This window comes from Mytilus californianus, unplaced genomic scaffold (genome assembly GCF_021869535.1).
Source record: "Mytilus californianus isolate M0D057914Y unplaced genomic scaffold, xbMytCali1.0.p SCAF_9, whole genome shotgun sequence".
Classification (NCBI taxonomy): Eukaryota; Metazoa; Mollusca; class Bivalvia; order Mytilida; family Mytilidae; genus Mytilus; species Mytilus californianus.
This window is the reverse complement of record NW_026262745.1, coordinates 64,426,040-64,553,094: the sequence shown is the minus strand read 5'-3', so window position 1 is coordinate 64,553,094 and position 127,055 is coordinate 64,426,040. Positions and strand designations below refer to the sequence as shown.

The 127,055-nt window shown below is 31.7% G+C and overlaps 3 protein-coding genes and 2 long non-coding RNA genes across 7 annotated transcripts; 2 read left to right on the top strand and 3 right to left on the bottom strand.

The window, feature by feature from the left end:
• The first annotated feature begins 26,444 nt into the window (after positions 1-26,444).
• On the top strand, positions 26,445-28,320 carry LOC127714435 (uncharacterized). Its single transcript, XR_007987732.1, has 3 exons — positions 26,445-26,564; positions 27,307-27,381; positions 28,247-28,320. It is a non-coding gene; the product is annotated as an uncharacterized LOC127714435 (long non-coding RNA).
• Positions 28,321-31,977: 3,657 nt separating this feature from the next.
• Positions 31,978-42,102, bottom strand: LOC127713944 (alpha-crystallin A chain-like). The gene is made up of 6 exons (XM_052219898.1): positions 42,091-42,102; positions 40,713-40,756; positions 39,391-39,417; positions 33,990-34,275; positions 32,774-32,950; positions 31,978-32,231 (listed from the first exon to the last, which is right to left on the bottom strand). The coding sequence occupies exons 1-6, from the start codon at positions 42,100-42,102 to the stop codon at positions 32,100-32,102; spliced, it is 678 nt and encodes a 225-aa protein (XP_052075858.1). The 3' UTR covers positions 31,978-32,099.
• A 2,822-nt stretch (positions 42,103-44,924) lies between these two features.
• Positions 44,925-46,471, top strand: LOC127714434 (uncharacterized). Its single transcript, XR_007987731.1, has 2 exons — positions 44,925-45,146; positions 46,019-46,471. It is a non-coding gene; the product is annotated as an uncharacterized LOC127714434 (long non-coding RNA).
• A 4,463-nt stretch (positions 46,472-50,934) lies between these two features.
• Positions 50,935-53,382, bottom strand: LOC127714431 (alpha-crystallin A chain-like). The gene is made up of 3 exons (XM_052220493.1): positions 53,060-53,382; positions 52,018-52,194; positions 50,935-51,239 (listed from the first exon to the last, which is right to left on the bottom strand). The coding sequence occupies exons 1-3, from the start codon at positions 53,327-53,329 to the stop codon at positions 51,078-51,080; spliced, it is 609 nt and encodes a 202-aa protein (XP_052076453.1). The 5' UTR covers positions 53,330-53,382; the 3' UTR covers positions 50,935-51,077.
• A 7,603-nt stretch (positions 53,383-60,985) lies between these two features.
• LOC127714423 (putative protocadherin beta-18) lies at positions 60,986-111,328 on the bottom strand. 3 transcript variants are annotated; one of them, XM_052220475.1, is made up of 6 exons: positions 111,096-111,328; positions 89,308-89,505; positions 69,923-72,668; positions 65,487-65,600; positions 64,545-64,659; positions 60,986-63,163 (listed from the first exon to the last, which is right to left on the bottom strand). In XM_052220475.1, exons 3-6 carry the CDS (start codon positions 72,593-72,595, stop codon positions 62,730-62,732), a joined length of 3,336 nt encoding a protein of 1,111 aa, XP_052076435.1. In that variant the 5' UTR covers positions 72,596-72,668; positions 89,308-89,505; positions 111,096-111,328; the 3' UTR covers positions 60,986-62,729. The 3 variants fall into 3 exon arrangements, with proteins under 3 accessions (XP_052076435.1, XP_052076437.1, XP_052076436.1); XM_052220477.1 differs by lacking the exon at positions 89,308-89,505; XM_052220476.1 differs by lacking the exons at positions 89,308-89,505; positions 111,096-111,328 and adding an exon at positions 73,358-73,975.
• Positions 111,329-127,055: the final 15,727 nt, after the last annotated feature.

Below are 127,055 nucleotides of genomic sequence, written 5' to 3'. Positions count from 1 at the left end.
GTTCAAGTGAAAACTGTCCGACAGGCATAAGTACCTTGCAAGGTACACACATACCAAATATAGTTATCATAATTCTCATTATAAGAAAGAAATTAACATTTCAAAAATATTTTTACTTTTTTTCAAGTAGTCACTGAACCATGAAAATGAGGTCAAGGACTATGGACATATGACAGATGGAAACTTCATATCATAAGGCATCTATATACAAAGTATGAAGCATTAAAGTCTTCTACCTTATGAAATATTAAGCTTTTAAGAAGTTAGCTAATGCTGCCGCCGCCACCGCCGGATAACTATCCCTATGTCGAGCTTTCTGCGACAAAAGTCTCAGGCTCGACAAAAATGAATAAATTATAAGAACAGTATTGAAAAACGGAAATTTTATGTTAACTAGTTACGATCAGTTACAAAAGTTTACTAGGAAAATAAGGCTAATGGCAGTTCAATAAAGATCGGAGATTCACACTTAATACCACCTACTGACCTATACTGTACCATAACAAGGACTTAAACATTCAAAGCCTATTACCCTATAGTTTTGATAACTATTTTTTGTAACATTATCATATACACGCACTAACTGATTTAAAAGGAAAGAATTGCTGTTATCTATTGCAATGTTGAAATTATGATGATATTTATTTTTAGATTGATTATAGAATGTATCTATTTAATAATTCATGTTACAAAATAGAGTTTTGTAAAATATTCATGAATTTGAAAATTTCTCATCTCAGCAGTTTTACATAATACTAGAACACAGCCGCGACATCGCGGGTCCGTGACTCATATCAAAGTAGTACGCCTTATTATAGCCTGGATTTTTTGTATCCGTATTGTCATCTGATAAAGTCATGCTGATTATAAGGTGCACAGTTTTCTCTGCTTTCAAAATCTTTCTATTTGAACTCGTCCTGGTTTTATTACTACAACCGGAAACTATATGTCAGGGATTAAACCGAAATTATATATTATATATATGCATTATGTAAATAATTCTTTTGCACTAATAGGTGTTAATAGTATTCAATTACGGTTTTTACATTTGATTTTTTTCTGTATATATTTTAGGACCATAATTTTTTATAAAGGAATGTATATAACCTTTTTGTTTTATCATTTTAATTCTAAATTTTTGATTTTTGGATAAGTAATAAAAAAAAATAAGGGCTTTTAATACCGTGTGACACTAGTGCTCCCATAACGTAGGAATTTACTAATACTTGAGGAGAAGAAGACATATACTATTCGTATCGGTATCGAATTCGACCCGGAACTAGTTAGTTATTGGTAATATTAATTATGTGGAAAACAAAAGGGCCTGGAATGGTGTAATTTCTAATAACACCATTGTCCTATATTAATTATATACAAGATTGAATCGTTTGATTCGTCGTTTATACGTCATGTCGGCTAACAAATTGGATCGCGTTATTTTAGTAGTATAGATCATTGAACAATAATATAGAACTATCGCGTATTATCCAATTGAAATATAAATATCGCCTAATATTCAGGCAAAAGGGTTGATTTGATACCAATTTTCTTCAGATCATTAAATGGAACGTTTATAGAAAGTTTATAAGACGTTTTTACATTGTGTTGTAGTTTAATCAATTTTGCAAACTTCATGTATATTTATTGGAAAGTTAGGAAACAAATTTACAATTCAAATATAGATATGGAATAATAAGGAGATTTTGTTTGATTGATAGTGAGTCAACCATCTACCGGAGTCACTGGGCGTTAAGCAAGCAAAAACCAATAAAGCAACCAAACGAGAGAAACAAACTGCCTATTTATAACACAAAAATAAACTGAAGACCAAAAATGACAAAGCAATTTCAGACAGGCACATAAAATTGTGGCGGGGTCAACTATGTTTGTGAGTGTTCAATCATAAGTCTTAAAAATCGTTAGAATCACCCTTGTTTGAGCAATGTAATTAATTCTACAGTATATTGTTCTTTTCAGAAAATACAAAGTATGACATGTAAATACCTTGAACGAGGATAAGCTTCGTGTAAATACCTTGAACGAAATAAATTTCGTGAAAAGTATAACAAATACTGACGTTGAACCAAGATATTCTTCATCCAAAATTATAGGAACCTCTAGAAATATAAATTACGTTATCTTTTTAATGACAATAGTATTTACAAAATGAGTAAAATAAAGAATTTGAACTTGAACTTGAACTTGAACTTATGAAGGTAATTCAAGAATATGCTTTAGTGGTACTAAATTCATATTTCTATGAGTTTTGATATTGGATCTTTCTGGTAGAATTGGAACTTATTTTTAGTTAAAAAATTAAAAAAAAAAAAAAATGAAATATGTCAATTCTAACAATGCATTTTCCGTCTGAAACTAGCTAGCGACATGTTTTGTGGTATTTTTTTTTTATCTTTAGATAACAAAATAGTCGGCTGATCTGTAATTTTACCGATTGTGTCTTATTCCCGATAGTGACATGTTAACTTAGTGTGGATTAGCATGGCGGGTAATACATGCGAAGCAGGAGACTCTTACCCATTCGACGCACCCGGTTTCTCTCTTTTTGTCTGAACCCCCTGAGGGGTTAACGCATATATATTGGTGAGTTTTGGAAGTATCTATGTGCCATTCGATATCCTCGGAATCAAGATTCTCGGAACGTCTCGGAAATTTTCGATCATTTTTTTTATACAGGTAGTTATCTATGTCTTTGCCATGATACGGTCCCTCTATGGATTGGCTACCACGTGACATTGTATATTTCAACAATCAAAGTTAATTTGTAGATTGGAAAGTAAAATAATAAAGACTAGTTTGCAGTCATAAAATCATTTATATGTTAGAACCTATTTGCCTTTTGACAAAACATATGTGTTTTTAAAAATGCGAATGTTTATTAAATATCAAGTATAATGATAACGCAATTATATAATTCATGCTTTGAGACGGTCCCTGTACGCGTTGTGTGTGTAGTATTTAATACAGCGTGTTGTTGTGCATTGTGACTATAAACCTGGGAATAGTTTATTGATATATAATGTCCCAGAATAAACTGATTATTTCTGAACGTTTGTTATTTGATATTTTGTATTTTAATCATAGCATGGGAAAATGTCAGAAAGCATGAAGAAATTTAAGAAAGCGATATTTGTGTTATAAATATGTATCTTAGGTCGGAAACACAGTGGTCGGAAAGCAGAAAGATAATTAAACAAAAGGATTTTTCTGTCAAAAATATCTAATTTCCTTATTAGATACTACCAGACCAAGAGAATATTCATTATTTAAATTTAAATTGAGACTGAATTTTTTCCTAATAGAATATTATGAAAATTGTCATATATACGTGCATTAGGTCTCACTGGCAGGTTTGAACAGTCAATACATTTATGGAAATTATATGCGACGTGTGAGCACCAATGAGCAGGGATGCGTACCCAAAGTTAGCTATATATCTAAATTTTAAACGGTCGTGAATGAAAAAATACTTGCATGGTTTCGTTGTGTAGCTACGACTAATGGATACATGTGAAACAGTTACTTCAGTCAAGTTGTAAAATGTATCTTCATACTGTTTCCGTCGTTAATCCATGTACAGAAATGTACTCGAAAATTAATTGTCAGGAATAATTGTCCCATGAAAATGAGTCCAAAGAAGGTCAGGTATGTTTGGTATTCATTTTCCTAAAATGATTTCAGAACATTTAGAGAAATCTTGAAAATTAATGGATTATAACAAAATATTGAAAAACTAAAAAATGATGACAACTAGTTACAAAAGTCCATGTTATCAGTTTAACTAAGAAAATAGAGTTTAATAAAGATCAGAGATTCACAATTAATATCACCCACCAACTTTCTGTAGGTGAACCAGGCCAATAAGATTAACTTAAAAATTACTATTAAAAACAGTATAATTATGATATCTATTTTTTTTGGTAACATCAGGGGCGGATCCAGCCATTTGTAAAAAAGGGAGGGGGGGTTCCTAACCCAGAATAAAGGGGGGTTCCAACTATATGTCCCCATTCAAATGTATTGATCGTCAAAAAAAGGGGGGTCCAACCCCCGGGCCACCCCCCCCCCCCCCCCCGGATCCGCCACCGAACATTATTGTATTTACTGATGTAAACGGCACGAAACTGTTATCTATTGCAAAGTGAAATTTCATAATGCTTATTTCAAATTCATAATAGAACAAAACTGTTATACAATTCAAATTACAAAAAAGGGAGTTTTGTAAAATATCTATAATAAATTCTCAAACTCATCTGAGCAGCTTTGTATAATATTTGAACAATAGAACTATTGCGTATTATCCAATTAAATATTTACGTTGCGTAAAATTTAGGCAAAAGGATAAATTTGATACCAATTTTCTTCAGATCATCAACTGGAATTTTTATAGAAAGTTTTTTAAGACATGTTTACATTGTGTTGTAGTTTAATCAATTTTGCAAACGACATGCGATGTATGTTTCTTTTAAAGTTTAGAAACGAATTTTCATTTCAAAGATAGATAACAAATATGAAAATATGGAGGTTTGGTAAAATTGCCAATGAGACGAATTATCTACCAGCGACCCTGGAAGATAATCAAGCAAAAATCAAGCAATAATCCAAAGAGATGACGTGATGTGATCAATATAGATCAGCGTACGGCCTTCAACAATGAGCAAAACCAATAACGTTTATTTAGCTATAAAAGGATCCGACATGACAACATGCGAAACAATTCAAACGAGAAAACGAACAGCCTGATTTATGACACACAATAAAAACTAGAAAAAAAACAAATATGACAGAGTAACAACCAACGACAACTAATGAAAGACAACCTACTGACATGAGGGAGCCACATGAACAATACGGAAGGAATAGTAAAATTCAAAAAATTTGCTGTAAAGGGTAATATACTATAAATACAAGGATACGTGGGAGCTAGTGTTTTGTAAAATCAATAAAGAAAATAGTTTTAAGAGTAAGATATCCGAACCAATCACGATTAAGTTATAGATCTGACTAAAACTTACTTCATAAAAATTGTTCATCGTAAATAATCATAAGAAAAACTATGAAAACAATATACGTTAATAGAGAAAGGGATAGAGGATACGACAAATGACACATGTGCATCGTACTACAATATCTTTAAAATCAAAGAGGAATACTATGAAATGAATAATACCACATTCAACAAAACAAATTATTATAATCTATTTACGCGCATTCGTGAATTAATTTTATTCTATTATTAATATCTTTATTGTAATATAAATATATTTAGATTGTGACAAAACAAAACAAAACATAATATAGCATAGAAATAACAATTCTTTTGTAAATGAATACATAGGAAAAAAATATAAGACTTCTGCCCTCAACTGTAATGACCGTTCTATAAAGGAGCCAATATTTTTAACACATCCCATGATAGAGGGGATTAGCATTTCTTTTACTTTTTGTTCATGGCTAAGAGACACAAAATTATGAGTAGGTAACCAATTTTCGAACAGATTATACATTAGATTTTTGTTAATTTTACATTCAAGGAGGAAGCGTTTTTCATCCTCCAGCAAGTGGCACAGTTTACATATTCCATCTATCTTTTTTTATGCATTGTCAATATTGTTTTGATGCAACATCATCGACAACAAATCGTCGACAACATTCATTGGTGTATGGCGTCAGAATTATTTCACATACATGTGTAATCACCGTAATTCTAATAAAATTATTTATTTATGAGATAAGTAAATCAGACCTTGTAGTTTTGTGGACCAGTTATTTATACTCTTATGTATGACAATAGGTCAATATAGATAATGTTAAAGTAGATCTATCAAGACATGTCGAAAGCCGTTCTCATATGTTTGGTATTTTTATCTTTAATGGCTTCAAATAGTGGCCAGCAGCAGTCGGTAAGTTATGCTTTATATATCAAATCATAAGCGACGGGAAACTTTTTTTGAATAAGAGAAAAACGAGTGAGAGAAAAGTTGGGAGGAAAGTATATTGTGTGGGAAAAAAAGATGTGCCAACGAGACAACAACCCAATACGACAATATAAATTTAAAAAAAAAAAGACTTCCAAGGGTCACCGCTAGCTATATAGATAGGTTCATTATATACACAGTCCATCAAATTGTCATTTGCCCTAAGTCTAGGTCTAAAAGACATTTGAATGAATATAACAAGATTACCTAAAACCCCTCCAACAGCATCAATTTCTCCAAAAGCTAAAAAAGCAAGATATTAAGAAAAAAAACCACTAACGAGGTTCTTGGTTTGGGACATGCTCACAAGAGTCGAATTATCCCCATAATCGCCAATTATTAATTCAGACAAGAAAAAAAGGGTTAACGATTTTAAAGGAAAATTCTTGATTCCGGAAATGATATTGGCATACCGCATTCAGAGCATGATTTCAAATTGACAAACCTACATCTCTGCTTTGTTATTTTGTACTTTCCTCCCTTTTTATATGAATAAATTGTAGCTTTCATTTCATTCTCTTGCAAGTCTTTACTTGTTCCTTTTAAAAAAGATTCGTTGGTATTTGTGTTTCCATTTTTGTTATTTGTTTTAGATATCGTGTCATTTGTGTCGAGGACCAAAATTTATTTGTGAACGATCTCACTCGTCACACAATTGTCAAGATTCGAGTCAACAATTCTGTATAAGCGATGTAGAAAATCTGAAAGATGGTTCACGATACGTTTCCAGAAGGTTTGTTCTCAAATATCTTTGTAAAACCGCAAATATCACAAACCGCAAATATCTTTGTAAAAACCGAAAATATGTTTGTTTTTTTGTTGTAAGAATAATAGGAGATACGGCAGTCCCACCTCAGTAAAGGAACATGCATATAAATCTTTAGTCAGATCATCACTAGAATATACCAGTTCAGTATGGACCCTTACTTTACTGAGGATATAAACAAACTAAAAAATGTACAAAGAAGGGCTGCTAAATTTGTTACTAACAGACACCGAAACATCTCAAATGATAAATCACCAAAATGGAAAGAACTTGCACACTGAAGAACAGACGCACGTCTTGTCATATCAACTCATTGCAATCACAAAAACAGACAAACTGATACAACCGCTCAGACACTTCCGGAATATGCACACACTCTCATACCAAATTCCATTCGACAGAACACACACACGCCAACAATCATTTTTTTCCACGTACTATCTAGGACATAGTATATTGAACAATATAGTATAATAGTCCCAGGTACTATTAATTCCTCAAAGCAGCTGTCTCGACCCACACCTAGTCAGTAAATTTATCATGTGTTAATAATTTTATCTTAATATAAAAAAAAAAATATTAATACAAATGTGTACAATTTAAAAATGGTAGAATCAATTTTGTAAAACAATATTATATTCTTTTATTTCACTGTATATACGCTCCCACTGAGCCATGCGTAGTGCAAGTTACTATAAACTTCAACGTGTTGAATGCGGTCAATACAAAGTAGAAAGTAGAAAAAGGAGAAAAAAATTATATGTACAGGTCAACGAGACAGCAGCCGCTTAAAGCATACCTTACTTTTCTGACAAATCTTTTTGCAATGTAATTGTTTTATGCTACATTGCAGCTCTACAAAAAAAACTGTTTAAATGTTATAATCATGTGCTAAATTTGTCTTATCAAGGAGCCGGAATGAAATACAAAAATATCATCGAAATATCTATTAATTGTATCAAAATAAATAAAATTGGAGTTGTGATCGATTCCAGCAATGAATTCTGCATGAAATGTTGCGTTCTGTTGGATTTAATAAAGAAAAAAACAATGAAAACAAATTTAATGAAGTGAACAAGCACATTAAAATTTTAAAAGTACTAGAAAAAAAGGTTTTTCTTATGAATGATTGCAAATATATTACGCGGAGAACATTTACTTTTGTATTTTACTATTTGAATGACTTACATTTATTAATATAACTTTTTTTACATAAATTGTCATCCTGCCTTTTTTTCCCCTCAAAACTCCTGTCCTGTCTTTTTTTCAAATTTCACCCCCCCCCCCCACATCCTTTCATTTTCTATTATATTAATAAATGTAAGTCATTCAAATAGTAAAATATTTTCAGATGTGCCACGAAGAGCGACTGTGAAAAAGATTGGATAACTGAATCTGCGAACAGAACTGAATGTAAGAACTACGATGTACTTAAGCTGCAAGATGCTCATTTTGAATGTTCATTCTGTTGCCAAGGAGACGACTGTAACATCCAGACCGTGCCAGATAATCTTTACGCATCTGCTGTTGGATAACATGAAAGAAAATTAAAGTTTCTTGTATTTTTTCATTACTTTATTATTCCATTATCTAATTAAACAAGATTATGGTGTGTTGTGAACCGACAAGTCAGTATATCAACACTATAGAGTGTTTCAATAGGTCACTTGGGAAAGTAGGAAAATTGCGCTTATGTGAAAAAAAAATCAACTTAATATTTACCTTAGGCCTTAAGACAATGAAATGTATGGTGCTTTACCATATTTTCCCAAAAAATGTGAAAATGATGTAAATATAAAAATAAGAAGATGTGGTATAATTGCCAACGAGACAACTCTCCACAAGAGACCAAATGACACAGAAATTAACAACTATAGGTTACCGTACGGCCTTCAACAATCAGCAAAACCCATACCGCATAGTCAGCTATAAAAGGCCCCGAAATGACAAATGTAAAACAATTCAAACGATAAAGCTGATTATAACGGCCTAATTTATATACAATATAATGAACAAAAAACAAATATGATACACAGAAATTAACGATTGATTGAAATTAAAGACAAAGATAACCGAAATAATTCAGTCCCTCCATGTAATCGATCTCTCCTACTTGCGAGTTAAAGTGATGAAAATGAATATTCTGGCCTAGTAAGTGCTGAAAATGAATAGCATGACCTTTAAATGAGCACTGAAATTGAATATTCTGGTCTGATTAGTGCTGAAAATGAATATATTTGCCTGATAAGTGCTGCAAATAAATAATCTTGCACAAGAAAGGATGAAAATGAATATCCTGGTCTTGTAATATCTAGAAATAAATATGCAGGCCTGGTAAGCGCTGAAAAATGAATATCAATTGCCTGGTAAGTGCTGAAAATGGATACCCTGGCCTGGTAAGTGCTGAAAATGAATAGCATGGCCTGGTAAATGCTTACACTGAATATCCTGGTATAAAACGTGCTGAATATGAAAATTCAGGCCCGATAAGTGCTAAAATTGAATATCCTGGCCTGGTAAGTGTTGAGATTGAATATCCTGGTCTGGTAAGTGTCAAAATTGAATATTCTGCCCGACAAGTGCTGAAAATGAATATCCTGGACTGGTAACTCCTGACAATGAATATCCTTTCCTGGTAAGTCCTAAAATGAATATACTGGTCTGGAAAGTGCTGAAATTGAATATCTTGCCCGACAAGTGCTGAAAATGAATATCATAGCCTGGTAATTTTTAAAAGGTATGTTCTGGCCTGGTAAGTGCTGAGAATGAATATACTGGCCAGCTAAGTGCTAAAATTGAATATCCTACCTGGCAAGTGCTGAAAATGAATATCCTGGCCTGGTAAGTGCTCAAATGTATATCCTGCCCGACAAGTTCTGAAAATAAATATTAATTGCCTAGTTAGTGCCGAAAATCAATATCCTGTCTTGAAAACTAATAATATTGAACAGATATATCATGTTAAGGAGGGGTATTTGCGAAAAATACCAGTCGAGAGAATGTTAAATTTCGCGAGCCGTAAGGCGAGGGAAATTCATTCTCAAGACTGGTATTTTTCGCAAATACCCCTCAAGAACATGCTATATCTGTTTAATTACACCGAATGTAAACGTACAAAACGCATTGATGATCGTGACATAAAACGCATTGATGATCGTGACATTACAAGCGTTCGGTCGGATAGAGTATTTTTTGGCAAATACCACGGCAGAGAGGGTAAAAAAGGCATATCCTTTTTGCATATACCCCGGCACTGTTTAAAAATGAACGATATTCATTTGATAAAAGTAAATTGGTGAAAAATACACTGGCTATCAACCAATCAAAACCCAGGATTCTTACATAAGGTGTAATTAAACATAACACAGGATGAAAATGAACATTCTGGCCAGATAAGTGCTGATTCAGAAAATAAATGCTCTTGCACGAGACAGGATGAAAATGAATATCCTGGCCAAGTAAGTGCTAAAAATGAATAATCTTGCACAAGACAGAATGAAAATGAATATCCAGACCTTGTTAGTCATGAAAATAAATGATCTTGCACAAGACAGGATGAAAATGAATAATCTTTTAACAAAAAATGTAGAAAACAGTTGTGTACAAAAGTGAAAATTAATTTTTTATGCAGAAAAAAATAAGCATGTGCAGCAACAGATGAAAATGAATAATTGTAGTCAACTTGCAAAAATCATTCTAGTCCCCCCTCCCCGGTCCAATATAGAGAGAGGTGATTTGATCGTAAATGAGATAGTTATCTACCAAAGACCAAACGAAGAGGACGATGTAAAAAAATTGAATGTCAACGTACGGCCTTCAACAATGAGCGAAACCCAAAACGTATAGGAAGCTTTAAAAGGCCTCTGTACAACAAAATGTTAAACAATACAAAAGAATCACTGAAACTCATAACAATACAAAAGAAAAACAATTGCGGCAGACGCCAACAACGTAATTATAATTATGCTCTTATCTTGGGAAAGAGGCAGACGACAACCACGAAACTGTTTGCTCTTGTCCTGGGACAGAGGCAGACGACAACCACGGAACTATATGTTTTTGTCTTGGGACATATATATATATAAAGAATGTGCCTCTAGTTCTGATGCAAACTTTACATGTCAAAATGAAATCCGAATTACAATTTTGCTTTATTTGTCAACATTATTTGTTTTATTAAGTTAGTTGAGGGTCTGTATATATGTCTTTATTCTATTTTTTAAATGTTATGTTCTTTACATTATTCTCATCTATTTATATTGTATCACAACGCTAATTATTCCTTATTTTTTTAATTTAAGTCAATTTTCTCTATTTTTTTTTTTTTTTTTTGGCTCATTGTTCCTTATTCTGTAAACCCCATCCAGGCCCTGCTAGTTTGTCCATCAAATGACGTAGATCAGATGTAAACTGCTTCTTTTAATTTGGTATTTGTCTTACTAGTTTTCACATAAGTCTGTAATCTGACTCAGTCATATGTTTGGGTGTCAAATCCTATTAAGACTTGAGAATATATACAAAATATGTTCATACACATTTATTATTATTTGCTTAACGGTAGTTATAGCATATCACATATTTAGGACGATAAGTACTCAGTACTTGGAGTATACAAATTGTGCTTGAAACTCCAAAACCCAGTATTAGTTTGTACGTACGTCCAACGCAACGACTTTTTTTTATGTTTAACATAGATTTACGAGGAATCCATACGCATTGACCACTGAAAAGGAAAACACATTACTTCATTAGACTTCAATTCCGTTCGGCAAACCTTGCAAACAGAATCCAATCAGTGAAGATTGATTGATTTAATGTTGGATTGTTGGTGTTTAACTACACTTTCACTACTCTAAGCTTAAACATGGCCGCCAGTTTTATGGCGGAGGGAGACGTAATACCCGGAAATCCTAGTCAATAAAGATCGGGGTCGAATGCACCTTGCCGCGAGGGAGGTCCTGTGGCCTTTCGAAATTTTTAGAAATATCTTTGTGGAGTTGAAAACATAGTTTTTTTATCTATCTTTTAATTGTAATTTCCTCTTTCTATTTAGAATCTTTATAATATTCATATATATATCAAACTGCTCTTTGGTCGGGTTGTTGTCTGTTTGACACATTCCCCGTTTCTATTCTCAACTTTATGAGGGTCTGGATGGGTTTACAAAATAGAGAATAATGGCCCAATACTGCAGAAAAATAGGCCAAAAACTTAAGAATAGAGAAAAACAGGTCAATAATGGGGTGCTTAAATGTAAAGAATAGAGAATAATAGGAAAAAATATAATGAATAGAGAAAACTGACCCCATTCAGACCCTTCTGTGTGCTATTTGCACAACTGGTAAAACTACAACATAATTTCATCACTATTTACTAACTTTACTAATTGAGGATTTGAAAAAAGTATACCTGGTATAGAAATGAATTATTTTGTCTGGATATTATGCACAATCTATATTTTAATTCCATAATATTAGATATTTCTATAATTGCTCAAATATTATGTAAAGAGCTGCTCAATTAAATCTTCAATTGATCATTTCACCAACGTCATAAATGTATTTGTCAACTGATTGAATAGTTATGATTGAATTAAGATTGATTGATTATTGGTTGCTTAAAGTCCTGTCGAATAAAGAATAGTCTTTAGATAATTTCCACGTCGCAATAGAAAACATCAATTTATTCTAGGTGTGCCTACTTCTATTTTATTAGGTAAAAAAAATAAATATACATTGTATTTATAATTGTATACATTTTAATTATTGTCTTAAGCTTGTTTTCCCGCTGTTTTTACCTTCTTCCGTTTGTTCTTTTTGTGTGTGGGGTGCTGGGAAAAGGGGGGGGGGGGCTCTTGCTTGACCACACACTGGAACAAAGTTCTTATCTTTGAAAATTCCAGATTTGGATAATTTTATCATGAAATTTAGTAGTTTCCAATGCACATTAAATCAAAACATTTGAATGATACTACGGGTAAAAATCTTAATTCTCGGTATTTAGATCGAGACAGATCTTGATCAAAACAATAATAACTAGTATAATCATGACCACCTTTCTTGCTTTTGTACATATTCTGTGATATTAAAGTTTAAAAACTCAACTATATGTTCTGTAAATTTATACGTTTATGGAGGTTTGCAAGATGCAGAGAGATATCATAACTGAATGAACTACATGTATGAAATCGCCTCATATGAATACAGGTTCATGACGGAAGAGGAGTACACATTGTTCCCATAAGAATGTCAAGTACATGTTAAAAACCACGTCCATGAAACGTAATCTCCGTAATGGAAAAGTGTTATATGGTTTGAATTTATAATCAATTGCTACATATTAACACCATTTTGTTATTCCAAATAGACTTTAGAAAAATTTAGTTGGAATTGTTGAATTTCTCTTAGTCTTAACAATAAAATACAAACCTGAGATATGGGTATGTCAAACTTCCTATATATATGTATCTATATACATTGTATAACTAATGTATCTTGATGTTCTTGAGCGAATGATTTCATCGCCTGAAAAGAATGGATACATTGCTATAATAATATAAATGACAAATAATTTTCAACAAATATTCCCTTACATCAATTAATCTATTTATTTAATTCATTGATTTACTACATTTCCCCTGCAAATATTTAGCTCCATATATAATCCACTAGTTCTCCTTCTTTTATTGGGGGGGGGGGGGGGGAGAGGCGAAACTGGGGAGCTTATAGACTCGATTATCCAGACGCTTCTAACCATGCATATATATGCAGTTATTGTTCGCAGTAAGAACGATCACTCTGGTGTAACGAGACTCTTGAACAAAACACTGAAATATCATGTTTAGCTGACAAAATATCAGCCATCATTTCGAGTACACCTTGTCATTCATGCAAATGGCTATTGGTAAGGCTAAAATATATACTTCAATAAGATCTATCAGAAGACATGACAAACTATTTGTCTCTTATCCAGACCCTGAAAAAAATAAGGTTCGTAAAGACAATGAAAAAGATTTTTTGACATTGAAATGTTCTAAAACTATTGTCTTCTGTTTGGTTGCTGTATTCTTACTTAACACTTTTGAAACAAAAAAATAATATTAACACAGACGTAATATTACTATAACGCTATGCCACAAGCTCATCATGTTCATTATTGGTCCTGCGTATATAATTATGATCTGATTTTTTTTACTGATTTGATGAAATCAGTCATCACCAAGGAAAGCTAATCATCTATACAGACTGGTCCTCGGGACATTTGATACATTCTGTCTTGTCACTAATCTTCTAGAGTGTACGGCTTTCAGTGTAACACTATAATTATTGTGAGAAAGATTTTTTTTAAGATTATAACGATTTTATTTGAAAAAAAAAGACAATTTAACCAACTTATGAGGTTTTTTCCTTTATATAGTATGCATGGGTCATTCTCTGTTAGTTTGAACTCTTGAATTATAACTGACATCAGGTTATATACATTTTATGAGGGTCTGGATCAGGGGATTTCTCAATTCTGTATTCTTTTGTTTTTTAAGCAGTTTTTCTCTATTTTTTTTATCTTTTCACCCAATTATTCTCCATTCTTTTTTTTATTTCATTATTCTGGAGTATTGTTCCATTATTCTTTATTCTGTAAACCCCATCGAGACACTCTTTCATTTTTTACCAATTTTTTATTGAAATTTCTTACTTTTCATTCCAAGTCCTATAAGTTAACTTCCTTGCTGAGAAATGCTTTCTTAAAATAATTCTTTGGTAGAAAATCCTCATGGCATTATTTCAGAGAATCGATTGATAACAACTGCTATCTTTCAACCTGAAATGTAATATCAAATATTTGCACACTGACTACAATATAATGAACAAAAAATGTAACTTCTGTATGTACGAAATATAAAGGGAAATAATTCTACATGCAGATATATTTGTATAAAACAAATTCATAAACATGCACGTACAGCAATGCAATGCAATGCAAGGATTGGAAAACAAGTGACGGATTCTTGACACTTAAAGTTTCTCTGCGTGCAAATACATTAATTTAGCAGTCTGGATGGGGTTAACAGAATAGAAAATATGTGACTCAAAATAAAGTCAAGAAAGAAATGAAATGGGTTTAATTTAACGGAAGGGGGGAGGGGAGGGGGGTTAAGGATGTAATCTTTTCGAGACACTGACAAGAATGCTCATTCTAAAATGTCTCTCCTTTTTTTATTAAAACGGATCAAGTTTTATGTTAAATGTCCTTGAGGTCAATGCCTTACTACAGATAACACACACTTATTAGATAAATGAACCTTGAAAATGGGGTCAGTTAAAACAGCCAGCAGGATATGTTCTGTAGATGTATGATAATGCACCTACAACCATTCTATCAAATAGATCGCTGAGAAACTGACGGAATCATAAAACTGACAAAACGTTGAAAAATGACGCATGGCATTAAATAAAGTCAACGTCAGATGAACCAAAATTGACAGATATGTAAACATACCTGGTAATGATTCTATGGACTTGATATTTCAAGTCGGTCACCGCAGTAGCAGATAAATATCTGTTGCGTAAAGTGGACATTCATCAAAGTTTGCATCTGAACATAGACTTACAGAATGGTCAAAGAAAAACATGCATGTGCAAAGATTTTTATTTATGTTAAGATAAAGATAAACAAAAAAACAAAACAAAATAAATGGAGAATATGTCCATTGGACACAGATGATGCCCCGCTTGCATATAACGTTATAAAGGGACATAACTCAAGAACGATAAAAGTGACGCAACCCAAATTCAAACTTGATCTGAGTTTTGTGGAAATAAGCATTGTGTATAAGTTTCATAACATTTGATTGAGGCAAACTTTAGTAAGAGAACGGAAACGAAAAAATTCAGCAATTTTTCCATTTGTAAAGGGGCATTACTCTAGAACGGTAAAAGTGACGCCATCCAAATTCAACTTGATCTGTGTTTTGTGGTAATAAGCATTGTGTATAAGTTTCATAAAATTTGGTTGAGTCAAACTAAAGTTAGAGAACGGAAACCAATTTTTGGACGTACGTAGTGATGTAAGGACGTACGGACGTACAGTCTGACAAGGTTAACACTTAATGCACCGTCTGCTGCGGCGGGGACATAAAAACAAGCTTAAGTTAAGAGAAATGGGGGTCTACGTACGATAGAATTATTCAATAATGTAGTTATATCATGCCGGTTTTTTTTAAATAGTATAAAAAATATGGGTCAATGACCTTTTTATTAAGATACTGTACAGGTTGTGCAAAATTGTCAGATTTTGTGAAGATTATACATGTGAAATTAATTTAGTGCAAATCGAAAGAATAGTTGTATATACAATTTTGAAATGAAATATGAGAAGAAAGCTTTTATAATATGCTTTCAGAAAAATAAAAAAAAAACTTACGGTCACGGGCTCGTTTACACAATATAGGGAAATTTGCTGTTCATACCTTTTAACAAGGCAGAATATCTGAATTATCTCCTCTTATATGGATAAGTTGAATAAAAGAATGGAATTAAACAAAATATATTCTATATTTGTAAAAAAAAAAGTATTAATTATAAGCTAAACACCCGATAAAACTTTAGATAGTAAAACAAAACAAAAATAGAAAAAAAACAAACAAAAAACGGGTTTACATACATGTATATTATTTCAAACATTCATCAGATTTACGTTTCCTAAAACAGTCTAGACATTGACCATGTCAGTGAGTCAATTTGCAAGAAATAGTATAAACTTGTGCGATTTCTTCTGAAAATATTTATCAATAAATAATTTTAATTTTGGATGTAACGCGCCTTCTGATTGGCTGATAGTGTTTTGTCTATCAGCTCATAGACACAATTTTGTCATGTGACCGTGACGTCATCAACGTTTTTTCAGGATTTACTCCGGCTTAAAATGGAATTTAGAATTAAATTATAATGACTGTAATATTTTTTCTGTCTATTCGAAATAACATAAAAAATGTGGTGCACACTTCAAAATAACACGCTACGCGGGTTATTCAGTGTGCACCACGGTTTTGATGTTATTTCTTTATAGACAGAAAAAATATTACAGTCATTCCTTAAATGAATAAATTTCAGAATTGATTGGACCTCATAATCTTTACTCCATCGACACTCTTTAAATTACAGTGTGGAGTCGGAAATTCAATGTTGCTCGAACAGGATTTTAACAAATATCAAGCACTGGCCTTGTGGACACCTACACTTAAATTTTTGTCAAGGTCCTGCCATTTGCAATTGATTCATGGAAAGCAAATTTGTAATAAATCGTGATCAAATTTAGAACGAAGATATTGTAATGACATTTTCAAAGTACAAACACTATAGGTATCAACATGGCCTTTCAAATATGGCCTCTGGTGAGGAAATAAAAAACAAATGGCTTGAGACCAACATTTATAGTAAATATCATCTTCATTTTCCACATTTCCTACGCGACCCCATGGAAGACTTGATACAAGTATCATTGAAATACATGTTCTTCAGTGATTTTGAGGTTATGTTATTAAAAAAATCAAGATATGTACATTTGAAAAGAAAATATTTACTAAATGATATAACATATTGAAGTAGGAATAACAAGGAGTTTAGTATGCGTCGACACCAATAAAAAAGAAAGCTAGAAAGACATCCGTAGAGATAAATCTAGGATCTTAAAAAAAGATAAATGTGTTTATCATATGTTAAGCGGTAAATCGTCTTGATTGAGAGTTTATACAAGATATAATTGATTCTAACCGCGAGAGTAAACCAAATTCTTTTAATGGACAATGCTGTTGTCTGTTCTATGGTCGGGTTGTTGTCTCTTTGACACATTCCCCATTTCCATTCTCAATTTTAATCAACTATGAAACAAAGATAACCACTGGCGAAGTTCACTACAAAGAACATGTTATGATGAATTAACCTTTCCATCAATCGGCTGATATAAAAATTGTTCATTCCAACACTCTAATATCAGCCGCTGTACTTCCAATTATATTTCATACAGAAACACCATTGAACAACGTCTTGAAAACGAAACGATAAATAAACGATACATGAAAATCTGAAGACCAAAAATTGTGAGGTATGATTGTCAGCGAGAAAACTATTTACAAAAGATGAAAAGACGAAACGTGAACATCTATACATGACTATATGATAAAGAATAAACAAAAATCATAATACGTTTTCCGTCTTCCCTGTAACACATAACACATTTGCCGACTCCCCCCCAAAATCATGCGTAAATCAATGAAACAGCCAACTATGAGGGTCTTGATAGAGGTCCTTCGCTTCTATATACTTTGATTTTTTAGACTATTTTTTTCTGCTCTTTATCATTTTGTATATGTTTTCCATAAACTCCTAAAATGAAAATAAGTTATTATTTTTGCTCGGAATTAGTATTTCATATCATCATTAAATCGACGCACCGAAATAAAACCTGACGCAAAGACACCAATTGATACAGATATGTACTGCTACTAGGCCGAAGTATTTGTGCGTGCTGTTGGACTGCCTATGGCCGAAATATTTGCGAGACGTTTTGTTGTTTGACAACCTAGGGCCGAACTATTTGAGAGACGTTGTGCTGTTGGTCTACCTATGGCCTAAATATTTGCGAGACGTTGTGTTGTTGGACTACCTATGGCCTAAATATTTGCGAGACGTTGTGTTGTTGGACTACCTATGGCCTAAATATTTGCGAGACGATGTGCAGCTTTACGACCTGTCACAAGTTTACAGTTGAATGTATGTTTCATAAACGTCGACGTCATAAACAGGGATTAACAACAATGTGGCTATGAAAACATAACAAAAGGCAGTGAATTTGTTCATACAAACAGCAAATTATTAAAACTATAGATAATGAATTTATAAAACATAATCAGGGGAAAAAACTGTTTAGTTTTAATTCTATGTTTACATTTTTGTCGTTGATATATACATCTGCTAAAACGCCCAACATCTGGTAATGAAGCTGTGAAAATGACACATATTGCATGTCCTATGGTTTGGTCATTCAGTAATGGCTAAATTAGCGACAATTTTTTGTTCAAAGAAAACGGTTTACGTTGACGTTTGGTGGTTTTACATTGTAGATTTTTTTCTTTAAACTATGTACATTAGTATGCAAATTCAGAACAGACCAACAAACGTGTTGTAATTTCATATAACAATTTTCATGCTTTGGGTGCAGAAATTTTACAACGTTTTCATTTTGCACCTAATATGAGTATAGTTCCGTAAGCATTGCTTGTGTCTATAGTCAAACAAAAAGGCATAATAATTGTCCGGAAAAGGCAGCACCCCGCCCCCCCCCCCCCTAACTTTGAATTACATCCAGACACCAAAATAAAAAAAAACAAGAAAAAACAAGAACAGGAAATGTAAGTGGGTCGCAGATTATTATTTCCAAATTATTGTAATCGAATCATGCATGAACAAAAATGGATTTGCAGTCATTGGCTAGAATATTTATAGTGCTTTTCTACTTGATGTGGTTCGGTGTTTGTTTTGTGGCAGACAGCTGCTTCTATTACCTACTGATATTCCACTTTTTAACAATAAGTTTTAAGAACTACTAGGGGAGTTACTTACTTATCCTCTTCATCCCCAGTGAAACATAAGGTCACACTAGGGGAACTATGAATATCAAAATATTTTCAACCGTAGTTGGGTTGCACTTTGCTGTTATTAAAGATGCAGACACAAGTAAACAAAAGTGTTTTTGATAGTCATAAACCACAGCATACATGTACACATATACATGAATAAAAATAACCTTTCTTTAAAAATCGTACTATATACGATTCATTTATTTCATTAAAGAGGTAAACTTGTTGCCAATCAACGATATCTGTCTACTACTTGTCGATTGCTACAAAGTAGCATGATATAAGGAACTTATCATTTTTTACCCGGGAGGTGGGGCTGGTCATTTTGAAATCAAACATATAAAATTTTCTTGATACCCCATTATATTTCACTATTTTTATTTTGATCCCCCCTTAAAAACATTTAAAAAAAAATGTGATCCCCCCTCTATTAAACATGCCAAAATTTTAACATGCAAAACAAATACGTTTGACACACATGATATGTAGGCCTACTTGAAGATTCAAAAGTTCACAAATGTTTCATTAGAGATAAATTGATTCCCCCTACTTTGAATTTATAAAAAAAATTTGAACCTCCCTTTTCCACTTACAGAAAAAAACTTGATCCCCCCTACATTTTGACCAGCTCCCCTCCTTTCCCAGGTAAAAAATGATAAGTCCCTAAGGAGAAATCTAGCTGCGGAACCATAGCTCTTAGGTCCTTACATGGTCCACAAATTGTCAAAAATATCTTGTCAAAAAATATCTTAAGGACCTAAGAGCTACGGTTCTGCAGCAAGGGGAAATTATGAAAAGATATAATAAAATCTACTTGTTTTGTATAATTATTATAAAGAACATATCAGATAACAATAAAATGAAATAAGTTTTGCACAAAATTTCTTAACACTTGACTTTTCATCAGTTTTATTTGAATAATATTGAAAATTTCAAAAAGGCGCGATTTTCATTATTGTTTTTCATGCACTAAAGATGCGTTGAAATGATTATTTTTCTGTTTTCTTTCGTTCCAAACATCAGCAAAATCATTTAATTAACTACTATCAAATATTTGAAATGCATAGTTTACCGCATAAAACACTGGTAAATAAATTATTTGCACTATGATACAAGTGTCGTCTGCCTTAAACACAGATAAACACGCTGTCGAAACCCTTCTTTTGCAGCGTCTGGTAGTTTAATCATGCCGCCATTATCATGTGTGTTAAACGCCCTGAATAAAAAAACCTATTTTTACCACAAAAACACTTACCATAGTGGTCTAATTACAATTTTTTCAGACACGAAAACACAAATTGTTGTGACGGCCATTTTGTTACATTGTTTTGACTGTAGCAACGGAGGTGCTCTCTATCACGTCCGCGTTCAAAAAATAAAAACAAACGAGTTGTCTGTCCCAGCATCAGTCTTGTATCACCCAACAAGAAGGATGCCAAGCCCAACCCGTCGTTCAAAGTCCAGGTCCAAGTCCAGGAGCAGAAGCAGGTCAGCCTCAGCCGGTAAGGCAGCCAAACGTGCTCGTTCCAAGACACCAAGAAGAGGAAAAAAACGTGCAAGGTCTCCATCCAAAAAAGCAAGAAGGAGGTCCAGATCTACTAAAAAAGCCGGAGCTAAGAGGAGAAGGAGGTCCAGGTCACCAAAGAAAAGGAGGTCCGCCGGAAAGAGGAGAGTAAGAGCAAAGAAAGGAGGAAAGAGAAGGAGGTCCAGGGGAAAGAAAGCCGCAGCAAAGAAGTAAGACATGTAGCTGAAGACCGCTAGTTCGCCAATTAAAGGCCCTTTTAAGGGCCAACCATTTTTTTCGAAAAGAACTTTATTTTTTGTTACATCAATTCGCTTAAATTATAACTAAGTTAAAATGACAAATGGTTGTACAAACTTAGAACCCCTTTACAAACAAAAGGTAAAACATGGAACCCCTATACAAACAAACGATAAAATAGAACCCCTATACAAACAAAAAGTAAAACAAAGAAACACTGTAGAAAAATAACTATCATATATATATATATATATGTTCCATACCTTCTCATCCTCCTACCACCACCAAACAAAAAAAAAAATATTTTCTTCTTCACACCTCTACTAAATGAAAACACTTCAAGACCATTATTTTTTCTTTACTATTTACCACGCATTTCTCTTTAAAAATCTACATATCAAAAATTACAATTACTATTAAAAAAAAAAACCCAAATATAAATAAAAAGATATTTAACAACTGCATAAAAATGTATTCCCTTCCAAATCTTTATTTCTTATCCAACTTATTCCCTTTTTTCTTTTTTTTTCTTTATCGATTTTGCTTATTTTTTAAAGCCATACGCTTACCTATATTTTTTAACTTATATATTATTATATCTCTTTTGTAAAATTGTCTCATTTTCAACCAAATTATTTTTTTTTTCAAAATTTAACACTATAAAGTATGGGGAAAATCTGGATTCAGAATATTTTTGTTTTTGTCATCTGCTTGACCACAATATTTTTGTTCATCAAATTGGGGATCAGAATATTCAGTTTAAGAAAAAAACATAACCCCCCCCCCCCCCTCCCCCTTGAAGTTAAATGGTCGTTCCCTTAGAACCATATAGAATGCGAGATTTGCAGTACAAATACAATAAATAGTTCGATACAATGTATAGTTGTTTTCCTTATACTGCAACTCTTAAAACTTCCAATTGATTTAGATGGTGCAGTATATAAACACAAATATCCATGCATGAGGCTATGGATGGAATTTTCTTTATTTCGATCAATTTCGTTTTTTCGTCCCACTATTCTCTCTCTCTTTTTTGTATTTCACTTTATAGTTTCCTCTTTATCTCTATTCTGTCAATCTCAACCAGAATACTCATGAATTGTCTCTGAACGTTTCGAGGTGCAGTAACAAATGAGATTTAAATACTGATGAGCTTATGTACATGTGTGTAAAAAAAAAGTAACCAGATTGAAAAAGCAGTTTCAATAAAATCGTTTAAATAATATTGTCCCGTTCAGTTGAGATTTGCATAATTTTTTTTAAATATCATGCTTTAACATCCCCACCCCACCCATTTTCATCGCAATCATTTAACGATCGGTAAATTTTACTTTTGTCTGTAAATCATTGGTTAAATCTTAATCGGCTGATAAAGTAATGAAAGCGTTTTATTAAGGAATTGGGTGCTTCTTTTTATATTTTTTTTTGGCTTGTAAAAGTGTTGACTGAAGCACATTTTGTATGAAGCGGAAGCACGATCAACGCTTCCACAATCCTATACAATTATAAAAAGAAGCATTCAATCTTTATAATTACATTATTATGCTACAACCATAAATTAAGAGTTATATCAAGTTTTTAGTTTGATTTTCTACGCACTATTTCAACATTGTCACGGATAGCACGTGCAGTCATATCTGTTGTATTTTATACAGAATAACATATGATCTTGGAGTGCCTTGCGATTGTTGGCAGACAATCAAAGTTACGGATTCTAATGATTTCAATTGATATTTATAGTTTGTTTTTATGGTGTGCTGTAACACCACTGTCCCATTTTAGGAGGAGTTTTGAGCGCTCACAAACTTGTTTAACCCCGCCACATTCTGAATGTGCCAGTCCCAAGTCAGGAGCCTGTAGTTCGGCGGTTGTCGTTGGTTCATGTCTGTCATATTTGTTTTTCGTAAATTGTATTGTTATAAATTAGGCTGTTAGTTTTCTCAATTGAATAGGTTCATTTTTTTCATGTCCGTGGTAGGGTGGGGGTAGGGGATGTGGGCGTGTGGCTTTTATAGCCGACTACACAGTGTGGGTTTTTCTCACGGTTGCCTATAATTGCTTACATCCATGCCACTTCATTTGAACTTTGGATAGTTGTCTCATTGCACTCACACCACATCTCCTTAGTTTTATATGTGATGTAATTATATAAATATAGAATAATTATACATTGTCTAGAAATATTTAATTTATTTCTAATATGCTTAGAAACAGTTCAATACGAGGCTTTGCTTATACAGTTTATATTTCGAGACAATGTATAGTTGTACTGTTTATACTGCAACTCTTACAATTGTTCAGTACAAATGTAATGTTTTGGGTAAAAACCATTCAATTTGAATTTGAAGCGGACGACGTAAATATTCTGCGAACCTGTATGCTCTATATTTGTTATAAATCTTACTCTATGGAAACGCATTGTCGTCGTCATAAACACGCTGTCAGTGACTGTACATAATAGTATGGGTTCCTGACACAACTTCAATATTCTCAATACCGTAAGCGGACTTCTGGTTCGAATAAAGCTATATTAGTTATATTTGAAGTGAAGCTTGTGAAATCGAAAATTTTTTACCAGGATTCCAGGTTACTGTTGATAACAAATGAATACACGGTCAATGCAATTTGACTGCGCAAATAGCTCAGTTGCGGTATTAATATTTTAAAGTTCACGATTAGAATGAAGACATTATTTTCAATGGTCCGTCCAGAGAGAGATCCATACTCTCAGTACCAACTTCCAAGGAAGAATCGAAGGTCATAAATTGGGCGTTCACTTCCGATGTTCAGAGAGCCGACAATTTTTGCTTCAAGAGTTGTATCAGTACAATAAATCCCTTGCAGTAAGTAACAGTACTTATGTCTCCAGGGTTACATTTTAGATATGTTGAAGATTAGAGAAAAGGTAAAAATTTTCGAAAACATAAGAGTACCTTCCATGCTAATGAGAGGCAATTTAAGGGGGGGGGGGGGGCTTAAAATTGAAAATTACTGAAAGATAGTTGATTTTTTCTTTCTTTATATTTATACTTCTATAAATGTGCATAAGGATTGATTGATGGATTTTTTTGCCTTACGCAGCCTTAGCACAAAAAGGCTATATCGCGGCGAGAGCTAATTCAAATATTTTTACAAGATACTGCTTAAAAATCAGACAAAAGGTCCTTTAATATACTATCACATAAGTTGAAAGCGAAATGACTTATTTACAAATAAAATTCAACACAAAGATTATGTGATAAAAATTAAGATCATTTTAAACTAAAAACAAGTGTGAATTAGAGGGGGGAGGGGGAGGTTGGGGCGTAGAGTCCGTACTTTGAACGCAAAAAAAAACTCATGTTGTTCACGATATATATGAATTTTTAGTATGAATCGTCCAAAAAATTTACGCATCGCTCCGCTCGGCGGTAAATTATCAATTATTGCGAATTACGACTCTTTTAAAAAATTCCTGCATCCGTCCCTGCAATTACACTTACATAGGCAGTATTGTTTTATTTCAAAACATGTGGACATGCTAAAAATTGAGATTATGCTATTGTCCTTTTACATGAACTTTAAAGTGTATTATTTTCGTGTTATATTTGTCACAATCTAATTTTGTTGAATGCTAATACAGATTTTATTTGAATTGAGTGTGTTTTATGAAATGAATATAAAAACGTGTGTGTACTATGTCTTTCTAATTTTTAAAAATAATTTTAAAATGTCCCAAAGAATGTATTTTATCCAAAAGCAGCAAAATTTCCGGAATAATAACTTTCACCTATTCTCTACACTATTAAAAAAAATTATTCGACATTGTCATAGTATATAGACCGAAAAGATGGGGACAAACTTCTGAAAGTGACAAGCAAAAATAAAAGTTCTACAGTCAAATAGTCAGTGTCATCCTTTATTTTTAATTTTTTATTTATTCAATAATAGTATTTGGCCAAAAAATGGAAAGGGAAGGGGGGGGGGGGGGGGGGGGGGGGGGGGGGGCAAAAACATAGTTTTGCCTTCCTTGTCCCCTTACGCCAGTGAATTATAATAACGTAAAGAGGTATCGATGAGTAAATCAGAGTGCATAATTCAGCATGTACCGCAGACAATATTTACTTTGTGAGTCTTCAATCAGAGTTACAATCAGTGCAATACTATTTAACTCTCAGCAACGGCAACAATAAAAAAATCTGCAGCTTTAATCACGGTCATTCTAATATTAGTTTGTAGTGTGTTGTTTAAATCCACTTATATACTTATATTTAGAATAACAATTCATTGTCTTGAAATAACATTTACTTATCTAAGGCTTCGAAAGAAAAAGAAGGCGAGACTTTGCCGAGTACAACTAAAAATATATTTATATAAAGTATATTTAGAGACAATTTATGGTTACTCTCTTTATACTGTAACATTTACGACTGTCCAAATAAAATGTTTTGGGTAAAAACCATCAATTTTATATATGAAGAATGCGAAGTAAAAATTCGGCAAACTTGTATACTTTAATCACGTCATAAATAAAACTCCACGGAAACTCATTGTCAGCGTCATAGAGAAAACGATCTATGAACGACCAGTGACTGTATGTATCGCAAATGAATATAATACTGTCATTACAATCTGACTGTCCAAACAGCATAGTTTCAGTATGACATACGTACAGGGCACATTGTACTTTTGGCCACCAAGGCCCCCTTTTACTAAACAAATGATAACAACTGTTCAAATTTCAGATACTAGAAAAATACAAACAGTTTTTTTATTATACACGTATCTGTGTACGCTCTATTAATTCGAAATATTATGTCTTTAGAAATATTTTTATTCTTTAAATATACTAAGCGGGGAATTGCATGTTGACTGCCACTCGAAAATGAGGGCATGTTGGTGAGGGACCCTTCAGAGAGTTGTTGCAAAGCCGGGTTCTTTACATGTAATTAATTAGTAGAGATATTTGCACTCTCCCTACGCAAGGTATATGATATAACGTCCTAATTTCAAACACTGCGTATTGTATTATACATTATATATTTCCATTCCCCAATCGATCCTTAGGGTTTACTAAAAATACAACACACAAATAAAACAAACAAAACACTGAATTACAAAACGAAAGAAAAGCAAAAAAACAAAAAAACAACAAAAATTTCCAAAGCTGTGCACTTTACATTCGAACCAATACAATAGCATGATAGATCAACATAAGAGGTGTAATATTTCAGTATGGTATTACAAGGCACGGAAAAAACAGGTATAAAACTGCAGCTTAGGAAAAGTGTATACGTGTTCGGACAATACTATACAGCTAACAAAACAAGAGAGTTAAATCCATTGAAGGCAATATGTTTGTTTTCTTCTATGTGTCTTTTCTGGTTTTGTGCGGAGAAATAAACATGACTCTAGGATCAAAGTTGGGTACGTATATTTCTTATGTTTATTTGCGCTAAATAGTAAAATAAAATATATCTTAAAATATGGTATCTCTTATGGTTGTGGCCTGTTATCATATAATATATATATATATACATTTGTTTTTCACTCGTTCCGTTGGTTGATAGCGTTTGATTTTATCAGTTTTCATATACTTCCCCTTTTTGAATTTACCTTTGAGTTCGGTATTTTCGTTATATTTTTTTTTTTTGCCCAGATGAATTTTAATGCTCATCGCACTTTTAAAAAAATATTTGCCTTAAACAGTTGGCTAATAAGAAAAAAAATAAGCATATTTTTTGCTTGGTTGACATGGTTTCTTTTAGAGGGATTCAGTTTATATGCAAAGCAGCAGTAAACATTAAGTTGTTGTTAATTTAACAATGATCCATGTAAAGTCGTTGCCGAACTTACAACTATTTACTAAAACACTGGGCCCAAATGTGCGAGATAAACATTACAATACATAAACATAAAAAAGGATTATCCTTTTTGGAAGTTTTATATTTTCCTTTTTTTGTGTCAAATTATCGGATAATGATGGTTCGAATGGCCCCAAGTCTTTGCATGTTACATTCTGTTTCTTTAACACATTTAGGTGAACAATTTCGGAAAGAAAATAAGGCGATTACTGCGTTGTATCAACATTTTTTTAAAGTGAAAAATAATTCATTTAGAATCATGTCAGCTATTTTTTTTTTCATTTTCTATGTTTATTTATTTACAGCCTGTTCAGAGAAAACTAACATTGTCAACAAACTAAAATTGTTCTGTAGGGGCATTGGAGATGGTGACAATCCGGGTGAGTCAAATTTTTGCAAAATCTTCCGCATTTTCTTCAGGCTATTGGGTCACAATATATATTTTGTAGAACTTATATTGCTTAATTTCAGACGGAGTATATATAAATGGTGTTTTGTACTTAAATCAGGCCGTTAGTTTTCTTGTTTGAATTGTTTTAAATTTGTCATTTCGGGGCCTTTTATAGCTTTCTTTGCAGTATGGATTTTGATTATTGTTGAAGGCCGTAATGTGACATATAGTTGTTAACTTCGATGTCATTTGGTCTCTGGTGGAGAGTTGTCTCATAGGCAATCATACACATCTTCTTATTTTTGGTCATTTGGTCTCTGGTGGAGAGTTGTCTCATTGGCAATCATACACATCTTCTTATTTTTGTATTAGCCCTGTATAACCATATGTTATCCGATGGAGAACGACTGTCGTAAAGTTGTCACACATGTAAACGTGTATACGAGTCTCAAGAAAACAACCAACCAGTAAATTTAATACATATCGTATCGTCTAACGATGAAGCATTTACAGAAAAAGTCTTATGAATTGTGCAACGATACTGATAAAAGATATAAAGAAAATATATGAACAAAATGAAATGAAATCCTATTGTCAGATATTTCGGCACAACAAAAGGCTTTTATCAGTGTCGGTCCCTTTTTAATTTTAATAAAACGGTTCACTGTATAGTTGTATAAGACAAGAGCGTGATAATAAGTCAGACCTGGTATAAACAAAATTCCATAGTTTGTAATAATTTATCACTAATGCAATTTAAAAAAAATAAGTGATTTCAATGACAAAAAGGAAGATGATTTAGGTTTTTTTAATACCTCTGAATGCTGAAATTGCATTACATTTTTCTTTTCCAGTGAGGCCCAGTGGTAGGTCAGTATTCACAGCTTCTGTGAGTAAGAGGAAATACGTGGTAAAAGGAAATATCGTGAGATTTGACAAAGTATGGACCAACATCGGCAATAATTATAATCCACGATCTGGTGTATATACAACCCCAAAGGATGGTGCATATCATTTCTCTTGTACAGTAATGTCTCAAGGGCGAAATGGTATTCGGGTCAATCTGTGGAAAAATGACGAAAAGACTGTTGCAATTTATTCAGTTGGTGCTTACGGTGGAACACTGAATATGGCGCTTGACCTAAAAAGGGGAGACAGAGTATACATTAAACAAAGTCATGTTGAAAACTACATTTATGCTGAACCTGAATATCATTTCAGCATGTTTTCTGGCTTTCAAATTTCATGAGAAATTTTATGACCTAGATCGAAATGTCTGTATGAAGAATATAAATATACAATAAATACGTTTATACGTTTGACCATTTTGGTTACTTCAGCTTTTTCACGTTTGTATTAAGTTTAATATTTTTTTCAAATATTTGACCTCCAGTATCTTTGATGACACATTACTTGTCCAGATGCACATCTGATGCAGTAAAATTGGTGCAGTTTTTAATGTTCATCAAATTTAGCAATTTAGATTTGCAAACATTAAATCTCAAATTTGATGCCCGCCAATCTTCAAATACAATACTATTATCACCATTCTAATTCAACCGAACAAAATCATTGCTAAATCATACATGCTCATTCCTAAACGATGTTTGGTCGGTGTCTTATATATAAAACAAACAATTAAAAGTTTTTAATTTCTTATGATATGAATACATACCAAATATTTAAGCATTACAGAAAAAAAATCCTGGGAAAGAACTAGACGGACGGACGGACACAAAGTCCCAGTCGGCTTGGTCGGTTAGGAACTAAAACATCACAAAATAAAACATTCATTTTTGGTTATCGTGCTTTTTGTGATGACAATGACACTCAAAATTTGAAATTTCAGCAAATAAGTATTAGTAAGCTATAATAGGTCCAGAAATGACAAATGTAAACAATTCAAACGAGAAATCTCAATTTTATCTAACGATGAGATGCGGAAGATACCAAAGAGACATTTCCACTCATAAGTCAAAGATACACTGACAACGCCATGGCAAAATACGAATATAAACATGTAATGAAGTATAATTGCATTTACTTCTACATTGTTCTATTCTTCAAGAATTGATAAACATTCTGTATATGCTTGCCTCAGGGGTTGTCGTTAGTTCCTGTCTATCATATTTGTTTTTCGTTTATTGTTTTGTACATAAATCAGGTCGTTAGTTTTCTCGTATGAATTGTTTTATATTTGTCTATTCGGGGCCTTTTATAGCTTGCTTTGCGGTTTGGGTTTTGCTCATTGTGTAAGGCCATACGGTGACTTCTACGTCATTGGTTCTCTAGCTGGTTGAGGGATTTTTCATTGGCAATCATACCACATTTTCTAATTTGTATACGGGAAATCATATTAATTTAAGGATTATGCATAGGTCGGATTGCTTGTCCTAGTTTGGCTATACTTTTGTCCCTCTCGAATTATATCGGTCCTTCGACATTGGTATTAAACTTTGGAGTTCCAAACATTTTGACCTCCAGCATATCTGAAGACACATTTATCGAGAAGCAGTAAGACGGTCACATACTTGTTTCGTTTGTCGTAACTAAACCCCTTTCCTTACCGGAGCACCTTAATTCTGCATGGTGAAGTAAATTTGAGAATGGAAACGGGGAATGTGTCAAAGAGACAACAACCCGACCAAAGAGCAGATAACAGCCCAAGGCCACCAATGGGTCTTCAACACAGCGCAACCGGAGGCGGGCTTCAGCTGACCCCTAAACACAAATGTGTACTAGTTCAGAGAAAATGGACGTCACATTAAACTCCGAAACATATGAATTAACCGAAATTAAAAAACACACAAGACTAAAAATGGCCAGAGATACCTGAATTGGGACAGGCGCAAAATTGCGGCGGGGTTAAACATGTTCTGTGAGATCTCAAACTCCCCCTATACCTCTAGCCAATGTAGAATAAACAATTACACAGCAATACGCACAGTTAAACTGTTTAAAAGAAATATAGGTAACAGAAGAAACTAAGCAAAATGACAATGATAACATAAATTAACAAAGGACTACTAGCAGTTACTGACATGCCAGCTCCAGACCTAAATTAAACTGATTTAAAGATTATGTCTTCATCATATGAAGATCAATCAGTATCCCTCCCGTTAGGGGTTTAGTATCAAACAATCATAAAATATATGAGAGGAACATAACCCGTATCATGCCAACAACTGTTTTTAGAATAAATGTGTTTATTTCCGATGCAAAGACCCTATGAGTGAATCAATATTAATTCCAAAAAATATCATCTTTAATGACCTGACAATAGTATTGTAACTATGTCCCTTCTGAATAAGTCTGTTAAAAGGTTTGGTTAGCTTTTGAAGTGAATGACAACATTTTTGTGCTTTGTTTAGAATATTACCATAACAGATTGGATGTGAAATACCTAAATGTATAAGATGTCTGCACGTTGATTTATATGTACGAATGAGTTTACATTATGTCCTTGTACTGATGATAAAATTTAGAGTAAATGTTTTGACAAGTTTGTGATATCGAAAAACCTGGTGTAATAATTCAAGTGATTGTTTTAAAGTACTCAAACATTCAACCTCTCCACTTAATTGTGACTACCTAGAGTCATGTCAATGTTTTTGTGGTTCTTTTTTTCTTTTTTGGTGTTGATGATAGTCTCTTTTAACTATAGTTACTACTACAGACTTGGGAAACGATCTAAGAACTTAAAGGGGTACTAGCTGTCGAAATCATATTCAGCGGTTTGATTCAAATTCTCATATTTGATTTATAACATACTAAAACACATATGCAACTTATAATAAGTCTTATATAAACAGTAAACAGTGCATATACTAGATAATACATATCAGAATTTCTTGTGTATTTTAGACTAGACGCCATCTAATTAACTATCGAGCTGACCCCGAAAACTGCCGACGGTCACATAACACGATATAAACATAAACATAAATATAAATAGCCATGGTCCTCGTGCAAATGGAATTTTATATGTCTATCTGATTTCATGTTTTAGGTTAAGAAATAAGCTAATTTTCGATTTTACCTGTATAAGAATGATTTTTTAGTGGATCGAATCAGTCATTCAAATGATTTACCTTTGTTTCACTTTCAATGTTGACATTCTTTTCTTTTGATAACCGAACACGCATCAATCATGTGTAATCCATCTCTAGCTAAGGGGTTAAATTGAAGTTCATATGAATACGGATTCAATGAGGTCGAATTATTCACTTGCAAGTTGATAATTCATCATCGATGTTTCCTAGCTTATTTTGACAAAATTGAACCATACTGGCTGCTAAAAGCGAATTATTGTTTCACTATTTCACTTTCATTAATGATTGAACAAAAAAAAAATCAGAATTTGATTTTTTTTTAAGTACCTCGTAGCTAGTGCCCCTTTAACACGATCATGCTAAATCTAAATTTACCGCAATACTTCTTTTAGATATGATTACAGGAAAACATAGTTTGGTTGTTAGTCATCTTTTGTTATCTCTTAAATGCAAATATAACGAAACATCTAATCAATATGGCCTGTCAAAATTTTACACTTACACCGTCTCCAGGTAAACAGAATAAATACCAGTTTAAAATTCTATTGATTTGTTTACTTATTTAACATATACACATTCCAAATTGAAAACAAACTGTTGAACAATCAGCTCTATTACGACCAAATGAATCAAAATGACATGATACTAGAGTCAATTATCTTCTTTCTTCTCTTTTTTCTATGTTAACAACTCTCTCGTTTGCCTCTTCGGCGCCTCTTGCTCTGCCTTGAATCATTAGCATGCCTTCTTCAGATAAAGTAGAAGTTATTCTGTCTGCATCGATGTTCTAAAAGAGAAATTAAAAAGGGTTACAGCTTGCCAATGACATGAATGGATATGAAAAGGATTAATTAGCAATCATCAGCATAATGAAAATGGAAATAAAATAAATCAAATGCCGAGTATACATAAGTATAAATCTTGAATTCCAGCAAAAATATAATGGCCCAATCCTGCTCCCGAAAAAAGTCCTTCCGCCCCTTATCAGATTATTTATTTCGAATCATAGAGCCATTCCCATTATCTTGGAATATAATTTCACTTCAGAAACAAATAAAATGCGAGTTGAGAGAGAGGCGGAATATACCATACACTTGAAAACAAACAAGTGTACAAAACACAACATAATAAACTTAAAAGACTAAGCAACACCAAAAATCGAGGTGATCTCGTATACTCCGGAAGGGTAACGGATCCTACTCAGCATTTGGCACCTGTCGTGTTGAACTTCATAATTTTACGTCTATGTATTCAAATGTTTAGATCTGGTTTGCTCGATTGCTGTGCAAATACATTTTAAGTTTATTAAGAAAACTTTAACCAAATTACCTCTGGAACAACAAATTCTCGCGTGAATTCTCGTGTAATGAAACCATAATTGTCTTCTTTCTGTTCATGCTTTCCTTTGATGATCATTCTGTCTTCAGCTATGGTGACATTAAGTTCCTCCGGTGAATACATAGACACGTCTAAATTTATTTCTAGCTTCTTGCTGTCGTATTTGACCTAATGTAAATATTGATTTCAAATTAACAATTTAGTTTTCCTTCGATTTTGACATTTTTTTTTTTTGGCAAACTGATTTAAAGTGTCCGAATGGGATTTTTTTCACTGCGATAGGAGAAATAACATTTAACCCGCGTTTGCTAGTTTATACTTGTGCATGCTTTAAATCATATCCGAGAATATATACTAGTATTACCTATTCTAACATCGGACTTGGACTTCTTTTAAACTGAGTTTTACTGTGCGTATTGCTGTGTGATTGCTTATTCCACATTGACTAGAGGTATAGGGGAGGGTTGAGATCTCACAAAACATGTTTAACCCCGCTGCATATTTGCGCCTGTCCCAAGTCAGAAACCTCTGGCCTTTTTTAGTCTTGTATTTATATTTTTTTATGTTGGTTCATTTGTATATTTCGGAGTTTAGTGTGACGTTCATTTTTACTGAACTAGTATACATTATTGTTTAGAGGCCAGCTGAAGTCCGCCTCCAGATGAGGTATTTTCTCGCTGCGTTGAAGACCCATTGATAGCCTTGGGCTGTTTTCTGCTCTTTGGTCGGGTTGTATCTTTGACACATTCCCCGTTTCCATTCTCAATTTTATTAACGTTCCATCGGATGTTTGTTTACAAGCTATCTTATTCTTGTCTTTATACATTTATAATGAGTGAATTCTAAATTTAATTTTCTTTTTCCAAATTCAATTACAATAGGGGTACCACCATTTGATTTTTTGGGGAGGGGGATTTTGAAAATGATTACTGAATTAGCTTAGTTAAGAATTAAACATAAATGAATTTGCACAAGACGATGAAAAGGAATATTCTGCAACATAAAATGCAGGATAGTTAAGCGGGTACTTCTAAATGATCACAAATGTGTACAAAAGTGAAAATACATTTTCGTGCGGAGAAGCCACGGAAAAATAGTAAGCCTGGCAACAGATTAAAATAAAAGATTAATCCGGAAAAAAATCATCCTAACCCAAGAATATCAAATGGTCGTCCACTTACAATAAAAAAAAACCCTTAAGACTTACTTCTGCAACTTCCGATTTCGCAAATGCCTCAGCTACGTCGTTTGATCTGACATAATCTTCATTATACCATGGCCTTCGGGTAAAACTGTCAAACGCATTCGCCATATCCCGAAACTGAGATTCAACAGGTTTGACGAAAAAGTTGTCATTTCTAACGGAATCCCCGGGATCTCTTCGACGCCCAAACATTGGTACATTTCTCCTGGAACTCATCCACCTCGGACAGCTGGTTATCTGGCGGTATGCTCTGGGAATAAATCTCACCAACATCTTTGCAGCTTGTCGTTATTTCTGATGAAATTCTTCAAGGGTTTGCAAATAAATAGTCAGCTGATAAGAAAACATGCAAATGCATGGTCGATTTTAATTTTTTATTTTATTAACTTCAAGGTCTGCTATTGGGGAATACTTGTTTTTATAAGGAAAAGCCCGAGTATATCCGATCGAATTTGAAAAATTAATTTGAGTTATTTCCCTTTACCCATGGAATTGTTCAAGTTAATTCATTTCAGACAAATGAATATATAGTTGAAAAAAAAGATAACAAAATCAATAAAAGAAGAATAATAATAATATATCATACACTAACTGTGCACCACTTATTGTGGACCTTTTTTTGTATTGCTATGAGTTACAATTTATGACAAAAATCAGCAAAGACCCATCGAAACAACATCTGATACACAAATTTAATAATACTTTTAGATATTTGGATGATATTTTGGCTCTCAATAATGACGACTTCAGTATGTATACTAAAGAAATTTATCCTGTTGAACTTACTTTAAATAAAGCTAATACTAACAATGACCACTGCTCTTTCCTCGATCTTGATATCTATATCATTAACGGAAAGCTTAATACTAAAATTTATGATAAAAGAGATGATTTTTCATTTCCTATCGTTAATTATCCATTTTTAGATGGTGACGTTCCCTTGTCACCATCTTACGGTGTTTATATATCTCAACTTGTACGATTCTCTCGTGTATGTAACAATGTCTTAGATTTTAACGAGAGAAATTTATGTATTACTGAAAAATTATTACACCAGGGTTTTCGATATCACAAACTAGTCAAAACATTTACTAAATTTTATCATCGGTATAAGGACATCATTCGTAAATATAGCTCAACATGCAGACTTCTTATACGTTCAGGTATTTCACATCCAATTTTTTATGGAAATATTCTTTATAAAGCACAAAACGTCAGTATTCACCTCTGAAGCTAACAAAACCTTTAAATAGACTTATTAAGAAGGGATATAGTTACGATACTGTTGTCAGGTCATTAAAGATTGCATATTTTGGCGTTAATATTGATTCCCTTATAGGGTCTTTGCATCGGCACTAAACACATTTATTTAAAAACCAGTTGTTGGCATGACACGGGTTATGTTCTTCTCATATATGTTATGATGGTATGATACTAAACCCCTAACGGGAAGGATTGTGCCTGATATTCATATGATGAAGACATAATCTTTAAATCAGTTTAATTGAAGTCTGGAGCTGGCATGTCAGTTAACTGCTAGTAGTCTGTTGTTATTTATGTATTATTGTCATTTTGTTTATTTTCTTTGGTTACATCTTTTGACATCAGACTCGGACTTCTCTTGAACTGAATTTTAATGTGCGTATTGTTATGCGTTTACTTTTCTACATTGGCTAGAGGTATAGGGGGAGGGTTGAGATCTCATAAACATGTTTAACCCCGCCGCATTTTTGCGCCTGTCCCAAGTCAGGAGCCTCTAGCCTTTGTTAGTCTTGTATTATTTTTAATTTTAGTTTCTTGTGTACAATTTGGAGTTTAGTATGGCGTTCATTATCACTGAACTAGTATATATATTTGTTTAGGGGCCAGCTGAAGGACGCCTCCGGGTGCGGACATTTCTCGCTGCATTGCAGACCTGTTGGTGACCTTCTGCTGTTGTCTGTTCTATGGTCGGGTTGTTGTCTCTTTGACACATTCCCCATTTCCATTTTCAATTTTACATTTAATTATGACTTTACTTCAGAATCCCTATAGACAGTCATGTCGGAAACCCAGTGAATCACTTGTCTGTTAAAAATGTTTTATAACCATTCTACATGAAAAATTCACCAATCAAAATTATGTTATTTCCATCAACCCAAATATTTGGTTATTAAAAAAAGGTAGAACTATGCACAATTTAGCTCTATAATGCATTCTTCTAAATTCTAGTCATAATTGATAATGTCATACGAAAATAAAAGCTTACTGTTATTAGTCTTTCTATTGTATAACAAAATATGAAAGTCAGTAAATTTAACTTAAAATTAATAATAAAATTGAGAATGGAAATGGGGAATATGTCAAAGAGACAACAACCCGACCAAAGAGCAGATAACTGCCGAAGACCACCAATGGGTCGTCAACGCAGCGAGAAAATCCCGCACCCGGAGGTGGTCCTCAGCTGGCCCCTAAATAAAATTGTATACTGGTTCAGTAAAAATGGACGTCACACTAAACTCCAAGACATATAAAGGAACTAAAATTAAAAAAACATACATGACTAACAATGGCCAGAAGCTCCTGACTTGGGACAGGCGCAAAAACGCGGCGGGGTTAAACATGTTTTGTGAGATCTCAATCCTCCCCTATAACTCTAGCCAATGAAGAATAAAGAAACACATAGCAATACGTACAGTAAAACTCAGTTTAAAAGAAGTCTGAGTCCGATGTCAGAATAGGTAACAAAAGAAACTAAGCAAAATGACAAAGATAAACACAATTTCTGTGAAAACTTTAGACCTGACCTGATATTTGACCAAGTAACCCCAAAACCAAACAGCTTTAGACATTCACATTTGGTAGACAAGACTTTTTCAACTGATTTTCATAGTTGGTTCTGTTACACCACTTTAGGTTAGGGGAAGGGTCGAGCGCTCGAAATTTTAATGGTTCAAAGTTTCAATAACTTAGTACTTAAAAGATTTTTCAAAAATGTTCTAAACATTAATCAAATCAAAAAGAGATTCAGCACTCCACGTTAATGTAAAGAGAAATTTTGAAACGACTTTGTAAATATTTTCTAAATTTTTATTAATTTTACATCGAAGGATACCAACAGTCATTGCGTCTTGAACATGCATGACATATTTTCCACTGGACTAAGCAACCATCAATCAATCAAACCAAAAGTAATTGATTTATGTCTGAAAGGCAATGCTTATTTTTGTGCTGTGTTAAAATTTTCCTTATTATCAATTTTTGTTGGAACGATACTCGGCCTGATTATCATTTCAGTATGTTTTCTGGTTTTCTCATTCAAGTTCGTGAGTAACTTTCTGAACTAAATCAGAATATGTGTGAAAAATATATTTATGTGATAAAATACAATTGCATTTACTTCTACTTTCATCTATTTTTGATGAATTGGTTAAAGATGGGAAATCATTTTAATTTATGAATGTGCATAGTCGGGTTGTTGTCTCTTTGACACATTCCCCATTTCCATTCTGAATTTTATAGCTCGGATTGCTTGTCCCAATTTCCCAATTTGGCGACACTTTTGTCCCTCTCGGATTATATCAGCTATTTGATATTGTTATTAGGCTTTTGATCACCTTAATTCAGCAAGGTGAAGTGATTGTTTTAAGTACTCAAACATTCGACCTCTCCAAGTTATTATGACTATCTAGATAGTGGTTGATTAAGACACTTAGGATTACACTTCCTTTTTGAGAAATCTGGTAGTGTCATAAAGCTACTGTATATCAAAACATATGTGTAAATTGACAATTCAAAATATTCAAGAACTAGAAGAAACTAAGAATGAAATATTTCTATTCCTCAGTCGACCCTTGTGGTTTACTCAAAAACGAAAATAAGCAAAAAATCAAAACAAACAAAAGAACACACACAAAAAAAAACAATAAAATGCTCCGCTGGGCGCAGCTTGATACGACCGCAGAGGTCGAACCCTGAACAGTTGGGGCAAGTATGGACACAACATTCAAGCTTGATACAGCACTGAATTTGGATTGTGATTAAATATTTGACACAGCATAGGTTTCTGACACAGAATGAATGTGGTCTAAGGACTTAAAAAATTTTAATTTACCTATTCAAACCATATCATTATTATTTGCTTTTATATATACTGTAAATCGAAAATAACCAATTTAAAATGGAAAATTTTAAAGAAAAAAAAAAGAAAAAAAGGAAAAAAAATCCCTCCCCCAAATGTTTTGAACCCCCTTATGATTCATCACCCCCAAACAGCCTTCCCTTTGTGATATGGTACCTTGCAGTACAATTCAGGAGAGATCCATACACTTGAACACAAGTTATTGTATGGAAACTAGAAAAATGATTGTTTTTAGGCCCCTTTTTGGCCACAAATTCCTACACGTTTAGGGCAATTACCCCCAAACTCAAACCCAGCTTTCCCTTTGTGATATAGAACCTTGTAGTACAATTTCATAAAGATCCATACAATTACACACAAGTTACTGTCCTGAAATTATAAAATTGCTTGTTTTTTGCCCCTTTTTTGCCCCTAATTCCTAAAATTTTGAGACAATTACCCCCAAAATCAATCCCAGCCTTCCCTTTGTGGTATGGTACTTTGCAGTACAATTTCAGAGAGATCCATACACTTGAACACAAGTTATTGTCTGATAACTAGAAAAATGCTTATTTTTGGCCACTTTTTGGTCCCTTATTCCTAAACATTTTGGGCAATTACCCCCAAACTCAATTCCAGCTTTCCCTTTGTGATATGAAACCTTGTAGTACAATTTCAGAAAGATCCATACACTTACACACAAGTTATTGTCATGAAACTAGAAAAATGCTTGTTTTTTGCCCCTTTTTTGGCCCCTAATTCCTAAAATTTTGAGGCAATTACCCCCAAAATCAATCCCAGCATTCCCTTTGTGATATGGAACCTTGTGGTACAATGTCAGAGAGATCCATACACTAACACACAAGTTATGTCTGGAAGTTACAAAAATGCTTATTTTTGGCCCCTTTTGGGCCCCTAATTCCTTAACTGTTAGTACCATAACCCCCAAAATCAATCCCAACCTCCCTTTTGTGGTATTGAACCTTATGGTAAAATTTCATAGAGATCTATTAACTTAAACTAAAGTTAGAGTGCGAAAACCAATGTGTCTTCGGACGACGACGACTACGACGACGACGACGACGCCAACGTTATACCAATATACGACCACAAACATTTTTTTGCGATCGTATAAAAACCAAACAAAACACAAAAATAAAAATAAAAACGTAAATTTTCGAAGCCGTGCACTTTCAATTCGAACAGTTGACAATACAATAGCATGATAAATAAACATTAGAGGTGTAACTTTCAGTATAGTATTACATGAAATACACGGAAAACAGGAATAAAACTGCAACTTACAACACAAGTTTGGACAATACTGAACAGCTGTAACAAAACAAGAAAGTTAAATCCTATTGAAGGCAATATGTTTGTTTTCTTCTACATGTCTATTCTCATTGTATGCGGAGAATTAGACATGACTATAGGATTAAAGTTGGGTAAGTACATTTCTTATGTTTAATTAATGCTGAACAGCAAAAGAACCATATCTTAAAATGTGGCATAATAATCTTAAAAAAAGGGAGAATAAAAAGACAATCAAAATTTCACAAAACACAAAACGGAAAGGGGGAAATTAAAAAAAATCATATTTAGCAGCAGTCGTGATGCTCTTTCTACCGCTCTTTCTACATAAGCCACATGGCAAAGGACGTTATAGACTGGTACCCGGCCGTTATTTGACAAGTTTAATCATGCTCATGTACACACTTTTACTGATTTATTTGTCTCAAACAGTTAGCTAATATAAAAAAGACACTTATAAATACGCAAGATGTTTTGCTTTGTTGACACAGTTTCTTTTAAAGGAATTCAGTGTACATATTAGTAACATTACGTTGTAATTAATCTATCAATAATCCATGTAAAATCGTTGCCGAACTTACGATTATTGACTTGTGTATAACACGAGGCCAGAATGTGCGAGATACTATACATAAACATAAAAAAAGGATTATCCTTTTAGAAATTTTATATTTTCCCGATTTTGTGTCAAATAATCTGATGATACTGGTTGGTTTCCCCCCCCCCCCCCCTCCTGTTTTTGCTCTCAACTTCTATTCAGGATCGGATCCATCTATTTTTAAAAGGGGGTGTTCTAACTCAGAATAAAAGGGGGGTTCAACCATATGTCCCCATTCAAAAACACTGATCGTCAAAAAAGGGGGGTTCCAACCCCGAAATACCCTTTCCCCCTGGATTTGCCACTGCTGTTTCTTGAACACAATTAGGTGAACAATTCAGGAAAGAAAATAAGGCGCTTACTGCGTTGTAACAACTAATGTTTAAAGTGAATAATATTTCATTTAGAATTGTGTCAGCTATTTTTTATTTTGTATGTTCATTTATTTACAGCCTGTTCAGAAAAATCTAACATTGTCAACAAACTGAAATTGTTGTGTAGTGAAATTGGAGCTGGTGGTAATCCGGGTGAGTCAAACTTTGCAATAATCTTCCGCATTTCCTTCAGGCTAGATGATAATTTGGGTCACAAAATATATTTTGTAGAACTTTCATTGTAGGGCTTAATTTGAAAAGGTGTTTTGTACTTCAATCAGTCCCTTAGTAATCATGTTTGAATTGTTTTGTCATTTGTCATTTCGGGGCCTTTTATAGCTCACACTGCGGTTTGAGTTTTTCTCATTGTTGAAGGCCGTACTGTGACCTATATAGCTGTTTTAAAAATCTATGTCATTTGGTCTCTGGTGGATAGTTGTATCATTGTCAAACATCTTAATTTTATACTAGCCCTGTAAAACCATAGGTTATCCGATAGAGAACGTCTTTCGTAAAGTTGCCACATATGTAAACGTGTATACGAGTCTAAAGAATACAACCAACCAGTAAATTTAATGCATATTGCATAGACTAACGATTTATCATTTACATGAAATGTATTAGGATTTGTGCAACGATACTGATAAAAGATTAAAAAAAATGCGAACAAGATGAAATGAAATCGTATTGACAGATATTTCGGCACAACAAATGTCCTTTGTCACTGTCGATCCCTTTTTTATTGTGATAAAACTGTATAGTTGTATAAGACAAGAGAGTGATGATTAGTCAGACCTGGTATGAACAAAGTTCCATAGTTCGTAATAATTTATCACTAATGCAATTTAATATAAACGATTGCATTGACAAAAAGGACAATGATTTATATTTCTTAAATACCTCTGATTAATACTGAAATTAGCATTACATCTTTCTTTGCCAGGGAGTCCCAGCACTGATGCTGGTTTGTCGGTATTCACAGCTTCTGTGAGTAAGAGGAAATACGTGGTAAAAGGAAATATCGTGAGATTTGACAAAGAATGGACCAACATCGGCAATAATTATGATCCACGGTCTGGTGTATATACAACCCCAAAGGATGGTGCATACCATTTCTCTTGTACAGTAATGTCTGAAGGTCGACATGGTATTCGGGTCAATCTGTGGACAAAATGACGAAAAGACTGCTGCAATTTATTCGTATGGTGCTAATGGTGGAACACTGAATATGGCGCTTGACTTGAAAAGGAGAGACCGAGTATACATTAAACAAAGTCATGTTGAAAACTACATTTATGCTGAACCTGAATATCATTTCAGCATGTTTTCTGGCTTTCAAATTTCATGAGAATTTTATGACCTAGATCGAAATATCTATATAAAGAATATCACAATAAAATTAATATAAATTTACTTTTACATTGTTCTTTTTTTTAATGAATTAAACCTAGCCAGAAATCTTTTGAAACTTACGAATTTATCTCCCTCGTGTATAGCTAAAATTGGCTTGTCCGAGATAGACTATACTTTGGTGATACCAGCACTTTGAAGTTTGTATTAGGTTTTAGAACAAATATTTCTACCTCCAGGAACTATGAAGGCACATTATTTGCCTGGTGCAGTAACATGTAATTGATGGGAAGTTAGGACATAACTGTTATTTTTTAAGACTTGAGACCATCAAATCGAATATTGATGCTAGCCAATCTTCAGATACAATACTGGTATCTCCATTCTAATTCAACTGAACAAAAACACCGTTAAAGCATACATTTTGAAATCAGTCACCCTAGATTTTTTTCTCTCCAGACAAGCAAACTTTTTTCATTCGCAATATATGACATACGGGAACAAGATTTATCTTTTTTTAAACTCAATACTGTATTATTTTTTCGCCATTGTTCACTTCCCGTTTGAAACACATTGTGTTGTTCAAGAAACTTATTATACAATAATTTAAAAAAAGAAAAGCTCATACCCAAAGGATGATTGGTCGGTGCATTGTGTATGGAACAAACATTTAAAGTTGTTAACTTCTTATGAGATGATTATATACCAAATTTTTGAAGCATTACAGAAAAAAAGTGCTATGACACAAAGTCCCATTCGGCTTAAGAAATACAATTTACAAAATAAAACAAAGGTTATTGTGCTTTCTGGGATAAAATAAGACTCGATTTGGAAATTTCCTCACGTCAGTTTGTTGATTTTTTTTAAAACTGATATTTTTAAAATAAAATAGATAGAATGGTTTTATTCGCAAGGTCTGAAAAATGTGTAACAGGAAAAAGATATCAGTATATGTCAGCTGTATTATCGATTCAATAGTTGATTAAATTTTTGTATTACATGACTGTCTGTGTATTTGTAAAATAAAATTTTTAAATTTGCCGAATTTTATTGTGCAGTATCAGAAGGTTCTTGATGTTTTTATTCGAGTTTGAATTCACAGTGAAATAAATACATTGTATCGCCGAGATTATTTCACAGAAAACGGTAAAAAAAAAATCCCCAAAATATACTTCCCAAATTTTCTGCGAAAATTACTTTTCGGTTTTTGAACAAGTTTTACGATGGTTTAGAAATACTGGACGAACAAGTGAATCATTCTAAATCAGTTTTATTGTATACTCTTTCTTGGTGATTTTTTAACCGAATTGCAATCAATTCAATACTATTATAATATTCCCGGATAACTGCCAGAATATAATAAATCTACAGCTTTGGTAACGGTCTTGGGCAGGTAGCTGACAGGCTCTATTGCGTGCTGTCCATGCAGTTGCAAGTCGAACAGATCGTTTTTTCTCTTTTGCATGCAAAGTTGGCTACAACTGAACTCCAACTGAAGAGGGTTAACCAGCTGCTGAGACCACACGCCCACCTAAATATAAAAATAAGAAGATTTGGTACGATTGCCAATGAGACAACTCTTCTCCAGAAACCAAATGACATAGAAGTTAATAACTATAAGTCACCGTACGGCCTTCAACAATCAGCAAAACCCATGCTGCATAGTAAGCTTTAACCCCCGAAATGATAAATGTAAAACAATTCAAACGAAAAAAAAAACATTTTATCAACCGATGAGATGCGGAGGATAACAAATGGACATTCAAACTCATATGGCCAAGACAAATTGACACGTCATTGCAAAAAAAAAAAAAAAAAAAAAAAACGTAAAGACGTAAAGACGAACAACGTTCAGCAAAACACAGCTTAGAAAACTATAGATCTAGCAACACTAACCCCACAAAAAGACCGGGGTAATCTCGGGTGCGTCGGAAGGATAAGCAGATCCTGTTCCTGATTTGGGAATTGTCTTCACGGTTGCTCGTGTAAACACAAATTCGGTGTAAAGTCTCTTTCGGTGATGTCAAATTCGAGAAAAACAGTACGCGATTGTCGTAACGATAATTGGAACATGTTAGTTGTCATCTGTGACCATTTTCGTTGCGGCTTCCGTATAATAGTATTGTAACATTTTCAATGAAACAAAAGTTGTGGTTGTGGCATGGTTTTGTGTAGTTTTGTGTCCATTCGTCTTTCGGTTTGAGAGAACCAAAACAATCGTATTCGGACTTCTAAAAACTTAAAATAAAGGTCCCAAACATCAAGTCCTTTAATTCAAGATCAAGAGTATTTCAAGTTGATACGTAAACAATTATTTGAGTCAGCATGCAAGAAAGATTTTTGTCGATTTTTTTTATATAAAGCAGAGACTTTATTTTATACTTCTTATAGTGTTGAATAAAAGAGATTTTGGTGAAAGTTGACAAAATTATCTAAATTTTAACCACATTGTCCCCTAATTTGAATTTAAGCAACACATATGGACAATATTGGAACTTTATCAAAGCCTTTAATTGTCAAAAGACATTTTAAGCAATTGAACAGTTATCAATCTGTAAAGAAACAGCATTATTCGATGATTAAACAACAGTTCTGTCAGTGTGTGCTCGCGAATATAAAGAATAGCACAAAGTTAGTACCTGGTTGAAGAATTCATAACCTTGTCGTGTCAGGCGAGAATAATATCTTATCAACAATGATCATTGGGTATTAAAAACAAAAACACTATATGAACAGACTATAGGCTGATCAGAAGACATGAGAAGCATGATATGTTTACCTTATTTAAGTAAAAAATTGCAAGCAAGAAAAGATTTTGTGATGTTTAAAGAATGCTTCCGTTTCGTTGATCTTTGTACACTTTGAAAACATAAACCTCTCTCGACTTCGTCTCGGATAATTTATATATTTTAATAATAGTCTACCATAACACCCTGAACTATCGACAACTTGCTTTTTATATGTAAAATAACAGTTTTACTATAAGGATAAGAAAATATAAAATATCCAAAGATGAAGTTGAAAATGAAATCGACAAAATACAAATATATAAATCTAAAGTTAAAATCCTAAGGGCTTGATCAACAAGTTTGACAACCTCCCCTCTAAACAGCCTCACCCAGCCTAAAAAGACGGCAAATTCCGAAGCTGTGTACTTAAAAGTGCAACTGTTAGACCTATTAATACAATAGCATGTTAGATACATATCAGAGGTATTATGTTCAGTATGGTATTACATGGGACACGGTAACAGATTTAAAAGTTAGAACTTAAAGAAAGTGTACATTGTTTTGGACTAAAATTAACCACACACTGAAGAAACGAGCGATTAATATCTATAGAGGGCAATATGCATCTTAAACTTATCTGCTTTATGTCTGTACTGATTTGGTACACAGAAATAAACATGACACAGGGGTCAAGTTGGGGTATGTACATTTCTTATTATTTCGAAAAATTTAGCAAGTACAAACAAATCATGGTTCTTTCATGTTCATCGGGCGGAGTTGAAAATTATGGCCGTGTTTGAACCACAGTTTTTTTTCCTGAGTGCAAGCAATTCAGTGAACACACAGATTTAAAAAAAGAAAGAATATTTGGTTGTTTGACAAATAGCGAATCGTACAATACCATAAAATGATTAAAATCAGTTATTTCACTCTGCTCCGTTGGACTTTTTTGCTCAGTAATTTACGCCTCGACAAATAAGTATAATGAAACAGAGTGATAGATATCATTCCAATCTTAACGTCACTTTCAGCCCGGAGAGAACCACCGACCTTCGGTAGGAAAACTGACAATCCTAGTCAATTAATGCTGCGTTTACACGTATTTCTAATTCGATTCGCATTAACTAATCCGAATTAGTTTACTTCGCATTCGAAACGTTTAACGTCCAAACGTAAATTCTAATTCGAATTGCAATGCGCGTCAAATTCGCTTTACTGTCCTAACGACGTTAACTTTTTAAAATTCGTATTAACAAATTGCGAATTGGATAATGCGATTTAGCCAACTCGAATCAATTCGAATTAAAAAAGAAGAGTGTGTGAACGCGATCAGCGAATTCGATTCGCATTCGATTCGAATTCAATTCGAATTAAATGTACGTGTGAACGAGGCATAAGATTGGAGTCGAACGCACCTGCCACATGTGAGATTCGAACTCACAACTTCACTGTTGACAATGATGAAATATGTCCTTGATAGTTGCTCGCAATGGTAAAAATTACTAAACTAAAATGCTCTTAACATCCTCTGTTGGAACATTGAGATTTTTGTGTACATGTTTATTTTCCAGGTGCGTCAGGTTTCTCGGCTTCTATAAGTAAAAGCAAACACGTGGTAAGAGGGCATATCATAAGATTTGACAAAGTATGGAGCAACATAGGGAACAACTATGATCAATATTCTGGTGTATATACAGCTCCAAGAAATGGCGCATATCATTTCTCTTGTACAGTAATGTCTCATAGAAACAATGCTATTCGAGTCAATCTGTGGAAAAATCACTCAAAGACTGTTGCAATTTACTCAAATAGTTACTTTGGTGGAACACTGAATATGGTACTTGACTTGAAAAGGGGAGACAGAGTGTACATTAAACAAAGTCATGTTGAAAACTACATTTATGCTGAACCTGATTATCATTTCAGTATGTTTTCTGGCTTTCTCATTCAAGTTCATGAGTAACTGTGTGAACTAAATCAGAATATTTGTGAAGAAATATGTAATAAAATACAATTGCATTTAATTCTACATTGTTCTATTATTCAAGAATTAATAAACATTCTGTATGTGCTCGTCTCATCACACAGTGGTTGTCGTTTGCCACAAGTCCTGTATATAATTTTTTTTTCCGCATACTGTTTTGTACATAAATCAGGCCGATACTTTTCTTGTACGCATTGTTTTACATTTGTCATTTCACGGCTTTTTATAGCTTACTATGGAGTATTGGTTTTGCTCATTGTTGAGAGCCGTTCGGTGACTTATAGTAACTAACTTCAACGGCAGTTGTTTCATTGGCAATCATACCACAACTTCTTATTTGTATATGGGAAATCATTTTAATTTAGATTTTGCATAGGTCGGATTGCTTGTCCAAGTTAGGATATACTTTTGGTCCCTCTCGGGTTATATCAGCTCTTCGACGTTGGTATTAGGCTTTGGAATTCCGAACAATTTGATCTTCAGCATCTGTGAAGACACATTATTGGTCGAGATGCAGTAAGACGGTTACATATAGTTGTTTCATTTGTCGTTACCAAACCCCTTTTCCTTGCCGGAGCATGCACCTCCGTTCAGCATAGTTAGGTGTGTGTTTCAAGTACTCAACCAGTTACCGCTCCACTTAATTGTGATTACCTTGACAATGGCTGTATTCATAGTCATGTCAATAATTTTTTTGGTTGTTTTTTAAAACAAGAGTGCACACGCTGAAATGTCTCGCCTGCTTTACTGACCATTAATTTTATGTTGATAGTCCTAAATATAAAGCTTTACTTCAATTATCACATAAACTTAACATGATCCAAGAAAATGAGATCAAGGTCAGATAAACCAAACCGGAAATACAGGAACACCTTACAATCATTCCATACACCAAATATAGTTGACCTATTGCTTATAATTTCTTAGAAACGAACTTAACCAGGACAACTTAACCAGGAAAACTTAACATTGACCAATGAACCATGAAAATTAGGTCAAGGGCAGATGAACCCTGCCAGACAGACATGTACAACTTACAATCAATCTATGCATTAATTATAGTTGATATATTGCTTATAGTATCTAAGAAACAAACTTAACCATGAAAACTTAACATTGACCAATGAGCCATGATGAAAATGAGGTCAAGGTCAGATGATACCTGCCAGAAAGACATACACCTTACAATCATTTCATACACCAAATATAGTTGACCTGTTGCTTATACTTTAAGAAAAACAGACCAAAACATAAAAACTTAACACTAAGCAATGAACCATGAAAATGAGGTCAAGGTCAGATGACACCTGCCAGTTGGACATGTACACCTTACAATCATTCCATACACCAAATATAGTAGACATATTGCTTATAGTATCTGAGATTTGGACTTGCCCACGAAAACTTAAACTGTTCACTGATCCATAAAATGAGGTCGAGGTCAGATGAAAACTGTCTGATAGGCACGAGGGCCTAGCAAGGCACGCACATACTAAATATAATTATCCTATTATTCATAAGAAGGGAGAAATTAACATTACAAAAAATCTAAACTTTTTTTTCAAGTAGTCACTGAACCATGAAAATGAGGTCAAGGACAATGGACATTGAAAGACGGAAACTTCATAACATAAGGCATCTATATATAAAGTATGAAGCATCCAGGTCTTCCACCTTCTAAAATATAAAGCTTTTAAGTAGTTAGTTAACGCCGCCGGATCTCTATCCCTATGTCAAGCTTTCTGCGACAGAAGTCGCAGGCTCGACATAAATGATCTGGATAATAGATATACAATATACATGTATGTACATTGTCGGAAAATATAAAACTTGATTTGTACGAGCTTTTGAAAATAAGACGAAATTTGAGGCTCGCCAAGCTTATCTCCTGTTTCGTAGATGATACAAATAAATTTTATATTTCCGACTATGTTGATATATTGTTTTTATCCTGCAATTTACCCCCGGCACTTGAAGCTTTAGTTGTTTAAATTGAAATAGTTGTCTCTGATTTTTCAAAGAAATCGACATACCGGTAGTTTAAACGCGGACCGCGAAGAAGAACCCAAAATGAACTACTACGCTAAAAGAAATATTCACATTACAACTTGCTCAACATGAAAAAAGGTAAAATAACAAAAATACCAAACTCCAAGGATAATTCAAAACGGAAAGTCCTTTATCATTTGGCAAAATCAAAAGCTCAAACACATACAAACGAGAGGAAAACAACTGTCGTATGAAGCAGGGTAACAGGACCCAGACTTTATTTGTAAAAGTACATATAAGCAACAATTTATTTGTGTACCTGTTTTTTACCGACCGTGCGAGGCCCTCATGGGTAATCAATGTCGTTAAACACCCCCTAGTAGTAGTGTACCTGTTATTTGTACAATAGTTGGCTGATTGCAGGATAATATATTTTGATTATATTAACAACTAATACAGACTTGTAGAACGATCTTAGAACTTAACACGATCATGCTAGAAATAAATTTTCCACACTACGCCTTTTAGGTATGTTTACAGGAAAAAATAGTTTGGTTGTTAATATAAAAATAAGGAGATGTGGTATAAATGCCAATGAGACAACTATCCACCACAGTTCAAATAAAGTGGATATAAGCAATTATACACAACCGTATGACCTTCAACAATGAGAAAACCCACATAGTCAGCTATTAAAAGCCCCGATCTGAAAAATATGCAAATATTCAATTGAGAAAACTAACGGCCTAATTTATAACAAAACAATTTACGAAACGCAAAGTTATATGACAGACATGAACTAACGGCAACCACTGAACTACAGGCTCCTGAGTCGGGACAGGCACATAAAGAATGTGACGGGTTGAAACATGTTTGTGAGCGCTCAACACTCCCCTAACCTGGGACAGTGGTGTAACAGAACAATATAAGAACAAACTATAATAAAATGCTCCGCTGGGCGCAGCTTGATACGACCGCAGAGGTCGAACCCTGAACAGTTGGGGCAAGTATGGACACAACATTCAAGCTTGATACAGCACTGAATTTGGATTGTGATTAAATATTTGACACAGCATAGGTTTCTGACACAGAATGAATGTGGTCTAAGAACTTAAAAAAAAATTTATTTACCTATTCAAACCATATCATTATTATTTGCTTTTATATATAAATCAGAAATAACCAATTTAAAATGGAAAATTTTAAAGAAAAAAAATCCCTCCCCCAAATTTTTTTAACCCCCTTAAGATTCATCACCCCTAAACTCAATCCCAGCCTTCCCTTTGTGGTATGGTACATTGCAGTACAATTTCAGAGAGATCCATACACTTGAACACAAGTTATTGTCTGGAAACTAGAAAATGCTTGTTTTTAGGCCCCTTTTTGGCCCCCAATTCCTAAACGTTTCGGGCAATTATCCCTAAACTCAAACCCAGCTTTCCCTTTGTGATATGGAACCTTGTAGTACAATTTCATAAAGATCCATACACTTGCACACAAGTTATTGTCCTGAAACTAGAACGGTTGTATAAAAATGCTTGTTTTTTGCCCCTTTTTGGCCCCTAATTCCTAAAATTTTGAGGCAATTACCCCCAAAATCAATCCCAGCCTTCCCTTTGTGGTATGGTACCTTGCAGTACAATTTCAGAGAGATCCATACACTTGAACAAAAGTTATTGTCTGGAAACTAGAAAAATGCTTATTTTTTGCCCCTTTTTGGCCCCTTATTCCTAAACGTTTTGGGCAATTACCCCCAAACTCAATTCCAGCTTTCCTTTGTGATATGGAACCTTGTAGTACAATTTCAGAAAGATCCATACACTTACACACAAGTTATTGTCATAAAACTAGAAAAATGCTTGTTTTTTGCCCCTTTTTTGGCCCCTAATTCCTAAAATTTGGAGGCAATTACCCCCAAAATCAATCCCAGCATTTCCTTTGTGATATGGAACCTTGTGGTACAATGTCAGAGAGATCCATACACTAACACACAAGTTATGTCTGGAAACTAGAAAAATGCTTATTTTTGGCCCCTTTTTGGCCCCTAATTCCTTAACTGTTGGTACCATAACCCCCAAAATCAATCCCAACCTTCCTTTTGTGGTATTGAACCTTATGGTAAAATTTCATAGAGATCAATTCACTTAGAGTTAGAGTGCGAAAACCAATGTGTCTTCGGACGACGACGACGCCAACGTCATACCAATATACGACCGCAAATTTTGTTTGCGGTCGTATAAAAATCAGTTGGAAAGGCTTAACTCATCAGATCGATACAAAGAAAAACACCAAACAGGACGTGGCCATGGCATTGTATATATCCTTCCCTCATCCCTAACAACAAAAAAAGACACTAAGTACAGATCTGAGAGAACTCGCAGTTACTGCCATCTTTTGTTATCTTTTAAATGCATTTTTATATAACGAAACATCTAATCAATATGACCTGTCAAAATTTTACATATACACCGTCTTGTGTTTTTCAAATTCACGTGAATAGAATAATAAAGAGTGTTAAATTCTATTGATTTATTTACTTATTTAACATATACACATTCAAAATGGAAAATGAACTGTTGAACAATCATCTACTTCATGATGACATGACAATGTTTGAATATAACGACCAAAGAAATATAAATGACATGATTCTAGAGTCAACTATCTTCTTTCTTTTCTTGTTCAATGTTAACGTCTTTCTTTTCTTGTTCAATGTTAACGACTCGTTCCTTCGCCTCTTCTGAGCCTTTTGCTCTGCCTTGAATCATTAACATGCCTTCTTCGGATAAAGTAGAAGTTATTCCATCAACGTCAATATTCTAAAAGAGAAATTAAAAAATAATAACAGTTTGCCAATTGAGATGAATAAGATTAATTTGCAGTCATAAGCATAAAAATGGAAACAAATTAAATTAAATGCCAATCATAGGCACTGTAAATGAACAATAGCTTTAATATCATTTGGAATTATGACTCCGCCTATCTGTAAGCATAGATTATTTCGTCGATCAATAGGGTTAGGGGGAAGGGGTAGGAGGGGTGTCATTCCGAATTCCCGACAAAATAAACATTGAATCCGGAATTCCAGAACAAATAAAGCATTCTTTCCCGGATCCCGAAAAATTAATAATTAATTCCCAAATCCCGTTAAGAATAAATCCCGAATCCCAGAAAAATGTCCTCCTACCAAAGGGGTATTCAAACATATAATACGAAGTTACACTGACGTCATTGGAAGAAACGAAAAACGATAAACTTCAAGACAAACAACAGTCTACATAACACAACACAGAAAACTAATAAAAAGACATAGCAACACGATCCCCCTCCCTCAAAAAGGGTGATCTAGAATGCTCCGGAAGGGTTAACAGATCTTGCTCCACAGGTGGTACCCGACAATGTAACATTCTATGTATCCTAATGTAAAGACCTTGTTTGCTCGATCCATTTTCAATTTATAAAGATAACCAAGATGTACCAAGTCAGGAATAAGACAGTTGGTATCCATTCGTTTGATGTGTTTGAGCTTTTGAAGTTGCCATTGATGACTTTCCGTTTTGAATTTTCTTTGGTATTTTACTTTTTAAAACAAATTACCTCTGGAATAACAAATTCCCGTTTGAATTCTCGTGTAATGAAACCATGATTGTCTTCTTTCTGTTCGTGCTTTCCTTTGATGATCAGTCTGTCTTCAGCTATGGTGACATTAAGTTCCTCCGGTGAATACATAGACACATCTAATTTTATTTCCAGCTTCCTACTGTCATATTTGACCTATTGTAATAAAACAAGAATTTTTGTTCAATTAATGATTTCAATTTACGTGACATTCAGTTTTTCTTTGATTTTGAAGATTTTTTTGTGTAACCCGAGGTAAAGTGTCCGGGTAGGATTTTTGTTCACTGTGATAATTTACCCCAAAAAATGTATACTATTGCTCTTCATCTACAAGATTTAGCCCGCGTTTGCTAGTTTATACTAGTACTTTAAATCATATCTGAGAATATATTTATATATTAACGTTTCGTCGGATGTCTGTTTACAAATTATCTTATTCTTGTCTTTATGAGGAGTCAATTCTAAGTTAATTTTATTTCCAGCTTCTTATTTTCATATTTGACCTAATGTAATATGAAACACGAATTTTGTTCAATTAATAATTTCAATTTACGTGACAATTCAGTTTTTATTTGAATTTGACATTATTTTTTTTTTTGTAAACTGATGTAAATATGCCCAGGTAGGATTTTGTTCACTCTGATTGGAGAAATCATATCGATTAATTTACCCCCAAAAATGCATACTTTTGCTCTTTATTTACCAATATTTAACTAGTTTAAGCTTGTACTTGTAATTGAACAGGTACTGATCTAAGTTGTTGAAAAGGGGGGACTGGGGCTGGTAATCCAACGTTTGGAGTTATACATGTTATAATTGTAAAACATCTAACTTTTTATACATGCCCCTTAAATCCACCTCTATCATTAAGCATTTCTGAGAAAGTTCAAACAACGTATAAGTTCCGTTGGATGTCCGACTCTAGATGATCTAATTCTGCTGTCTTTATAATGAGCGAAATCTAAATTAATTTTCTTTTTCTAAATTCAATTACGATAAAGAAAATTAAATAAAAACTTACTTCTGCAACTTCAGATTTCGCAAATGCCTCAGCTACTTCTTTTGATCTGACATAATCTTCATTATACCATGGACTTCGCGTAAAATTGTCAAACACCTTCGCCATATCCCGAAACTGAGATTCAAAAGGTTTGACGAAAAAGTTGTCATTTCTAACGGAATCCCAGGGATCTCTTCGATGCCAAAACATTGGTACATTTCTCCTGGAACTCATCCACCTCGGACAGCTGGTTATCAGGCGGCATGCTCTTGGAATAAATCTCACCAACATCTTTGAAGCTTGTCGTTATTTCTGATGAAATTTTTCAAAAGGTCGCAAATAAATAGTCAGATGATTACATAATACTAGTACGCAAATTCTTGATCTTTCTATAAATAACACGCAAATTCCCGATTTTTCTATAGCAAGTTCAAGTTATAGGGGGTATCGTTGTTTTATTAGGAAAAGCCCCGAGTACATCCGATCAATTTGAATAAAAAAACTAATAAGAGTTGTTTCCCTTTACTCATGAAAAATTTCACTGTAATTCACTGGGAAAGAAAATTGTATTCCAAATTACGGTTGCGCCAAAAAATAAATTAAAATAACATGATAAATAAAAGAACACATAAATATATCATACAAAATTAATTATGACTACTTATACTTTCAAAAGCTTTAGTAACATGATGTCCGGGAACCAAGAGTAACCCTAAGAATTGTAACGTGTCTCGGTTAAAGATGAAATTTAACGCCAAAATGCATATAATGGAAATAAAAACTAAACATCAAGTAAATTTTACCAGAGACATATTGTATTAACCATGTTAACGTCCCCATTTGTAATACAGTCAATATGGAGCTATCATATGGGACCCATCTGCAAGAAAAGAAATATAGACCAACTAGAAAGGATGCAAAAAAGGGACGTGCATTTTATCAAAAAAGATTACAAATCATAGTGCATCACGAAACAATCCGTTCTTTCCTATGGCTCGTCTGCGATTGCTACAGTCAGTGTAAAAGTGGAATGTTGACTTAAAAAGGGTGTCCATTTATCAGTAAATACAGAGTTTTGATAAAATCAAACTTTTATAAGCTATTTTTCACTTCTGTCCAATGTTCATAACAATCCACGAAGGTTTACAAATTTATAATGTAAAAAAATATAATCCCAGACTGTAAATGTTAACTGTAAAAACTAAGTCCGTCTATCAGAAAAAATTTTGAAATTGAAAAAAAATATTTTCAAAAGTTTGCTTCAGAAATTATCTCTTGCTCATAAAAAGGCTTCTGTCAAAGTTTCATAAAATTCTATGAAGGTTTGATAAGTAACAAACTTTAACCCCAGACAGTATCTACTTGTTAACCGTAAACAAACAAATAGATAAAAGAAGATGTTGTATGAGTGCCAATGAGACAACTCTCCATCCAAGTCAAAATTTATAAAAGTAAACCAATAAAGGTCAAAGTACGGTCTTCAACACGGAGCCTTGGCTCACACCAAACAGCAAGCTATAAAGGGCCCCAAAAATTACTAGTGTAAAACCATTCAAACGGGAAAACCAACGGTCTAAAGTCCATTTATCGGTTAAATACGGAAAAATGAAAATAAATATTTTCTAAATTTTGCTATGGACACTGTACTTTTATCAGTAGCAAGCTTCTGTCCAAATTTCACAAAATTCTCTGAAGGTTTGAAAAATTATTGATGACTGCAAAACTTTAATCTCTGACTAAATCTGAATGTCAACTGTGAAAAAAACTAAGTCCATTTATCAGTGAAAATACGAAAAAGGAAAACAAACATTTTCAAAACTTTACTCTGGATACTGTATTTTGGTCATTAACAAGCATCTATCCAAATTTCTTAAAGTTATTGATGACTGCAAAACTTTAACCTCAGGCTGAAACTAAACGTTGACGAATCCTTCGCCGTCGCCGACGACGTTATCTAGGATCGCTATGTCTCGCTTTCGCGACATAAAGGACGCAGGCTCGACAAACAATGATGCAAGTTCTAGAACTATTATCACAACCTCAAGACAGACGAAAACAACAGAGGTTGATATTTTTCTAAAGGGTGGTTGAGAGTTAGTTTCCAGAGGTGCCACCTTCTGATCACTTTATCCTAATCCAAGGAAGGCGCCAAACTCAAACCAAATATTTTCAAGTCGGTATTTCATCGAACATTGTGGAAAGACAATCCCACAAAACAGTTGAGATCCTTTTTTCATCAACCGGCAAATTTAAAAACTCATTCTTCATCAGAACTGCTTTCGACTGGAACAACCTTGAAGACAGCATAGTGACAGCGAAGTCAACCGAAGTCTTTAAAGAGGCACTATATAGCCGCAATCGAGACTAATTGCGTTCTCCGTACCCGCTGTAATAAAGTCATTTTGGGATTCTACAACGTACCCATACATATACAGAAAGATGTGTTTGGGGGAATATTTTTAAAGTGGAATACGAAAAGTTAACAATTTTACATGAAAAATACACAATCACAGTTGTGTAGTTTTCATCAACCCATGTATTTGGTTATTAAAAAATTGTAGATCTATGCACAATTTGGCTCTGTAAAGAATTCTTCTAAATCTAAACTAAAATTCAAAACGAAAAATATCAAACGAAAATTTGTTTATTGTGTACAAAAAATATGTAAATCAGTGAATTTAACCTAAATTAATGCACACAATTTCTGGAAAAACTTTAGACCTGACCTGATATTTTCATATTTGACCAAGTTATAACCTCGAACCCAAACAGCATTTTATATTCATATTTAGTAGAGCTAGTCATGGAAGATTCAAATAATACTACAAACCAAATCAGCGTCGGTGACAAAAGATATAATAATGAAAAATTGTAGAGCAAATTGACATATATTTGTTCCACTCGTAAAGTCAAATTATGAAGGTTGTTAAAAAAAAAACCCCGGCAAAGATGACACCATGTTTATACTTTTGTACGCCAGGCGCGCTTTTATTCAACAAGAGACTCACCAGTGAAGCCCGAATCGAAAAAGTTAAAAGGTCAAAGAACGAAGCTGAAGAACATTGAGGACCAAAAATTCCAAAACATATAAAAATTTTAATGTTTCGGTGTATCAAAAGATAACTTTAAAGACGGATACTGTGATTTTTAGTGAAGATTGAGACATTTTTTTATATGTTCATGCGAAAAAAGTGTTAAGGAAATTGGCTCTCCTTTAACGTTCTAGTTAAAATGTGTCTGTGGCATAATATATTGTCAGTATACTATTCCCAGTGGGTCTCATTAGGGTCTAAGCGTGACCCGGGATTGCCGATTTTTTGTAAGCGTGACACGTGAAAGTCAAATTATTGTGCCGTGAAAACGGGAAATCATCGGAAGTCTAGCGGGACACGGGAAATTACAAAAAAATGAGAATTGCTTACGTACATAGTGTAAGCGGGATACGGGAATCTGACAAAACAGTAAGCGGGATCCGGGATCAGACCCCCCCCCCCCCCCCCCCCCCCCCCCAATGAGACCCCCTGTATAGCGTGCTTATGGGATTACCTATTTCCTTTGCATTTGTCATGATTATACATGATAAAGTTTTCTTGTCTAACATCTTACCTAACCACAATTAAACATTAATTTGATCTAAGGGCGCCATTGCGTTAGTGTGCAAAAATATCACATATCCTGGAATCCTTGCTCACTGCACAGCCTACCTCTGCAAAAAATTGCCTAAATCCAATGCTACAATTTCGTAATGAGGGGAGCTATCAGCTTTACCAAGTAAATAACCTCAAAATCAGAACACCAAACTTAACCGAAGTTATTATAATATTTGCTCTATTCCAAGTCAATAGCGTACATCAAACTTTTTTCTTTCATTGATATATAATTATTTAGATGCAAGGTGTGAATCAATTCAAGAGCGACAACCAGATTTATCATCACTTAATTTCTCAAACGGATACCTTTGAAATCTTGAACAATTAAAATCAAAAATTTAATGAGATACTAGTAGATAAGTTTTTTAACACATTACAATCCATTTTTCCTGGAAAGATTGGTTTACAACCATGTTATGGAGTTTCAGAGAAACTAAAATCATGACAATTTTAATTTGATAAACAATCAATAGGAATATAAATCACTTTGTAAGTGAGATGTGAGCTAATAATTGATTTTCAAATCCTTCATTTTTCTTTTCAGGAAGAATAGTTCTATAATTAAAGTATCTTACGAGAGCAATCTATTCTTAGTGAGTATGGCCTTGACCTTAGAACAAACGACTTGAAAATTAATAAGGATCCTTCCTCTATATTTGACCACATATCCAATTTAAAGTTGCAAACCCATAAAATACATTCTGAAACCACTTTTCAAATTTCAGTCTTTTTTCTAGTTACTTGACCTTGACCTTAGATATAGTTATAAGTAACAATATCAACAAGACGCTCTCAAGAGCCTGAATTGCTTACCTGTAATTTTTTGCTTAAATCTTTCATCAATGATTATGTTTGCTTTTTAATATATATTAATGAGTGGCTTAAAAATTCCATTGAGATGTTCTTTGTATCTGTCATATTTTCTTCAAAAGCAAAGAAATACATTTTACCCCTATGTTCCATTTTAGCCATAGTGGCTATGTTTCTTGACGTACAAGAAAATAAAATACAAAATTTATACTAGATACTCTGAAACTCATTCAGCCCAAGTTTGGCTGAAATTGATTCAACAGTTTCAAAGGAGAAGATTTTTTAAAGTAAGCAAACTAGATGAACAAATGAACATTTTTGCTGTTCACAGTTTATCTTTATCATTAATAATATTCAAGAAAGTAACCAAAAACTGCAAAATTCCTTAAAATTACCAATTTAGTGGCAGCCACCCAACAATGGACAGTTAGATTCGTCTGAAAATTTCATGGCTGATAGAACTTGGCCTAATGAACATTTTAACTTCTCATCAGATTTGCTCTAATTGCTTAAGTGTTTGAGATATTTTTAGCCATGGTGGCAATGTTTTTTTACGAAACAAAAAATAAAACACAAACATTATTCTAGATACCCTAAGGATCATTCAGCTGAAGTTTGGTTGGAATTTGTTCAGTGGTTTCAGAGGAGAAGATTTTTTAAAGTTAGAAAACATGATAAACAAATTGTGTAAAATTGTCCTCAAAGGGCAATACTCCTTAAGGGGTCAATTGACAATTTTGGTCATATAAACTTATTTGTAGATCTTACTTTGCTGAACATATTTGCTGTTTACAGTTTATCTTTATCATTAATACTATTCAAAATAGTAACCAAAAACTGCAAAATTTCCTTAAAATTACAAATTTAGTGGCAGCAACCCAACAATGGGTTGTTAGATTCATCTGAAAATTGTATGGCTGATAGAACTTCACCTAATGAACACTTTTACCCCATGTCAGATTTGTTCTAACTCCTTTGGTTTTTTAGATATAAGCCAAAAACTGCATTTCACCCCTATGTTCTATTTTTAGCCATGGTGGCCATGTTTTTTGACGAAACAAAAAATAAAACACAAACTTTATTCTAGATACCCTAAGGATCATTCAGTTGAAGTTTGGTTGGAATTGGTTCAGTGGTTTCAGAGGAGAAGATTTTTTAAAGTTAGAAAACATGATAAACAAATTGTGTAAAATTGTCCTTAAAGGGCAATAACTCTTTAAGGGGTCAATTGACAATTTTGGTCATAAAACTTATTTGTAGATCTTACTTTGCTGAACATATTTGCTGTTTACAGTTTATCTTTATCATTAATACTATTCAAGATAATAACCAACTAGAGGCTCTCAAGAGCCTGTGTCGCTCACCTTTATTTACTGATGCTTGTCTCAGTAGTTTCAGAGAAGAAGATTTTTGTAAAAGATTACAAAATTTACAAAAAATTGTTAAAAATTGACTATTAAGGGCAATAACTCCTAAAGGGGTCGACTGACAATTTTGGTCATGACAACTTATTTGTAGATCTTACTTTGCTGAACATTATTGCTGTTTACAGTTTATCTCTATCTATAACAATATTCAAGATAATAACCAAAAACTGCAAAATTTCCTTAAAATTACCAATTCAGGGGCAGCAACCCAACAACAGGTTGTCAGATTTGTCTGAAAATTACAGGGCAGATAGATCTTGACCTGATAATCAGTTTTACCCTTGTCAGATTTACTCTAAATGCTTTGGTTTCAGAGACATTTTACCCCTGTGTTCTATTTTTAGCCATGGCGGCCATCTTGGTTGGTTGGTGGGGTCATCGGACACATTTTTTAAACTAGATACCCTAATGATGATTGTGGCCAAGTGGTTTCAGAGGAGAAGATTTTTGTAAAAAGCTAACAACGGCGGACGACGACGGACGCCAAGTGATGAAAAAGCTCACTAGGCCCTTTGGGCCAGGTGAGCTAAAAACTGCAAAATTTCCTTAAAATTACCAATTTAGTGGCAGCAACCCAACAATGGGTTATTAGATTCATCTGAAAATTTCAGGGCTGATGGAACTCCACCTAATGAACACTTTTACCACATGTCAGATTTGCTCTAACTGCTTTGGTTTTTGAGATATAAGCCAAAAACTGCATTTTACCCCTATGTTATATTTTTAGCCATGGTGGCCATGTTTTTTGACAAAACAGAAAATAAAACACAGACTTTATTCTAGATACCCTAAGGATCATTCAGCTTAACTTTGGTTGGAATTGGTTCAGTAGTTTCAGAGAAGATGTTTGAAATAGTTTACACCAGACAGACGACGACGACGGACGTCAAGTGATGGCTAAAACTCAGTTCCTTCGGAACGGTGAGCTAAAAAGGATCTGACTGTTGGTAAATGTGATGGTATATCCCAGTGAAGTTGCAATCATATATGAAGTATTTGATTTAGTATCAGGAAACCTCTTTTTTGCAAAAATTTTGTCTATTTTTATTGAATTTAACCTTAGACAAAGGGGATATACATCTCACTACATGTGACTATATTTCTGGGGGAGGTTACAATTCCCTAATGTAATATTTGATTTAGTATCTGTAGACTATAATGAAAGGAATCATTATATGTGACCATATATTTACGTAAAGTTGTCATCTAAAATAAAGAATTTGAGTGAGCACCTAGAAACCACTATTGAGAAATAAAAATTTCAATCTATTTTTTAAAAGTAAATATGACCATGACCTTTATTTGGTCTCCAATTTGGTGACCAAAAATCAATAGGGATCTTTCTCTCATTTGATGTGACCATATATCTAGGTAAGTTTGCAATCAAATATAAAGTACTAGAGTTAAAATCTTGAAAGGAAAATGACTGACAGGTCAAAAACCAATATATACCACAGCTTGTTCTGCTTTTTCGTATAGTGTTCATAGAGAGGAGTATAATTACTACATTTTCTAAAAATTTAACCGACATATTTCACATTGCAATAAACTGAATAGATATTTTGCTTGGCATAATTTGGTATGCTTGCTGCAGTATTTATTTCTTGTACTAATATGCTTTTTGTTTTCATTTTCACCTTTTTTGTGTGCGAGTGAGTGGACATTAGTAGTCTACTGTAAACACAATATTTAAAGGAGGGGGCCTTGGTGGTCAAGTGGTTTAAGGATTTCATCTTCATTTCCATTAGCCTGTCACTACTGAGCTTGTGGCAGGTGTATTCGACTACAATCTTAGTTGACTAGGATTCCTATTTTTCCCGCCGAAGGAAGAACCCTGCATGTGGCAGGTGTTTGACTCCAATCTTAATTGACTAGGATTTCCAGATTTTCTGCCAAAGGTGGATGGCTCTTTTGCTCCATCCACCAAAAAAAACTATATGCCACAATATAGCAAATAGTGCTGAAATTGGGGTTAAAAAACAGCAATCAATCTATCCATATTTATACCCCTAACACATCATATCAAAGTTTATGTATAAGGAACAACAAACTATTTCAAATTATTATTCATTTTTATTATAATAGCTGCACTTTTGAATGGAATATATTCTTACAAACATATACAAATATTCGTTTTCTCATGTCTTAAACTTCACAATACAGTCACAATGTTATGATTAACATGATACAAAGGAGAAGGTACAATTCTGGGCCAAGTTAGACCTAAAATAAAATGTATTTCAAACATTCTCAGATTTACAGAATTAATTGAATCTGATGTTCTATGATCATGTTAATGAAAAAATGGGTTTTTGATTTAAAATATCCTTTTCATGGTTAATAGGACCATCAAATGACCACAAAATCCTGACTATTAACTAGCAAATGCTTAGAAATAATTTAGAATAATTATTTTGCCCAAAAAATTTCACATAGAAAGTGTTTTTTTTATATTTATCTATTCTTTCGATGGCAAAAAATGTTTTAGGTTGAATTTAAGGGATAAATTAGCTTCAAATTGAACCTTCTCCTTTCCTATAAAACCCCAATAATGGATTTATTTTAATAACTGTTTTTATTCAAAATTGCTAAAGGGTTGAGACTGATCATACCTGCTTTTTATAAAAGCTACATCAACTGGTTACCTGGCATATTAATTTGAATAGTAACCAGTTCAAATATTCAAATTTAAACATAAATCATTCAAATGTGCAAAAGAAATATTAACAAATAACAAACAAACAAATAACATGCTTTAACAAATATCTTCACAAGAACAGAATACAAATAAAATGTACTTTATTAAATTAGCTTGTATAAATATATTAATATAGAAAAAAGTTTCAATTCTTAATATAAAAGCCAAATTCCCTTTGATATTAATTTTTTTAAAGACAAAATTTTCCATATCTTGTGAAAACTTATAAAATTAGTTGTTATCAATATAAATAGAATCTTTTTCACATAATATACAAAGCCAACTTTTCTGGCTTTTAAAAAATATACAAATATTCTCAAAATGTAAGTTTTGTTAAATCATTTAACAGGGTGAGCACATGCACTGTACAAGAGTGCTAGAATTAAAAGGTTAAAATTGAGGTAGATCAACATATTAATATAAACTAGAAGAGTTTTTATTCTCTCCAAGTCTTTCTAACAAAGTTAAAGCTATGAAATAGAACTTGAAATCATGTACACTGGAAATTTGGTGAATAGGTTTTTAAAAAGCGAAAAAAAGATAATTATTGACAAAATTGTTATTAAACATAAATTTGTGTCTTTGGTATTAAATACTGCACGGTCTTCTCAACAAAAAATGTCATGGACTGCATATAGCAAAACACTTTTCTTAAAACTCAATGGTACCTATTAATGTTCAAAAATATTTATCCATTTAACAACATACTATACTATGAAATTTTAGTTTTATGTCATAATACCAGATTTGAGATATTGGAGCTTAGAATGAGAGTTATTTCCCCTATCTCATCTTACTTTAAAATACATAGTAAAAATATATAATAGCCATTTTCTATATGCTGGTTTACTTGGCAGTTTCTTGAATATCAAAACCAATTTAAAATTCCAATTATAACAAATACAACTAGATATTTAAACTTCTAGGGTACAAATCAATTTGAGATCAATATAAATGCACAATGTTTTGCAAACTTATCACGATTATGTAAATTAAAATGTTATGGCAAAGTAATAGTCACTTCACCATTGCTTTTGTCTGTCTATCAGCAGTTATGCATTAGAAAAATGAAAATGAGAAGATTACAATGAGCAAATCACAGAATTTCACACGACAAGATCTCTCTGTGCATGAAACAATTCATCTTCTAGTTCCTCTGGATTTATAGTATAACTCCCTGAAGTAGTCGTGGCAGCATCATCATCGTCGTCCCGCGACCTCAATGTACTTAAACTTTCAGGACGCAAGTGAAAATAATCTCTGTCTTTTCTTGGATATTGAGCATATGCACTTTGTTGCAGAAAATCCCACGAATGATATTGCATGTCTTTTGAACTGTTGTCTAAATATGGCTGACTGGTCGACAGATTATTTACAATTTTAGCACTAGCGTTATTTTTAATATTATATGAGTTAGGTCTCGGCATGTGTCTATTATCACTGTTTTTGTTTCTATACATATTTAACTTGTCCTTGGAATATGAGTTTGTACTGTAATATGATGGTGGAGGGCACTGGAACTCAAAGGATCGGGAGTCATCTGTAAAGAGAAAAAAAGAAACAATAAATACATATATCTAACAATATAATACCTAAAGATCTACTGGTACTCTGTATTTTGTCAGTATAATACAGTAACAAAATAGACTGGTTCCCAGTTCCTTATCAGTTGTGCTGTTAAAGATCTTTCTAAGGATTAAGTAAACACCAAACAGCTTCCAGAAACTTCAATCACCATTGAAAAATATATCCAATTCTAAGGAAATTGTGATGTGATAATGTGGTATCTTAGCTGTCTGTACTATTCAATCAATTCCAAGCAGAACTCTCAACGAATGAATGTGCATATTATATGGGCATTTGTTAGGATTCTGATTAAAGGCAAAAAAGGGAAATAACCTTTCTTAGTAATTTTCAGAATGATGTACCGATTATTACACCTACTCTTAATTTAGCATTTTTGTAAGTGACTAATTGCTACTGAAGCATTTACCCAATAGTCTATCTATTTTCAATTGATCTTTAGGTCAGACATATATTGCAAGCATTATTAATAAACAAACTGCAGATAACAATTTTTCACATGTATACAGTTTGTTGATGGTTTGCATACATGCGTGAGCAATGAAAATCAATACTTACTACCTACGAAAGTGAAAAGATTTACATACATCTATTTTGTACTATGAGAAAAGTGAGGGGATACTATATGTAATCTATATGTTTTACTATAAAGCCTTTTATACTGCAAAGTAAAATTCATACATCCTTACCAATTTCATTAACCTGTGCACTCATGCATGTCCTATTAGATTCATACTATTTGTAATATCTGCTTTAATCTTGATCAACATTGAAACTTAACTGTTTTGTTAATTTTGAAGATTAATAAATATTTATTTCTGTGTGATCAAAATCTACTTCTCTAATGATGTAGGCATATTAAATCTCCAAATTGTACATGAAGATTTGAATTTGTAATTAATGGGATTTTTTCATTAAATAATTTATATGGCGTACATAAGCAGATACATTTTAATATGATACAGGCCTATCCATTATTTTTAATTTTTAAAATTAGAAAAATTATCAATATATTGTTGATATTTTGATCAGGTGGTAAGAAGTCAATGACTTAAAATAGTAAACTTTTAAACTGTCTATGCAAATGTGCACCAAAGAGGCTATTTAACAAGTTTTCTTTTCTATTGCAGCCTAAATCTTCCGATTCCGATATATTAACCTCTAGTAGTTTATATTTGCCACTGGACATAAAGCAGTCATTCATCAATCAACTAATTTTAGATGTAATTTTTTATCAAAACATTTCTCCAATATCTCTTCTTATTCAATTGAATTCAATTCGATTGAGAATCATAACAAAATTTTAACGAAAAAAATTTCCAATTTTGTATGCTTACCTAATGTACTCCCTGGAACTTCATCCTCACTACCACCTCTACCGCTATCACTGGTAGTTGTCTCCCCTGAACTGTCGCTATGATTATCACTTGGATGTGGTCGTTGGAGACGAGCCTATAACAAATGTAAAACAGACAATGAAAATAATGTTTGTAACTTTTATATCATTTAAATGTGTTTTAACTGTGCAGACAAAAATGTCAAGATTCCATTTTCAATAGAAAATGTAATCATACCATGGCCATTTAAAGAAAAAAACTCTAGATGTTTTTTGGTTAATTGTGTTGTTTGGTCGCTGTCTCACTGAAATAAAGATTCTTTTATTCATACTCAAGTTTCTCTTGTCATCTATTTTTCCTGAATTCAAAATTCAAATTTTGAGATCAGATTATTTTGTGAAAACTGTGTACTTATGTTATATACTAGAAATTTCTATTTTTCTTACGTCATAAACACATTTATATTTTGTGACTAAAATGATGAAGCAGATAGACAGCTGGTTACATTGTTTGCTGTGACTAATAAAATTAATTTTCTCCAGTATTTGTTGAAAAAAAACTTGGAATGCCAATTATATTATGAGATATCAATAACTGCAATGTTTTTCCTCTGACGTCAGATGCTATTCTCTTTTCGATTTACTTGTAAAAAAAAAAAAAAAATAAAGTGACAATTCTGAAATCTTGCAAGAAAAGAAATTTTTCCCAAAAATGCTTAAAATTCAATATTTACATGAATAAAATGTCAACATTCTATATCTATATTAAGGACCAACTTTTTTTAACAGATTCATTTTAACTTATAAAAACAGTATGAATTTTGAAGGTAGATCATGATGAACTTGAGATTAAGGAAATTCTCACATTAAAAGAGGAAACATTTCAGAAGAGGTGCTCCTACCAAAGGAGGTTTGCAGAATAATAAAATAATAGTTTTCTTACCTCTGTTTCTGTGTTATTTTTCAGCAGTATTTGTTTTAGTTGTAGTGCCTGTGTATTAGAATCACTATAAGGCTGACTGTGGTGAACTGATGGTTTATCGTATAAATATGGCTCCTGAAAAACATCAATAATAATTTTCAAATTTACAAATAATTAACTAAAATTTTATATATTTTTTTATTTTGAAACAATAAAATTTGTAATTCTGTCATTTTTTTTCTTTGGTAGCATTAAGGGGAGATAATCTACCCTTCTGTGTAAGTGAATCTTTTTTTAAAGAGAGTTTGTGGTTTATAAACTTGCTTAACTAAAAGCTTTATGTCAGTTTTTTTGTGGTACAAATATAACTTTAAAACTTTATAAATTTTGAACTTTCAATTCATAAATGCTTGTTGAGCGAAAAAAAAAAAAGGTGTGTTATCAAATCTAGTAAATAGTTATCTGAAATCTACAACTTTTCAACAAACATTTGTATATCAAAGATTATAAGTTATCACATTTTGTTTTGATAATTTACAGGTATATAATCCTATTTTAAAATAATCATGTTGACTTTATCAAATTAATCATAGACTAATTTACCAATTGTCTGAGAATATTTGTAAACAGTTTGACCACATAACAAAACATTTTTAATCCTTGCCATGTGGACAGTGACCAACTTTCTATTTATTTGGGGAAAGTTAATTATTTTGTAAAAATAGTGGTCTGATTAAAATGACAAGATTGAAAAAATCTTGTGTCATAATGTTAATTTGCTGGATAAATCTGGCTTAAACTTAACCAAATATGGTGACACAATGCTAAAATTCAGAAAAATTTCAATTGTTTTGGGTTTTGTAAGGTGCTAGTACATGTAGTAAGGATTTTAAGTCATAAATAAATACAATAATTTTCATTACATCCCTGTTCATATAAAAACAGTGTGTTTTACACTTTTTTTCCATCAGACAAATAATCAAAATTTGTGGTAGAAAAAAAAAAACTGTATAGGTATCTTTGATTATAGTTTATTGATAACGTTTTTATTTTCTTGAAATTTTGTACAAAAAAAAAGATTTTTAATGTTATGTTTAATGTTATATAAAATTTGTCCAATTTTAATCTAAAATCTTTGCTTGAAAGGTGTTACAGTAAAATTTATTTATTAAATCTTTATCCATTACAATTTAATATGATCTGATATAACAATCGAACAAATCAAAGAAGAAAAACACATTTTGTTTGATCTTAAATCTGCGAGGAAAATAAAAAAAATGTGAAAAATATTCAACCATTAAAATTCAAATTTCATATATTACAAACATTAAAAAGAAATCGAATATAAGATTAAAACTTATGTTAATAAATATGCCATAAATTTTCATAAATTCAAAGTAATAAGACGGAAATCTTTCACCATATTAAAATCATAAAACTAATTTAATACATTATTTTGACACCTTTCAACATAAAAAGACAAATTTGAGAATTTTTTGTGCCATCAACCATTATATGAAATGGAAATTAAATTTAGGATGCAACAAATTATGCAATATTTCATGGTTCTTATCTGCGACCAGTAACAATGCTAAATTGAACATGATAAAATCATCTGTGGGAACAAATATCCCATATTTAATATTCTAAAATATCAAAAGAATAACAACAGTTTTCATGTAATGCATTTTGCTGATGAAATTTGTATTAACAACAACAGACTTTTCAACCGAAAAAACATGTCGTGAATCGAAAAAATAAATATCTGATAAAAGTTCGACACAAATATAAATGTTCCATATTTTTCCACAGATATCACACGAAATGTTTTATTAATATTGAGTGTTTTTCAGTGATCTTTTATTAAAAGCATTTTTGTGCTTTGTTAGCTACACTTGTTTATAAACATGATAAAAAGTATGATCTTTGACGAGTCAAAAGGAAATCGGAAGGTTCAATACAAATTTAAAAGAAAGGGTTTACAAATATTTGGCGATTAAAGACAGTCATAATGTTCAAATATTGCTACCTTTAATCGGCACCTGGATTTAGTCTTCTCATTGAGAAAAATCACAATATTAAAGATTTACAATTCTTTAAAATTTATTTTTCTGTTTTCATTATGGATTTTTAGAACCTATTTGATTATTTTGGTTCGGACTTTATTTGAATCAAAGGAAAGACACTTCAACTGTAATTCACAATTATTTACCGTGGGATTTTAATTTTTATGATCAAATCCCAAAACCTCCACTAGAGCTATCGAATAAATTGAAATGCGTTAATACCTTCGTGTTCAAACGTTCAAATTCACCTTAAGATTTGACTGCATTAATTTGGTGGAACAAATATTGTTTCAATGGTCTACGATTTGACACCCAGAACAAAAGATTCTTTCATTTGATACTTTAAAATGAACAAACAATCTTTAAAACTGTTTTGATGTGTCGACGTTAAAGTACTTTTCAGAGGGTGGGTCACAGTGAATTAAAATTTTACATAGTAATTTTACCGTTGACTGATGGAAGACTATAAGAGTTTATTTTTCAGAGATTTATGGTCAAAATGCTTTTAAAATAATTTCAGTACTTGGTATTCTGTTTCATATACACCTGTACTACCAAGTCTTAAGCTGTATCCATCCACAAGATTAATTTTATTCATTAATGATAAATTATCCTTTCAACTTTTTACCATATGCAGCGTTTGATAAAATGTTCAATTTAAAATTAAGATGAATGTTTTCATAGTAATGACAAATTTCCATTCTTATGGTACATTTGCTGTTTTGTTTGAAGTAAAGTGGTTTTTGAAAACAAATTTAAACAATTACTGACATTTGAAGATAAATTACCATGTAATGTTTCACCCAATTTTGACTGAAATGTTCAACTTATCATTTTTGACAAATGAATTGACAAACTTCAAAAGAAATGACCACCTCTTCAAGGGCATGTTTCCATTTGTCCCAATTGCATATTTAATAAATAGCCATTAATCTATCATAAGTATATGACAATTTTTCACACATTTAGCTATAAATTTATAACACAAGTTACAGTTATTTCTTTTTATCAATCTGATTAAATTGTAGATAGACTGAAATATATATGAGCAAAAGAATTTTACTTCATTGCCTGTACCTTGAATTTATGGAAAAATTTTAAATTATAGTATACATATCTATATAAAAAAATTTCACTTAATTTTTGTTTTTAAATCTCTCCAAATATACTAAGGCAAATCTTTGAGAAAAATATTTTATATAAAATACCAAAATGGACATTTGTTTAAAAATCAAATAACATTCTGTTAATCTACCATTATATGATGTTTGTACATATGTTATACCAGGTGATATAAGATTTTAAAATCGTAAAATAAATATTTTAAACATTATCTATCGTTTAAAAATCCAAATGTCTTTATTTTTTTAAGATTTCCCATTGTCTAAAATCAGAAAGTCTGTATTTTCTCAAGATCTTTGATTAATGTTAAAAACCAAATGTCTATTTTGAAAATCTAAAATCTTTAAAGGGGCACCTGTGTCACAATATTTACTTTTCTTTACTTAACCCAAAATTTTAAAGCTGTCAATTAAATTAACCAGTCATAGTAAACTAAGAAAACAAAATTTTCCCAACTGTAACCAATTTTTTAAAGGATCCCCGATTTAAGAAAGCCACATTTAATTATTTACCATTTATAAATAGGTTCAAGTAAATAAAATATACAACAAAAAGTTTGTTTTAAAATTAAAGCTATTTACACCCCTATGGGGCCCCTAATTTGTCGGTTACACCTGACCAGTAAGATAATTAACAGGTATCATTGTGTGACCTGTCAAGATTTCCAGTATCTCTATCATAGAACCTATAGGCTGGAGGGGCATGATACAAGATGACCAGTTTTACTGGATTTTTACTGTTAGATCTTTTACAAAAATGACTAATGAACTGTAATAAATGACAAATTAGCAGAAAAAGATATCATGCATTTCTTACATAATTATGTCGTTTAATATCTCATTTATTTTCTTGCTTAATGTTATGTTATTTTGCGAAAAAAAAGCCTAAACTGATATGAGTTTTTTGTAATATTTGTTCCAAGAACACAATTGTGAACATTTCCTGTCCATTTCATGGAAAACAAACTAAATAAAAAATGTCAAACTTGAAAATCAAAATAAACAATCATACATTTCTAACATCAAAATGTCCATTACTTTTTAATCAATTTCTTGCTTGTTGCATTATTTGTTCAGAATTAAAGAAAAGCACTTAATTTTAAGGGAAAAAAACATCTTTTCAAAACATTTCGTACTGCAGGTGTAGTGAAACATTTATAATTGAAGAGAGTTTCATTTTCTTGTGTTATCCAAAAAATATTTTTATTGCAATGAATTTTCCATGCTCCCCAAGGTAAACTCTACAAGTACTAAATACATAATAACAAACCTGTTTATCATTTGAGTTGGGACTGATACTTCGTTGGAAGCTGTTGTCGAAAGATGTGCCTGGTGAAAATGAAACTTCTTTTCTTTTCTTATCCGCACTTTCAAATGAATCCGGCAAAGATGTGTTGGAGGTTGAATTTTCAGAGTAACCAGTCTGCATCGGAACTCCTAGTGGACCATTTCCTGCAGTGTATTTCTGTTCTTGTCTTTTCTTGTCAATTTTCCACAAGAAATAAATTGTTAGTCCTATGGCTGCCGAGATAAGTAAAGTTACTATGACAACTATTATTGAAATTGTTATATACTTATTAGAATCACCATTAGCAGACAGATGTGTTGAATTACTGATGATAACAAGAACATTTAAATCGGCACAGTCAGAATGGACGGGATTCCCTGCATCTTGAACACATACTCGAATACTTTGTGAAGTATCCTTTGAAAAGTGGTACTGCTTGTTGAGAAAAAGTTCTCCAGATGTAGGATTCAAATAAAACATATTTGCTTCATTTCCCGAGAAAATATAAAATGATAATTGTCTATTGACACCGATATCCTTGTCCTCCGCTATAATGGTTGTAACAGGAAGTGATGTTATTGCCGTAGTAACAGTGTTATTTCCTTTTTTAGGGAATAAAATGGTTGGTTCATTATCGTTTACATCAGATACAGTTATAATTACTTCAACAGAATTATTTTTTGATGGACTTCCTTTATCAGAGGCGTAAACTATAAAACTATACTGACTGTGCTTCTCACGATCTAATATTTCTCTTGTTCTAATTGTTCCATCCAAAAGAACCACAAACGGTACAGTAAACTGATCTTTTTCCGCAATGGTGTAGGAAACATCCCCATTCAAACCATCGTCTTTATCAATAGCTACAACTGAACCAACAGTTTCGTCGGGTTTCAGACCTTCAGCCACCTCAAATGTAAATCTACTTTTATTGAAGACTGGTATGTTATCATTTTCGTCACGAATTGTCACAAGCACAGAAGCAGTTCCTGTCCTTCTTGGATCTCCATTATCAACGGCCAAAACATGAAACAGATAACTTGATTGTTTTTCACGATCATAGATATCACTAGCAGATATTACTCCAGTGTTAGAATTAATAGCGAATTTTGATACAGCATCACTGTGTAGAAAATACTGAATATCAGCATTGATACCGATGTCCTCATCCCTGGCCGAAACTTGTTTAATAGGATTTCCCAATTTATTATTTTCATCCACATATGCTTGGTATGAAGTCTTCAGAAATTCAGGATCGTTGTCATTATCATCTGAAACTGTTACGTTAAAACTTGCTTCGGCACTTAATCTGGGTGTTCCATAATCATGACAAACAATGGTTACAATATGAGCATCCAATTTTTCTCTGTCTAGTTTTTGCTTCACAACAACTTTAAATCCTTTGTCAGACACTGGTAATTTTTTAACATCAAAATACGGATTAGGTGTTGAACATGTCACGTTACCATTGTTTCCAATATCAGAATCTTCGACATTCACGTGAGCGACAAAATTATCGATGTTCGTTGCTTCTGACAGCATAACTACACCCCCAGTTCCAGCAGATGGTAAATTAATCTTGACAACAGGCTTGTTGTTGCCAACATCTTCAACTTTGACATTGACCTTGACCTGTGAAATCTGAGGACTAGTTCCATGGTCACTTGCCTCTACAATAATGCTATATTCCTCATTAGGTTCGTATACTAAATTCTGTAGGAGCGTTATCTCCCCTGAATCACTATCAATACGAAAGAACTGGTTAATGCTCTCTAAATCTGTCTGTACCTGACTGAAATGATACGAGACAAGTCCGTTTTGGTCTTTATCTGGATCATCAGCGGTAACTTTCAGAATGACAGTATTTGGTGGAACATCTTCCCGAACTGTAACATTGTACATTGACAGACCAAATTTAGGTGCATGGTCGTTTACATCTAGGACAGTAACATCAATGTTCAGTATACCAGTTTGTGGCTGTTCTCCGCCATCCTTAGCAGCTATCTGTAATGTGAATGTTTCCTTAATCTCTCTATTCAATGGTTGTTTTAACACTATATGAAGGAGAAAACTACCATCTAATTTTTTGGTATAGTTAAGTCCAAAAGGTCCATTGTCCGGATAAATATCATAATTTTGAATTCCATTTCTTCCAGTATCTTTATCCAATGCTGCTGGGACTGAAAAACGAGTCCCTACAGGTGAAGATTCTGAAACGTTTAATTTCATTATGGGTTGCGGGAAAGATGGAGCATGATCGTTGATATCCTGTACATGAACAGAAGTGGTAATCAACTTAAAAAAGTTTGTTTTTTGTGAGTTTGCTACAAATTTTAACACCAGAATACAATCAGAAACATCACTACATTCTGTAATGGTTTCTCTATTGATCAGCATATTAGTTTGTAACGCACCAGTTGATTGGTCAATCGAAAACATATTTTGATACAGATTGTCTCCAATGTAACCATAACTTATACTGTTGAATTCTTCGCTTGTCAAGTTTTCCGCCAATTTAGCCTCGGTAGCAATATTTCCTACAGGAGTATTCATAGGCAGTTCTTCCTGAATTGTGAACGAAATTTGTATGGTGTCGTCTCCAAAACATGTTATAATGAAGAGTGTCAAAATCGAAAGACAGAATGAATAGCACATGTTGATAAATCCAAGTTATATATTCCAAGTATATCCAATCTTTAAAGTTGACATTACATGTTCTCAGTTAAACCTGAAAAGAGAAAAACAAATCTAAATAAAAAATTTACCAAAAATAAAAAAAAAAAAAAATTTCCTGTATCATTACACTAAATAACAACTCAGCTATTTTTTTTTAAATTCACAAATTCTTAATTTTGTATCAACTCATCACTATGAAACCAACAATCTAGTACATGCATTGACAACTGACCACTACTGCATCATTTGATCTCTGTTGGAAAGTTCTCATTGGCAATCATAACACATCTTATTTTTACACTATTTACAGAGCTAAGCATTTAATACACAATACAGAAGAAACTGCCATGTAGTGTAAATGTTCATATACACTTTTTTCTGAAAAATATTCAAAAGTAGAAATTAAAGTGTATTTAAGAATAAATAATTCTTTAAGCAAACATACAACACTGTAAAACATCAAAACGTTTGAAAACATAAAATAAAGCAAAAATCTACCTTACATTTTTTTCCGTTTTAAAATCCAAAAACTAATTTAAATTCTGTTGGTAGAAGTCACAAATGAATTAAAAACCACTTTAATCAAGTGACCCATGCATCACTGTGTACTGACCATTCTACAGACTATAAACTGACCAGTCAATTAAAGACCCTTTCTAAAGGTGTAAATCCTCTTGTCCAAATGCTAGAGGCTAAAGCTTGAAGTTTATATTGACATAGCTTGATTGGTCAGATATTTACCTTATATCTGTCAAGAGGGATAAAATCTCTTCCACGAGTTTATTCTTCATTTCGATATTTCAATAACGTTTATTAACTGTATCCAGTGAAATCAACGTTTGACTATTTATTTTAAATGTATGTTCTTTAAAAATCCTGTCTTATTACACTGATGGATAATACCGAAACACAAACAAAATTTGTAATCGTGTCCCTTTAAATATCTTAAATCTGTACTACAATATATCATTGGTTTGTTTAAAATTCAATTGCTATGAAAGAAGTTTTTTGTCGGGTGATCATTCACATCAGCAGCGTCGTAAAATGTAAAAATCCACATTTTTTCAAGATGTCCTAATATCAACCAACCAAAAATTTAATTAACTCTTATGAATGTAACTTTCTTAATTCTTTCACTTTACAATCTTTTTGAACATGTCAATATTATCAGTTCAGCGTGATACACTCCTCTGTCAAAAATGAATAAAACATATAGCACTCTTCAATATTCAACTACTGTGTTTAACAATTCCGCTAATTTTCTACACTGTCGATAATTTGAGAAATCGGCAGGTATTAGCTCATCTACTTGATACCGTGAAATCTGTCACGCTGGGTACTGGTTTAAAAATATGATTCAGAATATCTCAAGCTCATTTTATCGATGTGACATTATTAAACTTTAGCTCCGCCCTCTCCATGGATTACTGGCCATGGGACTCAAACAAAGGGATGCGATTCACTTTTTAGTTATGATAATATCGGAAAATATAAATGATAGGTTACTAGCTTTTTATTATTCGATAATGAGAAAGAATTGATTTAAAGTTTCAGTTCATTTTTTTCATAAACGGTAGTAAAAGTGACGGTTACTTGTCATTTTAAATTGTAGGAAATTTAATAATTACAAGGTTAAAAATTAAATAGGTTCAAAGAGTAAATGAACTCAAAGCTCTCTTCATAATGGTCATTTCACTGACCATTCAAATGCCTTAACATTTTTCAAATTTTGAAGAAATCTAGCTGACAAAGAAATATGAAAATAAGATGTCTTGTACTGTTGCCTATTACACAACTCTCCACCAGAGACCAAATAATGAAAAAGTTCACTTTTTATAAAATTATCAAATTCTCAGTACATTAAAAGTTTTGAACTTTATGATGATGAGGAACATGCAAGATTTGTATACATATCTTTAAATTTTACATAATTGTTTAACTATTCCATTCTGTTCAATTTTGCAGCACAAGTTGAATAAAAGCCATAAGCATTTCATGAAACGAAGAGGTATCAGTTCATTACTCAAATCATTCAATTATTACAAATATTAAAAACAAACTATATATTTTGCAAAACAATGATGACCAATGCAAAAACTAAACCCTACCTTGTACACTGCCCAGACAAAAAACACATGTCATTCACTGACCAGTGTCCAATCCCCTTTACAAAACAACAATATAGCATTTATCAACTGAAAGGTCACTGAATTCCTGCACATTAAACTGCCACCTAGTGAGCTGACACAATGTGTTTTATCCCAAAAAACGACATGCATTTGTACAATGGTAGCCATACATCACAACCGTGAGCAATCGTTTGTAATAATTCTGTCATTCAACGATATTTGTCACACTTTTAAGAATTTGTCGTATACTTGTCAATAATTTTAGTGGGGAACATTACCTAACATGTAAAGAGTATTTATTACAATTATAGATATTAAATTATATTAACTAGGGTATTATTATAGATAATTTTTACGATATTCAACGGTAGTATTTCTTTTGACCTTTATATAACTCCCATAATGTGTATACAATTACAACTTATATTTTAAATTGCTATATACCAATATGACATGTTCATATATCATTATTTAAATTGGTGAAAACCTGGATAATGTACATAAAAGGTTTCATTCAATTTTATATTTTACAATTTTAATAAATTATAGTTAAACGCTTTTAATAATCACCACAAATTGCAAAGAAATAAAATGTATTGTATAAAGTTTCATAATTATTTTTCATTATTATTATATTTCTTTTTTTGTTGCATTCTTTTATAAAATATTGTTTCTATTGAAAGTGCATATTTAAACTTATCTTGAAAGTGGAGAAAAAAAAGCTACATATATAACTACATGTAATAATTATCATTATTATCATTTTTATCATCTTAACAGAGATGTATATATGTCTCTGATCTTTAATAACTAATAAAATTGTATATATATATGTACTTTTTCAAATCTGCACAAAAAAAGGTTTTTTTAACTTAAAAATTAAATGATAAGAATTTAACCAACTTTTCTCTCTTGACAATTCTTTGTAATGTTTCTCCTTTTGACAAAAGCTAGGATGCAAAATATGATTAATTGTCAATCAAAAATTCAGCTTATATAGTTCATTTCAACTTCAAAGAGAGTAGTTCTGGCCACAGGTAAAACTCAGGTAGAACTCACAACCTGCTTGACCAGGTGAGTGGTCATGTCTGACAGGTTACTCAGTGTGCCAAAGGGTCATTAATTTGTCCAAACATATCAATGATTATTTGAAAAATATTTTTGTAAACAAGTTAACCAGGTACTAATTGTGATTTAATCACCCATTATAATTTGTAATAACAAATTTATGATTTTTTAATCAACATGATTCCTATAAGGACTTATTAAAAATTTTATAAAAGTACACCAAGTCCAGAGATGCTTTGAAGTACATCAAAAAGGTAATTGGTGAATCAAACTTTATGATCATTTTATAATTTTAATTCCTCAAATTTTTCTACTTGAGTTAAATTTATGAGGTACTGGTTGAAAAAATTTGTAAAGACTTAGCGTTTTAATATTTCAAAATCAAGTTCTTAAATAAGTAGAAATTTTATAGTTACAGTTTTGATTCTTTAAACAAATGAAAATTGACACTGTTAAGGACATTTTTGTCTATGTGTCAAATAATTCACTTAAACAAATGGGAAAGATATGTCCATTCATTAGAATAATAGCTGGTATAGATCAATTTACTTAAAGTGGTAGATCTGGTCGCTAATTTTTCTGTTGTCCATTATTTACAATTCTTATATGACAAAATAAGAATAATATAAATAAATTATTAATTAAAGAAGAAAGGAAAAAGATCAAGGAGACGGCAACCCAATGACACAAATAGCCAACATAATTCCTTCGTATGCAAAGATTTTCCAGAAAGGGCAACCAGCAAAGAAATTGTTATGCCAACATGTATGTTGATATTCATGGACAAAAAGGTGCCAATTTTTTAAATGCATTTACCTAATGATTTTAATGGTTTTGTTGTAAATTCATAATTTATTCCATTTAAATGATCCATCATTCTTAAAATCTGCACTGTCTTATGTTTTTTTTAAACACAGCATTTTAAGTTATTTCCAATATAAATAACAACTAATTAATATTTCAACAATAAACAATAAATTATAACACCTTCCATGACATTATTACAACCTAAATATTTTAATTAAGGTGTGTCAATATGATATTTCTGCTATAAACATGTCATTACTGTATTGCTTAGCTTAAAACTAGTATATTTGTGTATTTAATATCCTTCAATGAAAAAGTGTGGTAAATATTAATTGATTCTATTATTTTGCTCCAAGGTTATGAATATTAATAAAGCTAATACTATTCATTGACCTTTTTATATGTAACTTGACTATGAGTGAATTGTATGCACAAAAATTGAATTACTAGAGATTCATTTGAAAAGAACCAGTTCATTTTTCAATGAAGTTTTGATGAATTGATTAATTTGTCAAAACTTACTTCATAATTATTTTTATCCTGCATATTCAACTATAAAATAATAACTATGAAACATTCATTATAGGTGAAGTGTCCTTCAAAAGATTGCAACTTTTTAGATCTATTTAAGGATTAACAAATGTGACCTGATGATTAAAACTGAAGTACCCTAACCATTTGTGTGGATCATCAATTTTATGATACATGTACATGTACTAATACAATTGGATAGAATGTTGCACAAACTTTCAGTCTGCTCTGGGACTAATTTTGGTCGCGGGTCTGATACAAAGGAAAATAAACCTACATTTTGGCCACAAGTAATTGCAAAACCAATTCATAATTTTTGTTCATTCTTTTATAAATTTTATGTACATTTACAATTTCATATTGAAAAACAAAGATGACATGACACAATTAATGATATGCATATATACAAGAAACGTACATCTGTATGTCATATTGCAAATCATATCCTATAACAAGACTAGCCCACACAGTTTGAATAGAAACTATTTACAAATATATTGTCAAAGCAATGTGTAATTATGAGAGACTGCAATTTCAAAGCAAGAGATAACCATTTATTTTATTTACTTTAATCAAAATTGACCTATCAACTTTTGAATTCAGCACCAATTAAAAATAATATCAATTCTAAACCCATAGAATCATTTTAATATTTTTTATTCTAGATGTAAAGTATATATTTACTGTACCTTTACAATTTCAAGGCATGGATGATATCCAATGTTGTTAATCAAATTAAAATTAGCATGGGTAATTTGCTATTAGATCATCAACAAGGGCCAATAACTCTGATTATCAACAAGTACCTGAGAAATTTAACAACTCACAAAGGGAGTGAGACAAAGAGACCTGATAATGCCTCACCTATTACAAAGTCAGTTATCACACCAAAAAGAAAAGGTAGATTACAAACCGACAAAAGACTAAGCTGAAAGCTCATTGACTAACAATGATGTAATAAAATCTACAAGGTAGATAGCCAGGTGTAATAAGCTTTGTTCTGACTTAGATACATGTACACATCGTCATGAAATCAACGACCCAAGTTTATTTACTGGATAATCTTGATTACCATACTTAATGATAAAAGACAAACAGATTGGTGTGACAGGTTCATTGTGAAGTTGATATTATTGTGAATTTTTGTTTGTTTTCTGGTAATGATTGAGAAAGTTTAATGAAAAGTGTCATATTTGTAAACATTCAATAAGGATGTCAAAACTAACAAAAACAAAGATGTTCCTGTGTTTTCATTGTAATTTTCTTGGTGTTTAAAGTTTCTCCTTATCACAGGAAGGAAGGAAGAAATTTTGATAAAAACTAGGATTGACTGCTTTTGCTATTGTTTTCAAAGATTAACTAATTTAACAGATAAAGGCAAAAACCCAAAACTGAAAAAAAAAGACAGCCCTTACACCTAAAATAAGGTTTTGTGTAAAGCTTGCTCCAAGTTTGTGTTTCACATTGTCCATCAATATTTTGTTTCTTCACTTATTAACTCCATTACTATCAAAAGATAGGCTTTATAGATAAATTATGTTCTTTTCGTCAATTATAAAACATATTCCTTTAATAGCCAACAGTCTTGGACAATTTTTTTATATTTCACCTTTTTACTGAAGCACCTCCTGTATAAGTGTGAAAGTAATAAAACAATGATTAATCATTAAACAAAATCTTTGAAAAGATTCTCCCAAAATTTTATGTTTTTAAGTAAATTTTACAATAGGTGTGCAACATTAGTAAGCCAAAAAAAATTAATTGTGATCAACAACAAGTAACCTAGGAAATGATTCATCAAACCTAATGAACAAAACAACATGAGGTTCGGTTTTCTGTTGGCGTCATTTCAAAGTACCGAATTGATGTATGGCTATTTATGACATAGGTAAAACAATGGATCATGTATGAATACACTTATGACCTGACGTTGACTCCTTAATTAGGTTGATGTTATATTATGAATGAGCCGAATGTCATCTTTGATCAGCGTAAAAAAAATATCGAAAAAAAAGTTAAATATATCTTGGAAAAGTGGAGCTGATGCTACAGCAATTTACCAAAATACATCTTTAAGCGTATGTGGTAAAGAAAAAAGAAGAGATTTGGACTGTATTCATGGTGTTGATTCATGCACGTCATCCTGTCATGCTCTTGAAAAACCCATATCAGAAGAACAGCAATACTGTATTATTGCTGCTCTTCATATAAAAGTCACAGTAAAGCCTTTAACATTGAACAAAACTTTACATCTTTCAGCAATTTAAGGACAAATTGCACCTGTTTGAGCAGAATTCTTTGCTTAAGTTACATTCCCAAACACCAAACCTGTGAATTTCTGTAGCTTTTTCTCTTTAGCTTCTAGAACATATTTCTAGTTAAATATTTGCAGGCACCAGTTGCATATTTAACAGTTGCAAACTGAGTTTACAAATATTTGCAACTATCCAACCATATAAAAGATTAAAGTGTAAAGTTTGGAAATGTTTTTTTTACCTGGAAGTAATGCTTATCTCATCCAGAATACTTTGTTTCATAGCATTAGTTGTGGCATTTATTTCTTGAAAGTTTTAAACATTATCCACTCAGAATTATTGTTACAAACAATTTTGCATACATATTGCAGACCTGGATATACAGTGTGTTGTACATGCAGCTGTGTACAAGATTACAAACATTTAACTTCAAGTTTTAATCATTACTATTGTGCAGTATATGATAACCTACTAAATTTGTCCTTGAGTTTTCTGTTATAAATCTACACACATATCTTTATTCAAATTTATGTAATTGAAAAACCAAACCTGAGACAACTATTGCATAGTATTCTCAGGACCAAATGGAATTTTGTATGGGTCCAATGTTTTATAGAATAAGTTACAACAGTTTACAAAAGAAAAACATTTATCTACATCAGTCAAGAATTAGGACTATGAGCAAAATATCCCTTGAAACCAACCTAGCAAAGTTCTATAAAAAAATTCAAATGAAAATTTGTTACTTTTCAGTATAAGCAAAGTCATTACATTTACTGTATGCTTTATATAAAAGCATTTCAGCTCTCAATTCAACATATAGTTTGCAAAAAGTAAATCTAGCAACTAAAGTACACCCATTTAATTGATTCTATTGGATTGTTAGGTTATTGTCTCGCTCAGCTCCTTTCATTCATACTTGTTAGCAAAAAGGGGGATTTCAGCTGAATAACTTTAATCATGTTTTTATCAGTCATTCAAATAGCTGTTTTCTAGTTGATGATATACTTATGATTGTAACAAGAAATTAATAAGCAGTGTTTTTCTCTCTAAATTTTCAAGTAAGAACAAAGAATAACGAATTTTTAAATTAACCATCCAAGTTAAAGCAAAGCAAATATAAATTCCGTTGCAACCTTAAATATCATTTTTATCAATGTCAATGTGTCCAACTTTCAATTTCATCTACATATTTTACTTACCAATTAAAATATATCCACATGTGTATATTCCATACAGAAAATAAAGTCCCTTGTTTAACAGTTCACAACCATAGTTTTACAGAATTGATTAAAAGATAGGTAAAAATCCATACTATCTTATACAAGTAAATAAATTCCAAATGTCTTTCATAAAAAAAATCAACTACAAGAATCTATTCATTGCTTTCCAATATTCTTGCAAAGATTTCCAATTTCTTTAATGTTAATAATAGTAACTAGAATTCCACAGCCATATATATATTCTGAACGTTTTCATACATACTAGCCAAAAAAACAATCCTTTTACACTAAATATTAATACATCAAAAACAATACTCGAACAATGAATTACCTTGTCAAAATGATTATCCCCTTAGGCATTGTGGGATGGATGACATCTTTTTCGGAGCTAAACGATCAGATTTGTCTACGGTTGAAAAAAAAGAGGCGGGATATACAACTTAACACACGAGGCCAAACTCTGACCAGTCTAATTACTTCATATAGATTTTCAGATAGGAAATCTGATAAGATATTTTTAATTGATAAAAAAAACGAGCTGTTGAAAATTGCCCAAGGGCTTTTTCATGTCTTTCTTTTTAGGCCTTATACAAATACACCATCGTTAATTGATTAGAGATCAATAGATCATAGATAATAATTTGTCATCAAGACCTATGTTTTTTTAAGAAATTGATGAACAATAGATCAATAGGTAGTGTGTTGTGAAAGTTTAACAGGTAAATCCTTTAATCTTTTGTAATCCTTTGATCTTGAAAAAGACAACTTGAAAGTTTTGAGACAACTTGGGTGTTTTCTTAAGAATTGAAAAGGATGTCTAAATTAAAACAATAGACTGGGGTTAAATTATAGTTACAAACAATACACTGTTAAATATTCAAGGTTTTCGCTTTTAAAACAGTTTCAATAAAGTATAAAGATTAAGAATGTTCAAAGGAAAAGAACAATGAAGATGTCTTTTGACATTTTGCATTTCCTGCACTTTTTCCCCCTCTGTTCTTTTTTTCCATTTTTAGCACCTGATGAAACTAATTTACTCATTTCACCTGATTACAACAATTAATTAATTAAAATAACATTACTCAAATATCAATGTACACAAAACCACAAATTTTACTCAAATATCAATGTTTACTTAAAAGTATAAATTCATTAATCAATATTAGAATTCTGCAAATGGGCAATTTCATTTTCTGAAAATATTTGCTAGAACTGTTGAATAATATTATAATAATTAAATAAGGATATTAATAACTAAATGCAATAAAATACAATTAAAATAACTAATATATGTGAATAGCTCAAGTTATATTAATAATTCAAAATAATATTTACAATAATTTCACAACCAAATTTCTAATGTTTAAAATGCAGCAGGAAAGTATATGATTCAACTCACCAATAATTATATATTCCAGATAATTTTTCACTGAATCTCCATAATGTGACAGAACATTTCATTTGCAATGGAAAATGCTAATAAAGCCAAGAAAAATGAAGAAAGTAAATGCAAAATTAATTTCAAGGAATGTCTAGTTCATTTGTGTGACAAAATGAAAAATGACTAACTTGGTCAGTAATTTTGACACTATAATTTTGCACTGCATCTTTGTAAGGACTCTTGCTTGATAAATGCAGTTATAAACTCTAAACAAAGGTCTTGGCGTCAAACCTTACAAGTTAGCTACTTAATTTCCGTTTATACGAATGGCAGATCAATTTTTCACCTATCATTAATTTCTGTAATCTCTTGCAGGACCTGCCGCTTCAGACATGGCTTATACAATAGTGTCCAGCGGCCAAGATTTATACGATTTCATGTAGTTAAATATCTTGTCTCTTTGGCAAATTTTCATTAGACTTAAGGACCCTGCTGTTCAAATAATTTTAGTACAACTATAATTTTCTTTTTCTATCAATAGACTTTAAATTTTATAGTCCATTTTTAACATGGGTCAATCTAAGACTGACCAAATGACCCTATCTAATAACTAGAATTTGTTCAACTGACCATTGAATCAAGTTAAATTATGATTGACCATTGTCCAGTATTGTAATCGGTAGTTATGATGTCCTGTAAAAAATCTCACTTTTAACCAGTGGTCAGTTTTTCTATTGGTCACTCAATTATTTATTACTGACCATTGTCCAGTACACAATATAATAAATTGGCCGGAGTTATGACATGCTGTTTTATTAAGGGAGATCATCCTAACGTTTCTTTGATGTGGACATCTTAGTAAAATTTTATGATCAAGGTCTTACGTCACAAGATCACCCAATTTAGGTTAAAGAGAATTTATTTGGTCATTTGTTAAAAAGTCAAGAAGACAAATTTAAATCAACCAATTATCTGCATTTATTGGCAGTTAGCGATAGCATCAAAAGTTTTTACCACTGAATTTGTATTAGAATTTATGGATTAATCACCTATTTACCAGGTGTTCAATTCCCTTAAAATTTTATATCCCCCTCTTCTTTTGATACTTTACTTTTGGTCCTTTTTTTTTATCAGTTGTTAATTGTTTGTTTTAGATTTAATTTTACTTTCAAATGTTTTGGCTTCGGGCCTCACTGAAGAGACTTTCATAGTCCAAATACAGTCTGGTGCAGTAAAATTGGTACTGTTAATGTAATTAATAATTAACAATTTTTCGCCAAATAATGAAATATATCTCAGTAATTTTTTTCTAACTCGCATCTCAAAATACACTTCTGGTAAAATATTATAAATTTTGTATTACTTCTTCTATATTTCTCATACCATTTTACATTAAATCATTTCCATATATTTTTATTTGAAAAATCCTGTGACATCCTTTCCCTGCAAAAATTCTAAAGGTCTCTTAAAAACAGGTGCAGAGTCACCCACACATGGTATCCCGATCTGAAATCTGTGAAGGGATCAGAATCACAAGGAGCAATTATACGAGACCACAACACAGTTGGTTATAAAGCAAAATCTGGATCAGATTCCCACGGAGCATAATACTCCATGGGGAGCATAATACTCCATGGGAATCTGATCCAGATTTTACTTAAGAATTGCACTAAATGTGAGGAGTCTGTAATCAGTTTATACCTAAACTTTCAGTCGTCTTCTTAAAAGTTCCTGACCCATTACTTACTTTTCAGGGATGACTATTTTAAAGAATGATCAAATTTTTCTACACTGATGAAGATAAAAGAAAGAAGCCCCCTGCCTTATTTTTAGGTGCCCGTTTCATCAAGACTCATCCGTAATCTATATTATGATAATGTTAACATGTTATATGCTATTAGCACTTTTCATCTTGAAGGCTTTATCATGACCTCCATATGTCTATTTTGGTGTACTTGTATGACTGGGTTGCTGTCTTATCAATATTTACCTTAAATTATCTTTTTTTTTTTTTTTTTAAATGGTAATTTTTCTGACCTTTTATTTCTCTCCAAGTTATCTTAAACATTGTAAAGGGCTATAAACACGTCACTGATAAAGAGGTGGCATCAATAATACCAATATTATGTAGTTTATCTTAGACAAACATGAGTAACCAAGCATCTTCAAAGATACAAATGATGGTCTGCGTAAAGACAAAAACAACAATGTGCTTGCATCTCAAAGTGAATTAGACACATATAAACAACTGAAATAAAAGCTTGAAAAAATAAATAAACACAAAATTAACTTTTTAAAAATAAATTTACATTAACATTTTTTTTAAAATGTAAGAAATATAACTTGGTAGTAATTCTAGTAAATAATAATGAAAGCAAAAACTTCCAATCATGGATGCATGTTAAATAATCAGCTTAAAAGAAAGATACGAGTTGTAATCTTTTTCAAGGAAATCCTATTAAAGATGCAAATTGTCTACAATCTCGTTATCTGCATGGCTATATACTGTATAATTTCTAGCATCATGATACTGTAGGCAAGGATATTTAAAGATATTCTGCCATATTTTATCACTATAATTTCATGCTATCTGAACTATAAATATGCCATTAAACCAGTGCCATGTATCAGAGAATTTTGTAAAATTACTAGATTTGAAAATGACAGGAACGATCTATGGATCAATTATATTCAATCATAGTTAAGCGATTTGATCCATCTTATTCCTTGTTTACAGTAATGGATGGTGAAAAACAAGATGCTTCTTTATTTCAAATTAATCTTCTGTTTATGCGTCCTCAGATTCGCAAGTAATTTTTTCGAAATTTGTTTTTCTCTGGAATGACATTCAATTTAAGTCCCATTTATCCTTTTGTCATTGGCACATCTTTTTTTATTTGTTAATAAATCCTTAGTATTTTGCGTTTAATCTCTTTGCAATTTCACCCTTCAATCAAACTTGTATTTGCAATTAAGTTTGAACTTATTCTTTTCCGCAACATCTTAGAAAATGTTTTCTCGTTTTAATAGATTGAGGCTCCTGACAATGGAATTTTCTAAATGTCATCAAGTAATTTTCTAAGGTTTCCGATACTTTAAGCCTAATTTAAAAATTAACAGCAAAAAATTGTAAATAGAGAAAGTAATTGCATTTTAATTTTTGATGGAATTAAGTTTTTAAACACAACAACTTTTTCTTGAAATCTTGTTTAAAATGATGTGTATTTCCATTGAGGAAATTCAAATCTTCGATAAATACGCAATCCTCTATTACAGAAAATGTAAAGAAATATTTCTCTCTGTTGCTTAATCTTGTTTCTCCTGCTGACTTTACCTAAATTCACTGCAAAGAATAAATGTAATTAAATAAATATAGAAGTTGATGTTGGGTCATATGTAACTAGGGTAGTAACCAAACACCACAAATAAACCAAAAGCAGATAGAGACACAAATGTCCTACCACAAGTCAAACTCTTAATTGTCAAATATCTGGAGTCAGTTTCACAAAAAAACTTACGACTAAGATTCATAGTAAGTCATAAACAATTCAGTATAATTACCATCAATCTTAGTCGTAAGTTTTTTTGTGAAACCGACTTCTGAATGTTATTCAGTAGGTGAGGCTGCAGTTTGCTCAGGCAGAGTTGACTCTATTAAATTCTGACCGTTTTAAAAGTTCTGTTAGGTCCCTTTCAGTACTGATGTGCTTTACACTGGATAGTTATGCATTGATGTGTGAAAGTGACAACTTTCAAAAACATTTTTCTTATTTGTGTTTTTTTTTAACGTTTTCCATTGTCTGAACAAATATTTTAGTTGAAAAACAAAAACGTGAAATAACAAATGTAATATATGAAAATATATATGATTATTACAGCTTTTGCTATTGAAAACCAAAAAATGTGACACCTAGAATAGCAGAAAAATGCCAATTGTACTAGAATTACACAAATACTCACAAAAATTCTCAACATAATATACCATGTATTCCTGAGCAATAAATATAGAGCTTAGCATATACCAATACACAACTTTACAACTATACTACATGTACAAACCTTTCTCTCATAAGAAAGTGAGAAAATTAACACTCGATTGTATCCTACCAAGACTACCCACTGACAAGTCGCCAATTCTTTCAAACATTTACAGTTTTTGTTCATAATTATCACTCAAAACTACTATACAATAAGGGTATACAAACGATTACTCAGATATGTCCCTTGGGTCAATCCCCTCAATCTATTGGTCAATACAGATAAGAAATGGATGTTTAGAAGAAACCAAACACCATCACGAACAAATGGAATTTGATTACCCAGGAATAAAACGCTGTTTGCAATAGACAACAGCATGAGGAAGGTGTGAAATGATATTATGTTGCATAAGCCGAGGATTAAAGTTATCAGTGGTCAATATTTATCGATTGGCTTAAATTCTTTAACGACACATGTTCTGACAATACACAAGTGTTAAATATAATACAAAGTTTTCCTTACTAATGCCTCTCTTTTGAACACTTATTATGTTTTTTTTCCAAAAAAATTTCCTCATCATTGTTATCAACAATTGGGTAGTGTTGTTCAAAATTAATTTGTTCTAAAGACTTAGAAGACTTGGTCCTCAAATTTCATAAAAAAAAAAATGTATTAAATCTGAAAATAGCTTTTACAAAGAAAAGATTGATGATTGATTGTTAGTGTTTAACTCCATTGCATCATACTTGGCTATAATTTGGGTCATTTTTTATTACTGATTGTGGAAATTAAAGAGTCCTGAAATGAACCGCAAAGTTGGCAGGATAGTAGGCAATCCTATAGTGAATTAAAATTGGAACTAAAGCAGGAATGGAATGCGCAACCTCAAAGTTGACCGGCTAATGATCACTATAAATGAACTTACTTAGACCACTCTTAGGCTCCCTAAGAAATAAAAGAAAATAAACTCTAGTCAAAAACTTATATTTATTAAAGGTTACAAAAAAATATATATAGTCCTTGTCCCTATTTTAAGCAAAAATTGCATACAGCAACACATTTAAATTTGGTGTGTCTAAAGGAAACACACAGAAGTGAATATATCTTTTCACATGATAAAATCACATCTTTTAACATAATGTTAAATAGAGAAATAACAGTTTTTGTAAGGTTAAATTTTTTTGTAAATGAAAAGCTGTGGCTAGTTCAAAATATGACCATTCTTTAGTTATTAAAAAAATCAGTTTGTAATGTTCCTCGATTATATCTTAAGTTCATCTTGAGTTTAATCAAACATGTTCAGGAGATGGAAGAATTAGCCAGAGATTCATGGTAAAATAAAACCAAATAAAATATCCCCACTAAAATAAAAGAAATATGTCAAAATTCTTATCATTCAATTAATATAAACTAAATTTTCCAAATTCGATTTGTACGATTAATTATTTATCTATTACCGTAGTACAAAGATACAAATACTGTCTTTATATAGATTCAATTTAAACATTTCACTATTCTACCAACAAAAATACCTCGAAACCCTGCTCATTGTTAGGGAGAAGATCATCTCACAGTAGCAAGTTTGCAAACAATTTTCATTGCGTGGAACATGTCACAATATTTCAAAGGATTAAGTTGAAGAGGTATATTTTACTGAAGAGCACTTGAACTTAATGCATGTTTGGTCTAAAGGATTCGCTTTAAGTTCTAAATTATTGATTTAGACCATTTTTCAAGCTGAACATGCTTACTTAACCTAAGATATAAATATTTCAATACAAAGAATATGGACACAATTTTTAAGAAGAAATCAATTTTTATTGACAACCGAAATATCAATTTTTGAGAAACATAATGAAATTCTTTAGTTGTTTTTTATTTAAATATGCAGGACAGTGTTTTAAAAATATATGCTTTGTTTTAATTCAATTATTACATTAAATATTCACAAATTTCTCAAAAGATTTTCAATATTTTTTTTACCTAAAATTGTTTTTATGTGAGCCATTTTGATCATTCATGGGGGTCTAGATGAATTTTACAGAATAGAGAAAAAAATAGAGTGCTTAGAGAAACATGTATAAAGAGTAGAGAATGGACAATATAATAAAGAATAAAAAAATAGCCTAAAAATTAAAGAATAGAGAAAAATAGCCTAAAAATTAAAGAATACAAAAATGAAGACCCTCCCCGCCTAAAACATGTATTAGTTGTTATTATTTAACGATATCCTAACTGTACCTATAAATAATTAAATCAAGATTTATACTTTGTGCTCCATCTGTCAGAGATTGGCATTTACATGTTGATTGATTGATTGCTCCTTGCTTAACATCCAGGGGCAAATATTTCATGCATATTCAAGACCATAAACAAAGTGGATGTTTCCTTTTACAAAGATTATGACAACAACCAGTTCTGTCCCAGGTAATTTGAAATCAGGCGGATGCTCTGAAGCATATAAAAGCATACATGTTCATATCTTAAATATTTTCAAATGTTCAGTTTTTGATCAGTGTTATCAGATGATACAGCATTTCTTGTAAGATAGACTAGTGCACTTTAAGTCATTTAAGTTGCTATTAGACCAATCGATAATGCGTTGTCACGTTACAAATTTACTTAGATCACTGGCAACAGGAAAAACCATGTTTACACTGAACAATATAAATATGTCCATCATTGTCAAAACTCGATACAAACCTATCAAAAATAACGCCCTTCAAAGACCATGTTGTAACAATAACGGAATTTGTCAAGTATCTCGTTTTCAGGTAATGGGAAAGTTGACATTCGGCTGAAACCCCCCGTCACCTAACAAATCAAAACTTATAATGTGTTTGTACAGTCAAAATTATTTCTACACAACAAAGTCTACCTACTTAATCCGCTTGTCACCATAAAATATCTTTTTCGCTGAACAATTGTTTATAATGTTGATCATATTGGCAAATCAAGTTTTCGACAAAAAGACATGAAAGCTTTGATTCTAAATTTAATGTTTACTGGAAACTTTAACCTTATTACATGCTTTGGTGTGCATTGCATGCTATATCCATAATGCATAGAGAAATTATATTTATGAATTTACACTACCTAAAAGACCTGCTGTTATCAGAGAATGCATATGTATACCCCCCACCCTATTCTCTATCATGATCACTTTTCCAGGTAAAAATAATGGAAAATTTGTTGACAAAAAATAAATACTGAATTTATATAATAATTTTTACACAATTTAAGGTGTTATGATGATGTAGAATGTCCCATAGCTCAGCCATTAGATATATATATATATACAAAAAGGAACTTTGCTTACCATTCTAACATTACTGGATTCAGACCAATTTTAATTGGGTACTTGTTGCTATATCTTTGCTTTTCTTTGTAATTTTGTTGTGCACTACTGTTTTCCCTTGTTCTTTCAGCAAGGAGTCCTGTGTTTTTCCACAAATTACAGTTTTGGAATTCTCACTTCATTTCTTCAAACTTAATGTTGAAATGAATCTAGAGAAATCTAAATAAAGAAAAAGATAAACAAACATTTTAAAGGTATCTCAAAGCAAAAAAACAAAATTTAAGTTGATTTATGACAGATAAACTCATACTGTAATGGGTTAGTTTTAGTCTAGCTACAGGAGCAGAAATATTCTGAATTTGGAACCAAAATACCATCATACCTATTCTCATGTGCATACAATAAGCGATTAACAAATCTTAACCAATGTCAGATGGCATTTAAAACTAAATAAAATAATAAAAAATAAACACCAAAAAACATGTGACAGGACAATATATCAAATATTAAACGATACACAAGTCAATTTTTTAGAAATAATAAAACATAACAGATGTTGTGATGTAACAATATTGATCAAACTGTGAACTATTAGATTGTTCCTAAATACATGCAATTCTCCAATGTATTAAAGATAACTTCTATCTCACTGAATTCTGGGTAAACAAGCACCGTCAACTTCATAATATACATATTGTTATCGTTGCATGTTAGCTAACGAAAGAGTTACAAATGTCCTTGAAAGTCCCCTTCATTGATTTTTCGATAAATACTTTTACTATACTTTAAAAGCATATATATATTCTAGCCTTATGAAAGCTTAGTAAAATTACAGAAATTTTCATCATACATAGCCTTGTTTGTAGGCTTGATTTTTTTCAAGAATTTATCTAAGAAGCTTTTAAGTAATTGATTTGCATTCACTTCATTAGTTCTTTTTTGTAAAAAAAAAATATATTAGAAAATCATTAGACTTCTGATTTCCATAAGGACTTTAAAGACATCAAGTATGGATTTACAAGAATTGACTATTTTCGTATTGTATAAGTTATGCTTGAATGAACACTTTTTCTATACCTGAATCAGTTACATATCAAAGGAAATTGAACCTAAACAGAAAATATACCAATTCACTGAAGTATGAAATGTAGGTCAAGGTGACTTGTATTTGATAATCAATGCGGTTCTATTGACATTTAAGACAATTTAGGCGATAAACCAGATCTTATGGGAAATAGACTTAAAAAACAAAAACAAAATAACTAAAACTAGACAGGCATAAAGATACACAAGGAGACTTTCATAGTACATTTAACAAGAATGTGTCCATAGTACACTGATGCCCCACTCGCAATATCATTTTCTATGTTCAGTGGACCTGAAGTGGGGCATAAAAAATACATTTTGATGAAATGTTGATTTCTATCCCTTATTTAATAGATATAAGAAGATGTGGTATGAGTGCCAATGAGACAAACCTCCATCCAAGTCAAAATTTATAAAAGTATGCTATAATAATAGTATTTAAACATTGTTCTCAAAAGATCTTAATCATTCTAAATAAGCATGATATTTTTAATGAACTGGACATTAAGCAAATAACAATGAATTGAAATATCTTGCAATGGACATCTATAAAATGATCTAGTTCATCAGGGACAAATAAGCTCAGAAAACTTCTGTAAGAATGAGTGAAAGAAATGCTCCTACTTATTTTCACATGTCAAATGCTAAAGAAGCCAAATACCTTATTTATAAAGGCATAAAGACTTTTATAATTGGTGGTTGGTAGGTACATTTGTATCAATAAACTTTCAAAGATCAAACTAATCTAAAATAAATAAGAGACATTTTAAAGATTTTGTGAAAATACAAATTTTTGACAAATAAATGATTATGGTATTAATATGTTGAGTAGCAATTTTCCATTGTTCAAACATAATTAAAGATCGTGAACATCAATTTGAATCAATTTCATATGTATCAAATGAAAGAAACCCCTACTTCAATGCAATATTTTACACCGCAACCAAGAAAATCAATTTCATCGTGATACACTAGAAATGCCTCATTTTGAAATTGAACAAATAATGATGACTAAATTTGCGCTAATACGGTCATCTTAAACAGCTGTATCAAGATTTCCAACAACTTTAAAACTCCTAACAAAGAATAAGGCCAAGATTTTTAATTATAATACAGATAAAGGAAAGATTTTTTCTTTTTTCAATTATCAACTTTCTTCTTTGTCAAAAGAAAATTTCCTGAGATCATTAAGTATTGAGAATTTTTAATAAACTACTCACACAAAACTTTACAAAACCAATAATTACTACATAAAGCATTAAATAAATAATTCCAAGTTTAAATTTACCAAAATAAATAATAACTTATTTCATACTGAGGAAATTTAAAGACGAAATTTCAATAAACTTTGTACAAATTAGACTAGTCATTCTGAGGACAAGTGCTATTACAATATGAGTTTGAAAGAAATGGGACAAGCACTTGAAAAATAATAGTAGCATATTTGATAGGGGTATTACTAATCAAATCAATTGGCGTAATAGATACGACTATGAATCTCCCGCTATGGACAAATAAATAGAAAGATTTTTTCTAAGACACTTGTAAATTTTTTGATCCAGTGAGTAACATTGAAGAGGCTTTGTGAAGTTTTTCGTCCAGAATGAAAGTTGATATCTTTTGTGTCACATTTTCTATTTTTGTTATCTCACGGAAAAATAAAGACGCTTCATCATATTTTGAGACTTATTTGTTACCACAAACAATGAGGGATTTACACAAATAAAGATGAAATAAGGGTTTTGTTTGTTTCTCAACATCTTTAATAAAATTCATAATAATATTTTTGACATGTTTAGAAGAAATACTTATAACAGCTTGGGTTTGGAAATAATCAAAACATTTTTCATTGGCCCATGAATTTGTTACGATCATCACAAAGCTACGATTTAACAAATAACTTTATTTACAAAAGATTTAGTTAAACTTTCTTTTTCTTTAAAAAAAAAATTTGACACATCTTGCATGTTCTACTTAAATTAATCAAACTTGAGAATTTCTCCAGGTGTATTTCAGGTGTCATAATTAAATTAAAGGTAAAATAGAGAGGTCATGGGATGACTCAAACTGATGAAACTGACTATAAATTTATAAAACAAATGTGTTGTGTGAAAACAATCTTTTAAAATTTATAAATAGAGTGTGAAAAACCTATTTAGGCAATCTGTACATTATTAAAATAGCACCTCATATTATGGATTGGTATAGAAAACATCAGAAACTTGCCAAGATCATGAAAATTACGTGTATTGCTGAAAAAATGACACAATTTATGTGTTTGGTTATTGGAGGGAAGAGTATCTAATTATAGAGAAAACTGAACTTATTACAAACAAGAATGTGTCCATACTACACGGATGCTCCACTCGCACTATCATTTTCTATGTTCAGCGGACAGTGAAATTGGGGTCAAAACTCTAATTTGGCATTAAAATTAGAAAGATCGTATATCATAGGGAACATGTGTACTAAGTTTCAACTTGATTGGACTTCAACTTCATCAAAAACTACCTTGACCAAAAACTTTAACCTGAAGCAGGACAGACGAATGAACGAATGAACGAACGGACGCACAGACAAGAAAACATAATGCCCCTACTACTATTGTAGGTGGGGCATAAAAATGTCTAGTTCCATTAATTGAAAAAAGAAAATCTGCACTTCAAACTTAAAATTCAAATTTCAATATTGTCACTAAAATGAGCCTGAAAAATGACATTGCTTATCATGCTTGTTTATATTGGAGAATTGTTTTTTCCAGTTAAGCTATCTCATTTTATTTTATGTCCTTTTATGGACAATACTTTAAGGTCCAGTCTGGAAATAAGGAATGACAAACCGACAAGGGAGACAATTCAAAATCTTTGTTATTCTGTTAATATGATCTCCATTTGTTTATGGAACTGAAAGCGCTTTTACTTTTGTAAAATTTGGTAAATATTAACATTTCAAAATGAAGAGCTTTAAAAGTTTAAAATACATATCATATCATGGCCTATAAAATAAAGCTTTGTACTAAGGCACAAAGCACAATGACTTTTCATTTCGAAATATAATATCTCTAATAAATCATTTTTCCATATCATTCAATATCATAATTATGGCAGAAAGATTATCTGTCAAATATGACTAGATGCATATAAAAAGATAATTTTCCAATTAAATGATCTATTCTCAATACTAGAAAACAATATGGACTGGGAAATAATACCTCTATGTACCACAATGCCCACGACAGTATTGATGAATTTTTATTTAGATTTCGTATCGTTTTTGTTTGGTTAAATTACGTAAACGGAAAGTGACGCCAGAAATTAATGTTTGATTTGAATAGATTAATACCAGGGTAGTTTAAAAAAAACAAACTGATCTTATCTTCCTTAACTGAATGTGGTCTCCCCGATGGCTTTTTGAATAAGCTGTCACTTGTCCAAAAGTTAAATCACACTTTTAATATCTAATTATCAAAAATAGAGCCATTTTTAGCGTTGAGCGAAACTTTAATGTTAAAAGATAAGCCTGAAATTGTGGTAAAAATAAGCTAATTTATTATTTTTCATAAAAGACGGGATGCATGGATTAAAAGAACATTAAGTAATGTGTAAAAGATAATTTGCTTGATGGAAAAATTTGACGATAATTGAAAATCAATTGAATTTATGTCTTCCTAAATTTTGACAACTAAACTATTTAGCAATTAAGTTCAATTCAACAGGATTTTTTCCACAAAGCTCTGGATTTCTTGTGAGAATAGAACCAATGGTAAGATTTAAAATAATCTCTAATAAAGGAATAAGATTTCTACAGCAGATGAATGACATATACCAACCAACCTAGCTAACAAAAAAATCTTTGTTAATGGTCCTCATTTACACTAATGGATAAGAAACTCATTTTTCAAAAACATTCACTTTTTATTAATTTGTATTCATTGACAGAATAAATATTTTGTTTTAGCTATTACAAGTTCTACATGAACATATTAAAATAATACTGGTAACATCATTTTAGGAACGAATGCAAAATTACCCCCAGGTTTTGCTATTGCAGAACCGTTAAAAATGTGACAATTTTTGAAAAAAAATAACAGTATTATCTCCCCTGGAAATAACTACTACTCAATCTTATGCTATATTCCTTTTGTTAAATTTTCAAATTATCACATTTTCTAAACAAAAGCATGGATGATGGACCAAGGAGTCAAATGAGCTAATATATATTATACAATTTCAAAAACATGCAGATAACAGTATTATCTCCCCTTGTAATTAAACTACTACACAATCTTATGCTATATTCCCATTGTTAAAATTTTCAAATTATCACATTTTCTATTCAAAAGCATGGATGATGGACCAAGGAGTCAAATGAGCTAATATATATTTATACAACATATGATTATATATATTCTTAATGAGCTGTATTCCACTGGTTTTTAAAGCACTGTATCCATGTTACAAACTTAATACCATGGGTATATCATCACCTGAATCATCCTCCATATATATATATGGCTAAAATTGAAAATAGTGAAAAGTGAAATATTTGTGTTCTGTGAAGAACTTTACCATGATTGATTGATTGATTTTTGGTGTATTAATGCCACTTTCAGCACTATTGGCTATTTCGTGACAGCAAGTTTTTATTGTGTAGGAAGCGGTAGTGCCTGGAATGAACCACAGAATTGGCAATTCTAGGCAATTGAAATTGGAGTTGAACATACCTGCCTCATGTGTGGCTCAAACACACAATCTTAGTGTTCATAGGCTATTGGTACAGTGGGGAACTACTTAGACCCACCGGCCACTGAAGCCCAGAATTTTATCTTGATTAAACAGACTCTTTATGTATTTGAACTGTTCTGGATATAAATCTTATAAAAATAGTCATGTAAAATTTTTAAACTCACAAGCACACCTCTTGATATACATTTTAGTATCTACAGTGAATTATTTCAATATAATTTAAAGATCTACCTGGTTTTTTTTATTCTGGTACATGTTCCTCAACTTTCCATTGCAGATGATGAATGACTTTGGAGTATAAATGCTAATTTCTTTCAATGTCAAATTTCAGTCTCCTAGTAAGTGTATAATACACCATAAAATACGAAATTAATTCAGTGGTAAACAGATACGAATTGAATCTAACATTATGACAGAGATGAACCATCTCAAAACCAAAATCCTGTAACTTTTTGCCCTATCAAATTACCGAACTTCACAAAATAAGTAAAATCCAATTTATAATTCACCATAAAAAAGCTGTACCTTGTAAAACGCTATACACCTGTGTGTACCAAATGCATTGTGATGATAAATGAGGAACTACCGATGATTTAACATCAAATTAATTCAACGGAGATGTGTTGAAATTTGGCGTAATTTATGGCATCTGCACAAAGACCAGATACATATTCATTGACGGATCGAAGATTAGATATCAGCCTGTAACAAGAGAGCTCTTTTTCTGGTGCAAGATTTTTAAAAACACTCTGATAACCTCCTTGTCTTTAAGTCTTATCGTATTTCACGACCACAATACATATTGTGGTTATTTCTACAGTAAATTTTAACTTCGGCCTGCATTTCGAATATTATCTGATGAGATAATGGTATCACATTACTCCCTATTACTAGTATGTGGTGTCCATTGATTAATCTTTGGTGGTTTCCGTAATTAAATAAAAGCATCTTTGTCCGCTTGTTAAGAAAAAAGGGTACAGATCTAGTGGTCACTAAGTGAACTTTTTATTTTCTACAGAACAACGTTAATCAGATCATCATATGAAATTGGAGCATGTTTTAATGGTGTAGTGAAAATTGCCTAAACCAAACCTTTCTAGAATTAAATGATCAAAATAGACAGGTGTTTATTATACACAGGTTAAATTGTTACAAAATATATTAACTGTCTGTCCTATAATAAGAGTTCAGTTTGCACAGGTTTCTGATTTATTCAGGTTTCAGTTAAGACAGGCTAACTCAATTGAATTGTTTCATAATTTTCATGCATGTCAGGGCCTTTTATAGCCGACTATACGGTATGGGTTTTTCTCATTGTTAAAGGCCTTACGGTTGCCTATAAGTGGTTACATCCACTTTATTAGAACTTTGATGGATAGTTGTCTCATTGGCAATCATGCCACATCTCCATATTTTTATATTAACTGTCTTTTGGTTGATAAGCAAAATGTCAACATTTGATTGATTGATTGTTGTTTGTTTAATATCCAATGGCAAATATTTCATACATAACTCAGAACAATTAATAAAATTTAAAGTAATTTTATATTATGATTACAGATAGCTTTCTTAATTTATAAATTTTCAAACAATTTGTAATTCTCGTTTAAAAGTTCATATTCAGATTTAGTAGATCTCAATTAAAATATGCTTACGTTTTTTTAAGAATTATTTTAGAACAATTTTTAAGCAGTCATCTAAATACACCATGATCTGACAATGATGAACAAGAAAAATCTTCAAAAACCATGGTAAAATTTGAAAATATTAGAAAGTTTATCTTTTGTAATATGTATACTTAAAGAAAAGATCAAGAGCCAAAAACAATTTTAATCTCACAAAAATACAACTTTCCATAAAAACAAACTATCCATTCAGATTTCACAACAGTTAATCCTTTCACGTTAGCCTCCCAAAAATATCATATTCACCAATTAAATGCCAAAACAGGAGCAAACAATAATCAAGCGATGTATCCCAAGTTATAAAATTCTCAAGGATAATACAATATTTATACAAATAAGTTTTATATAAGACAATAAATATATCACTGTTCAAATTGCAAACATAAATGTTCGCCATAACATCATCAAAATTGTCTTTTATTTACATTTAATTTGCCTATTTAGACCATATGACCTTGCGAGGTCGGGAGAAGAATTGTCCGTAGATATCAAATTCTTTTAGTCATAATGTATCATTTTCCGTCATTACAAAGTTATCTGTGAGAACAATCAGTAAAATCTTTTGAGAATGCCAACGTAAGCTATTTAACGTCACAAAAATAAAATTTGAATCCAGATTCGTTGTTTCAGGATATTTAAATATAAACTGATATGACCAACTTCAGGAAATAAAACCCTGTATGATCAAATTAATGTACAAAATATATTCAAATTAAGTCAAATCAATACAAAATAAAGACTTTTATTAACGATTAGTAATTTTTATAGCTACTGTTTGTTTTTTTCTTCCCATTATAATGTTACGCATATCAAGAATTGAATTATTTTTATAAAAGATACATATTAAACTTATTCAAGCAGTCCAGTCAAGTCTAAAATAATGAAAAAATTATCATTATCAATTTAACAATAGGCTTAAGATAGAATTAAGATATGGTTGGTTATTTATATGGGTATGGAAAAAAATGTCTGTTTAAGGTTACATAAGTAACCAAATAGGACTGATTGATTGATTGTTGGTTGCTTAACATCCAGTGGCAAATATTTCACGCATATTCAGGATGAGAACAAATTAACAATACATACAATAGGTAGGGCCTGTAATAAAGGCCATCCGGGATGAAGGTCGTGGAAATTTAGACTGCCACTAAAAAAATGAAAGAACCTTAGTGAGCGCACTCACATACCCCACGTCCCCACATTGTCATTGGAGAAATAAAATAAGTGTAAGAAAAAAAAATTGTATAAAAAAAAAAAATTGAATCATAATTTCCTGTCAATATGCAAATCTACATAGTATGTCCTTATTATCTACACAGTTTCATGAAATTCTGTTGTGTGGTTTGAGAGGAGTTGCAATGACAAAAGGTTGCAGTAGTATATTGGGCAAATAAGTTCAAAGGGGCGTAACTCCTGGAAAAAAAATTGAATCATAATTTCCTGTCGATAAGCACATCTACATAGTATGTCCTTATTATCTGAAAAGGTTTCATGAAATTCTGTTTTGTGGTTTGAGAGGAGTTGCGATGACAAAAGGTTGCAGTAGTATATTGGGCAAATAAGTTCAAAGGGGCGTAACTCCTGGAAAAAAAATAGAATCGTAATTTCCTGTCGATATGCACATCTACGTAGTATGTCCTTATTATCTGAAAAGGTTTCATTAAATTCTGTTGTGTGGTTTGAAAGGAGTTGCGATGACAAACTGTTGCAGTAGTACATTAAAGTAAATAAGTTCAAAGGGGCGTAACTCCTAGAAAAAGAATTGAATCGTAATTTCCTGTGGATATGCACAACTACATAGTATGTCCTTATTATCTAAAAAGGTTTCGTGAAATTCTGTTGTGTGGTTTGAGAGGAGTTGAGATGACAAGAAACAGGACTGACAGACTGACGGACGGACGGACAGACAGATGGACCGACAGACGGGTCAAAAACATTATACCCTCCGCAACTCGTTGCATGGTGTATAATGAGATAAATTGGATCGGGACATAAATTTTGACTTGCAACAGGCCACCTACGGACCCCTCAAGAGTTGTTGCAAGGGTTCTTAATGTGCAGAGAGCGTGGCACTCTCTCTACACAAGGCATCAGATTTAACGTCCCCATTCTAAACGGACCTGGCTGCGTACTTATAAACCCCACACAGTCAAACAGATGCCCCACTTTGGCAAGGGTTTTACTGCTGGTCGGAAGAAGACCTGTAGTGACCATATTTCTATTCCCCAGTCACTCTTGGGGAACCAAAATAGGAAGCTAAAAAAATTCTATTAATCCCCCCCCCCAAAAAAAAATTGCTTTTATACTACAATACAAAATATAAAGAATATGCTTCTACAGTCCACAAAAATACAATAAATGATCTAAGATTTAGACACTCCATTCAGTTTAGTACATAAACCCTTCATTTCTTGGCCTTCTTATTAACTAAAATAATCATTAATCTACATTAAACCAGGGTCATTTTTCAACTAAAATCCATTAATATCATTTTTTTATGTTGTGTAATTTGTTCCAATTTAATTATGCAAATTAGTTTTTATCCAATCTGCTGATTCATGGGGCATTAAGAAAATTTAATTGTGTAATATGCAATAATATTCATATTACGAAATAAAACGCTTAGTTTTGCACCAATTTATTTCTATCATATTAAACTGAAGCCCATAAAGCTGCTTTCAATGTGTTATTCCTAAGCGCTTTTCCATATTAGTGAAAGTATAAAACTCCATGAACTTAAAACAGATCTTATATTTCAATATATCAGACTTGTACATAGTCACAATGCTATCTCCCAGTTCATCTTTAATAACGAACCACCCTATTAATATAACCTTCGACTCGTGTATCTGGCACCAATCGTGTTGACATAGCCGTGATTTATGGCCGGTCTTCCAATTCAAATCTAATGAAACATTATGATACTATAATGGCAGAAAAATTAAGAAAATAACTAGGTAATTTACGGACAAAAAGATGGAAAATTATCATAATGACAGTCTATGAGCTGACCAACTGTACATTAAATGACCAGTCACTATCATCATTAACCATCTTTTCAAAATCATTATTTACGGTCAAAGCTGATAAAATCGGTTAAATATGATTTCTAGTTTAAACTTTCGTTGATAAAAAATGTCATAAAGATTCAATCTGATTCTAAAATTTCTGCCGGAAAAATTAATGAGAAAAGAAGAATCATATTCAGTCCTGAAAACTGAATTTATCATTTTGATAATCATGGCAGTCTCTGAATTATGAGAAGTCTTTAAGGACTTATGACAAAATATCCGGGATCATTTACATGAATCCAGAATTTATCGTTGTTATACAATCTGATAACATTTGAGTGTTAACAGCTCTCTGGCAGCTTTTAATTTAACTCCTTTTGTAATGATAATTAATGGAATTGAATACTGTATGACCTCAATACATTATAGTGAGCTTGAATCTGTACGATATAAATACAAATTTTAAATCTTTAATGCTGTACGTCCATTAAATGTTAGTTTCTATTTCAATATTATGTCTTTAATTTAATTCACTAATATGATGTTAAAAAGAGACTTGAAAAAACTACCCGGTAAATTGATCAAAACTTATACTTAGTATGTTGAAAATTCTTTAAACGACAGCATAATAATATGTGCTGCATTTTTTTTTACCTATGCAAGAGGTCCCTAATTTTTTTTCTAACAGTCTGTTGTGCATCTTATTTTACTAAACAAGAAAGTTCATTTTTCTTTTCATCAACCCTAAGAGTCTCATCTCTTGATTCTTTACTTGGATTTTCTACTGATTGCCATGTTCTTTTGTGGCCATGGTCATGCATTACATTGATTGATTGATTTAATGTCGTTTAACACCCCTTTCAGCACAATTGGCTATTTCATGGCAGTCATTTTAAATTGTTGGAGGAAGCTGGAGCGCCAGGAGAGAACTATCAACCTTCGGGAGAAAAACTGACTTTCATAGTCAATAGGCATTCTGCTGTTGTCTGTTCTGTGGTCGGGTTGTTGTCTCTTTGACACATTCCCCATTTCCATTCTCAATTTTATTACAGCTGAACTATATGTTTCTTATACTTTTATAGACAAATTTGTTAAATTGATATAAATTCTTAGGCATGTAGTAAAATCATTCAAATTTATGAATAGTATTATAATTCCCCGACCTCTTTTTGAGAATTTTATTGGGATGTTACAACAGAGTAATTCAAAATGTAACTTTTTTAAGGTGGTACCTAACACTACAGGGAGATAACTCTGTAAAATCACCTAAACATTTTAATTATGTTGTATTGTTAAGGAAATATTAAGCTTCTCAATGATTAAAATTAGTGTTTGTCAAACTGCTATTATCCAATGAAAATTTTCCGAGAAAGTGATTGCTTCAAGTTTTTTGAAATTTTTATATTTTTTTCAAAGGGTCAAAGTAAATATTTTGTCAAAATTTTATGCAAATTAAACGAGCCAAATTGATTTTAGTCAAGGTGTTGGGTACCACATTAAAAGCATGAATTGAATCAACAATCCAGCAGAAACCAAAGGACAGAAATGTAACAATGAGCAAAACCCATACTCATTTTTTTACTGTACAGTAATTTATGAAAGATGCTGCTTTTATGAACAAAATGTGTATTTTTTTTTAATTAAGTTAATGTGAACGACATGGGTTTTGTAGACAAAAGTGTATGCATTGATCAAGGAAACTTTGTATTAATAATTGGATAGCTGTATGTCCAGTCAGACCAATAAAATTGAGAATGGAAATGGGGAATATGTCATAGAGACAACAACCGGACCAAAGAGCAGACAACAGCCGAAGGCCACCAATGGGGCTTCAATGCAGCGAGAAAATCCCGCACACGGAGGTGGTCCTCCGCTGGCCCCTTAATAAAATGTTCACTCAGTCATCCAGCACGTTTGTAAACTCTGTGATTACTAGTATAAATAATTGAAAAAAATTTGTTGACGTATAAACGTATCCAAAACATAATGTTAATAAGTACCCTGTAATAGCATTATTTTTTACTTTTAGCCATCTTTTATTCTAAGCGAAATAAAAATAAGTTAAAAAAAGGTGGACATTTTTAAATGAATAAATTGTTGAACTACATTTGTATGTTCAGACGTTCAGAAGATATGGTATGGATGTTCCAGTTTCTACACTTACTATATATTTTCTTTGTATCTTGCTTAAAAAATGCTGAGCATAAGAGATTGACAACCCCCAGTGTCTCCTTAAACTTTTGACCCCTCACAATTTTAATTCTATGTAAAAATCTAAATTTTAATCTGATAAACAGCCAAAATCATGCAATTATTTCGCGATATCCCTCCAATATAATCACCCTAAATCAAGCAAAACAAATACTTTTAAATTAAATTTAAGTGATCTACTGCCTATCGTAAAAAGGCTCATCCATATTTTCCAAAAAGTTAAAATTCTGTTTTATTACCTTAATTTTAAGGTGACTTCGATTTGTGTGACAAGACTATCGTTTTATCATACAATAACAATGCTGTAAGCATGAGTTATGACCCTTTATAAATTCTGCTATCAATAGATGTTTTCAAGAAATGAAATTTTTGGTACGTTTCAAATTTCAGCACGTTGATTTCTTAAGGCTAAAGTAAACAGTCACATTGACCACTTTAATGTGAATAAATGTATATCTCCATATCAAATCATACTAAATATATTAAATATGTTGAGAATTTAATCGTAATAATCTTATGTTACATTTTGAAAAAATAAAAATAAAATTCCCATTAGAGAATTAACGGTTCATATATGTCCAGTAAAATTTATATTGAAACTGACTGATGTTACAAGCAAACGTCCATTTCATCTTGGTAATCTACAACTAAAATGTACTTAAAAAACTAAAACAGAAATGTCTTCTAAACTTATGAAGTTATGTGATAAGAAAATTGGACTCGTAGGATACATAAAAATGCAGTTCCACATCTCATCAATGTAACCACCCCCCTTATTTTCTTAAAAAAAAACTATTTTTATTTTCAAGCAACTTTGAACTGATATTCAATTTTCACATAGCAAATCAAGTTATAAATTACACACTTCTCTGGCATAAAAGATGTTTTAGAATACATACTATCCTATATCTTGTCATGGGGTGTGACAAATACAAAACAACAACTGTTCTGATTTTGTTTCTGAAGTTGAATCCGATAATCCATCATATTATAGTATAGCATGCTACCAAGAAGCTGGATACATAATTCCTGGAAGATTGGTTTTATATTTTTGAGAATAACACGACCAATATTTTATAAAATTGAAAGAACCGAGGGATGGAAACATAGAGGAAAGTCGTAAACCAGTATAACCCCCTTCCTTTCTAATCAGAGCTATAATCAAACCTTTTGTGTGGAACAAGCTATGACTTATAAGATGATAAGTGATTGATTGGAAATACGTAAGGGTTTAATTAAGGCAGTGTCAGCACATAATGGGATAGCTTTGGTTATGAACAATTTAGACAAAATGAAAATGTTAACTCAGAAATGACTCACATTATATAAATAAAACTATTATATTATTTTATGAAAAGTATAATTTAATATTCAATGCAGTTTTCTATTAATCTTCATTATACTTTAATAAGCTGAAAAAAGTTTAACCAATTAAACTCCAGTTTTGCCAAGCTTCATTATTTCACTTGCCAAGAGGCTTTCCTATTAATGAAACAAAAGGACTTTACAAACGAATATGAATGAAATCTTCATCTAAAAATGGAAACATGGAGCTTCTAAAACACAACCAATAAACATCCTGCTCAAGTACTGGTAGCAAAAAATGTTGTATCAAATGTTTTAATGAAAATGCTTTTATTGCCTTCTCAATCAATATCACACTTATTATTAAAAGGAGAGAATTCTTTTCAATTTCCCACATTAACATAAGGTTAGCTAGTGTAGCTAAGTATTTCAAAAGTTGGGTGACGAAATTGATTCTGATTTAGATGAAATTAACGTAAGCAAGATGTCTTTAAGTAATCAATTTCAACATTTTCAACAAATTTCTATGCCATGGATTTAAATTCACATTGAACAGATATCTTTTTAATAGTAAAGGTTTTTGAAAATGATATTTTATTAGTAACGTAATATTTTATCGATTTCTTAACATATAAAAGAACTAATTCATATTTTTTAAAAGTGTAACCCTCTGTTATTCAAATGAGGACAAATTCAATTAAAATAGAAATGATCTGAGTAACTCCCAGCAGGGTTGTGGGCAATTTTTATAATTTCTTAATAAAATTACTCTTAATTCATTTCCACAATTTGAATTGGAAAGGCAGATTTAATACTTAAATACCCTATTTACAGTTAATTAGTATACAAGGATTACACTGTGTGCAAGGTGAGGTGTCACTCCAGATCTTGGAAGGAAGTCCACTTGAGTACATAATATTGTATTATCGAGAACTATTTTTGAACATCTTCAAAGAATCAAAGAAGTATTAAATCCAATTGAGTTTTTCGTATTTTAATTTTCTGAATAAAGTTTCCTCCTCCAAATCTGTCATCATGACCACATACTGTGAGTAGACTTCTGAAAAATTTATTTTAATTTTTTCCATTTGTCAATGAGAATCTCAAAGCACTCCTTCTCACATCCTATAAACGATTATGAGGAGCTTTATGGTCATGTGGTGAAGAAGACTTAATCAGTTGACCTCTGGATGTGCAACCAAAGAAGTTTGCAAGAATACCATGAAACTCTGTTAAATAAAAATAAGGAGGTGTGGTAAAAGTGCCAATTAGACTATTATCTACCTCCACCAGAGTCCAAATAAAGAAGATGTAAGCAACTATAGGCCACCTTAGAGCTATCAACTATGAACAAAACCTATACAGTATACTCAGCTATAAAATGTCCTAACATGACAAAATGTGAAACAATTAAAATGAGAAAACTAGCAGCTCAATTTATGACAAAGCCCTGTTGTCCATTTTTATTATCTCACAAACAAAGAAAAAACTGATCTGTTTATAGATTCCAAATGTAAAATTTTTAATGAGCAATTCCCCCATTCATATCCTAATTGTTACAAAAAATTCATCTCTATCACAATGGCTGAAAAATCAAAAGACAAGCGACATATCAAAGGGCAATAAATGTGACTCACAAAGACACAGACATTGTGTTTTCGTTGATAACTTTATGACATGAAGAAATACATATCTGACAGGGTTAACTGATGTTTTTCTTTGACATTACTAACAATTATAGTGTGTCATTGTCCACTAGTGGCCAGTAAAACCGTGGAAAGTTGGAAATAAAAACAAAGTTATGGGAAATTGTGTATCAGATGACCAAATTTGACCTTTGTTTCACTGACCATAACAAGTTTTTGTAGAATGTAGGACAGCATAATTTTGTTTATCGGCAGGTCCAGTAGTTGATTGTTTCAGTAATTGCATGTATTTTTTTCAAGAAGCATTCTGTAAAGATCAATTAAGAATGTCCAGTAATTTTGAAAAGTGGGGAGGGAAGGTGATAATCACTGGTTTTCATCAGGAAAATTGGGTTGTCAAGCATAGTTTTCATAAATTTATATGTGATTTATAAACAAAAGGAAGAAAAGGGACACCAAAGTTTCAAAACCCATACCACCATCCAATCATCTTTTAACCATACAATCAAAATAATTGCATTTTTATATCATTAAAGTTGATGAAAAAAATAATTATTTTTTCCAATGTATACTGTCAAATTAACTACAGAGAAATTCAACAAACGGAAATATATTTCATGTTAAACAAGTCCTCCCACTTGCATTACAACTAACTTGCAGAATAATTTACCATATGTAATTTGTGTAATAAACATTTTCAATTTACAATTTATTGACAACCTTCCTCAAACAAGATTGACATTATCGCTGTCACCTGACATGTTTTGCTTGAAAAGTACAACGTCTTGTTACCAACATGAAACATACACAACAGTTTGACAAGATGGCAACCTAAAGTCACGGTTTTTCAATCGCCATACAAAATATAAAAGCCGACAAGATGAGTATGTCAAATCACCTTAATAACAATGTCAGAAAGTGCATGTCAAGTAATTAATTATCGTTCATCGTCACTTTTAGAAACATTCCTTTGTCTACACAAACTAACAAAAATATTTTTGAAAAGATTGTTTATGATACATTGACTGTTACTGTCAAGATTTTTTCCTACATTTTCCACGTGGATTAACTTAACACTGTATCTCAATTAACTATCTATTTCATGTTATGTCAAGACTGAAATGAATAATTTGTTTGGTTTGTTTTTTTATCATTGTTAAAAGGTACATTAAAATTTTCCATCATTAAAAGTTGGTGAAAAATATTTCTTTCAGTAAATTTGAAATTTTTGCATGCCATTATTATAGAGATTTTTGAAAAATAGACTTAAATGCGAGCTAAATTATTATGATTTCAGGAAATGCTTAGCATACAAATAAGGCTATAATTAAAATGTGGGTTTTTTGCGAAACCCTATCCTGTCGCAATTTTCCCAATATAAGAATATTTATTGTTCCAATTAAAGGCTTTGATGTGCAGCATGACATTTATACACACAAAACAGGCAGCATGACATTTATACACACAAAACAATACACTATGATTTTGTAAAAAAAAAATTGTTTAAGTTTAAATGAAATATTAAAAGATAATAAAAGCACCTAAAATATTTTGAATTCAAAGTATTTACAATTGATTGATTATTTGTGTTTAACGCCACAATTACAGCTATGTTGGCTATGTCATGGCAGACAATTTTTATTGGTGGAGGTAGCAAGAGAGAAACACACCCTTGGCCACTAAAAAAACAAGAAAATATTTAAGACATACAATCAACATTCATTTCCTTTTTAAACAATAGTATCAAAGTTTAAATATTCATCATCATCTATTAAAACCTCTTAGTTTGAGTGATATGTAAGACTTCTGCAATATTAAATGGCTGTGGTCCTTTAACCTTTCCTAAACCCATCTGAATACAACATCTCATCATTTGTGGGCTTTTATATTCAGTTTCCCCAACCAAACTTTACAACAAGCAATTCTAGAAACAGCAATTTTCAGAGAAAACATTTATCACAATTGTCATTTCGGATTTTTTCAAAGGTTGAAAATTAAAATAAATCCCACAATAAAATACAACATTATATTACATAATTAAATGAGTCAGAGATGTTGAGACCATAAATTTTTATTCTAGAAGACGATAAAATATGCTACGATTTACTCAAAACCAAGAAAACAACAAAAGTTTTTTTGTTGATAAAATAACTTATCTTTCTATTTTGTTAAGACCATTGTTGACTTTGGCAGCTACCAGACAAAAAAAAAAATCAATACTTTGCATAATCTTTAAATGCGAATGTTTCACATATTTTTTTTAGCCTTGTATCTATTTAATTAATCAAACAATGTTTTACTGTCACACTGGAATTAACACATCATTGTCATTAACAAACGGAAATGGCGGGTCATAATATTTTTTTATCGAGATTCCAAACAGCAGCCTTTTGATGTGTCCGAAGACAGAGAACGAATTAGGTTCTGATGTGATACACGTGAATGAACGCCATAATTAATCTGTGATAGTAAATAATGTTTTATGTTCAGATTACTGAATTATTGAAGTGGACTAATTCAGGTGAAGCGACTAAACGATCATAAAAAAATCTATATTTGTTCAGGAGATGTTTCACGGAGACAAAAACTGATAAGGATTCTAGGAAATTTTAAACAAAACAAATAGAGGCTGACAATGAAACTAAATATAAAATTTTCCGTGTTTTTACAAATCTGTATCATTGCTGACAAGTCTTTATAATTTACGAGTTTTTAGTAAATGGAAATTTTCAGCTCGTTGGGACGTGCTTAGTGCATGTGACGATGAATAATGCAGTTAACATTTTTTTTAAATCGATTTCAGCACGTAATGAGATCCTTCCATTGTACCTATAAGCTTAATGCCATGCAAATGAACCATTTTATATAGCATTGCAGACTGGGTTTATATGTATTTTAAATCCTAGTATTATAGACTTAACATGCATTAAACAGCAACATTTCTTTGTTTAGTGCATCGCAAATCATGAGATAATGCCACTGCAAAAAAGGTTGCTAACCTTGAAATTTTTCAAAGTTCTTCCTTCTTGTCTCCCTGCTCGAAGTCATTAAACAATATGAAAGCCTCAAAATTGAAAAATCGCATAATAAACTCAAAGCTCAAAGAGATATTTCTAAATTTCATATGGTATTGTCTAGCTTTTGGTTGGCTATACTTATTGAATTGAATAGAAACTTAAGTATGGCGAATGAAAGCTTAATGCCACTCATCACATAGAATTTGATCTGTGTGTCATTTATAAGCAGGAACCATTTAACAGTTCCATATGGAAGAATTAACCAAATTAGCTTCCTCTTAACTTGCCCTGCCTTTCACCCCGGCAATAAAAAACAAACAACAATCATAAATGTTTTCAATTCAAAGATATTTAGACTGAAACTCTATCCATCTGACAAATGCAAATATCTCAATTCAAATTTCCTGAGGTCAGAACTATTTCATGTTTCAGTTGTTTAATGGCACTATAAGCACTTTGAGAAAGACGGAAAATGGCCTTGCAATTTCCTGTCCCTGATTTACAACTCTCAAAAGTACCCTGATGTGTATAAACAGATCATAGTTAGCCATTTGCAGACAATAGCTATAAATAACACTGGACTTAGGCAGTCAAGCCTTAATAATGCAGTTTCCTAATCTGACAGTTCCACGATGAACTTACATTAAATATCGTAATTAAAATGGTCGAAGCAAGTTATTACTAATATTTATCTGATCAATAAACTGAGACAAAAGACTATTATTGATATTAGCATTTTAAGCTCAGTGCTGTGGGGCAAATTTCATAGACAAATAGAAAGAAAAAACATTAAATGGGGATAAATATTAAAAAAGATTTTGGGCCCACAAAAAAGGAGGCAAGGTAATGAGTACCTCAAGATGAAGTATAGCAAAATCATATGAATTTTGCGTTAAAACAGTTAATAGGTATAAATAAGTATATCATTTTAAAAAAGAACAAATATTGCTGAATTTTGCAATAAATTTCTGCAAGGAAACATGGGACATAGATGTTTAAAAATAGAGTACCAGTAACTTGTTCATACAGAAAACACAGTGGTAAATAATCTAGTTGCTCATTAGTAATTCTAAATGTCCTGGGCTATATTGAATTATTTACAATTTTTCTAGACTATTTAGAAACAATGTAGTACTGTCATGACTGACTGTGTTAGGGCTTGTTATTTGTTGAAGGCAACACAGAAATATTTTTTTTTTACCAAAGAAATACAAGAACCCTTAGTTGTGCTCCATTTGAGTAAGAAGCCTGAAATTACCAGGTCTTTACAGTCCATTTCCCTTGTTTTACATATCAGTTGGAAGTTGGTCATTTGTAGTCCGTCAATCAACAAAGTCATTTTAAAGATAACCATGTATTTGATAAAAAAAAATTAAAAGCAGTTACAACAACTGATATAGTGAAAAGTTTACATTGAAGAAACCTTGATGAAAATGTAAGGGCAAGCAATCGAAATTAGGGTCAGTCAGCCTGGACACCCTTAAACAAATCTTTTTTACCCTATAGATGTTTCGTTGAGTTCTTTTGTATTGTTGAAAAATTACTGTCTGAAACTTTTATTCAAATCCCTGATGCAAGAAATGCAGGTACGGTGACCAAATTCATTGCACTCTGTCCTTCAATATCTATAGGGTAATGCAGGATTAGAAAATCACAAATAAGGAAACTGGGTTCCTTGATTATTGTCAGTTTGTAACAATATTTATTAATCAGACAGGCTTCCTTATTCTATTGCGTTTTTGTCGAGTTCAAAATAAGATTTAATGAAAAAACTGAAATTGTATCAGCCATGCTTCCTTTTATTATTTTAATCTCTTATCTCATCAAGGCTACAATGAATTTCAGTAATGAATTCTGGGATTAATAAAAATCGTCAGCGACACATAATTCTTTGAAAATTCTTTTATCAAAATGATTACAATGGCTTTTAAAACATTAAAAATTTCCAATGCAAGGCACTGTACAAACTTTGACGACATGCACGACATTAAATCGCTAAACATTTAGTGAAATTAATATGATTCTTACATAGATAAACAATTCTAACATTTTACATAAAGGAAGGTCAAGATCTTTGATGGAAATTAAAAAAAAAATTGTAATTGTTCTCTTCCATTATGAATTCAAATAAAAGAAACAAGCACTTCAAACTGAACCTTATGAGTAAATAAATTTTGTATTAGAGTACAAAGGATCATAAATTTTACACGTGAATACCGAAACCTTGGTAATAAAGGGGTTAAAATGTGCTGCCGCCAAATAAGCTTTGTTGGCGTGTGGTTATAATTTACACAAGATTAACTGTGAAACTTGTAATATTTCTGAAGATTTTGTTAGAAGACAAAGTGAGTCACACCAAATAAAATCAAGAATGTCGCTAGTGAACCGTAATGTTTGTAATCTTACTTTTGCACAACTGAGCGTGATAAACAGTATCCAAATTAAACATGCATTGGTTAGCAATGAAGAGATTGAAAGTTTATTTATTTCTTCATCTCTTATTTATTAAATCGGACAAAAAATATATTTGACTTCTGTTAATCCAAATTTAATAAAATATAATTCAAATCAATATGCTTAATACTAGTTTCCAATTTCGTTACAAAGTGGAAATATACCAACTAAAGATCCCTAACTTATTCTACATATTAAATATATTATAAGTATTGATTATTCAAAGTTTCTAAAACATTGAAATATCAGAAATATTAATAATTTTATTCTTTTTACGTAATTTTATGAAGTTAGCTTCATTAAGGAAAACAGTTAAAGAGGTTTTGGGAAAATTTGAATTATGTTTAATAACAAATTTAAACAAAACAAATATTTCTATTTATTTACAAAACAATCACAAAACAAAGAATTCATACAGATTTGATCCATCAGATATCTAAAACTGGCTTTAAACACAAGAAAAGCTATAATATACAATTCAGTAGATGATAATAGTATTATATAAATATCTGAATCCAACCCTGGGGCAATTTCACCCGAAATAACATATCAGCTTAAAAAAAAAATTCCTGTGGTTAGGATACCAACAAGATTTGATCTGATAGCAATTTATATATTAATTCTACCTAACTATCGTAAATGTACCTACTGTTTGAAGATATCGTTATCTCTATAATAACACCTTAGATGAACACTTTCACCCAAATTACAGGTAAGGTTAAACACTCCAGTGAAGTGGATGTTATGTGTTGAAATAGCACCTAAGTTGTCGAAATCAGTTTGATTTGTCCTTTAACGATATACTGTTTACTGTCTATCTGCCGATTCAATGATCATGTGACTTGTGTTTTCTTATAGCGGGTGAAAGAAGTCGCTTTGGTTTTTCCTGCATGTAAACAAAAATAATTATTTAAAAATGATGTAAAATGGATTCCTCTTAAATTTCATAACAAAAATTCAGAATCATACGCATTTAACAGAAAAATATTGCTATAATGAAAATTTTTTTTTAAAAGGAACTGTATAAATATAAGAACTAAAGTTAAATAAACACACCTGCAACATTAGGCCATTATGTTTATAGCCACAAAATCCTTTAAAAAATTCTGATAGCAAAATTAGCTAATGAATATACCTTCCTTTTTTCCGGAAATGTTCGTTTTTTAAAATCATTTTTCCAATATTTTAATGCAAGTAACAGGAAATGTTGTTTCTGCTATCTGCCATTTTAAAAGAGATATTTAACATAGAAGAGTCAGAAAAAGAATTAGATTATTATGCAATTTTAAACGAGTATGTAATAAAGTGAGTTGACGGTACTTACATTTTAACAATCAGGGAAGAATAGACAATATCAATATTATATTCATTATTCTGTTATATTTAATATAAAAAGGTAATTGAACCAGTCAAAAAGCCAAGATTACACAAGTCATTTTGTTTTATCAAATTTAGTTATCAGTAAAAATTTTGGACAAAATAAAAGAGTACATTTGCAAATTGGACAATTCCTCTGAGTTAGACTGCAAAAAAAGAAAAGAAAATGACCATCAGAGCAAGCTATATCAAAATCAAATTTAAAATCTTGCTCCAATTTGATGCTACTTAAACCTCCATGTCCCTAGTCACTACAAAATACACAAATGAGATCTAAGTCATTTAGTATGATTTATAATGAAAGGTTAATTACCAGTCAAACTATCAAATTTATCTGTTCCTTTTTTAAATCTTTTTTAAAGTCCAACATCAATCATGGACCCAATTCATCTCCACTAGGAACAAAAGTAAAAGTAGATATTTACAATCTGTTTGAAAGACAATTAGTCCATATCTATTGAGTTTAATTCTTAGAAAAAAAATGCAACAATAAACATTTATTAGACCTGAATTAGAAAACTATTCCAGTAGAAGCTTACCAAAAAGTAAAATAACAAAAATACCGAACTCCAAGGAAAATTCAAAACGGAAAATCCCTTATCAAATGGCAAAATCAAAAGCTCAAACACATTAAACGAATGGAAAACAACTGTCATATTCCTGACTTGGTACAGGCATAATCCTTATGTAGAAAATGGCAATTGATATAACCTAATTCCATGTTTGTATGGATATGACAAAATCCCATGTTTGGCTAACGAAAATTTTTAAATTTCTTTGGATTGAAATTAAACTGGTGTGACAAAATGTGTCCAAATGCTCAAAGTTTTCTGCAATTTTATCTAAAATCCAGCAATTTGTTCATGACAAGTTTAGGATTGTAATCTACATGTAGATGAACTTGACAAGCAGACACATTACCACAAATACTGAGCAGACACAATAACAAATATATAAAGGAAACAAGAGTGCACACGCTGAAATGTCTCGCCTTCTTTACTAATCATTGATATTATGTTGAAAGTCCTAAATATAAAGCTTTATTACAACTGTCACATAAACTTAACATAAACCAAGTAAACTAAACATTGACCAATGAACCATGAAAATAAGGTCAAGGTCAGATGAACCATGCTAGGCAGGCATGTACAGCTAACAATTCTTCCATACAACAAATATAGTTGACCTATTGCTTATAGTTTAAGAAAAACAGACAAAAACACAAAAACTTAACACTGAGCAATGAACCTTGAAAATGAGGTCAAGGTCAAATAAAACCTGCGTGACTGACATATAGATCATAAAATATTTCCATACACCAAATATAGTTGAACTATTGCATATAGTATTAGAAAAAAAGACCAAAACTCAAAAACTTAACTTTGACCACTGAACCATGAAAATGAGGTCAAGGTAAGATGACACCTGCCAGCTAGACATGTACACCTTACAATCATTCCATACACCAAATATAGCTGACCTATTGCATGCAGTATTAGAAAGAAAGACCAAAACTCAAAAACTTAACTTTGACAACTGAACCATGAAAATGAGGTCAAGGTCAGATGACACCTGCCAGCTAGACATGTACACCTTACAATCATTCCATACACCAAATATAGTAGACCTATTGCATACAGTATAAGAAAAACAGACCAAAACACAAAAACTTAACTATAACCACTGAACCATGAAAATGAGGTCAAGGTCAGATGACACCTGCCAGTTGGACATGTACACCTTACAGTCCTTCCATACACCGAATATACTAGACCTATTGCTTATAGTATCTGAGATATGGACTTGACCACGAAAACTTAACCTTGTTCACTGATCCATGAAATGAGGTCGAGGTCAAGTGAAAACTGTCTGACGGGCATGAGGACCTTGCAAGGTACGCACATACCAAATATAGTTATCCTATTACTTATAATAAGAGAGAATTTAACATTACAAAAAATATGAACTTTTTTTTCAAGTAGTCACTGAACCATGAAAATGAGGTCAAGGACATTGGACATGTGACTGACGGAAACTTCGTAACATGAGGCATCCATATACAAAGTATGAAGCATCCAGGTCTTCCATCTTCTAAAATATAAAGCTTTTAAGAAGTTAGCTAACGCCGCCGCCGCCGCCGTAGCCGCCGCCGGATCGCTATCCCTATGTCGAGCTTTCTGCGACAAAAGTCGCAGGCTCGACAAAAATGAAACATATCTTAATAATCATATTTGATTCATGATTGCTGAATAACTGCATTTTTTTTTGCCACCTACACAATGAGTTCAATCATCCTATAAGACCGATCGGTGGTTCACACATCGGAGAAATGACCTCGCTAAAACAAATACTCTGAACAGAATCATAGTAAATATATTTATAAATCTGTAACCCAAGCTGCTACACAAATCTTAAAAATATTCTGTGCAATGAAAAAGGAATAATAAAACTGTTTATGTCCATTAGTCTATTTTCTTTCCTCTTTGAAGTACAAACTGTCGTTTTAATTGTCTTACAATTCTACTTGTCCTGTAAAATCGTATTCAAACTTTTCTTTTTCTAATTTAATTCCAGTATTGCTCGTGGTCCCTACAATGAGAATATCTCAGCTAATATCTATGGGCGAGGGCATCCAAAACATGAAGTGCAAATAAAGTTCCTAAATGTGCAAAACGGTTAATCTGTCCAACCTGTTTTACGACATGGAAATCAAATAAAATCTTAAATATTATATTTCCGATTATCATAAAAACACATCAATAAACCAGTCATTACTTCTAATAAGGTTTCAAAATTATTCATTCAAAAATACCCTGGTACGTCTTTTTATTAACTTCATTATAATCTAAAGAGTTAGTAAAATATTTACTGTCAAAAACAAATATATTTTCTCCTATTCCGTTTTGAATGCACGAAAGGGAAATAAAATTTCCAACTTGTGATTTAAATCTTGGATTCTATATGTGAAGCATGAAATGCTATTGATAAATTGAAAATAAAATTGTTAATCTACCAATTAAATCAACAAAAGACAACATCATAAATGGTTATTTTATATGGACTAGGAGACTGGGAGAATTAAAGAAGAATTTACTTTCATTACATTACTAAACGTCTGCTCAGATAATCTCAATCCCTAGTGTGTTTATATTCACCTGTCTCCAAAACAGGTAGTAAAGCTCTTGACAAATTGTCTGAAAATGATCCTTAAATTTATAAAAAGACAACGATTTTTTTAAAATAATTTACTATTTATCTGAATCTGTGTTTTTGTTGACAGAAAGGTCAATTGCACTCTTGTTAAATTTTCAGCTGGAAATTTAAAAATTTGAAATTATCAGTGACCTTCATCACTGGTATATATATACAAAATTTTCAAATTAGTTTCTAAATTATTCTTTAATACAAAAATTCTTCAATTTCATATTTGTCCACAAATATCAGAAATTTAAGATATATTTTTAAAGCTACAGAGGACAAATTTAGATGTCAAATTAAAAAGCAAATGCAGTCATCATGTTTAACCACAAGCCCTTCATTCCAGGCCAATATAAATGTTGTTAGACCGTTAAAATTTCTGAAAAGAGGCCTTTCTGTAACAAGCCATTTAAATATGAGGATATTCTATGATGCAGATAACCCGAATAATTCAGTCGTTATATTCCACTGCTCTACGATGGCTACATTCATGCCTGAAGGCCTTGTCAATAAAAAATCGTCAAATAATCATTCGGAATTAGCTCGGGATTTACCTATCTCGATAACATTGAGCTATTAGCTGATTGGCTCTCTCTCACAGAGAGCACCAATCAAAATCCTGGATTCGTGACGCGTTTTTATTGTATAAAGAATTCAGGCCCTCGCGAGTGGGAGAGTCGATCACGGGGAGGGACTGAATTATTCGGGTTATGATGCAGATTATATATCTTTCAATTGGAAGTAAGTTTTCTTGGAGTGATCAAAGTACCAAAACTAGGAAAAAACATAATAATTAAAGGATAAAAATACAAGTTCCCTCTTTTTCCATTTTAAAAATGTTACTTTTCCCAGCAAAAGTGCCATACTAAATTTTGCCAGCTTAGATGAAAATTTATTGAAAATGTCAACAGAAAAATACATCAATAGTAAACTTCTAAGCCAATTATTCAAATATTCATAATACGACAGAATAAATAAATCACAAACCACAAAGCCTTATTAAAACTGTAAAATAAATATTACAGATGATTTCAATGATAAATTTTATTGTTAATCAAAATTCAAAATTTTTCTTTTGTATAAATCACATAGTCGTGAACCTATAAAAATTTGACAAAGATTTTCAGATTAAGTTTTAAGATGCGGCACTTTTTGTTTCGACGTGTGGTATAATGGCGAGATTTATGTAAAAGGGCATAATTTAATAACCCAAGGTTATCTTGATAATACTAGAAAACCCTCACTTGTCACATGGACAATAGGGTTTTCCAGAGTCTAAATCATGAAACTCAATGCACCGAAGACATTTAATAAAGATTTAGTTCAGCAAATGAAAATCTATAATTTCATCTATAGACTTGCTTGATCAATCTATTAACTGTGAAAAGATAACAACTTGATGATACCGGCTATTTTTAATTTATCTCGCGAATATACGACAAACAAGTGCCCTATTAAAAAATCAGCTTTTGAAAATAGTGTCAAAGTTTGAAAGTTATCAGATCTATACAGCAATATTTATGATCTATCTTATCTGTCACTCAGTATAAAAAAATATATTAAAAGCGATGGATTCGTAAAATCTTTTTCTATTCTATCTAAAGGGAGAAATATTTGCTATATCATATTAATTATATCTCATTGTTGAAAGCACCTTTAATTTTGATTATTATGGATAAAATCTGGCAGAAAATGAAAATTCAACAGATAGAATCAACCCCCTACAGAGTATGAAAAGTTCAGTTCTTAAGCTATGTACTAATAAAATGCTGTGTTTTCAAATTATAAACCTGCAAAGTTTGTCTATTCAGCATGTGATTTCGGAGTTACAAAAACAAACCACCTTCCCTTTGTGTAGACATGGCAAACATTTATGAAAACCTTTATATTAATTTAAAATCAAATTAAAAGAAGGTGCAAAATAGCACTACATAAGATTAAGAGAGATTATGTAAAAATATCACTGAATCCAGCAAGTAGTTAAGGCAGAGTTAAAACATACATGCCAAGATTGAAGTTATGACAAAGTCTTAATCATGTTACATATTGTACCTGGTAACTCCAAAATTTATTTAAGTAATGAATAAAGAACATTTAAAGACATAGCAAAGTCTCATCTTTTTTTATATAAGCAGACCCAAAACTCAAATTGAAAAAAGAAAACTAATAAAATATGAGGTCCTATGACCATTTAGTACTCAAGATTTTCTGAAAGAAAGATTCCTAGAAATCTAGTCACTGGTTTACGGGAAATGGCATGTTTACTAATTTAAGTGCAGACAGATGGATGCACAAATTTATTAACAAATGGAGAATCATGCAGACAGACAATTATTAGAAAGAATCCTTATATATCACTTAATTCACTGATGGTGGTTTATAAAAAGACTTATCATACTTAATTCATGAAGGGGGTTTAATAAAAATGCCTAATCTTAACAAATCTTTATTTTAGTTTAATCTAATATGAATCCTTACTTGTTTGATTAGACAGAGATATTTGTAAAATCATTATCTGCATTTATATTTCTGGGGATTCATTACAAAATAGTGCTAAGACGCAAATCATGAAAGGCTTCATTATTTCAAATTTGTTTCCTAAAGAAATAATTAAACTATTGCATCTTTCCCCCTGAGTTGAGATTAAGAATTGGCCATATAAATGTCTTCTTGACAGTAAAGATGCTGTACTTAAAACTCTGATTTCTCTTCTTGCTATCAAAAGATTTTGATTTTAAGCCATCTAAGACTTAACATTATTTACCGATGTGCCCTTTTCCCTCATTGTGACATTTTTACTGGGTAAGGATTTACATGGCAAGTGATGCATGTAACCCTTTGGAATGGGGACATTCAATCTGGTGCCCCATGTTGGGTGAATGTCATGCATTATTGACTAAAATTAACTTGGCACATTTAATTTTCATAAAATTTTGACAAGATATTTACTTTGACCCTTTGACAAAAAATATAAAAATTTCAAAAAACTTGAACCACACACTTTATCGGTAATTTTTCATTGGATATATAGTAGTTTGACAAACATTTAATTTTAATCATTTAGAATTAGCTTAATATTTCCTGAACAATAGAATGTGATTAAAACTTTCAGCTCATTTTTACAGAGTTATCTCCTCGTAGTGTTATGTACCACCTTATACATATTAAAAAATCCTTCTAACATTTACTCTGGAAGGGTCCCAAGGGAGACTGTTCCCATGGAAATTTGTCCGAATTTTCAGTGGCAGTCCAAATTTCCTGCACTTCATCATGGATGAACTACATTGCAGAAACCATCTTTTATGATGCAAATGTGTGTAATTGTAAATTTGTTCTCATCCTCAATATGCATGAACTATTTGTCACTGGACATAAAGCATGCAACCAACAATCAATCAAGCAATCTTGTAACAATTGTATCATTGTTATAATGAAACATCCGTTACAAAAATTTATAAACTAAGCATTACTTATAAAAACATTCTCTTTATAGTTGTGTACAATTCATCTTATGAGACAAATAACAGTATAGAGATGGATTTTCAGAAACACATTAAAGCATACAAAATGCAAAGAATCCAAATACTTTCATGATAATGGATGAGTCATGAAAAAATAAAATGACAGCGAAAATAACAGCAAAACTTTTAAAAACATCATCTTCACAGTTTTCAATAACTATATATTACTTTTTCCTTTATACATGTGTTCCCTGGAAAAAGGGGTGGGGGGGGGGATGTATGAGCCCCAATGAAAACACAGTGTTAACTACCCAGAAGCAACCAGAAGTGGACTATGTCTAAATAAAATACCTTAAACACCTGGCATTAGCTGCATACAACTTGGTTTTTATCTTTATATGCAGGTTTTCCCTAAGTTTGATCAAATCTTCATATAAAATCATAAATCCATTATATTTAATCAAAAACCTTATTGATCAATCTACCAGATCTAAAAAATAAAGAATATCTAGCATCTTAATCTGAAAACAACTGCTTGTACACTCTTCTTCAAAGAACACACCTTATTTCTTTAATGCCAGTTCTGTCCATTTACTTTCGCTTGTAAAACAGTGAAAACTTCAATTTACTGATTATCTGGGGATCTACACTAAACCACCCTGAATGAAGAATTTCTTATTCAACACCTTGGTAGTTTTAGTTAAATCTGTCTAGATTATTATCCTGTACTATTTGAATAAGCAATTTAACCTCAATGTTATAAGATTATGTTCTCTTTCGTCAAATATTTCCAGAAGCGTAAAAAAAAATTGTGAAATAAACATGAACTAGACATTTTTCTTAACCTTTAATGCAAGACGAAAAGTTTAAAACCACCAAATTAAGACATAAATTCTGTTAAAGACATGATAATTTATGGTTTAAATCAAATGTGATGAACTCGAAATTACAGGTTTTCAAAATGAAATCATTAAAAGTCGTCATTATCCTTTTTAGTGGATAAAGGAAAGGTTAATTTCTTCAAAATACAAAGTGAGAGCATGACAGGTGTAGCATGCACATTATACTATGACAATATGATTAGGTTCCAAGATAAAATCTACCCTTTCGCACTCGAACAATTAGACAAACAATTACCACCTTCAGCAAGAATAATTTACTGATTTCATTTTGCAAATGGTCAGGACTGGCGACAAATATCATTAATTATGGCGGCTATTAAACCAAACCACAAACCACTTTCTGTCATTCAAATTTTTCATAGGTTAAAATTCGGAAAATGGTAATTATCAATTTACTAACTGGATAAATTAAAAGGACTATAGTAAATTCTCAAAATTATACCTAACATTTATAAAGGCTCCCCTTCTTTTTTTTTTAAGTAAAAAAATCATGACATCTTTTCTATCATAACTACTTTAATATGAAAGTTATTATTGGTTCAATCATATCTTATACCCACATGCATATTAATATAATTTTAAAAACAAGAGATCTGGGGTATATACCAAGGAAACAGCATTCCAACAATATCAAACAACTAAAAGATATTTTTTAAATATAAAATATTTAAATTCTGTCGACTCTCTACTATCATTTTGATAAAATCATAAAACTATCAATACTTTAATCTCAGTACTGTACAGAAATAATAGGCCATAGCGAGAGATTTTCATTATCAAGCTAGAACAATCTATTTTAAGCAGCGCGAGCTATTTGAAATAACAATAGATATTATAATTCAACCTCCTCCAATTTTAAAGGGAAAACAAAACCTGCTGAGCCATTTTCCGACAAACATGTTTTTACATAATCATCGTGAATTGAAACTTTCAACCATTAGACAGCCTGTAAACACTTTATGTGATACCCAGCATGCAACAAAGTTCAAGACAAACAAAAACTGAATACTGATGTTGTTTGTAACATATGAGAATTATGGATGCAAATAAAAAATTTACCAATAAATTCATAATTATACTCCCCCTTTTATAAAAATTGTTGAAATTTTCGAATTTTTCATATGATGTTTTCTCAACACCTGGCAATTAGGGAATGTTTTCAAATAAAAATTATACAGCCTCTCGGATTAAATTATTCATTCTTCTTCTGAAACGCAATTAAAGAGATAATCAGAGGATGGTCGACAGAGCATGACAAACCACAGAAAGTTGAACCTTTAGTTAGTACAAAGAGTCAATACTTCCATATAAAACTATACCGTGATAGGTCAAACCCTTATTCTCGTGGTCATGCGATGGGTATTATCTAGAATCGTGAGATGGAAAAATAAACACGGAATTAATATCCTTAAATGACATGAATTGTTTCATATAAAGTTGTCATTTTTTTTTCCTTTAGAAATTTATTGTCTTTTCAAAAAACTATTAACTGAAATAAACTACACGGTCAATTATAAAGAAAAGAGAACCAAACTTGGATACATGCAAGTCAACAATACACAGGATGGATTTCACCGAATAGATCGTTGATTCAACCTCGCCGTAACATTAGAAATCACTTTTATGACTAAATCAAAGGGCTTCAATAAAGAGGCTCCACTACATATCTATAGAAATCATCATCTTTTTGTTTGACGGGGAAAAAAAGATGTGTGGGAATTCTCAATCAATACATAAATCATTCCGTATCTTTTATAAATTACGGACATTATTTACATAGAATTAAAGAATCTCAAGGGAAAATATCCCCATTTTGATCTATTAATTGTCTAAATTTCTTTTGTCTTTATAATTTGTTTCAATAGCAAAGCTATATTACAGACAAGGAGATATATAATTATTAAACATAATTGTCATAATCTAAAAATAATTATAATTGTTTTAAAATTTCCTCATTATATTTCATAACTGACATGACAGTTGTCTCATTCTAGTTTGTGTTTATAAAAACATGATGAAATTGTGATTTTTCAAAATTAACATTGCCAATTTTTGAAACAAGCAAACCAAAAAAAACATGTTACAGTGCATTTGTACCCATGTTTATTGTTTTTTTTTCCGATAATAATAATTTTGTTACATTTAATAAAAATTTGGATGATTTTTTTACTTTGAGGAACTTGCTAAGTCACCTTATTAAAATCAAATTTGTAAATACACATGTAAAAGATAGAAGGAACAATTTTAATATCCTCCAGAAAGTGTTTTAAATGTGAAACCTTCTCTTTATGCATATTATTTAAGACTGTTCTATGAACACATACATGACACTCAGGGAAGGCACTTTGAAATCTTAACTATGAGTGGGTGTCAATTACCGGTACTTTTGTGAAAAGTGAAAATCTAAAGATTTCTGTATAGGTGGTAACCCCATTTTGACAATTCCTTCCCTGGGTGCCATGCATGTTTTAATGGAAACAATTTTACTAAACAAGACACCCAAACAATTTGTAGGTTTAGCAATTCTTGCCAAAGAATTATTGAGGGGCAGAAGGTCCTTTTTTGGGACCTCTGAGGGTTAGGCCTTTATTTTTACGAGAATTCAGGATTAGGCCTTTATTCTTGAGGGAATTCAGGATGTACACCTATGGATACTTGGGAATGATTAATTTTTTGTGAAAGAATGATTGATTTTTTTCAGGAATTTGGGATGACACCCCCTCCTTCAGCCCTCATTATTAACAAAAAATATCCCATTTGTAATCTTTCAAAAAAAAAAATTGACATATAAGTTATCATACAGAGCTTATTCAAAAGAACTATACATCTTATTATACTAGTGGAAACAAATCTTATATTAAATTTTGCAGATATTAATTTTCGAAGAAGGTTATAATTGCATAAGATGTTGGTGAGAGGTTTATGTTGAAAAATCCTCATAAAAATGTTATGGCCGAAGCTTTTCTATTTGGCCTTAGTATGCTGTAGATATTTTAGCTCTGCACTGTATAATTAGACATTAAAAAGTCAAATTTTGTCCCCATGTTCCATCCTCCAAATTTCTTTCTGATATAGATTAGGCCAAAAAAAAAATAGTTCTGTTTCCTGCCTCCCTACCTACCCATAATTTTTGTGTATAAAATTATTTTTTATGGAATTTTCTGCCAGGAAGCAGAAAACAAGTATAGTTTTGTTTCGGTCTGAAAAGTTTACAAAACTTTTAAACTTGAGGTTACTGAACTCTGTAGACAATTTGGCCAGTTTGTCCTTCCAGTAAATGGATACAGTGACATATTAAATCTGATTCGAGATAACTTGCTTTTAACAAAAAACAACTATTCTTCTAAAACTATACTCTTGTAATCTAATCCATCATATAAGTATAAGGTAATAAAGGATGATATATACTTTTACACTTTGTGTATATTTCTACATAAATCACACCAAAGATCCTAATTTAAGTCAAATTTGTATCATATCTGACGGGCAATGGAGTCATTTAGATGAGGGAAGAGAAGATGGGGTTCAGATTAAATGTATTTATAGACATGAAACCTGAGCAAGTGCTTTATAATGATAATAAGAAGAAAGCCTTTGCGCTTGTAATATATGCATTATTAGAAGAATGAATGAAAGGAAATACCCGGATACAGGTCAAGGAAAACCCAACCAAACACAAATTTAGAAGACAACATAGATTCAACAGTATACAACAAAAAACCATGTGCAAAGCTTAAAATCAGCCAGTCAAGAAAAGTTTCAAGAGCCATGAATTAGAATTAACATATATTTTTGTTTTCATTGCGGACAAAACATATTTCAGAAAAAACCAGGACTCACATTTATAAGTTCTCAGGAAACTTTCTTAAATAACATTCAATTTCAATAATTAAAACCACACATTTGATAGCATTTCATTTTATGTTTGAAGTTGGAGAGCAATATGGGTTATTGAGAATTTGGTCCAAAATCTTGTTACGTCATTTTATCAATACATTGACAGATCCTAACATGGAAACTAATTCTGGAAATATCAGGGTAGATAATTGAAATGGTGTGATGGTACCCAGGTGTTTACAAGCATGTGTTCTATAACATGCATGACTAAACTCTGATAGAGATTGCTGCTAATGAATGCTCTTCTGCCACGATTAAATTATCAGGCCACTGAAAATTCATGAACATGGCTCCAGGGGAAGAAAATAAGATAAAGTGAAATGGACCAAAAGTAAAAATCTCTCAAATCATTATTCAAGAGATTTAATTATCAAAATCAACTTTACTTTCGGCTTATTGGGGGAAATAGGATAGAAACTCAAATCTAATGGACCAAACGTGAAAACTCTCTAAACATTATTCAAGAGATTTAATTACCAAAATCAACTTTACTTTCGGCTTTTTCAGCAATAGGATAAAAACTCAAATGTAATGGACCACAAAAAATTTGATGAATATCTCCAAGAGGTTTTTATCAAACAACCCAAAGTGCATTCTTGTTCTTTATCTAATCTTGAAAACATGACTCGTCAATGATCGAATAACGTCCAAGTATCAGGCAGAGGTTTCTTATGCACAAATAATTAAAGAATGAAATCATTTGTCCTTTGATTAAGCAGATAAAAAGCAACGAAATGGAACAAGTATTTTATATTGAAATAGCACGCGATAATGTTCATTGTAATTGCTAATTGATTAATTCCCTGCCACGGAGTTTAAAAAAGGTCAATTGTAAACGTTATCTCGTAAACACATCAATGTCAGGTGCAATGTGCAATATAACATGATAAAGTTAAACAGTTTTTGTTTAAAAATTTTCTTGACGGTTATATACAATGTATTTCAATTTCATTCACTAAAATAATTTCAACTATTTATTTTAAAGACATGCTTGATTTAAAGTGTAACATGTATTCATTTTCTTTTATTTTAAGGCATTCTTCATTTAAAGATTTTATTTTCTTGTAACTGACTGATAAAATTTTACAATTATGGCCCATTTGATGCTGTTAGTAGATGAATGCTGTCTTATTATAATATTTAGTTGATATACCCCCCTTTTTTAATACTACGACGAGGGCATTAAGTGTTACCCTTGACCGTCCCGTCCCATTTTTGTTTGTTTGAAGCTTGAGTGGAGGCATTCGTGTCCCCAGACACAATCTTCTTTCATTTCAAATTACATTGATCACCTTCCAGTTAACAAATTTCTTTTTACTATAAAAGGTTGCACTGAACTGTTAGATCATTTTTATTACAAAACTAACTTATATGTAAAGATAATCAACCTGTGTGGTTCGACACGTGTATAAATCTAAAACATTACCTTATTTTTACATTAAAAGACAGCTGTAAGTCAAACAATATGTCAGCTGAATGACAAGCTTGTCAGGAAGATTATCTCTGTCCAAATGTACTAATTGTCTTCAAACATGGAATATACTAAAGGGGGGAAAACTCTTACAAGTCAACAATACAAAAATCAACAACTGAAAAATTCCCCTTATATCCATAATTGCATCTACCAGAGTCGTTAAAACTTGGAACATTTGAGCTTTAATGTCAGAAATGTGGACCATAAGGGCAATATTTGATGATGTTAACCTGTTATTGTCAAAACAAAGTAATTCTTAAAAATATGGGCTGTAACAACTTAAGGGAAGTAACTCTTACAGTAAATCTTTATTTAATTAATTTCCCCACATCTTATGCAAGATATGCTCATCAAAACTTGGAACAGAATATTTACTTTTGAACTTCAATGTTAGAAAGTTGAAAATAGAAAGATCATACAGCCTTTATATGTTGGAATTTAACCTTAAATTTACCTATAGATTTATTCAAATACCTAGTTGGATGTCTTACTTTTGTGTTATAGATTTGCTATCTCATGAAGTTGCCCCATAACTCCTTTCATGTGTTTGTTTTCCTATAGATTAAATAAATCTTTTTTGCAAGAAAATCCTGTATATACTAGTGTACATCCTTACAAGTCAAGCCTGCTGAATGGTTCATATCCAAGACTAAGGCAAATCTTATTCTTAGTCAAGTAAATCACAGCAACCTACTTATAATGGGATGCCATTATACACCACCCTTAGATGCATCTTTTTAATGAAGTTATGTGATACTGATCTTTTAGTTTTCAAAACCTGAATTTTGCTATTGAATTACTGGTAGTCAAAGTGTACCTGGATATAAATCTTAAAGCTACTGAATCATGACATCGGTTATATGACCTTTATCTTACGGCACATGGTCAGATCCTCCAATATTCAGTGCCTACTGCATTTTAGTTTATTTTCACTAGATGTTTAATAAATTTTGAGATATCTGAATGTCTGGATGGGGTTTCTATAATAAAGAATAATGGGCCAATACTGCAGAAAAATGGGGTAAAAAAAATAAAGAACAGAGAGAAATAGGCCCAAAAAAATAAAGAAAAGAAAATAATGAGGTGCTAAATTATAAAGAAAAGAGAATAATCAGAGAAAAGTGACCTAAAATATTATATAGAAAAGGAACCCCCATCCAGACCCTCATATATATGGCAAAACTGTTATGTGAGGTTTTATCTTTATTTTTTTTATGGTCCCTGATTTTGATTGTTTTTTTAAGATCAAATAAGGAAAATGAATAATTTTCACATTTTATCCCAATTTCCATATTACTGAAAATAAAATCAGCATATGAATATAAGAAGTACTGTGATGTAGACACAGATTTATCATCATTACTTATTTTCAAAATTACTCATACTTTTTTTTCTAATTAATTTACTAGTTTCTGCACCTAAAATCGAAACAGCTACATCTAACAAATCTTACCAGTTATACACGACTTCAACTCTTCTAAGTGAAATCCTCTGTACATGCAAAACCACAACACAAGCACCACACACCGTTTCTTTTCTTATTCAAAAGAAATTAATACCTTTAATGAGAAAAAAGTCAAGAAAAAATTAAATTCCCATTAGATTTAAATGACGAATAAAACCGTTTGTGGTCAAAAGAATTATATAGTGGTTCAATTTCCTTCTATTATACAGGTCAATGAATCAACTATCGTTAGTCGACGTTAAAATTCTATGTATTGAACTACTCCTTTTATAGATGTATACAGTTTCCGTATTTTATATAAAAATGATTAAGCCATACGATTTTAAGGTTCTTTGGCATGACATAGGTGGGTCAATTTTCGTTGTTTCGTGATGTCAATTGTTCAGAAGTTACAATGTATAAATAGGGTAGGCTCAAATGTGTACTTGGTAGATCTTTTACAGTAACTGATATCAGTAAAGTTGGCCTGTCATAATTTTGGTATTTACATGTATACGAATGAACAATAGATAGTACAATTTGTTTACTGATGTTCATATTATCTGCAAATATTAATATCTAATTAATTGTTTACTTGTAAGATCTAAATGATTTTGCAAAATCACATTTTTATGATGCACTTACAACTATTATATTGATAAATAATATGTGAGAAATAACTAGCCTAAAAGTACAAAATTAGTATCCGTATCAGATGTGGGGTATTCTATTGAGACTGCAATCTACGAATACAACATCAAAATGACATCTAGGTCAATATATTGATTGATTGATTGATCGGTATTTAATGCCACTTTCAACACTATTGTGCTATTTCGTGGCAGTCAGTTTTTAT

Excerpts from the sequence above, each read along its gene's own strand:
- LOC127713944 (XM_052219898.1), bottom strand. Across the intron at positions 34,276-39,390 it reads GTATTGTCCAAACTTGTGTT|ACGACAAGCTGCAAAGATGT; the intron begins GTAAGTTGCAGT and ends TCATCAGAAATA. Across the intron at positions 32,951-33,989 it reads CGAAATCGGAAGTTGCAGAA|GTCAAATACGACAGCAAGAA; the intron begins GTAAGTCTTAAG and ends TATTTACATTAG.
- LOC127714431 (XM_052220493.1), bottom strand. The coding sequence starts at position 53,329 with ATGTTGGTGAGATTTATTCCAAGAGCATGCCGCCTGATAACCAGCTGT. Across the intron at positions 52,195-53,059 it reads CGAAATCTGAAGTTGCAGAA|GTCAAATATGACAGTAGGAA; the intron begins GTAAGTTTTTAT and ends TTATTACAATAG. Across the intron at positions 51,240-52,017 it reads GGGAATTTGTTATTCCAGAG|AATATTGACGTTGATGGAAT; the intron begins GTAATTTGTTTT and ends TTTCTCTTTTAG.
- LOC127714423 (XM_052220475.1), bottom strand. The coding sequence starts at position 72,595 with ATGTGCTATTCATTCTGTCTTTCGATTTTGACACTCTTCATTATAACA. Across the intron at positions 65,601-69,922 it reads CCAACTCAAATGATAAACAG|GAGCCATATTTATACGATAA; the intron begins GTTTGTTATTAT and ends GATGTTTTTCAG. Across the intron at positions 63,164-64,544 it reads AGTTCCAGGGAGTACATTAG|ATGACTCCCGATCCTTTGAG; the intron begins GTAAGCATACAA and ends TTCTCTTTACAG.